The sequence below is a fragment of the Hyaena hyaena genome, unplaced genomic scaffold (genome assembly GCF_003009895.1).
Source record: "Hyaena hyaena isolate Hyena2069 unplaced genomic scaffold, ASM300989v1 scaffold_456, whole genome shotgun sequence".
Classification (NCBI taxonomy): Eukaryota; Metazoa; Chordata; class Mammalia; order Carnivora; family Hyaenidae; genus Hyaena; species Hyaena hyaena.
Window position 1 is genome coordinate 1,177,819 of NW_024081087.1, and position 136,069 is coordinate 1,313,887.

General features: G+C 59.5%; 5 protein-coding genes and 1 long non-coding RNA gene across 16 annotated transcripts in view; 4 read left to right on the forward strand and 2 right to left on the reverse strand.

The window, feature by feature from the left end:
* The first annotated feature begins 36,879 nt into the window (after positions 1-36,879).
* DAGLA (diacylglycerol lipase alpha) lies at positions 36,880-61,987 on the forward strand. The gene is made up of 19 exons (XM_039253485.1): positions 36,880-36,974; positions 37,599-37,810; positions 39,022-39,123; positions 39,288-39,426; positions 43,093-43,180; positions 45,098-45,232; positions 45,697-45,774; positions 47,521-47,645; positions 50,303-50,456; positions 50,797-50,880; positions 50,987-51,064; positions 51,553-51,633; positions 52,414-52,556; positions 52,875-52,943; positions 53,279-53,351; positions 54,616-54,812; positions 55,444-55,573; positions 56,006-56,193; positions 58,449-61,987. The coding sequence occupies exons 1-19, from the start codon at positions 36,880-36,882 to the stop codon at positions 59,413-59,415; spliced, it is 3,138 nt and encodes a 1,045-aa protein (XP_039109416.1). The 3' UTR covers positions 59,416-61,987.
* Positions 61,988-66,857: 4,870 nt separating this feature from the next.
* On the forward strand, positions 66,858-99,878 carry MYRF (myelin regulatory factor). 7 transcript variants are annotated; one of them, XM_039253552.1, is made up of 27 exons: positions 66,858-66,979; positions 79,095-79,182; positions 79,351-79,614; positions 81,832-81,893; positions 82,847-83,126; positions 84,320-84,570; positions 84,663-84,786; positions 86,443-86,638; positions 87,788-87,864; positions 88,023-88,133; positions 88,526-88,616; positions 88,986-89,186; positions 89,500-89,611; positions 90,179-90,288; positions 90,974-91,134; positions 91,207-91,279; positions 91,523-91,611; positions 91,908-91,976; positions 92,416-92,496; positions 92,667-92,755; positions 92,877-93,068; positions 93,305-93,556; positions 94,692-94,797; positions 95,013-95,087; positions 95,417-95,522; positions 96,992-97,066; positions 97,291-99,878. In XM_039253552.1, the coding sequence occupies exons 1-27, from the start codon at positions 66,934-66,936 to the stop codon at positions 97,369-97,371; spliced, it is 3,462 nt and encodes a 1,153-aa protein (XP_039109483.1). In that variant the 5' UTR covers positions 66,858-66,933; the 3' UTR covers positions 97,372-99,878. The 7 variants fall into 7 exon arrangements, with proteins under 7 accessions (XP_039109483.1, XP_039109485.1, XP_039109484.1 ...); XM_039253554.1 differs by having other exon boundaries at positions 94,710-94,797; XM_039253553.1 differs by having other exon boundaries at positions 92,670-92,755.
* Positions 99,879-100,465: 587 nt separating this feature from the next.
* Positions 100,466-103,553, reverse strand: TMEM258 (transmembrane protein 258). Its single transcript, XM_039253576.1, has 4 exons — positions 103,449-103,553; positions 101,845-101,954; positions 101,152-101,288; positions 100,466-100,571 (listed from the first exon to the last, which is right to left on the reverse strand). The coding sequence occupies exons 1-3, from the start codon at positions 103,449-103,451 to the stop codon at positions 101,162-101,164; spliced, it is 240 nt and encodes a 79-aa protein (XP_039109507.1). The 5' UTR covers positions 103,452-103,553; the 3' UTR covers positions 100,466-100,571; positions 101,152-101,161.
* On the forward strand, positions 103,024-108,778 carry FEN1 (flap structure-specific endonuclease 1). 2 transcript variants are annotated; one of them, XM_039253575.1, is made up of 2 exons: positions 103,024-103,184; positions 106,870-108,778. In XM_039253575.1, the coding sequence occupies exon 2, from the start codon at positions 106,891-106,893 to the stop codon at positions 108,031-108,033; it is 1,143 nt and encodes a 380-aa protein (XP_039109506.1). In that variant the 5' UTR covers positions 103,024-103,184; positions 106,870-106,890; the 3' UTR covers positions 108,034-108,778. The 2 variants fall into 2 exon arrangements, with proteins under 2 accessions (XP_039109506.1, XP_039109505.1); XM_039253574.1 differs by lacking the exon at positions 103,024-103,184 and adding an exon at positions 103,773-103,920.
* Positions 108,779-112,973: 4,195 nt separating this feature from the next.
* On the reverse strand, positions 112,974-125,040 carry FADS1 (fatty acid desaturase 1). Of its 4 annotated transcripts, XM_039253497.1 has the most exons (13): positions 124,802-125,039; positions 122,648-122,758; positions 121,893-122,090; positions 121,091-121,192; positions 120,847-120,975; positions 117,014-117,074; positions 115,846-115,884; positions 115,646-115,722; positions 114,697-114,794; positions 114,401-114,497; positions 114,062-114,141; positions 113,827-113,952; positions 112,974-113,508 (listed from the first exon to the last, which is right to left on the reverse strand). In XM_039253497.1, exons 1-13 carry the CDS (start codon positions 124,991-124,993, stop codon positions 113,457-113,459), a joined length of 1,362 nt encoding a protein of 453 aa, XP_039109428.1. In that variant the 5' UTR covers positions 124,994-125,039; the 3' UTR covers positions 112,974-113,456. The 4 variants fall into 4 exon arrangements, with proteins under 4 accessions (XP_039109428.1, XP_039109426.1, XP_039109429.1 ...); XM_039253495.1 differs by having other exon boundaries at positions 115,646-115,884; positions 124,802-125,040; XM_039253498.1 differs by lacking the exon at positions 115,846-115,884 and having other exon boundaries at positions 124,802-125,038.
* The window catches only part of LOC120246153, a 42,827-nt gene continuing 31,620 nt past the window's right edge, over positions 124,863-136,069 (forward strand). The window contains exon 1 of the long non-coding RNA XR_005531975.1: positions 124,863-124,946. This is a non-coding gene — a long non-coding RNA (uncharacterized LOC120246153). The remainder of the gene's footprint in view (positions 124,947-136,069) is intronic.

Below are 136,069 nucleotides of genomic sequence, written 5' to 3' on the forward strand. Positions count from 1 at the left end.
TACGTAAAGGACGCAGCGTCCCCCGGGGGGCGGAGGCGGCTTTCGCGCCGGCGCCGGCGCCCTGCGGAAGCGGCGTTAGTGAATCGGGGCCTTGGGGAGCCCAGGATGGAGGTGGCGGTCGCGGCAGCGGCGGCGGGCCGAGCCCTGCGGAGGGCGGGAGGTAAGGGGGGCCGCGGGCGCGGCGGGCCGGGCCCCGAGCGCGGGCGCGGGGCGAGCCGGGCGACGGGCTGGGCAGTGTCCGGGGCGCGCGGTGGCCAGCCCGACGGGTCCGCCGGCAGAGGTGCGGCTGCCGCGGGCGCCGGTGGCAGGTGGGAGGACCGTGGAGCCCCTGGCACTGGTGTTGGATGATGACACCCGTGGCACGGGCGTGGGCAGCGTGGTCTGGCACAGGCAGCATGGTTTCCCTGGCACGGGTGTCAGGAGACTCACCCCTACCCTGGTGTGGCGGTGGCCGCCCAGGTGTGAGGCGGGTGCAGACCCCCGTGCAGGTAAGTGACGGGCGCCGCCCGAGGACTGGGTCCGGAGTGGCAGTGGTCCGTTCGGCGGCGCGTGGTGGTGCTCCTGGGATGGATGTGAGGAAGTGCTGCCATTGCTTGGCTCTTGGATGGTTCTGGCCTGACATGGGCTGGAGTGATGGCACCTGGACTTGAAGAATTGGTGTCCTCAGCATGGCAGGAGTTCCTGGCGTGACTGTGAGAAATGGCCTTGGCACAGCGCGGTGTGTGTGTGTTTGGGGGGGGGGGGGCGGGCTGGTTGGCCCCCAGACCCTGATGGATCATGGCTCCGGTGAGGATGAGGAGCATTGCCTCTGTCCTCGGGGCCCACTTTTAGTGCCTGTTGGGTACACTGAACTGAAGAAGGAGGAAGGCTAGGAGAAGGTCGGTGTCCTTTAGAACGGACATGAAAGAGAGATGCAGGGAGGTGCTTCTACCACAAGGAACCCAGTGGCTTCTAGATGGAAACCTGACCAGGTACCAGCATTGCCCTGGGCTCGTGTATTCATCCAGCTTTGGGGAAAGAGGAAGGGGGGCGGGGGACGGTTCTCAGCAGGGATCCCTGTCTTCGAATGTGTGTCATGAGAGATATGCAGGACTGAGAGGTGATCCATGTCAGGGCCCCGGGAGAGACAGGGCACCCTGTCTTCTCTTTGGGTCTATGGTTCACTTCGGGGTTTCTGGGACAGTAGCCTCTCCCCTTTGATGCTCAGAAGCCTTTGGGTCCAGAGGCCTGTTTGGAAAGGTACTTTGAAAGATGACTCTGCAGCCAGGGAGCCTGCCAGGATTGCAACTGCCAGCACCGGTCTTGTGGGAAGTTTTGAGTGAGGGTCTCACTCAGCATTACCAGGTGTTCTGTCTCTCAGAGGTGCCGACTTACAGAGCTCCGGGGAAGTTTTAGGATGTGGGGGAAATCGTTAGGTCTTGGTGGATTGCCAGGGGCAGTGGAGATGGGGCTGAAGAATACATGAGGTGAACTTGGACTGGGCCCTGAGAAGGCTTTTAGGAGTCCAGGAAAACAACGCTGAGGGTTTGGGAGACTGGGTTGGTGGGTGGCAGCCCATTTACCAAAGTGGGGGCTTGACACTGTGGCTGAGACTCCTTGAAGCTGGCGTGTTATCTGGAGTATTTGGAGCCAGGACACTTAAACTCCAGGTTTTAGCTGTGTGACCTTGGGCAGGTGACTTTACCTCTTAGATCCCCGTGGCCAGGTGGTCGTGGAGGAGGAAAGGAGACGGTGTGCACGGAAACCCTTTGTAAACAGTGAAGGGCTGTGCGAAGGTCAGGGATTCTCATCAGGTAAGAGACCAGGGTGGAGGCAGGGGAGATGGAGGCCTGGAATGTGACTGGGGAGGAAGGCAGCTGGACGGTCGAGAGCCTGTCACAGGGAATTAGAGGCCCTGAGTATAAAGGCTCCTGGTGGGGGGAAAGTGGGATCTGTTGACAGTGTGAGTCAGCTGCTGAGCTGGAACCAGGCCCCAGGTCTCCCGAGGACGGTCCCGAGTGTGGCCGCAGCGACCGTGGAGTCCTGCGGGAGCGGCCGGAGTGAGAGGCAGCCCTTGGCTTGCTCTCCAGACAAGCCTCGTGGTGGCACGGGGCTGGAAGGTGTCTGTGGCTGACGGATCTGGGGTACCTGTGTGGGAGGGAGACTTGGAAGTGTGTGTGTGTTTTCTCTTGAGAATTTCCTTTGGCTCCGGGTGCTGAGGGTGGGGGTGGGGAGCAGTCGCATCAGCGGTTTTGGGGGCTGTGGCCTGAGGAAAGCAAAGTGGGTCAGAGCCACCAGAGTGGACGCAGGGCCGGGAAGCCCTGCCAGGGACATTGGGGCTGCAGTGACAGGAGGTCTGGGGGGCCGTGGGGGGTGCCATTGGACACGCCGGCGGGGGGGGAGTAAGGGGCGATGGCTTCCTCAGAGGGGTCTTGGGGGGGATGGGTGTGGCACAAGTTCCCCAGGACATCTCACCTGACATGGCCCCACTTCTGCCTGAAGGGCCTTCTTCCCACCTGGGGAGGAAGAGGGCGGCTGCAGATTGCTCAGCTTTCTGCCTTGAGGGGCCTAGTTCCTGATAACAGGCTGCATTACAGAGCCCTGTGAGCCCAGGCCCGTTTCTCAGGCATGCACGTCGAGTGTCCGAGTGTCCATTTTCTGCTGGCTGCCCATGCGACAAGCTTGCTCCCTGAGAGACAAAGTTTTTGCCCCACGTCCAGGCTGTAGGGTCAGGCCTCGCGGGTGGACGAAAGCCACGGCTCTGCGAGACCCAGGGGTGGGGAGCTGACGTCGCCATGCTCCGGGACTCCCTCTGCCCCAGGGGCTGCCGCCTGGACACTGCAAGAGCTTCCTGGGCCTGTTCCCTCCAGGCTGGTGGCAGAGACCCGAGGCCTGCCCCCTTGCTCCCCGCAGGGCCCTTTTCTACCTCCCCAGGAGTGGCCCCCATGGCAGCCCCTGCTTCCCCTGTAGAAGCCCGTTAAAAGGAAGCCTGGAGCCTCCTTGCTGTGAATCTTCAACATCCAGGTCCCTGCAGCTCACCGTCCACACCTCCGGCCTGTTGGTTCTGATTTATGGCTCAGCCTTACAGTCTTGGGCTTCAGGAGCCCTTTGCCGCCACCCCCTGCCATTGCTCAGGGTGCTGGGACCCTGTGCAGAGGAGCTGGGTGGCAGGCAGGGCAGATCAGAGACGCCAAGAGGAGGCAATGGCCTCTGTTCCCCAAAACCAGAGCCAAGCCTTCTCCTGAGTCTCCGAGCCCTGAGGCAATCGGGAGCCGGGAGCCCAGCCGGGTCACCAGTCCCTTGTCTTTGGGGACAGATGCTGCTTTTGAGCACACGCCAGCCGGGGCAGGGGTCGGGGAGCTGGTCACATAGGAATGGACATCAAGGGCAAGCAGCCCTCTGGAGCCGAGGTGTTTGCCACTCTGGTCCTCAGTCCTGTTCCCACTGCTTTGTCCCTGTTTCTCCAAAAGTTGCTGAAGTCAGCTCCTGGCAACCTTCCTTCCTCAGCTGCCTCGTAAATCACGGTGCCCGGCTGCTCTGCTCTGGGGGTGCCAGGGAATTGGGCATCTCTGGACAGAGGGTTCTGGACCGGAGCTCAGAGCACCAGGCCAGCAGGCCACGGCTGAAGGCACAGCCTGGCACTGGAAGCCACTCAGCCCCCAGTCCCTCTGCTGGGGACCAGAGGAGGACCTCAGGGTTTAATCACCTGTTGGCGCAGCGCTCCACCGGAGTCCGGCTTCTCCCCAGAATCGCTTTACATTACGCGCCCGTGGGCCGGGCAAATAGTGTTGGGGGAAACATCAATGAGCGTGCGGTCAGAGGAAGATAAATCTCTCAGAACGGCGGAGCCCTGGGCAGTGCAGGATGTGGTTACCTCCCCAGCGGGCAGGGCTGACAACACTTTATCTTGATTTTCTTTTTTTCCTTTCTGAGGCCGACTTTGGCTGGGCTGGAGGTCCCTGGGGCGGACAGGGGGAGCGTGCGTGTGAGGAAGCCCTGGGCGACTGTCCTACCCCTGGGGACCTTGGAGACGAGGCGGAGGGGAGCGCTGTTGACCGCAGGTGAAGGTGCTTGGCAAGAAGGCCTGAGCCCTCCCTGAGCTGGCCGGCCGGCTGGCTGGCGGTTGGGATGAGCAGGGGTGGGGCTGTTCCCGAGGCAGGGCCGCCCGGGGATTGCACGTGTGTGTAGCCGCGTGTGCCCGTAGCTGTCTGTGGGAAGTGAGGGCTGAGGGGGTGTGGAGCGCCTGGCGGTGTGGGAACTGGTGGGCTCCCGTGTCTGGCTGGCCTGGTGTCAGTGGGTGTGAGGAGCGGGGGGCGTTGCTGGGCTCCACGGAGCAGGAGAGAACAGTGGGAGCAGGGGGGAGTCCGCCTTCCAGCTGGGGGGCGGGTAACGTCTCCTGTTGTGATTGCTGTGGAAGGAGCCCTCCTGCTTTCTCGGTATCCTTAGAAGGAAGCCCAGGCTGGAGGCGTGGTTCCCCGGCGTCCATATGTGCTCACCCAGGCCTACTTCCGTGCTTCTTCCCAAGCCTCCCCTGGAAGTCAGCTGGGGAGAGGCCACCCCGATGACAGAAGACAGCATGATAGCCATGGGCATAAAGAGTTGGGGCTCTGGGGTCCAACAGACCCGGCTTTGAATCCTGGAACCTCTCTATGCCTCAGTTTCCCCATCTGTAAGATGGGGATGGTAAAACCTCCCACCAGTAAGATTTCCGTGACCTGATAATGTCAGCAGGTAGAAAGATCATGATGAAAGAACCCCCCCCACACACACACACACCGTTGTTGTGCTTGTAGTCAGAATCTTTTCCATAGAAAAGTGGTTACATCATGATCTGCATATATTAGCATCAAGGAAGATGTAATGGGTCATGTCCCTTTTCTCGATAAGGAAAGTCAGCTCCACCCTACCCTTGGCCTGGATGGAATCTTGCTAATCTGCCAACAGAAACGTACATGTGAATGATGTTTTGACCCCTGGGGACCGTTTCCACTTGGATCCATGTGTTGTCCCTCCTTAGAGCTTACAGTGGCTTGGGCGCCGCGGGACCGTGGAGGTGAATTGGGCACAGCAGAGCCTGTATGATCCAGGTTCTGCCCTCCAGGCATTCACAGTCCACGGAGAAGGGTCCCCAAGGCCATGAAGAAGGTCCGTGCCCCAGTTCCAAGAGGGGGCCCGCGGGAGGTCAAAGGAGATTTGAGGAACTTGGACCAGGGAGGTCGGCGGCGCCTCGGATGGCGACGGCCTTTAACCTGGGCCGTCCGGGTGATGGTGGAGGAAGTGGCAGCAGTGGAGTTAGTACCCAGGGCAGTTACCAGGTATGGAGGGCTTGAACAAGGGCAGTGGGTGTCCTGGGGAGGGAAGGAGAGAGACCACCCTGATTGACAGCAGAGGGCGGGTGGAAGCCAAGAGACTTGTCAGTTTGGTGGCTGAGAGGTCGGCATGGGGAAGGGCCTGGGGGCCAGGGGCCGGGGTCAGAGTCAGAGCTGGGCTCAGACCTGAGATGCATTTCCCGCCCTTGACTTTCAGTTGCCTTGATTCCTGTAGGCTCCAGGCCCCTCCAGCCCGGGAGTCTGAGGAGTGGCTTTCAGGTCTCCCCACTCCCCCCCGCCCTCGTGAGGCTGGTTCTTCCACCCGCAAGGCTGTTTTCGTCCCCAAGGACCCATCGAGGGGGTTCCCGTGTTCCTAACATTCATTTCCAGGCGTTTGATCATTTTCTCACCAAATTACCCCTTGAAATTTCGCCTGCCTGAGTTCAGCCCAGGAGGTTACTATTCTGGGAAGTTTCATCAAAACCCTTTCAGCATTTGTGAATTCTGAGCTGGGGGGCAGGTGGGAGGGGAACGGGGCTCCTCTGCACCAGTGTTCTGGGGGCTGCTTGGGAGCGCGGGTCCCAGCACCCGACCTGGACATGCTCCCGGCGGCCAGAGCCCACCGGGCAGGGGGGGCTGGGGAAGGGTGGGCCGAGGCTGTGGTGACAGTGGCAGGACGCCGCTTCTAATTCATCCCGCAAAGGCCCCTTGTCGTTGCATCTCCTGGAGCCATTTAATTAATTTATGATTGATGTTCCTGGACTTACTTGAGGTTAATTTATTATTGATGTACCTTCATTATATACAATTCACCCTGTACCTTCAAGCACATGGCCGGCCCCTGCTGGGCAGGCCACGCGGTGGGGTGAGCGCTGCTGGGCTCCTTCTCTGGTCCTCACCCCCCTCACCCCTGGGGACAGAGCCCTGCACTTGGCTTTTGTCAGACTCTTTCAGGTTTGGGGGTCCAAGAAGACTCCGGGGCTTCTGTCTCCAGGAGCCTTGGCTCGGCCCCATTCTAACGATAATCATAATCGTTTCCATTTTGTGAATATGGGGGAACTAACCCAGCGCAGTGCATGGAGGGTCTCACGTTCTCCATGCTGCATCCCCTCCACTCCTTCGTCCCTCCAAGCCCCGTCTTCCAGGCAGCTTTGGGGGGTGAGTTACCTGCAAGGCAGGACACAAGGCAAGTAGATGGGGAGCCAGCTGTGAGCCTAGGACTCTGGCCTCTCCTTCGGGCCCCACACAGGCCGTTCCCCTGTGAAGCCTTTCTTCTGCTCCCCCGAACTACAGGGCCATCATAGCTAACATCAGGCCACGTAGCACCGACACCCGGGAGCATATGTGTTGTTACGTGTTGATGGCTTGTCCCCCGCACTAATCCGCATCCTCAATGAAGACTGACAACAGCAAAATAGCACTTACTGAGCTAAGGTGCCAGGTGCCGTGCTAAGCACTTTTCATACATTAGCTCGTTGAATCCTTATAACCACCCCAAGAGGCAGGTGATATCGACCCATTCTGTATATGAGGCTTAGAAGTGTGCTCTGGACGGGGTGCCTGGGGGACTCAGTCGGTTGAACATCCGACTCTTGATTTCACCTTAGGTTGTGATCTCAACAGTTTCATGAGTTGGAGCTCCACGTCGGGCTCTGAGCACAGAGCCTTCTTGGGATTCTCTCTCTCTTCTTTCTCTGCCTTTCACCCTGCTTTCACATATGCACGCTCTCTCTCTCTCTCTGTTTCTCTCAAAATAAATAAACAAAACAAGAAATGTGCTCTGGGCGCTCAGCTAATAGACGGCAGAGCCAGGATTTGGATCCTAGCAGCTTTGAGATACAGGGCACCCACTGATTCTCTCCCTATAACCATCCCCTCTCACTCCATCTCCCCATCTCCCCTGGCCTGTCTGTTGATTGTGTGTCTGTATGTTTAGCCAGTGGCCACATCCCCTTTCTCCTATCTGGCCGAAGTACTGGTCCGCACTGGGTCCCCTTCCTTTGCTGCGGGGACCAAGAGTGGCCCCCTTACATGGGATGGGTAATTTTAGGGAGACAGCAAGGCATGTGAAGGGTTTGGGGCCTGGATTCTGCTCCTGGCTCAGCTGGGCAGCTTCAGCTGAGTCACTCAGCCACTCTGAGCCTCAGAGCCACGGTGGTACTTATTCTCTCTCCTTCACTGGCTGTGCCCATGCTCAGAGGTGATGCGGGATAGGAAAGACACCGTACTAAGGTGTATGAGATCCAAGAGCTGGCATGAAGGCCAGGAAAGCTTACGGCTGGGCACAGAAGCCCAGGCCAGGGGGTCTGTGCCCACCTTCTGAGCCTCCCCGGATGGGCCAGTGAACCCCGTGGCTTGCTAGCTGGCAAGAACTTGCTCAAGGACCCTGTGTGGCCAGGAGCTGGGTGGGAGGTCCTTAGAGTGGGTGCCAGGCTCCAGTCCGGTGTCCCGGTTGGCTGAGAACTCCTGGGTCCTTAGAGGTGGTCCCTCACGCACTGGGCCCTTGGGTTGTATGGAAGTGCCAGGGGCCCTCCTGGCGGTTCTGGGCCCCCCTAGCCCTGTCGTCTGGGCAGCCTGACCAGGTCAGTTCAGCCTAGGTTCAGTGAGGAAGGAGATGGTTTGCCAGGCGGCCCCTTGGACCTCCCCGCACCCCTCAAAATACTGCGGAAAACCTGGTGAAGAGGTGAGCCCTGCGTCTGTTCTGGAAAACAGTGAGACTGTCAGCCTCTCCATGGCAGGTTTCCCAGGGCGTTGGCTAGGAGTCCTCTGCTTTCTCATCAGCTTTACTCTGAGCACGTTTCAGTGCCAGGCCGGGCCCGGGGAACACGATGTGGGCTGCCAGGGTGCCCCCCTTCCCCCCGCCTGGGCCAGAAGAAGAGGGCAGAGATCTCAGTGGGTAGGGGTGAGGCGTGCCTGGCACTGCCGTTAGAAGTCTGTGGCCATGCTGCTGTTAGGTGACGTTTCACTTCCCCAGCTTCCGCCTCCTGTGGCCGGGATTACATCAGGCTCCCTGGCACGCCCTGCAGCCAACTCCCACCTCGCGCCGGCTCCTGCACTGCCCCAGGACAGCTGTCCGGCTGCCGTTTCAGGGCAGGCCACAGACTCTGCAGGCAGCCCCAGGCCCATCAGCTGAGGCTACTGTCCGGGCCCTTCCAGGCTCAGCTGCAGGAGCCAGTCACCCCGCGGGCACTGCCTCCTGGTCAGCACCTGCCCGCCTGACCTCCCGGGACCGCTGGTGTCCAAGGCCATGCCACGCTCCGGTTCCTTCGCTTATGCACTTCTGACTCCTTCTCCCCCTCTTTCTTTAACATCAGCATAGCATAGAGGGGTGCCTGCGTGGCTTGGTCGCTTAAGCGTCCGACTTCTCCTGGGGTTATGATCTCACAGCTTGTGAATTCGAGCCCTGCATGGGGCTCTGCGCGGCAGCTCAGAGCCTGGAGCCTGCTTCGGATTCTGTGTCTCCCTCTCTCTGCCCTTCCCTGGCTCGTGCTCTCTCTCTCCCTCTCAATCAAAAATAAGCATTAAAAAAGTTAAAAACTAAAAATAATAAAATTAGCACAGCATGGGCCTGTAAGCATGGACCGTAGCATAAATGAGGAGCTGAATTGGAGTCCATTACTACTTGGGCAGGTCACTTAACCGCCGATCCTCAGTTTCTTCATCTCGAAAATGGGGCACTCATGGAATATAGCCGCTGTCAGGATCCAATGAGATGCGCCCTTGAAGTTCTGCCCAGTGCCAAGAACATCGTAGGTGCTCCATAAACGTCACATGCTGTGGTCAATCACAATTACTTCAGCCCTTCTCTGTCAGCCCAGGTGGCCGCTAAGCTGACGGGACACCCTCCCTTTCCTGAGGCTGTCTCCTCTGCCGCCAGGCAGCCCTAGGTCCTCTCCTGGGATGCAGGCCAGCCCCTCGGGTTTCCTCCAGTCCCCTCCCGCTTCCGGGCCGCTTCCCGGGGTTGGCAGTGTCCCACTTTCCCTCTGGCATCTTAACCATCTTTAGGCTGCCCCCCAGCCCCCCACCCCCATTCCTTTTGGTTTCTCTCCTGTGTTGCTTTCCTTCCCCCTTGGCACCTCTGGCCTCCGTCTGCTTTTTGCACCCCTCTTCCTCCTCCCCTGAGGCTTTTGGGGGAAGCCTGCGTTTTTCCTTAGGGACCCTCTGGCCCTCCTGTGCAAAGAGGTGGCCTCTCAGCCCCTCCAGTTCCGCTCCGCTCAGTGCACCCTGAGGCTGGGGGTCGCCATTTGGCCCCTCCCAAGAACGCTGGCAACCTTGACAAATCCAGAGTCCGGTCGAGTCCCCCTGCGGTCCTGGGAGCCTGCCACTCCGGTGACTGCAGAAGGAGGCCCCTGCTGCCGAGGAGAGTGAGCTGGCGGCCACGGGGAGCCCGCCCTGGGGAGGGTGGTGCCCCAGAGCCCCAGCTGAAGCTTCAGGTTCCAGTCACAGCAAATCTTCCTCAGTGCTAAGGACACGCAGGAGGAGAAGGCCAGAGTCAAGCCCAGGGTCCTGGAGCCGCAGCTGGAGCCTCTTTCCTTCTGGGAAGTCGAGGAATTTGTCCCAGGAGGTTGCTTCAGTTTTATACCTTGGAAGAGAACTTGGGCTTCCTCCATCTCCTTCCCCGGGATGGGGGCCAGGCAGTGGAGAAGAGTCGTGCCCCCTCTGTCAGCCTCTTTCAGGGATGCTTATCGAGCACTTGCGGCATGCTCGGCTTGTCGCGCAGCTGAGGACAGGCAGAGAGGAGGCTCCGCCTGGTCCCCTGGGAGTTTCCCAGGTTGGGGACTGATCTGTAACACACATGTTCCAGATGTGACAATGGCGACATGGGCGAAGCCCTCCTGGCCAGGCCAGTGCTCTCTGCTTTCTGTGCAGCAATTCATGCCATGCAAAGAACTGGGACAGCGGCCACTCACCGGCACTCGGCTCTGCTCTCAGGGCAGTACCCACCCACCCCGAGGAGGGAAGCACCCATCTTTACAGCCGAGGGACAGGTCAAGGACTCCAGCCTCCTCACAGAATGGAGGGGGTTCTGCTGAAGGGCCTTAAGTTTGCAGCTGGCAGACTGCAGACCCTCCTCCATCTGGCCCTGGCTCTGGGGTGTTCCTTCTTGCTCTCCCACCTCACATCGGGTTTGGGGACCCTCCAGGCTGCGGGAAGAGCAGGTGCTTACGAAAGGAAGGCTCCCTTTGGCCACGCCATTGCTGAGAGAGCGGCCTCCCCCACTACCGGTCCCCACGTGTAGGCCACCTGTGGCTTGAGGCCACCTCCTCAGACCCTGCACCTCCCTGGCCCTGGCAGGCAGCTCTGGGGCGCACAAAGGATTGTTCCTCTCACCCCACATGCCTCCAGCTCTTGCGGCTGGTTCTCCATGCTGCCTGCCTGCTCTACCGTACAGTTTGATAAACAGGCTAATGGACAGCCCCTGTTCTCTGGGGCCGCCTTCTCCACTTCCCGGCCCCTTTAGAGAGCCTGCCCCCCGCTTCCCCAGGTGAACCCCATTCAGCAGGCTTCCGGCAGCGGTAACTAAGCCGGGCACCCAGCCCACCACCTGCTCAGCACTTTATAAAAGTTTAACCTTAATGGTGTAACGAACTCCCATCATAAAGCGGCTGGAGCAGTGCATCCTGGGATGTATAAATTACAGGAGCCTCTGAAGTTGTAATTGGAAATGGCAGCAACTGGCAAGTTGAAAGAGACCGGCCTCGTTGGGCTGAGCCCAGCTATTCTCTACTTCCTTTCAAAAGGCACACAGCACCGAGTCTGGCTGTGAAAAAAGAACGTCCTCAGACCAAACTGAGTTCCTGATTCCTCCACCCCACTTCCCATTTCCTGCCCCCCAGCTGTGTCTGCAGGGCCTGTGAGCTCTGGAGGCGGGCACCCCACCCAGGCCCTGTGCCCTGGATCGGGGCCGCAGACTGAGTGGGCCGGAGGGAGGGAGTGCGGGTGCAGACCCAGCGAGTGGGGCCGGCCCCAGGTTCACCGTTTCCCAGGGACAGCTCCACCCCCCTGCCACCACCGAGGTCCCATCCACAGAGTGGAGAGTTGGAGCCCACCTGGCACAGTGGTTGTGGGGATTCCACCAAGGAGCCCCGGGGAGCATTGGGATGTTGGGCTGGGAGCTCAGGCTCTGAGGCTGGGCCCTCTGCGTCCTGTGGCATCTCCTGCTGGTGGTGCATGTGAGACCCTAACCAAGTCACTTAGCCACTCAGCTGCAGTTTCCCCGTATAAAATCAAGAGGACCTGTGACCTACTTCTGGGGGCAGGTGTCAGGAGCATGACAGGGGATGATGCCTGTGAAGGACTCGGCATGGTGCTTTTTTGATGGGCACGCGGATCCCTGTGGAGGCTGGATGGGGTCGCAGATCTGCGCTGGGCGATGTGGCTCACAGACCACACCTTGGGTGGCCGGGACGTGGTGTCTGACCCCCAGAAGTGCTCACTTACTGAGGGCTGTGATTCTCCACCCGGGGTAAGTGCCTGCTGTCTCTACCTGCATGTGGTGCCCGCAATGGCTTTAGTTCAGTGCCCGAGTGTGGCCTGTGGGCCAGCAGCGGCACCACCACCTGACACAGGTTACCAGTACAGAATCTGTGTCCCAGCCTGCCCCGGCCCCAACTCAGACTCTCTGGGGGCAGAGCCCAGGAATCTGTGCTTTAACCAGCTCCAGGGTGCTGTGTTCCATCACTCGCTCAGGGCAGAGAAACACTGCTGGGCTCACCCCCTAGAGCAGGGCTTCCCTGGGTACAGGGTGGCTGATCCCAGCCAGAACCTCCTGGGCTTGGCCAGTGGGGCTTGCTCCAGATACAGGTTCCTAGGCCCTGCCTTGCACCAATGGATTCAGTTTCTGGGCGGGGCCTGGGAATCTGCATTTATCCTCACTGCCATTCCAGTTGAGAGTCATGGTGGGGGGGTCACTCGCTGCCTGAGAGCTATGGAGAAGAGCAGGACCCCCCACTCCCCACGAGGCTTGTCTTGTGCATGAGGCTTTGCCTCTGCTGGGGTAGGGAGAAGGAGCACTGGACAGGGGGGCCAGGAGCCCCAGGCCTCCAGCACAGCCTTGGACCTGGCGGTGGGACCTTTCCTCACGGTGAGAGGAGGGAAACAGCCTGATGGCTGCTGGAGGGAAACGGGTTGAATGAACTCACGCACACCATGTGCAATGATGAGGGAAAATGGGGCCGGGACAGTGGGTTTTTTTTTGTTTTTTTTTTTTAATGTTTTATTTCTGAGAGAGAGAGAGAGAGAGAGAGAGAGAGAGCGCGCGCGCGTGAGCAGGGGAGGGTCAGAGAGAGAGGGAGACACAGAATCTGAAACAGGCACCAGGCTCTGAGCTGTCAGCACAGAGCCCAACATGGGGCTCGAACCCACGAACCATGAGATCATGACCTGAGCCGAAGTCGGACGCTTAACCGACTGAGCCACCCAGGCGCTCCCAGGACAGTGTGTTAACGAGAAGAAATGTTTGCCTTCTCCGCTCATTGGGGAAAAGCTGCAAGTATAGCACGATCCTATATTTGGAGAGACGAAAGACTATAGATGGTTGTTAGTAGTTTGTGCTTTTTCTAGGAGGATCGTGGTGACTTCTGTTTGTCTCTTTCTGTGTTTGGCTTCTGTTTTCTATAGAGAACATGTATTTTTTAAGAACAAAAGGTGGGCACAGATAAGCATTATCTGGCCCAGGGTCCTCAGTCACAGGCGCCAGTGAGAGGCCCAGACCCCAGGACAGCGCCCCTCCCACTTGGCCTGCCTGCTGGGGTGTCCTTCACCACTGTCCCCGTCCCCCCCGGGCTGTGACCTCACCCCAAGCTGTGACTGTTTCTCCCGCACCTTTGCCTCCCGTCTGCTTTGAGTCTTCCATGGTAATGGCGAGGACACCTCCTCCACTTCCCACAGGAGGGGTGAGGAGGGGAGAGCTGAGGGGCGGGAGGTCCCCTAGCCTGTAAGCCTCTGGGGCAGAGGTCACTTTTCATCAGGGGTCACCTGGGCACCAAAGTCCCGGAGTCCAGGAACATAGGACGTATCTGGGAAGTGGTGGTTGAACGGAGGCTGGGAATGCGGCTGAGGACTGGACAGAGATGCATCGCTGTGCTGACCCCAGGCATGCCAGCATGCTTCTCTGGGCTTAGGGGTTTCAGCTCTAAGATTCGAGGACGGGTGAGCTCCAATTCCCCCAGGCCCTTGCAGCTGCAGCCTGTTGGGAATCACATACGTTCCCACTCCTGCCCCTGTGCCTGGTTTTCTAAGCCAGGTTGTGCTGCCCGCAAGAAGACCCCACCTGTCCATCCCAGCTGCCCAGCGAGAGCGTGTGCAACAGCAGCTGCTCAGGGCAGGGCCTCCGGGCGAGGGTGACGGGAGGGAGGGGACTCCGGGTGGCGGGAAGCAGCAGGCCACAGGGCACCCGAAGTTCCTGACTCTGACACTGGTCTGTCCCGGAGCCCAGGTAGCCTCTGGGCTGCCTGTGGTCGGGTGTGTGCTTTCCTCCTCCCCCTGGCCAGAGCTGCCCTTCACCCTAGTGCCCCCTGCCCGGCTGCCATCAGGCCCTGGTCGCCCTGAGTCTCCAGGCCCTTTCAACTGCTGTTTTCCAGTGAGTGGCTCAGGGAGGAGGGAGGCTGGGAGAAATCCATTCAAGCCATTTGTTTTAACGACATTTAAGTAAACCCATGGGATTGGTGCGGTCACATGTTCTCAGTCTTCTTTCAAAGAAATGGATGGGTTTCTGGGTCCCTCGCACCATCAACTTCCCTGCCTGGCAAGTCCGGGAGGCCCAGTTTTCGGGAAGAGTCGTGAAGAAGGGGAAGCCCCCGCCAGGGTGGGAAGATCAGGGTGGTGTGGGCGACGGGAGAGCCGGGACAGCCTCACCTTGGGCTTTTGTTACCTGCCCAGGTAACAGGTGCGCCTGCCCTTTGTGCAGCCCTCAGCGTATTTTTCCTGGCCTGGGGAGCCTGGATAGAAATCAGCAGCCAATGGTGGCACTCAGCACATAGCCCTGCAGGGGCAGACGTGAGGGAGGCCGGGCTCGGTGCTGGCTGGGGTCTGGCCCAGGATCAAGGTGCATTTGCCTCTGGGGTTCTGAGAGGCTTTCTGTGGGGCGGGAGGGAACAAGCAAGCCTTACTTTCCTGCCTTTTTCCTCCTGGTAGCGCTCTCCTACTCAGCCTCCAGCGCCTCTGGGCAGCCTTCTCTGTGCAGGTGTCCCCACTGTGGGGTCCCCAACATCATGGCTCCATAGCCTCAGGCCTGGGTGCGGGTTTCCTTTTGCACCGTGAGCTCCTCAGGGGTAGGGCTTGCCGTTCTTAGCCCCAGAAGCTCCTCCTTGAGGTCCCCCTGAGTGCATGTGAAGCCCCAGCTGGCACTCCCAGGCCCTGAGTCTGGTCGCCTGCCCTGGTCTGGGAGCCCACCGAGGCAGGGGGCGGGGGCGGGGGGAGTGCTTGGAACTCACTCTCCCCTCACTCTCTTGTCTTATGCCAAGAAAGAGTCTAGCTGGAAGGGCAGGGCGTAATGGGGTGGGTGGCCTTGGACAGTGAGATACCGGCCAGAAGGTCCCACAGGACAGACCCAGCCTGCAGCTGCCACAGGCCTTGATCTCGCAGACCCCCTTCCCTGCACCCCCCAGGTAGTGAAGTAGCGCGAACACGAACCGGTCCGGCTGGTTTGTGGGGACCTGGCCCGGTTTCTGGAGAGACAGGATGTCCTGTTGGGAGCAGCTTTTGTGCCTGTCCTTTCTGTCCTTCCCCTTTCTGGCTCTCGGGCTGGTTCTCTCCTGGCCTTTTCCTCCTCATTGCTCTCCTTGCCCCTCGCCTCTCCTTGCCCTCCTTGAAGGGCAGGGCAGCATGTGGTGGGGGTACCAGGGCAGGGGTCAGAGGCCAGGGCCTCCCAAGACTGGGGTGGGGCTGTCCAGGAGCCTTGCCTGGTGGAGACCCTGGGGGTACCCAGGCCCTGGAAGCAGAATACAGGGTGGTTGGGGTGATGAGCACCAGGCGGAACCCCAGCCCCTCCCCCTGCTGACATGCCAAGGACAGGGGCACCTGGTGGCCTGAAGAGGCCACAGAACAAGGCTGGGACCAGAGGGCTCCCTGGCACCCTGACTCCTCCCCCACCGCCCTCGCCAGGCTCTCCTCTCAGGGAACAGGAAATGGGGGTGGGGGAGCCCGGGTGTTCCTCTCGCCCTCTGCCGGGAGGGGCTGGGCACCCCACTCCGTAGGTGTCAGCAGAACTGTCACCCAGAGGCGGGCGCCGGGGCTGGGATTTCCCTGGCTGACTCACCCCCGGCCTGGCTGTGCCTCAGCCGAGGCAGGAGCTGTTGGTGAAGGTGTCTGGTACACGGAGGGAGTCCCAGGAATGGGGGAGCAGGTCCCTGGGGCTGGCTGTGGGCGGGTCCCGCACAAAGCTCTCCGCCCTCCGCACCCGCACCCCAGACCCCAAGTGCTCCATGGAGTATGACCACCGCAGTTCCCAGTGCAGGAGGAGCCGTGAGGCACTGAGGGACCCGAGCACAAGCCGGCTGCCTCTGCCTCCCGACCAGAGGGTCCCCCCAAGGGCAAAATGCCTTCCCTCCAGAGAATAGAGAAGCCATTGATTGCCCTCATCCCCAGGCACTCCACACACAGGCGCCGGAGGAAGGGGGGGGAACTGTGGGAGGCAGGAAGTGAGGCCGGCACAGTGACCCAGCCAGGGCCCAGGACCCTTGGAGACAGGGAAGAAACTGCAGGCTGCCCTCAGAAGATTCCACAGGGGTCCGTGTGAGATCTCCAGGCCCACAGATACCCTGAAGCCCATCCTGGGGCCCTCCTCGGCCACAGCTGCTGGTGCCGCCCTCAGCTGAGAGCTGGCAGCGGGGTGGAGGTGTCACAGCTACGGTGTGGGGGGACTGGGGGAGGACGGCGCAGCCAGAAATGTGGAGTGTGTGCCTCGCAAGCAGGCCTGTGGGGGTGGCGGCAGCAGAGCCGCGCAGGGCGAGCTGGGCCGGGGGTGGGCTGGGCTGGGACGTACCGTTCTGAGCCACTGCCCCAGCGCCCCTGCCCCTCTCTTGTTGACGGCAGGGAGAGTCACCCCCCGACCTCTCCAGGCTGGGCCCCCAGCGGCCATGCTTCCCCGGGCTCAGCTTCACAGGGTGGCCTCTGGGACCCTGGCCCAGCTCAGTCTCGGCGGCCTGGCTTCTCAGCCCTCTACCCACTGCCTGGCCTGCTGAGACACAGAGCCATTTCTGTGGGCCGGGTGCCACGGGGCAGCCCCAGTGTGTGTGATGAACAGACCACTTAAACCCCCAGCAAGCACGGCTGGCCCCTTTGGCCACACTAATCCCTCCGTGAGCAGGCACAGGGCAGGCAGCCGGGGAAGGAATGTGGCCCGTGGGCCCAGCCTCCTGAGCCACAGGGCTGGGCACAGCCACAAGGGCAGGGCGAGGCAGGGCAGCGTTAAGGCGGCCCGGCTGCGGCCCCAGCGGGCAGCATGGACAGGCAGGGTACGGGGGAGGCCTGGCCTGAACTGGGCCCCCACACCTCAGCCCTCTCAGCGAAGCTCTTGTTAAAGGACAAAGGGACAGCCTAGCCCAGGAGCTTACTAAGGGCCTGGGAGCTGGGCTGCGGCACGGTTCCAGGTTCAGCTCCCGACCTTCTGCTGACCTCAGTGTTGCCTGGGGCAGGTGTCTGTGTCCTTGGCCCTCACCTTCCTTCCTAAAATGATTATATGTGACTCAGTGGCCCAGAAAGTTTCTTTCTTTTTTTTTTTTTTTAATTTTTTTTAATGTCTTATTTATTTCTAGGAGGGAGAGAGAGACAGCGTGAGCAGGGGAGGGTCAGAGAGAGAGGGAGTCACAGACTGAAACAGGCTCCAGGCTCTGAGCTGGCAGTCAGCACAGAGCCCGACGCGGGGCTCGAACCCACGAACCGCGAGATCATGACCTAAGCGAAAGTAGGACGTTTAACCGACTAAGCCACCCAGGCGCCCCTGGAAGGTTTCTTCACACCCAGATGTTCTGCTGTTTACTAAGCCCCCAGCGTTAGAGAAGGGAGGGCCCGAGGACCCGCACCCAGGCAGCCAGGTACTTATGCAGCAAGGAGCAAGACAGAGGTCTGCCCTTGGACTCTGTTTCTTCCTCTGTCCTCTCTGGGGTGACGGGACAAGTGAGATCATGGCCAAAGGTTCCCAGTACAGGGGCCTTCTGGCAGGTAGTTGGGCTGCAACTGTTCCCCTTATTATGTTTGAGTTATTATTGCCATTACTGTGGAGTTGGCTCCTGCGGGGAGCCGGGGGGCTCCCTGGAGGAGGCGGTCCTGGGCTGGCATCCTGGCCGTGCGGTCAGATTCAGTAGCAAGAGGTCAGATTGAGTAGCAAGAGGTCAGATGGGGTAGCTGGGGGTCTGGGTGGGCAGGAGGGGGGCCTGGCACCCCTTGGGCTTGGCCAAGCCACCGGCTTCCATCTGCACAGGAGCAGCCCACCCTCCCCGAGTTGGCGGGGAGACCTCAGAACCGAGGAGTGCGTGTCCCCAAACATCTTGTTCACAGCAGATGGCACCCACAGCTCCCTTTCTCCCTCTGCAGTGTCAGTTGCATTTCCCTTCCCTTTGCTCACCCCTTCTGTTAACTTTAGTTTCTGCTTTTCCAAGTTGGGGAGGCAGCCTGCGAGCCCCCAGAGCCACCTGCGATGATGGGTGAGGCTAGGTGCTCGGATCACAGAGTTTCCAAAGGAAGGGTGATCTCAGGCCCCCGCCTGCTCACTGGGGAGGCTCAGGCTCACCCTGGTTCTGGCATGCTGGGAGTCTCTTGGCCCAAACGGGCAGCAGCGTGATCTCAGAGGAGCGAGGGAGCAGACCAGGGCATTTCTTGAGCAGCTGCCATGCACCAGGCCCTGAGGTGCCAAGGACACAGGCAGAGGGTGCAGCTCTGCCCTCCAGGAGCTCCCGGAGTAGTGAGGAGCCAGGGCACTCGGGAAGGAACGGAGGGGCACCAACCAGACCTGCTTCAGGGCTGGCAGGCTCCCGGAGGCTTCACAGAGGCTGCGGTATTTGGGCTAAGCCCTGGCAGGCTGAGGAGTCCCCAGGCGTGCAGGATTGGTAAAGGCGTTCCGTGCAAAGGCACAGAGGCATGAAGAGCTCTGACCCCGTGAACTGCTGGGCTGTGGTCAGAAGCAGAGCAGATGAAGGGCCAGCTGCCTCCTCAGCATGTACCGTTCAACCCCAGGGTGAGGTCTGCGAGGAAGAAACCTTACTCCCCTGGCTGCCTGTGGGGTGAGGTCAGCCTGAAGCAGAGCCCTATATGGGGAACAGGGGTGGCACAGGCCTTTCTCAGCTGGAGGGATTCTGGGACCTGGCTCGTGGCTGCCCTGAGTTCAGGGCCAGCAGGAGCAGCCCCTCATGGTGGAGCAGCCCCTGCTGGTGGAGCAGACCCTGCTGGTGGAGCCTGGGGTCAGAAGTCTCCCTGGAGGCTGAGGCCAGAGGGTCACAGAGAAGTTGAATGAGCATGCCTTGGAGGGTGAGGTGTCCAGGCTTCCAGGGTGCTGCCCCGTGTTCTGTGCCCTGCCCTGGCTCTGCCTGACACCCCTGTGATACTGGGCGGGGCACCTGTGTATCAAGACCCTCACCTGTGCCAAACTGTGCTCAGAGTGTTCCCCACATGGGTCCTGTGCCATTTAACCTTCCCAAGGGCTGCTCATGTGGGCATTGCTGGCCCCAAGGTGCTGAGGCTTGTTCAGAGTCACCCTGCCAGCATGTGGCCAGGCAGAGGCTCTAGGGTCAGCCTGACCCTCCCCAGCATACCTCCTTCTGGAATGTGTGTCCTGTAGAGTAGCACGCCCAGCAGAACGGGGTGGCCCAAGGTGTTTGCTTTTCCCGGCCCTGCATCTGCTGGGCCACTTACACCTGGCTCACTGTTTGCCCAAGGTTTGCCCTCCAGGAAGATGGGGTCGGGTGAGGCGGGCGAGGCTGGCAGGCAGGTGGTCCTCGGCTTCGGACTTTCAGCTCAACCTGGAAGCTTCCAGAGTCCAGCGTCTTCTGCCCAACCAGGGAGGGCCGCACTGCCATACGTGCCACGCCCTGCAGTCCCAAAGCTGCCCCCGCAGGGCCTCGCCTGCACAGAGCGTGTGACTTTGCAGTGCCGGGCCTGGCATGCCTGGCGTGCCAGGCCGACAACGGCAGCTGGACAGTCGGCAGGGAGCAGGAGAGGTCCCCAGAGCCCTTATGGCAGGCACTGGCGGGGTGTGGGGGCGACGGGAAGCGTCAATGGGACTTTTGTGCGGCTGGGGCCGAAGCATCCGTCACAGGCACATCTGCCCCAGTCCTTCCTGGAGCTGCTGCTGGTCCGCGGCCCCCACCCTTCCTCCCAGTGAGGGGAGCTTGCCTCAGTCAGTCAGTCCCCGCCCTGCCCTGCCCTTCACCCCCTTTCAGATGAATCAGCCCCAGGAACTTGGAGAGTTCTGCGGGGCCCTGGGCCCAGCCCCTCTGCCTGCCCTCCTGTAGGCAAGCTTCCAGCATCTTCTCCCTGGCCCAGCTGAGCTCTCTGCTCCATAGGCAGTCACTGACCCGAGACTGACCTCAAGTCACTGACCTCAGGGAGGCCACGGGTCTGGTCCTCGAGGCTGATGGGAACAGATTAGGTGGACAGAGGCCAGGTGGATCTGGCATTGCAGGGAAGAGGGAGCCCTGTCTTCACTACAGCTGGGACCCCAGGGAGAGGCCTGCATTGACTGGGTAGGGTGCCAGCAGCACCTCCATCCTTGCACTCCTGCCTGCAGTGGGCCTGCAGAGCGGCTCTGGTCCCCGGGGGTGAGGGGTCTCGGCATCCCATGGAGTGTCCGTCCTGCTTTGCACTGTGGCCTTTAGCAGACCCACTGCTCTGGCCCAGGGTGTCTCCACTGCTTGGTACCTGTCGGACAGGCCGTGAAGACGAGCAGGCGATCACCGTAGGCTGCGCTGCACCCTCCTGGGCGAGAGCTCTGTAAACAGAGGGCAGCCGGCAGAGTGGCATCACTCAGGCTTGGGGACAGCCTTCCCAGGTGGGTGCAGCTTGCCAGAGGCTGCCTGGTCACTCCCATCCTGGCCCTTGGGGAGCAGGCTCCTGGCTGCGGGAACCCCAGGCCCCTGCACCACCTCTCCTTAGCTGGGGTGCGGGACGGACGGGGAGGAAGGATGAGTTGGTCTCCTCTAACTTGTTTGAGTCACCATGGCCACGAGGCCCTGCACAACCTTCCCTCCTGCTGCCGGTCGGGGATGGGTGCCCACCCCAGGACAGACAGTCTGCAGGCTTGGGCGGTGTTGCAGACAGCCCCATCCTCGGGCCTTGTGCCCCACACGCCACGCCCGCGGCAGCAGTAACGACTCCTAATGTGTGTCGTGCCCAGTGCCCGAGTGCCATTCCTCACGGCAACGCCATGGAGCTGGTACCCTGGCAACCCCGTTGGCAGGGAAGGAGACTCCTGTTCGTGTCGTACTTTAACCCACATCACTTAGATGCTGTTTATCCCCTTTTTACAGGAACCAGGGCTCCAAGGGGCTGCGACTTGCCCGCACGTATTAGTGGCTGGGCCCAGTACCGGGCCTGGATTCTCTGACACTCTGCCCCTGCGGTAAACCCAAAGTGCTAATAAACGAGCACATTGATACATAATTAATCCCACCTTGGATCCCTCTGTTCTTTCCTCTCTGGGGAACTCTGAGCGCTTCCCAGACGTGATCTCATGCATCCTCCTGAAGCCCAGAAGAGGTAAAAGGAGGCTCTGTGTGGAGAGTGGGGGGAAGAGCCGGCACAAAGGGGCTGCGGGTCTAGAAACCAGCCCTCTCACCATCTGGGCTGCCCCTGCCTCTAGTAGTGCGGATCTGGGGCAGGGGCATGCCTCTCGGGGCCGTCTGCCCTCTCCCTCTGGGCCCTTCAAGTTCGTGCCTGTGTGAGCCTGGAGGACAGAACCTGGGGCGAGGCCCAGCGCTGTATCTTAAAGGGAAGTCATGACATTGCTGAGGCTTTTTATAGTCTTCCTTCCAAGAAGCCCCGGCTGCTTCCGGTTTGTTCTCCGATTCCTAGGAAGTTGGCAGAGAGCAGTTCAGGGTCACGGAGAGGGAGGCAGAATGGGGACCTGCAGGACAGGCCCTGTGCTGAGCCGTCTTCTGCCAGTGGCCGAGGAGGCAGCCCCATTCCTGCCTGCGTTGTGTGGGGAGGAACCGAGGCTGAGAGACTTGCCCTGGCCACTAGGTCACGGGCGAGGCAGTGGCGGGGTAGGTTTGGCGTACTTCACCGGCCGGCACCCTGAAACCGCCAGGCAGGGATGCAGTCTGGTCGCTCTGGCCCGTCTCCCTCCCAGGGCAGCCGTGAGGTGCTGCGCTCCGTACCTGAGTCTTCCCAGCACCTGCATTCCTGAGCCAGAGACTGAAGACTCTTGGAAACTGCACGTTCAGGGAAATAAGAAAGCACATCCTGGGGAGCCTGGGGGTCATCTGGTCCCTCACCTTGTTTTCGGATGAAGATGCCGAGGCTCCGAGAGGGGGAGTCACTTCTTTTCTTCTCGCTGATAGCTGGGCAGCTGGGTGGCGGCTGTAGGGCCACAAGGGTCCCGCCAGGAGCCCTGGTGCCAGGAGACGCCCGCCACAGCATGCTTTGGGGGAGGGGACACCGCAAATCACCCTCCAGCAGGTGGGTGGGAGGGGCGGGGAGGGGAAGGAGCAGCAGGACGTCCCCAAAAAACTGGTCATGGACCTTGTTCCGCTCCGCTGCCCTCCGGGTCACCTCAGGCAAATCACACACACAACCCCCGCCGCCACAGTTTCCACATCAGCGAAACCCACACGCCACATTTCTTGCCCGCCTCACCCACAGCGTGGTCGTCGGGCGCCAGCGAGGCCCCGGACGCACCTGCTGCTGCAGGAGCAGTTGGGGCTGGAGCCTGGATCCAGTGGATGGAGTGGGGAGGGCCCAGGCTGGAAGGCAGGAGCCCTGGGTTCCCAGCCGGGCTCTGCACCGGCTTCCTGGGGGCTGTGCTCGCACACCGCTCCTTCTCAGACAGCAGGGACTCGGTGGGTTCTGCCAGCTGCCAGGCCCTTTGCTGGGAGCCTGGGACACAGCAGGAGAGGCAGGGCCCCTGCCCCGGGAGCCACACCCAGTGGAGGGAGGGGGCAGATAGTAAACGGGCTTACAGACAGTAGCGCTGGATGCAGGAGTGACAGTGAGGTGATGGAGAGGGAGTGCCTGAGATCCACTGGCGGGTGAGAGGAGCCGGGTTCAACTAGGAACAGAGTGACACCAGAGAGGCAGCCACGCCAAGAGCAGGGGGTAGGGGACACATCCAGGCACGGGGAGGCCCGAGGGCCTGAGCGTCGAGACGCGGCACACTTGGCTGTATGAGGGACAGAGAGAAGGCCCGGGCGCTGGAGGGTGATCCGCGAGGGCAGCATGGGAGAAGCTGAGGCATGGGGAGCATTTTCCAGGTGGGGTGACTGGGAATGGTGGGGGAGGGTCGACCAGCAGATGGACGTGCTCTCTCTGAGCCTCTGTTTCCCCTCCCAAGTGGGCTTGGCATCCCATGAGAAGTCCCCCACCTGGGCTGCAGTCCCCTCCCCACGGTCGTGTTTGTGGTCAGAGTTTGGTGGCAGGAAGAATGAGGAGCTGAATGCTCAGGGGCGACGCCTGCCCCCAGGGTAGCGTGCGCAGAGCCCAGGGACTGCCCGTGGGCAGATGCGGGCCTGGCTCACATGTGGGCCTGCTGCAGCCCAGGACGGAGCTGGGCTGCCCTGAGAGCCAGCTACCAGGACAGTGGGGTAGATGTGGGGGTGGGGCGGGCCGCCCCCCGCCTCTGTTCTGTCGGCACTTGTCTGGGGTTCGTGGGGAGACCAGGCTGCAGGAAGCACTCCGAGTGTGACAGCCCCTGGAGCCAAGATCGCTGGCTGTCCGGTTGCTCCAGGGCCATCTGGCTGGGGCGTCCTTGCCGGCACCCTCTCTTGTGAGGCCCCTTCCCATCTGTCACCAGTGTCTGCTGCCCCCACTTGTCTCCACCCTCACGCCTGCTGTGGCCCGTGGTTACTGCTGACAGTAACCGCTGTTACTCAGCCTCCAGGGCCCTGCCCGGGATGGGTCCCCCCGGCCTTCCCACCTCCTATTTACTCCTATCCTGTTAATCTGGTCTGTCCTTCCTGGTCCCCCTACCTGGACCCCTCCTGCTGAGGGTCAGCCTCTGTGTTGGCCCCTCCCAGTGGCTTCTTGACTCTGGCTTGTCCTTCAGACCTCAGCCCCGGCTCCCACCTCCTTACTCAGGCTCTGACGGGCTACCCCCTCTGAGCATAAGTCCCGGAATATGTCGTTGCTGGATGTGGAGAGGAGCTTCGAGCCTCTCTTTTTTTCCCTGGCCTGTGGGCGCTGTGAGGGCCGGCCCCCTGGCGGCCCCTGGCGTGTAGCAGGCACCCTGTTTGTTGGATGGATGGAGAATGGCCGCCTGCACGCATTGCATTCCAACTGGGTTTCACCTGTGTTCACACCGCCCAGAGCCCACCCCCAGGGCTGTCCCTAGCCTTTCTTCCTCTCTCCTCCTACCCTGGCCCAAGCCGGGGAGCCTGGACCCCAGACCCTGGCCATGTGTGAGGGTGGGGGTCTTCACAGCTGCTCAGCCCCGGGGCCACCTCCCCTCCTGTGCTCCTGGCTCGGCCCAGCTTGGGGCTTGGATTGTGGGCCTCTCAGGGGTCTGTCGTGCTGGCGGTCGGAAGAAGGAACAAGAGCCACACATCCTGACAGAGCGCTCACGGGGCCGCCCAGAGAGGTTTCCATGCAGGGGAGAAGTTCGGAAATCAGGTGGAATCTCGGCATCACCGAGGCGGGGAGGGTGCCCAGGGTCGGATGGTTTTGGGGCCGACCCCCCCAGGCTGGCTGCCCAAGGCCTTGGGTGCCACATCTCCTTTGCCGGCTGGCCAGGCCTCTGCCCTCGGGGGGCCCGGAGTCCTCAACACTTGCCACAAAAATGGTAGCAATGCTGGTCGTCGGAGGCTCGGGGTTAGAAGCAACCGCTGTCTCCCTCAGTGTCCGGGCTTCCCATGCCCAGTCAGGGCCCTGCTTGGTGTTGGCGGGCTCCCTGGCTGTGAGAACATTCTAGCCAGGCAGGCTCCGTCTGATGCTGGTGGGGAGGGGGCACCCAGGAGGCCCCGGAGCCCTCGATTCTAGGTCACCTCCCGCAACATCCAGAGGCAGGAGAGGTATTTATAGCAGCCAGCGGCCACCACGGGTGGGGATTCAGCCGGAGCTGTGACGCAGGCCGCCCCCCCTTCAGGTCCCCTAGCTCCCGCTGACTCCCTCACCGCCGCCCCCCCACCCCCACTCCGGGGCCTTTCTGGGACAAGCCGTGAAGGCCCGGGCCTGCTGAGAGAACAGGCGTTGTCACGCTGCCTCCGCAGGCCCCCCGAGGAGATGAGGTGCCACTCTCCGCCTGCCGGGGGCCTCGGCCTCTGCCGGTCCGGCCAGGACCTCGTCTGTCTCTGTGGCCCAAGGTAGGCCTCCTGTTGGCACTCGCTCCGCGCCTGGCCCCGCAGATCTCTCTCTCGGTGCTGTGAGCTCCTCTTTGAAAGGTGCATCCTTGGAGTCACCAACAGTTTTGCAGACCTTCCTGGGGCCAGCAGGCATCAGCGAAAGGCCTGCCTCATTTCCACTGGTAGCAGGCCATGGATGGGGCCATGGGCACCTGCCCCAGGGTGGCTGGGAAGAGTCCCTACCACATTCCCATTACTTCCTCCCTGCCGTGGCCCTGCTGATGGGCTAGAAGGGCGGCCGCCCCAGCCCGCGGTCCCCAGGGCTGTGCTGAGCATGCAGCCCCAGCCCCACCTCCCGCCACACCCAGGGAGCAGGCAGGGAAGCGGAGGCCACAGAACTGACAGTGTGACCTGGCTAGGGCCTCAGGCCCCGAGGGTGAGTCCCCTGGGAGAGAAAGTGACGCCGAACTCTGGAGTCCGGAATCCAGCCAGGCCCCTGCTCTCTTCCCATGCAGATAAAAGTGGGTCCTTTGGTCCCACCCAGGCGCGAGCAGGCGGGCGAAGGGTGACGATTTCCAGCTGCCCGATGCCATTGCCCCCATCGTGGAGGCCTGGGCTCCCCTCCCGGCCTTGCCCCATTTCCAGACTGTTGCTGGGAGCCTCAGGCCCATCCCCCGCCCCCCCCCCCCAGGCCAGGAGAGAAGCAGGGGGAGGTCGAGCTTTCGCCCTGGGAGCACCTGCGTGGAGAAGGTGTGGCAGGAGCCCCAGGAGCCTGCAGGGATGCGGCCCCGGCTCCCCGGCTGGTCATGGGCTGACCGAGCAGGACGGGGGCTTGAGGTCAGCTGCGGACGGGTCCTGAGCCTCACCGGGGAGGGGCCTCATCTGGAGAGGAGGAAACCCCGGCGCTCGCTCTTTTCTGAGCAGGCAGGAGACATAGTCAGGAGCAGGAAACGGGCTGGTCTGATGGGCAGGGACGGAAGGGGCGGCGGTCGGTGGAGAGCTTTCTAGCCAGCGGTTGGCAGTTTTCATCGTCTTTAAAGGGTGTTTCAGAGCCATAATACGCTTTTGAGGAGGGGGTTGATTTAATTAGAGCCATAAACTGTGTATGTGCGCGACGCTAATGCTATGGAGCAGCCCCCGTGTGGCGGCCCCTGCTCTCAGCGCTTTACAGCTTTGAACTCACTTTGTCCTCACAGCGGCCCCGTGAGGGAGGCACTATCATCACTGTCCAGGTTTACAAGCGCGGTTGGGCCAGAGCAGATCTAGGACCTTCTGAGCCCCCACCCCTACTTGGCGGCCCGTAGCAACTTGTGCTTGGGTCCAGTGTTGTCCCACCCCAGTGGGGGGGGGGGCATGGGAGGGGGGCGGGTGCCTGGAGGACAGCAGGCCCCGGTCAGAGCTCCTGGGCCTATGTTTTCCGTGACCCCTTCTGTGCTCAGGGCTCAGGCCAGGCAGACCTGTGTGCCAGACTAGTTTGGGCTCCATTGTCGGCCCTTCTGCAGCAAAGCTGCATAGAATTCTACAAGTCCAGGCCAGAGTGGACCTGAAAGGGCACCCAGTGCACTACCTCTCAAATGTGTTTAAGCGCCGACACCAAAGAAAATGTTACCAGGACCCCCAGTACGTAAAACAGCTGGAATCACCTCTGACCACACAGCCTGCGGGCCCCAGGAAGCCCCCAGCCTGCCTGCTGCAGCCACTTCGCCTTGTCTGGGGCTCCCTGGGCATTTGTAGAACCTCCCCTTCAAAGAGTGTTGATATCCCTTCACGGGACAGGGGAGAGGAGGGCCACAGGGGGCCGTGGCCCGGACCGGCCTGTGTGCACTTGAAAGCAGAGCGAGCTCCTCCATCCACATTCCTTGGGGGCAGAGGAAGTTGGCTCTTGCTGTTACATACGGGAACTCGGTGGACCTCCTCCCCTGGGAAAGAGCTCGGGTTACGTTGTCACTCGATGCCTGCCTGCTTCCCTGATGCCCAGGGAATGGTAGAGGTGAAACCCAATCACCCAGCGGCCGGCCTGTGCCCTAGATGGCTGTGCTGCCCGCAGAGGCGGCCACTCCTGGATCCCTGGCCCTTGCAGACTCCGGAAGGCCTTTCCCCCAGGCTGGGCCCGACCCCGCCACCCAGCCCACAGCCTGAGGACGTGTGGCAGGACCATGCTGGCTCGAGGATGAGGTATGCTGGGCATGGGGTGGGCTGGGTGTGCCCACTTAGCATTCTCGTTAACAACCTCATTAGGGGGCCACTAATGAAGCAGAAGGTGCTAATTCCTCTCAGAGGTGTTGCCAGCACTGGGACAGGGAGTCTCCACTTCGGAGGGAATCTCCAAGAAGCCAGGCCAAGGCGTTGCAGCGAGCTGCCTGGCGGAGGGGCCAGTGGGGGGAGGGTGCTCCCAGCCAGTGGTGGCTGTCACAGCGGCCCCCTCGGGAGGCCGGAGAGGGAGGGGTTAGGGGGAAGAGGATGCTGGACTGGGCAGAGGGGCATGAGTCGTGGGCCTCTACCCCTCGGGGCGTCCTGGGTTTGAGCCACGGGTGTTCTGAAACTCAGACACAGAGAATTCCAGCAAGTACCCAGGAGAGGCAGGCCCGGGCATCCTGCAGGTTGGCAAGGGTGGCGGCAGGCGTGGGTCAGCCTGGTAGCAAGGATGGAGAGCTGGGCCTTTCTGTTTAGGAGGCTTGGCCTCGATGGCAGAGACATTAGCACCCCTGCCACCCATCGGGGGCAGGGGCTTGGTGCCGTGAAGGAAAAGTCTGAACGCTCAGGAGGCATGGCTAATATATAAAAATAACTGGCACTTTCTACGAGCTGAGTGCTTCAGATGTATTATTTACTCTTCGTGACTCTCTTTGGAGCAGGTACCCTCACTGTCCCAATTTACAGGTGAGGAAACTGAGGCTCAGAGAAGTGAAGGTCACAGACAACTTGGGAAGTGACAGAATCAAGATTCAGAGCCAGGGCTACGCCACGCCACTCCGAGGCTGCAGGGAAGGCAGCTGCGGGCTCATCGGTTGGCTACCAGCCTCCAGGGCCCTGCATGTGAGGACCGGAGGGTTCCAGAGGAGAGCAGGATAGGCCTGTGAGAGCATGTGGGAGGAGCAGAGGTGATACGGAAAGGGCTCTCCCTGGATGGAAACAAACCTGGGTGTGTCCGCACCCCCCCCCCCCCACAGACAGGCAGTAGGAACTGGCCTGGGGCTTGGAGACCCCCGAGCAGCACCATGAGGGGGCTGGAGAGCCCGTCCCTCTGGGCCATTCCAGGGCATCTGTACCCCAGGCACGGGAGTGCGTGTGGGACACGGGCCCATTCCTAATCTCAGGAAAATAAACAGTCTCTGAAGCAGAATTCAGAAACAAAACCTAGAGGACCCCTTTCACTATTGGAACTAGGTCCTTTGGGCCCAGGACTGACCCCACCCCCACCCTGGAGGGAGGAGCGGGGGAGGGCGGTGGGGCAGGAAGACGGTCCAGCCCGGATGCCAGAGGCTGTCCGGGGCCCTCCCTCCTCGCAGAGCAACTAGCAGGAGACCAAAGGCCCCACTTGATTCCCAGGGAGCTGGCTGGTGGCAGTGACAAGGTGGCATATGGCAGGCCTGTTGTAGGAGAGAGGAGAATCTTTAGCGTGAGAATGAGAAGCTGGAGCCTCAGTGATACAGGGAGCCCTGAAGAGGGGCTGGGGGCACAGCCTGGGGCTTTCAGGCACAGCGTGACCTTGGGCAAGGTATTTAACTTCTCTGGGCCTCCGTTTTCTCATCCTTCAAATGCGGTGAGACTAGCACTTACCTCATAGGGTTTTTAAAAGTTTAGATTAAATGAAAGAAAGTTATGGGGTGCCTTGGGCGGCTCCATCGGTGAAGCATCCAACTCTTAATCAGGTCACCAATCTCATGGCTTGTGAGACTGGGCCTGAGTTGGGCTCCGCCCCGAAAGAATGGAGCCTGCTTGGGATTGTCTCTCCCTCTGTCTCTCAAAATAAATAAACTTTTAAAAAATGTATGAAAAAAATAGGGGGTGCCTGGGTGGCTCAGTCAGTTAAGCGTCCAACTTCGGCTCAGGTCATGATCTCATGGTCCGTGGGTTCGAGTCCCGCATCGGGCTCTGTGCTGTCAGCTCGGAGCCTGGAGCCTGCTTCGGATTTTGTGTCTCCCTTTCTCTCTCTGTCCCTCCCCCACTCATGATCTGTCTCTCTGTCTCAGAAATAAACAAACATTAAAAAAAAAATGTATGAAAAAAATAAAGGAGTGGGTATCTGTGAACATGAACTACCTGGCATGTGGCAAATGCTAAATAAAACTAAAAAATAAAAATAAAAATAAAAAAATAAAATAATTGTCAGGGCTCTTTCTGGGCCTAGCCCAGGGCTGCAAGCAGGCATGGCCGCCGGCAGTTGGGGCTGCACCTTGTCATCCAGTGTGCCCGGCCCCAGACTGCTTTATTGTGCAAGGGGCTCTGGCCAGCCAGCCCAGTGACGTGAAGAGAACATAGCAGGTACACATAGCCTCAGGGTCTGACTTGGCCCTTCACTCATTAGACCATTGAGCTGGAGCCTCAGTTTGTCCACACGTGACATAGGAATAGCCATACCCGCCCCCGCACCCCTGCTCAGGTTGTAGTGAGGGGCGGGGGGGGGGCGCTTCCCCCTCAAGGCTGTCCTGGTAGGGAGGATGGGTGGGGAAGGTTCTCGTGAGTCTAAGATTCTGGGGGCTCAGGGCACAAAGGGCGGCGGGCGCCCCTCCTGATCCCAGCCACGCCAGGCGCCCCGTTCTAGCCTGCGAGGGCCCGTCTCGTGCTGAAATCCAGCCCCAGCCCCGGGCAGGCTCGGCTCTGCCTTCTGCTCCCGCACAGCTGAGGCGTGAAAAGCAACAGCTTTTGGGCCCCTAACTTGGGTGGCACACACCCGGGCACAGGCTGGTGGCACACGCGGCCTCCCCAGCCCACGCGTGCTTTTTCTCTGTCACCTCCTGCAGCCCCTTCCCCCTTCCTGTGCCTTCCAGAGCCCCGCCTCCCTGGGGGGGCCGAGACCCCAGGAAGGAGAAGGGGCTCTCGGGGTGGAAGGAACGTGTGGGGTCTCGGTGTCTGTGCGTGGGAACGGGGAGCCTGATGGGGGGAGGCAGAGTTTTTTTTTTCCCCTTTCAAGTAACTCAGGGAGGCGGCTTGAAATCCCAGCTCGGCTGCGTCCTTGCCGTGGGATCCTTGGGCACACGTCGCACCTCCCTGAGCCGTGGTTTCTTCATCTGGGAAGCCGGGGTAACCGAGGCCAGAATACGACATTTACGGTGTTAGCTCTGAGCCCTCTCCTGGCTCCACAGCCAGCTGACCTGGACATGGGCCACAGGACAACTCTGGGCTCAGTCTTCTGCATCTGCAGAATAGGCTGGTACCCACTCTCTCCCACGTGGTGGTACGCCCATGAGTCTGCGGCCAGATGGAGAGCCAGAGGGTTCTTTATGGTTTCTAAGGCCCTGCCTCCTTGCTCTGGAAGGGGAGCTTCGAGGCCAGCTCCTGAGTTCAGAAGCAGGCGGTTGGTTGAGTCCTGGTCCTCAGAAGCAGGTGCACCGTGGGGAGTGCACGGGTTCTGGAACCAGGCTGTGTAACCCTGGGCAAGTCACTTCCCCTCATCTGTAAGACACAGGTAATGGCAGTCCCTGCCTCCCAGAGCTGTTTGTTCTGAGGATGAAGAGAGAGATGTTCACAAGGGGCTTAGATGAGACCCCAGACTTGGTAGGCAGCTAACCAATGCTAGAGGAAGCGGAAGGAGTGAGCCCCAGACTTACAGGTGGGCTGGCTCCTCCCCATCACCCTGACAGCCTGGAATGGCCCTGCCCTTTCAGATCAGAATCCGGTCGCTGCCTGGTGCGCCCCTCCCCTTGTGGGTGCCCTCACGGACGCCGCGTAAGTAAGCAGGGAGGTTAACTGGCTCTCTAACTGGCCTTGAAGCAGAGACATGGAGCCCTCAGGGTCTGACCACTGCCGAAGCCCGTCCTCTGGACACTAATAAAGGGGGCAAGAGCCATCTGCCAGCACAGTTAGGAGAGAGGGTGGCCCATCGGCGAGCCCGCATCAGCAGGATGGAGCCTCTGGGGGCCACCACTCACCCTGCAGGCTTCCCGGCCCAGCCTCACTGTAGTCATTCCCTGCCGCCCTTTCCCCCGAGTCAGATGCCCTTCCCCCTCCAAGACTAGACAAGCTCCAGTGTCTAACACAGAAATAATATGAATCAGACCGAGAGAGCCTAGCAGGCATCAGGTGCCTGTCTCTCTCACCTGTTTGGAGTACTTCCTGACTTGAAAGCCCTTTGAGATCCTATTCATTGTGGGTGTGGGAATCCTGGGCACCAAAGATCAAAATGCCCTGCAGAGCTGAAAGAGCCTTTACTACCCAATTTCCCTTTTTACTTTGGCCACCAGGAAGCATGGAGTCTAGTAATAGTTTCACATGTAGTTCCTGCAAGGTGCTTTAAGTCTTACACGTGTGTAGCGGGATTCCCCCAACCTTCTATTTTGATTTCCTCAGCTTTTATTCTGCTCCTTATTAAATCTATAGTCCGCCTCTTCATTGTTTCTCAGCCCTTAAGGCACATGCAGCCATTTGTTGTAAAATTAAGTAAATAATAACATAAGTACAGAAACACAAGCCTCCCATTAATTGCCCAGGCTCCTTGTTCTCCAGAGGAGGAAACTGGGGTCTGGAGGGGCAGTGACACTCTGGCCTGGGGACGCTGCTCTCAGGGCAGGACCGATGGCTCTGGGATGTGGCTAGACCCAGCCCAGTCACCCGCCGTGGCAGGCAGGGGTAAACTGGGGGTCCAGGGAGGTGGACTTGGGTCTGACATCTCCTGTCTTCTGCCAGCCGAGCTGCAGAGTAGTGGGGACCCTGCCACGTGAGGTGGCCATGAGTGACTCTGAAACTTACAAGTGGTTGATACCTGCTTGTGGCTATATCTCCAGCAAGGGAGCGCAGGCGGACCAGCCAGGTTCCAAGAGGGTTATGTGTCAGGGGCATGAAAGAGAGATCTCTCGTGGGGCGCTCCAGTAGGGGTGTGTGAGGAAGCAGGAGGGAGGGAACCCGCTCTGAGACTCTGGGACTGTGCGTCCAGCACCCAGTCGGGACACCACGGGGCTGGATGTATGGGGAAGCCAGGAGCCTCTGGGGCCTCTCTGAACCTGTGTCCTCACCCATCAGAGGGGCTGATGGGACTGTTTCTGAGCCCCTTCTAACTGACATTCCTGCATTAGTTGTGGGCCTTGGGTGGCAGCAGGTGTGACCTGTGTCTCCCACCTGCAGAGTCTCGGAGCCTCAGTTCCTCCTTGGGGAATAGCTCTGGCAGAGGAGGATTTGCTGGCCACTAACTGGGTGAAAGCTGCTGTCTTGAGCGTATGGCTCACTTAACCCTGTGACAGTTCCCAGGTAGGTACTGTTCTCAGCCCATTTTAGGAATGACAGACTAAGGCACGGAGAGGTTAAGTAACTCGCCCAAGGGCACGCAGCCGGTAAGTGCAGAGCCAGCTCTCAGGCATGATCGGTTTCTAGAGCCTGTTGACTGGGTGCTATTGTGGTTATCCCTTCCTCCCAGCTCTGGCCAGGCAGATCTCATGGGCTAGCCTGGAAGCCAGGGATGGCCCTAGACAGGCCCCCCACAACATGTCGTCCTGTCTCCCGTGGGCACCGGGCTCAGCCTGGCTCTGGTGACCTGGCCCCACTCCTGTTCCCCACCGGCCCTGGGCAGTCAGGAGGGTAGTCACAACAGCCATGCCCTCCTTCCTCACCTGGGAAGTCTGGGCACCATGCTGGCGAGGACCCACCGTGGGAGGGCTCTTCTCTCCGAAACCCATTCCTGGAGCCAAGCCCAAGGGCACCTCAGGATCAGAGGATGAGGCCCAGCCTGGGGTGCTTTAGCCAGCCACCTCCCAAGACTCACAGTGAGGGCAGGTTAGCCTGTCCAGGCTTGTACGTGTTCAGTACAGCCCCTTCCCACCAGCCATGGGCATTGGCAGCACCCGCCTGGACCCCAGCACCCAGTCACAGATCATCCTGCCAGGAAGTCCCCAGAAAACCCCCCAGGAGCTGTTAGGACAGCCCCATGAATGGATGCTTCAGGTCTGCCGGGGCCCGTGCACGCCCCCGTGACACCTTCCTGGCCCGTTCCTGCTACAGCCCTCTGACCGGGGGTGGGGGTTCCCGGCTTTGCAGACAAAAAAACTAAAGCCCTGGACTGGTCAGGAGAGCCAGAGGAGGGGAAGATGGTTCTCCCTTGGTGGTCAGGGGAGGCACTGGGGTGGGACATTTCCCAAAACGCCAAGGATGTGAGCCAAGAGGGAAAGGAGCTCTGCCTCTGGCGCTGTGGCTGGAGAACAGCTGTTGCAGCAGCTCGGGGCGGGGAGGCAGGGGCACCCGTGGGTCAGGGCACTGCAGCTGCTCAGGAGGGGAGGGGCTGTTCCAGGGCAGCCGTGCCCACACCCCAGGGGCTCTGAGCGCGTGTCAAGGTGGACAGCGCCACAGGACTCAGGCCCTCAGGGGCTCCCAGTGGAGCAGGGATAGGCAGCAAGGCATGGCCAGGTCCACCATCAGACACTGTGTCCAGGGCCACACGGATGCGAGGTCTGGGGGTCCCCTAAGGGAGCAGCCCAGTATACCTGTCAAGAGAGGGTTTCAAAGAGGCCGTGACTTTGGGGGAGCTTGGAGAGGTGAGTAGGGTTTTGCCGCAGAGCAACTGGAACAAGCAGGGCATGGACTCTTCCAGCCAGGTGCTTTTATGGAGATGCAAGTTTTGGGGGGTGCTGGGAAAGAAAAGTGGCGCAGTGTGAGGAGGGGATGGAGTCCCCCCCCTGCCCCAGCCCAGCCAGAAAGAGCTGACTGGCTGGAGGCAGGCTCTGGACTTGTATCTGCCTCTGCCCTGGATCCCCAGGAGCTGGAGAGTATTTTCCTGGTCCAGGACTCAGAGAGGGCAAGGCACCCGCACAAGGCTGCACAGCCTGCCAGCCGGAGACTAAAACCCTTACCACGGTCTGAGGGGCTTGGACTTTATCCTGCAGGCACGGGAGCCCTGGAAGGTTTTAAAAGTAGTAGATAGCGTGTGCATTTTTAAAAGAGTATTGTATTTTCAGAAAGAGGCACCCAGATGATTAATATTTGGGAGCCTGAATTACGAGCAGGGAAATGGGGCATTGTGGATGGGGGAAGAAAGGGACTCAAGCCAATCCGTCCATGTGAGGGGGGTCTTGGCACCCCATTCAGACCCGCCAGAGCTAGGGGCCTAGCCAGGGGCTGTAGGGAGTCCCCAAAAGTGTCTCTGCTCTCCTCCGGGGGAGGGGCACCACTCCTGCCCCAGAGGTGCCACTGGTCCAGGGTGAGGAGGGGGTGCTGTGAGCCCCACAAATTTAACTGTTGGAGGGCATCGACCCTGTGCCCCAAGGGAGGAGAGTGAGAGGAGGTGCTTTGTGGCAGCCCCAGACCAGGAAGTAGCCTCTGCCCTCCCCCCACCCCAGACATTTCCTGCAGATGAAATCACATCCCAGCAGGGTACAGGCCCCCATTGTGAAGGGCCGGGGTCTCAGAGAAAGGGCGCCTTTCAGGCCCTTAAAAATAGCAGCCCTGAGATGGATGAATCCACATGGAGCCCAGCCTCCCCCAGCGGCACAGGCCCTGTGACCCCCATCCCACACCGTGACCTGTCGGTGACCAGCCAGAGTATCCACTAGCCTGGGCGGGGGAGGGGTGGCCGTTCCACGGGAGGCTCACACACTCTTCCTCCGCCTCACCCGCTCACCTAGCCCCTCGCTGCCATTCTCTGGCACCTTGGGGGCCTCCGGAGACATTCTCTCCTGTGGTCCTCACCTGAACTTTAGCAGGTGGGGTCGAGCAACACTTTACAGATAAGGAAACTGAGGCACAGCTAGTAAGTCACACAGGTAGTGGGTGTTGGGGCCCAGGTTTGAAGCCAGGCAGCCGGGGTGCCCAGCCCAGGACTCCGCGGTGGTGGGCAGGTCCCAGGGACAGGCTGGAAGAGCAGGGCACCCCGGGGGGCCAGCCCAAAGGAGCCCCGCCACATGGGCCTGGGTGCCGCCACGGCTGTCGGCCCCTGAGCCTGGGCAGAGGCTGGCACTGTCTGCATCACTCCAGTGTCTCCACAGATCTGACAGGCTTCGGGTCCCTCTGCAGGGCCAGCTGCCAGGCTCTCCCCGTCTCCCGCTGGAGTGCAGGGAGGGCAGGGCGTACACGCGGGTTGTGTGCCAGTTTGCAGGTGTGAGGCGAAGGAGTGGGGATGACACGAGGCAAATGGTGGGGATGACAGGAGGGTGCCCCTGGAGGTGCCCCGGAGACCATGATGTTCTAGGGGGCTGGCAGAGGCAGGACACGGCCCCCCTCCAGCCCCCCTGGGATGGCACACCCCTTCCTCCCACCTCTGCAGGGGTCTGGGTGGATTAGCGTTTAGAGGGGACAGGAGCTGCAGCACCTGCGGGGACTGCGCTGGCCCCCTGAGCCACCTGGAGACGGGGAAGGGCTGGGGAGACCCCGAGGGGCTGGGGAGACCCGGCGGCGGCGGCGGCTGAAACACCAGCTGTTGGCAGCGCTGGCTGGCCCCAGTCCCTCCCGGGACAGACCCGCTGGAGCCCCGGCCCCCCCACCTGCGGCGCCCCCCACCCCACCATGCGGCTCCCGGGCTCTTCATCCTTCTCCCCACTTCCCAGAATCCGTGCTCTGACTCCTCCTTGGAGAGAGTGGGATGATGTCACTTCCTGAGGGGGGAGGAGTAGGCACGACCCCGACAGGCTAGCCCGCCCGCCCGCCCGCCAGGCCGCCAGCTCGCAGGGAACAGCCTGGCCGCGGCCGGATCGAGTGGCTGCACCAGAGGGAGAGAGGCAGGCTGGCTCGGACATGCCGGCTGGCCCCCCAGCCCCATGTCCCCTCAGCCAGCCTGAGGGCCGTGCCCACCGGCCAGGGGATACTTGGCCACCTGCTTCCCCAGTGATGCTGGTCTCTGAGGACACTCGCTTTCCCCGGAGCCGTCACCGGGGAGAGGAGGACTTGCCGCCCGCCTCTGGACCAGGTGCCGTGTAAGCCTCTGGGCCTGGGGGCAGCTGCCCACCAGCGGGGGCGCCCACCCCACACAGCAGGGAGTCCTCTGCACAGTTCAGCACAGGGCTGCCCTGGAGCCCCACACCCGTATCTCCCCAAACAAGCCCCCTGCGGGGAGCCTCCTGGCCACAGCGCTACCCTGGTTTCTGGGGCTCTAGGGCGTGGGGTCCCTGGATTCCTGGACACCCCTCCCCGAGCTTGCCTGTGGCGAATTTGAACTCAGCAGCTTCGGAGAGTTTTGAACTGGGCAGCAAAGGCTGTGTGGCTCGGGGTGGGCGTGGGAGGGGTGGGTACCCCACAGGGCCCGCTCACTACCCTGCGGCTCCAGGGGCTGGATGGCCCCCCCGTCCTGCTCCCGACCCCGCATCTCGACCGTGCCCCTTCCTGCCAAGGGGCATGGCTGAGGTTGGGCATTCTGTCCGACAAGTGTAAAATCGAGTAGTCATAGAGCACACTCCCAGGGGTCCAGCAAAGCCAGAAACTCAAGAGCTCAGTCAACAGATCCTTGCTGAGCACCTACTGTGTGCTGGGCACCCTCCCGCCTTCATGCTCGGCCTTTACTCCCACCTCCTCCCAGGTCTTCAGCCTTCTACTTGTTTGTTTGGGGCTGGGAAGCCCCCATCCCACCCCAAGGACTGCAGGCACTGGCCTGGTCCCCTGGAAAAAAAGGCAGCAGGGGAGCTGGGGGTGGGATGTGGTCCCATGGAGGGAGAGGCAGGGGGTGAGCCCAGGTCGTTAACGGAACTGAGCTGTTACTGTTGCCCCAGGGAGAGCCGATCCTAAAGGGCCGGCGCCAATCTTGGGGGCAGGAGAGTCCTCAGGGGTAAGGCCAAAGCCAGTGTATCGCTGCTGAGGTCCTTTATACCGGCTCTGGGGGTGTGGCGAGGATCGGAGGTGGGTCCTGCCCTGACAGATCCGCATTTCCAACAGCCTGGGAGCCCCTGGGCTATCGTGCCCACGCCCGGGAGAGCTGCTTGTGTGCTGGCCACACCTGGCCAGGAGTGTGCCACGGCAGCCGGGGCAGCCACGGGGCCTTCTGCTGTCTTGCAGGAGGTGAGCACCAGGCCCGCTGAGCCTCTGCAGAGCCGCCAGCCATGCCCGGGATCGTGGTGTTCCGGCGGCGCTGGTCTGTGGGCAGTGATGACCTCGTCCTGCCGGCCATCTTCCTCTTCCTCCTGCACACCACCTGGTGAGTCGTGGGGCTGTGCCACAGGCCGGCCATCCGTCCTGCCCCCAGCTCCCAGGAGTGGGTGTCTGCGACGCCCACCACTCAGGGACATTCCCGCGTGGTGCCCAGAGACCCTGCGTGGCCCCCACTGGACCTGGCCCTGTGACCGGGTAGGGCTGCTGCTGCCCCCCCCATGCTTCCCTGCCCATGTCCCCGGAGGCACTAGACAGCAGGAGGGAGGTGGTCCCTAGCCTGGAGCCCTCCGCCCACCGAGTCAGGACTGGCCAGGGACCGCGGGAGGGGCCCACCTGCGCGGGCCCCTCATGCGCGCGCTCCCCCGGGTCTGTGATCCTGCCCCCTCGCGTGCGGGCTCCCCCGGGTCTGTGATCCTGCCCCCTCGCGTGCGGGCTCCCCCGGGTCTGTGATCCTGCCCCCTCGCGTGAGCGCTCCCCCGGGTCTGTGATCCTGACCCCTAGCGTGCGAGCTCCCCCGGGTCTGTGATCCTGCCCCCTAGCGTGAGAGCTCCCCCGGGTCTGTGATCCTGACCCCTTGCGTGCGCGCTCCCCCGGGTCTGTGATCCTGACCCCTCGCGTGCGCGCTCCCCCAGGTGTGTGATCCTGACCCCTCACGTGCGCGCTCCCCCAGGTTTGTGATCCTGTCCGTGGTGCTCTTCGGCCTGGTCTACAACCCACACGAGGCCTGCTCGCTGAACCTGGTGGACCACGGCCGCGGCTACCTGGGCATCCTGCTGAGCTGCATGATCGCCGAGATGGCCATCATCTGGCTGAGCATGCGCGGGGGCATCCTCTACACAGAGCCCCGCGAGTCCATGCAGTACGTGCTCTACGTGCGCCTGGGTAAGGGTCGTCCCCACCTGCACCCTCCCGTTGGGCCCCCTCAGTCGTCCAGCCCACATCTGTTGGGCGCACGAGCGTCAGGCCAGGACCCGGGCCAGCACCAGGGTCCGGTGGCAACGGGCCTGAGGGCCACGTCCAGCCCGCCGTCTATTATTGCAAATAGTTGGACTGGAGCCCAGCCACGCTCGTTCGTTCCCCCCACGGCTGCTTTTGCGTGACTCTAGCCAGCTGAGTAGTCATGACCAAGGATACAAGAGTCTAAAATACTTACTCCGGCTCTTACAGGGAGAGTTCGTTGGCCCCTCTTCTAGGCCAAGTGCGTCTCTCTATCTGCTTTGAAATCCTCCAGACAGGGTTACCCTTCCCCCCCCTTCCCCGCAAGCCTCTGGGGGGCTCAGATTTGCTCCCCGGGGGGTGGGATGGCCTGTGTTCTCTTTCTGGGCTTCGGCTCCAGCTGCTTTTCCCGGTCTTTCCTAGTGAACACTTTCTGGGGCTCCTATGAACTGTGCTAAGCTCTTGTTGACCAAGGGAGGAGCCATTATTGGTCTCCTTGTACAGATGAGGAATCTGGGCTCCCCCCCCCCCGCCCCGGGGAGGTTAATTAGCTCCGCCAAGGCCACACAGCTAGTGTGTGTGTGTGTCTGAGCTGGGGTCTGAACCCAGCTTGTCTGTCTCCAAAGCCCGGTCTCTGAGCTGCGGCAGGTGCTGCCTATGGAGCCGGGGTCTCTAATGCTGCCTCGCCCTGCCTCCCCCCTCCTCCCCGCCCCAGCTGCCCACTGGGGCTCCTCCTTCCTCCCGCCCCAAGAGCTGGAGCCTCCTCCTGGGAAATAGCAGTCTCCGGGAGTGACCCCTCTCTCGTCTAATTCTTCGCAGTCCTGTAACGCAGACGTTGTCACCCCATTTTACAGATGAGGATACGGAGGCCCAGGGAATTAGGTAACTTGCCTAAGATACACCTGATACCAGAGTTCACGGGCACAATTCTCAAATCCTAAGAGAGCAGAGAAATGCCGCTTCGCCGTCCGCCTTCCTCAGGGGGAGCCTCGGGGGCCCGAGGGCATTTAAGCTGGAACAGGTGGTGGGCACAACGGTGGCGGGGCCGCTGTGCCCCGCGGGGCCCCTCTGCCGCAGTGCAGGCTGGAGGCTCCGGGCCGTCCCTGGCGGGCGCCCCGCGGCCATCCTTCAGCCGGGGCCCTGCTCTCTCCTTGCAGCCATCCTGGTGATCGAGTTCATCTATGCCATTGTGGGCATCGTCTGGCTCACTCAGTACTACACCTCCTGCAATGACCTCACTGCCAAGAATGTCACCCTCGGTACGAGAGCACCAGCCCCGGGGTGGGGGGCGGGGGGGGAGAGGGTGCGCGGAAAGACAGGGCCAGCTTAGGGAAGAGGAGGCTCCGGTGGCCCTTTCTCCAGAGCTGGCAGCCAGGGAGGTCACCCCGCGTCTCCCCTTCTCGTTTCCCTCTGCTGCCCGTAGGGATGGTCGTCTGCAATTGGGTGGTCATCCTCAGCGTCTGCATCACCGTCCTCTGTGTCTTCGACCCCACGGGCCGCACCTTTGTCAAGCTCAGAGCCACCAAGAGGCGGCAGCGCAACCTCCGGACCTATAACCTCCGGTCAGTCGGCTGGGCGGGTGGGTGGTCCCCTAGCAGGTGTGAGGCCAGGTGGGCACAGCTGGCCCCGGGCCGCCCCAACCTCAGCTCGGCCCGTGTGAGCCACGGGCATTGGCCGAAGTCTTAGCCTCTCCCTGCCTTGGTCTCTCGGTCTGTAAAACAGGACTAATGACAGCTCCTGCCTCTGACAGCTGCCGTGAGATTTAAATAAGTGGGAAAGGGTTTACGCCGCGCTCACACAGTTGGTGCGGGCTCAGTAAATGGTGCCCTTGTTACCACTGCCGTCACCTTCAGTGCTTTTTCTTTTTTCTTGTTTCCTTTTAAATTTATTTTGAGAGAGAGAGCACAAGAATGTGCATGCATGCAGGGGAGGGGCAGAGAGAGGGAGAGAGAGAGGCACAAGCAGGCCCCATACGGTCGGGGCAAGAGCCCGAGGCAGGGCTGGAGCTCCCCAGCTGTGATTTCATGACCTGAGCCAAAACCGAGAGCCAGACATTGAACGACTGAGCCGCCCAGGCGGCCCCATCTTCAGTGCTCTTAACCACAGCGGTCATCATAGCAGGAAGCATGCATGACCCAAGCCAAGCATCACGTGTGCTGAGTGACGGCCACTCCGTTGGGGGCCATTAGCATCACCCCCATCAGGCAGACAGAGCTAGGACACAGAGAAGTCCCGTGACTTGCCTGAGTGACACAGCCAGGATGGGATGGAACTAGGCTTGAGCCCAGGGGATCTGGCTTTATGGCCTTTGCTCTTAACCACTTGGCCTGGCTGCCCCTGGGATTAAGGGAGCTGGAGAAGATTAATCAGGGAAGGCTTCCTGGAGGAGGTAAGTTTTGCACAGCATTTCAAAGAGAGAGGAAAGCTGTCCCGCGTCAGAGAAAATGAGGGAGGGAATCTGGTGTCATAGTAATTCCTGTCTCCTGAAAGAAAAAGAGAGGGGAGGAGGGCTTCCTGGGTGCCGCACAGTGACTCTACTATGACCCTAGGCCCTGTGAGGAGCCCTTCCCCACCATCAGTCCCCTGGATTGTTTACTGACCTTGGTGCTGTTAGGAGACCCATTCTATCGATGAGAAGTCTGAGTCCCAGAGAGGGCAGGTCCCTTGCCACAGGTCGTGCTGATGAGAATGGATGTGGTGCTCCATCTCCAGGGCAGGGGGACCAGGAGCCCTCAGCCTGGGCAGCAGGTCCCCCCGGAATTCTCCTCGACCCCTCCCCCCCCATGCCTCTGCTCTCGGCTCCCCTCAGGCCCTCCACGTCAGCTCTGCTCAGCAGTCAGAGCCAGAGCCACACCCGCGCCTGGGCTGGCCACCTCCCAGCCCCAAATAGCAGGTCCAGGAGCCAAGGCCCTGGAGCCCGTTTTCCCTCGCGGCGCAGCGGGCCGCCACCACCCCGTCCCATTTTCGCACTCGGAGCCCGCGCCCCCACCCGACCTGGTTTCTGGGCTCCTGGGGCCCTGGAAAAAAAAGAAATCTCCCCTCATTGATTCTGAGTAGCTGCCTTTGGGGCACCGGGAAGGCAACACCTTTGCAGTTGGGGGCTGGAGTTTTAATTAGAAAGTTTTCCTGTGGTTTCTGGCCCCATGGGGAATACGAGGCCGCGCAGCTCAGGACTCTGACCTGTTGCGCCTTCTCCAGGTCTCGGCGGGGGTCGAGAGGGCAGCTGAGGCTGTGGCCTGGTTAATGTGACCACCTCTCTCTCAGGCCGGTCTCCGCTGACCCTCCCTCAGCTCTGAAAGCCAGCAGTTTTTCTAACAAGGACATTTTCTTTCTTTTTTTTTTTTTTTTAAATATTTTTATTTCTAGGAGAGAGAGAGAGACAGTGTGAGCAGGGGAGGGTCAGAGAGAGAGGGAGATACAGACTCTGAAATAGGCTCCAGGCTCTGAGCTGCCAGTCAGCACAGAGCCCGGCGTGGGGCTCGAACTCACGAACCGCGAGATCATGACCTAAGCAAAAGTCAGACGCTTAACCGACTAAGCCACCCAGGCGCCCCTAACAAGGACATTTTCAAGCCCGCCTGCCCTTCCCCCACTCCCAGGTGTGGGGGGGCACACACAAGCCCCACCATGCCACACTGACATGTTATTTTAGCCATTGGAAGTTAGGAGCTGTTTAAGCCCTGGGCCCTCTCTCCTTCCAGGGAAATCTCATAGGGGTTGGGAGATGGATTATTCCCAGCACTGTTCCCTGGGCGCCTTGACCTTGGAGGGGTGTCTTCCCTCCCTTCACTTTAGTGAGCCCCAGGGCAGAGGAGTGCTGGGTCCGTGAACTTTCTGTGGCAGGTTCAGCATCTCTCTGCCCGTGTCCGACTCCAGTAAGTAGCCTGATACATTAGGCCAAACCCGTCACTGGCTCCGTCTGCCTCCTGGTGGACACAAGGGGTAGTGCAGTAAGGTGCATGGTCAGCTCTTCCAGTGCCAGAGGCCCAGCAGGAAATACTCTTTAAAAGGCCATTAGACTAGAAAGAGTTAAAGAATGTGATGCTCTAGGAACCCAGTTGGCCAGCCTGCTGGCCCTTCATCAAGCCCCTGGCAGGTGGGACGTTGGTTTATGATGTAAGGCTGCCCAGGTCCCTTAGAGCCGGTAGATCCCAGAAGCAGCAATTATAGCCGTTGTTCCCTCTCCTAACGCCCCCCTCTAGCCCTAGAAAGCCCTGCGGCCTTCCCTGTCCTGTGGCCCATTGCCTTATGGGACCAGGGCTGCAGAGAGCAGCCAACAGACTCAGGAAGGAGGGCCGGCCTGTCACTCCTGATGGATACTAAGTGCCTTGTAGCCATTCAGGGCCACCCGCGCCTTCCCCTACTAACTACCAAGTGTCAGGATCTGAAGGGGCTGGAGGGGGCAGGGAGGGCACATGTCACAAAAGCAACCCAGCCCCTTCTCGCTCAGCCTGGAAACAGACATATTTAACATTGGATCTCTTTACGTGCAAAATGCACTGATTTCTGGGCACCCAGCATTGGAAGGGGCTCTGTGGAGAATCGGCCAGTTGCTCTGCCTTTGGGTATAGATCCCCGACTCCCCATCAGAGCAGCTAGACACACTGGCACGGGGGTGGGGAGGGGGCGGGAATAGACAGGCACCAGCCATGGGGGTGAAAGGTGGGGGCCCTCGCCCCCCTCTTGTGTAACAGACCCGAGGAGTTGAGAAATGCAGAACCTCATTTGGCCCTTAAACTTCCCCCCAAGACAGAGAGTGTTGGGTATCTGAGATCCTTTTCCAGGGGGAAGTGAGTCCGTCCAACTGGTCTGCTCCAGGCTTCACAGTGAGTTGGCTGAGAGGCCCAGCCCCCTGCCGCCGTCTCCCAGGGCTCGTAGTTTGAGCAGTTGGATACCTGAGCTACAGAGCAGCCCCCAGTTTGGGCTCCCACTTCTGACGCCCCCAGGGCACGCAGGTGTTCAGTCTGCCCAAAGCTGGGAGCATGGCCAGCGGTGTGCCCTCTTCGGCCAGCAGGGGTCCTCCCCCCAGGGGGCACCAGGCTGGCCGAAGGCCAGGTCACGGGCCACCGGCTTTGGCCAGGCCCAGGCCTGTTCTCTCCCAGACCTCCTGCAGGGGGGCCCTTTGCTGTGATCCTGGGAACAGGCTGCTCTGTTTCCAGCCCATCTGGGCCGAGGCTCTTCCGGCCCCGCCCCCTGACCTCACACATACCGACTCTCCCCCTTTGCAGGCACCGCTTAGAGGAGGGTCAGGCCACCAGCTGGTCGCGCCGGCTCAAAGTGTTCCTCTGCTGCACTCGGACGAAGGACTCCCAGTCAGTAAGTACTGGGAAGCCTCTCCCCTCGGGCTCACATCCTACTGTCCGGCCCTCAGGAGCCCTCACTCCCTGGCAGAGGCGGGCGGGGCGGGGCTGGTCGCCGGGTTTTAAGCAAGAGCGAGGTGACAGCCTGATCACACGAGGATCTGTTTACACTGACCGACTCCCTCCAGCAGGTGAAACAGCCAGTGCCTTGCTTTGTCAAGGGGACAGAAAGGTTCCAAGACCTTCCATCCACCCCCGGCCCCTTGGAACTTACAGCCTAGTTTAGGGAGAACATGTGGAAAACTCAGGGTGGCCTGAAAGCAAAGAATGGCACATGCCACCAGCTACAGTGACTCTGGAAGATGCTTCGGAACTGTCAGGTGCTGAGCCCAGACGCGCACAGTCAGCCTGTGCTCCGAGGGGCAGCCAGCCGCAGGGCCGGGCCAGTCTGTGCTGGGCACTGAAGAAGGAAGGCCGGGGCAGCTGAGGGCGCCCCCTGGTGGGGAGGTGGGACCCTTAGGATCTTCGAGGCTGAGCCCCTGCCCCCTCATGTGCTGGCAGGGCCCCCTCCTCATTGTACAGATCAGGCAGCTAAGGCCCAGAGAGGTGGTGTGACTGGCTCAGCGTCCCACAGCTAGTTAGTGGCAGAGCCAGTGAGGTCCGGGCCCCACTCCCCGCTGAGCCAGACAGCAGGTGGCCCCCACTCTGTGGGAACCACCGGAGGCCCCAGTGGCTCCTTCCCTCCATCAACCCCTGGTGAGCTGTAGAGTGAGTAATCACGTATAAGAAAGCCCACCCCCCCATCCCTAGAGGTTCCCTGGGGGCTGAGGATCACCCCCACGGGCCTCTCTGGGCGGGGTCTAGGGGTACGCACCCACCCCTCCTGGGCAGAGCTGGGAGCCTGGCAAAAAGGCAGAATATTCTGGGGAGGAGTAGCCCAGGATCTGCGTCCCATCGCATGGCGGCCCCGGGAGCAGGTCCCGTCCAGAGCACATCTTGATCACTCTGCAGAGTCGTGGAAAATTTGAATTTAGTGAAAATCAGGGTGTCTGGGGACGGATTTGCGTCTCTAGGTCTGGCAGCGCGGGGCCGCTCGTGGCGCGGTCAGCCAGATCCGAGAAGGGGGCAAGGCTCTGTTTGGCCTCATTGGGCCTCTGAGTTTGCGACCCCTGATTTTTCTTCTCTTACAAGAGCCAGACACTCAGGGGTGAAAGAAAGCCTATGAGAGAGAACCACTCGCCACGAGTTCGTTCCCATCACAGCCTCCCCTAAGAGGTCAGGGAGGAACTGGCAGACTCCTGAGGACCTGGCTGGAGGTCCAGGCTTGCGGGGAACCCCAGGGGCGGGGGCATTGGCCCAGCATCACCCCTGAGGCTGCAGCTGGGTGCAGCTGGGGGAGAAGGCCTGACACCCCAGAGTCTCAGCCCTTAGGAGGCCTTTCAGGGTCACAGCCAGTGGGAGGTGGGAAGAGACTCAGTGTGGAGAGGCAGCAGCCGGGAGCTCAGTTTTGGCTTCTCTGCTAGAGAGAAAGGCGGAGGAGAAGCAAGCCGGGCCGAGCAGGCCTTGGTTCCTAGTGACTGGGGAAAGAACAGGAAATGGCTCACGTTGGCATCTGTGCGTGGTAGGCGGTGACGGTGAGTGCCGTAGGAGCTCTGAGGACAGGCGAGGGCCGGGAGGTGGAGCACGGACGAGGTTCGGTGGCTGTCCCAGACAGCTCTGGCCAGGTCTGTGGGACCCAGAGCCCAGGCGAGGGCCCTTGGGGTCACAGCTGCAGAGGGCCACGCGGGTTGAGCCCCGGCTGGCGCCGTGCACGTGCCGGCGCAAACTTGCACCGGGCCCAGAGCAGAGCCCCGGCCCTGGGGATTCACGCCCTGTCTCTCGCCCTCTCTCCTGCTCCCCTGCCCCCGCCTCCCTCCCTCCCTGGACCTCACAGGATGCCTACTCAGAAATCGCCTACCTCTTTGCCGAGTTTTTCCGAGACCTCGACATCGTGCCGTCTGACATCATCGCGGGCCTGGTGCTGCTCCGGCAGCGGCAAAGGGCCAAGCGCAATGCGGTGCTGGACGAGGTGAGCGCCCGCCCACCTCCAGGACTCTCCCTGCTGTCCTGGTGCCGCTCCCCAGGTTCCCCGAGGTCACCCTCCGACGCCAGCTCCCCTTCCCTCTGCGGGGCCGCCTGTGGCTGCTACCCGGTCCAGAGGCCCTAACAAAGGGTGCTCAGTGCTTCAGCCCTCTGCACTCGCCTCCATCCGACTGCCACCAGCATGTCCCAGTCCCAGCTAGGGTCTCCCAGCATCCCCTACAAAACGCATTACCTTCAGCCTGGGCACCAGGTCCCTGGGGGAGGAGGGGGATGCTTTCGGTGGAAAGGGAGCAGCTAGAAATGCAAGGAGACCTCGGGTTTGGGGAACTGGCTGCGTCATGCTCCTTTGGGATGCTGAGGCCCTTGGGAAGCAGGGGGGCCTGGACCCCCTTTGTCAGCCATGCAGCGGGACCTGGGGCAGCCAGCTGCCTTCGCACACTGGTTTTGCAGGCGAACAATGACATCTTGGCCTTCCTGTCTGGGATGCCGGTGACCAGAAACACCAAGTATCTCGACCTCAAGAACTCGGTGAGTCAGAAGCACCCCCTGCCCCGCCCCACCCTGCCTGCCTCAGGGCCCTTTCCCTCTGCTGGGATGACCTGAGCAGAGCCACCTGCCCCGACAGCGGGAGCTGCACCGGCTCCTCCGTGAGTCCCCCTGCAGCTCTCCAGCAAACCGCTCACCTCGGTTCACGCACCCCTTCCTCCCAAGAACTCCCGCCCCCACCCCCACCACGCTGGTTGTTCAGACAAAACCCTGGACTCTGCTTGACCACGCTCAGAACACTTGGTCCTGGCCTCTTGAGGTTATGGAGGGCGTCACAGGGGCGAGCCGCTCTGATTATTGCCATAGCTGCTGTGATCATAAAAGGCGGCAGGACATGACCCGTCGGCTTCAAGCTTTTTTGAGCAGCAGAACCTCTTCCGGGGCATCTTGACTAGAAATCCGGTGTTTCGCAGGTAAAGGTGGGGCCGGTGCTGTGGCCAGGGCAGCCCCACGCCGGCCCCCCCATACCGCAAGGGTGCTGTGCTTGCCGCCCAGGCTAAAACTGCAGCCGGCGGTCTCAGGAGCAAACCCACTTAGGGCGCATTAGCGCCGCCACCGCCACCTTAGCTACGACCTTGAGTGCGTCCTCTGGCCCTGCGTGCGCGCCTTCCGCACACAGCTCTGGTGGGGAGAAAAGGAGCCATTCTGAGTCCAGTTCCCCGCAGGGTCTCAGCCGGGACCCAACTAGAAAGGATTCCCCTCTTGTATCTAAATCTCCTAACAAAGCCTACGTCTGTCCCCGCTGCCCAAAGTAGGTGTTTGCAGTCCCTCTGAAAACGGCCCACCCCTAGCAGGTGCCCAGCCCAGCCCTGCAGAGGCAGCCCTTGCCCCGCCCTCCAGCCAGAGCTGGGGGGTGGCCGGGGGGTGGGGATAATTACAATCCTAAAGAGCAGACAGAGCGGACAGAGCTGGCCCAGAGCTGGCCCGGGGATGGCTCTGCCCCTCTGGGCCCTTATTAAGGCGCTACCTAGTTCACTTCGCAAGATGACTAATTGCCCTCTTTAACTTTTACAAGGTGACTAATTCCCTGTAAGTGCAGGGGCCCTCCGCTGCCTGGCACACCCGGGACACTGGAAGCCGCTTTGCTGGGACACCTGTGCCTCCCGCGTCCTTCCAGCCCATCGGGCTGGAGACAATAGCCGCTGGCCTCAGACGCCAGGTTTCAAACTGGCACTTTTCTCTGGAGAGATCCCAATCTGCTCCAGACGTCCCTGGGGAGCCTGTGACTTGACGAGTCACACCAGGGTCTCCCTAGATTTGCAGACAAAGAAGCCGGAGGCCGGGAGAGACAGCTGATGGGCTTGTCTGGTCACCCCGTGCCTGCAGGGCCGACCCCACCGCCCAAGGCCTGGACACCCCCAGCTGGAGGGCCCAGGGCCTCTCGGGCTTAAACTCCCTTCCGGGGCCTGATCGCAACCCACACCTCCCCCCCTCTTTCCTTCTCGGAAAAAAACGGGCAAGGAAATCGATCTGGCGCTGCGAGTGTTTTTCTGTCCCCAAATCATTAATTCTGAGGTCGGAGCGGCAGGACAGGTCCCAGGAGGCTTCGTGCCCTGGTTGCATGGAGATAATTAGGGAAATGCAATTATCATCTGCAGGAGCGGCCCCGCCTCCGAGGTGGGGGCAGGGTGGGCGCGCAGCCCCCTCCTCCTTCTAGGGGAGCCCTGGGGCCTGGAGGGGGCAGGCCGGGAGGGCAAGAGGTGACCGCCTCCGCCTCCTCTCTTCCAGCAAGAGATGCTCCGCTACAAAGAGGTCTGCTACTACATGCTCTTTGCTCTGGCTGCCTACGGGTGGCCCATGTACCTGATGCGGAAGCCTGCCTGTGGCCTCTGCCAGCTGGCCCGGTCCTGCTCGTGAGTACCCCGTCCAGTCCTGCCCTTCTGGCTGGCCGCCGCGCGCAGAGGAGCCGAGGGAGGAGCCGAGGGCCCGCAGCAGGGCCAGCCTGTGGGGACACTCTCCCTAAACAGACTGTGCCTGCCGCCCTCCCCGTCCCACCTCCCCTGTGGTCTGTAGCCCGCCTTTCCGCTCTCCCACACCTCCTCTGGGCCTCTCTGGGCCTCGACCTTTCTAGCTGTGCCTCGCCCCCAGCCAGGGGAAGGGCGTGGGCTTTGGAATCACCCAGATTCCAGCACCTGCTTTGAACCCAGATTGTGTCACTCTCAGCCTTGGGCAAGACCACCTCCTTCCGTGTACAAGCCTCCGTTTCTTGATCTGTGTAATGGGGAAGCTGGGGCTGTTTAGAGAGGATGGTTGCCTAGCCTCTGGCACTGCTGGGTGCCCCTTGCCGTGTGGGTCTCACCGCCTCTCAGCCCCTCCCCTCTGCCCACATCTTTCTTTGTCCTGCTCCTGTGCTGTGCTCTGCCTCCCTGAAAGGAAGGACTTTCCTGCTAGAGGCCCAGGCCACGGAGGCCTCTGGAAGGGCGTCAAGAAAGCCCTTTAGTGAAAGACTCTGACCCTCTTCCCAGGGAGTGGACAAGGCGTCTGCCCCAGCCCTGCCCGCAGCCCGCCTCAGGGGGCCCTGTGGACTCTGCCTTCCTAAGTGGGCCCGGGAAGGGCACAGCTGGAGGAGGCACCCTTCCCCGTCCTCGGCGTGTCCACGCTCAGTGCGGCCCAGACGGAAGGGGGACGGCCCCCTGGCTCCCTGGTCCCGAAAGGCTGGCAGGCTGGGAAGCAGCTTCTGTCTGTGACACCCCTGCCCTTGGGGCGGCCACACCCCTCCTGCAGTGCCCTTCAGAAAGCCGGGTGGCCCTGAGGACCTTGTTCTCCACATCACCCCCGTGACTCACAGAGTGGACCGCGCGGCCCACACCCCCTCCCACAGCGGGCCCTCCCAGCATCCCTGGGAGTCCCCGACTCTGCCCGAGAAGCTTCTCGAATTGAGCACGAGACCAGGAGTCCCGAGGCCTGGGCTCTGACAGACCCTGCTCCGTCACTCCCTGGCCGGGTGGGGACGTCCTTTGTTCAATGGCATCTGTCCCACCTGCGCATGAGGGATTTCAGAAGCCAGGGAGTCACGGGCGGGCCAGAGAGGATTGCAGACAGGAGACAGACGGCTGCCTGAGAACAGGAATCTGGCCCCCAGACCCAGGCCGGCCCCTACTTGGCCCTGAAGTTGGTGGGAGCCTCTCCCAGTGTGGATTGAGGCGGTCGCCCACCTGGGGACCCGGCCGGGCCCTGAGTTTGCTCGGCGAGGCCGCCCCTCCCAGGGAAGTATGTAATAGCCCCTTAGACATCGCCTGCATGAAGGCAAGTTCTGGATTCTTAATAAAATCCCAGCGGTCAGGCAGACAGGCTCGTGCTCCCTCAGGGCTCCGGGGCTCGTCTGCTGGGTGCTGGCTCCCTCTGGTGGCCTGAGGAGCAGCTGCACCACTAATGGGGCACCCGGCTCTGCTGCTCAGCTCCTCATTGAGGGGGATGCCCACCCTGTCGTGCCTGGTGCAGGCGACACAGTGGTGAACCAGGCAGAGCCAAGCCTGCCCTCTGGAGCCATCGCCCGGTGGCGAGGTACAGACAGCACACAGACAGGGACCCGGAGCCTGTTGGAGCAGACGGCTGCTTTGGCGAAAAACAAAGTGGCCGTGCCATCAGGCTGGGAGACCCTGGCAGGGGCCTGGCTAAGCTAGGTGACATGTCCAGGGTGGACATCCCCGTGCCATACGTTTGAACAGCGGCCTGAAGGAAGCGAGATGGGCTGTCCTGCGATGTGGCCAGTGCGTGCGAGGGCAGGCAGGCAGAGGGAAGTCGGAGGCCGCAAGGCAGAGACCCAGGGCCGGATGGGGCAGCGCCCTTGACCCTTGCGAGGACTCCAGCTCTGACAGTGGACAAGAAGGGCATCATTATAGGGTTTTGAGTGAAGTGACGTGGCTTGACTGGCGTCTCGGAGGGTCACCCTGGCTGCCAGTTGAGAATGTCAAGGATGAGAGTAGAAGAGGGGGAGACCTTCTTGGCCTCCACGACACCCCAAGACTGAGATAATGGTGGAAGGGGTGGGCGCGAGAGAAGGTGGTTGGAGTCCGTTCCGAATCTGAAGGCAGGGCGAGCGGATGTGCCGACCGCCGGGCCGTGGGACGCGAGGTCGGCTCCATGTCTGGGACTAGGCAGGGAGCAGCTGGGTGTGGGGGTTCGGGGAGCACACGGGGGCGGACCATCTGGGACTGGGGCCTGGCATGGTTGGAGGGGGGCATCTGGAGACCGGGAGCAGGGCGGGCGGTTCAGTAGCTTGGAGGAGGTGTTTAGTGCAGGTGTTTAGAGCAGGTGTGGTGAGCAAGAAGGAGAAGGCGAGAAGATCGTAGCTCTGGCGGAAGACGAGCCCCAGGGGGCTGCCAGTGAGGGAATAGCAGCCCAGGGGTGAGGGAGAGAGTGTCTGAGGGTGAGGGAGAGACCCACTGGTTCCCATGCAGCCAGAAGGCCGAGTGGGGTGAGGACCGTGGCACTTCCCAGGGAGGTTCCAGAGAGGACGGCAGACAGAGTGGCTCTCCCGGGTCTCTGAGCCCCCTGCCACCCTCGCCAGGTGCTGCCTGTGCCCCGCGCGACCCCGCTTCGCCCCGGGGGTCACCATCGAGGAAGACAACTGCTGTGGCTGCAACGCCATTGCCATCCGGCGCCACTTCCTGGACGAGAACATGACCGCGGTGGACATTGTGTACACCTCCTGCCACGACGCGGTGAGGGACCTGCTCTCCCTCTGGCGCTGGGAGGCGGCGTCCGGCCCCACACCCAGCACTGGGGCTTCTCTGCCAGCCTTTTGGGGGAAGGGATGGAGGGAATAAGCAGTAAGGGCCTGGGGAGGGGGCGGCGGTCCCTCTAGACCCTGAGGTCTGAGCTGGAGGGATGCCTGGCGGGCAGGGTGGGCGGTGTGCTGGGTGCGGGGGAGCCCCGCCAGCCTTGCGGGGCCCATCCGCCAGGGGAGCCGATTCCTTAGCCAGGAAGACCGCTTAGGCCACTCATTCCCTGAGTCTGGCCCCATCCCAGGGCCATTTGGCTCATGAGCACCCCCCATCCTAGGTCTATGAGACCCCCTTCTACGTGGCAGTGGACCATGACAAGAAGAAGGTGGTGATCAGTATCCGAGGAACCCTCTCCCCCAAGGTGTGCCGCCTGTGGCCCCCAGCCCGCCCCTGTGGACACCCTCACAGCCCCCGAGGGGCGCCTGCCCTCCTCACCACACCCATTACCTGTCCTCTCTCTCCACAAGGACGCGCTGACAGACCTGACCGGTGACGCTGAGCGCCTCCCCGTGGAGGGGCACCACGGCACCTGGCTGGGACACAAGGTACGCCCCCTCCTGGGCCCCTGAGGGCCCCATGCCTTCTCTCCTCCCCTGCTGGCACACAGGCCTGTCTCCTTGCTGCCGGGCGGGGGGGCGGGGGGGGGGTGGCCTCCTTGCTTGTGCCCCTCCTCCAGGAGAGATTGGTCAGAGAGGTGAAGTTCACTGTGACCCACCCACCAGGACCCCCCGCCCGCCCGTCCCAATCCCCCCCAACCCAGGTCCTGCCAGGCCCAGATCCTGTCCCAGAAAAGCCTGAGAGGGCAGCTGGGAAGTGATCACACCGGTTTCTGGTAGACACACAACTCTTCTGAGCCTCAGTTTTGTCATCTGTGAGCTGGGACTGATGTGATAAAGTGCCCGCCGGGCCCCACAGCCAGGTTGTCAGGAGGGCCAAAGGGGAAATGGTTGGGACAGGATTAGCAAGCTTCCAGCCGCTGGTTTTACTGGTGCCGCCCTACCCATGACAGCCACCTCTGTTCCTCCTCACCCAGGGAATGGTCCTCTCGGCTGAGTACATCAAGAAGAAGCTGGAGCAGGAGATGGTCCTGTCCCAGGCCTTTGGGCGAGACCTGGTAAGTCATTTTCCCTGCCAGCGGAGCCTCTGCCTCCCCCGCGGGGCCGCCCTGGGGGCAGGAGCCACAGCAAGCCAGGCTCCTACACTCTCCTTTGATGCCTGGCTCCCAGCCGCCTCCTCACTTGCTCAGCCCCTCCCACCCGCCCTGACCCCCTTACTCTTTTGCCCCAGCATTTCTTGGGCTCCCCTGCTCAACACCACCCAGTTGCAAGCACCTGCTCCGTGCCAGGCACTGGAGGCACAGAGATGCTTAGGGCCATGGCCTTCAGAATCTGGCGACAGAAAACCATTGCAGGGCCGATCGAAAGGGTGTTGCCTCTGGTCGGGGTGACCTCCCAGGGTGCTGACAAATGCCCTTCCCTAAGCCAGGCAGTCCTCGGCCTCCGGAGAGCCCAGTCTAGTGGTTGGGACATGGAAACAGGCAGGTGAACAAATGACTATAATAGAGTATAACCTTTATGGAACATACGTTCTTACACTAGAGTATAATCGCGAGTGTAGACAAAGTGTCCAGGAGGGAAAAAGCTTCTCCTGGAAAATCCAGAGGGCATCTCTCAGGAGGTACTCTGAGCAGGGTTTTGAAGGATGAGTAGGAGTTTGTTAGAAGAGTCTCCCCAACGAGTTGCTCTGCATGAGTCTAGCTTGGCCCTTCTCTGCCCCCAGCAGCCACGTGGCACAGACACGATCCTGGGACTCCGGGAGGGCCCGGCCACCTCCCTGGTCTCAGCTGTTCTGGCAGTCAGCGGGGCAGGGCTGTCAGCTTTCTCTTGGTTTTCAGGGCCGAGGAACCAAACACTACGGCCTGATTGTGGTGGGCCACTCCCTGGGTGCAGGCACGGCTGCCATCCTCTCCTTCCTTCTGCGCCCCCAGTACCCTACCCTCAAGTGCTTTGCCTACTCCCCACCAGGGGGCCTGCTGAGGTGAGCTGCCTGGGGCCTCAGAGTTGGCTTGGGTGGGGGTGGGGGGGTAAAGACTTTGGAGCCAGCGGGGGCCGGGAACTGCGCTGGGCAGTCTGGCTTCTGGTCACGTGGGGGGGGCTGGGATCGGCCTGGTAAGTGCAAGGCGGGGGTGTTCTATCAAATGCCGGGCAGACCCCAGGATCTCTGCCCGGCAGAGCCTCGCTGGCAGGAAAGGTGCCCGTGAGCTCCCCAGAGGGCCTGGAATCGAACACCAACCCGAGGGGTGCTGGAGCAGGACCGCCCACCACTCCTGCCTCAGCGCCCCGCCTTCCTTCGCAGCGAGGATGCCATGGAGTACTCGAAGGAGTTCGTGACGGCCGTGGTTCTGGGCAAGGATCTTGTCCCCAGGCGAGTTGCAAGTCACAAGTCGTTCCCTCTCTAACTGTCCTGGTCAGCTGTTCCTCCAGGGGCAAGGGGAGGGGATTCCCATCTCCCAGGGGAATCCCAGAGTCCCAGATACCGCAGAGCAAGAGGTCCGGGCCTCACTGGCCAGACCTCCCCCCGCCCCCCTGCTCCGGCTCAGCCCTGCAGACCCCCACCTGCTCACCCGCCCCACCCTGTAGTCCTGATGGCGGTGGTGTCTTGTCTCTGTGGCTGCCACGTGCCTCTCCGCCCCCGCCCCCCTGCACCTCTCCCAGCCCCTGGCCAGGCCAGGCTGATGCCCAGCTTGCTTCCTTCCCCAGGATCGGCCTCTCGCAGCTGGAAGGCTTCCGCAGACAGCTCCTGGATGTCCTGCAGCGAAGCACCAAGCCTAAAGTGAGCCCCCCGCGCCTCCCTCCTACCTGGGCACGCTGGGCCCCGGGCAGCTCACCTGCCTCATGCCCTGCCTGTCCCTTGGCACCAAGCCCAAGAGGCCCCGGCCATGTGAGGCCGGGCTGGCTGTGGCTGAGGTCATGGGAACCCTAGACCCTCAAACTCTCAGACCTCCAGCCTCACCACGTCTCACCCCGCCCACCCCGCCTGTCCTTGTCCAGAGGGGGACGCTGAGGCCAAGGCCCAGAGCAGGCAAGGGACTTGCTTTGGCCGCCACAGGCTGTAACTGAGTCAGGACTGCAGCCAAGCGACCCCATCACCCAGAGCTGCCTGAAGTCAAGGAAAAGCAGGCCTGAAGCTTGGTGCTTCAAGTTTGTGGCAGGACACCCCTCCCCCCCCAGCCCGACGCAGCTCCCCAGCCTCCACGAGGGGGCTGCCACCCCGAGGGTCTGGGTGCCCTTTGTTCTTCTGCTCCACTGTGGCTCAGGACAGGGCCAGCGCCTCCTCATCCCTTAGCAGGTCTCTGGGGACACTGAGGGCTCCTCATGAGGCCTCAGCGTGCCAGCGGGGGCGGGGCTGTGGCCAGGTACCCTGAGGCAGGCGGGTGGGGGCTGACCAGGACCAACTTGTCCCTCGGTGACCCCCGGCCGGCCTGCACCCCATCAACCATCTCTGCCCAATTTGGAGTGTTCGCAGCCTTGGTGCCCGTGATCCTCTGGCAGGCAGGGCCCCCGGGGTCAGATACCAGGTGGCAAAGGTGGGAGGGGCAGCAAGGCCTGTGGGGGCCACGCCTGCCCGGAGGAGCCCGGTTCTGGGAGGCTGAGCTGTTCCCACCAGGCCCGGGGGGGTGGGGTGGCGGGGGGGGGTAGCTGGGAGCCAGTCCCTGAGCCACCGGGCCTGGGAGGTGCGGCTGCACTGACCCCAGGGGTCTGTCCTGTGTCTGCCCCGGGAAATGACCTAGAGCAAGTCCCTTCCCTTTGCTGGGCTGCCTCCCCCTCTCTGGATAAGGCGCTGACCACTCTGCCAGCCCCTCTCCAGCCCTGATACCCAGCAGTGTCGTGCCATCTGTTCTTGGCATCTGTCTGACCCTCCTGGCCGCCACATGCCTCGGTCGCTGCCTCCTCAGGCGGGCACTGTCCTTCCCTCCACCCGTGGCCACCTGCCTCCCACCTGTCACCAAGGGCGCCCCTCCCAATGACCCTTCTGCCCCTGCCCACCCAGCCAGCCCTGCTCAGCTCTGTCCCCATCTCCCCCCTGCCCTGCACAGTGGCGAATTATCGTGGGGGCCACCAAGTGTATCCCCAAGTCGGAGCTGCCTGAGGAGGTGGAGGTGGCCACACTGGCCAGCACACGGCTCTGGACCCACCCCAGCGACCTGACCATCGCCCTGTCGGCCAGCACCCCCCTCTACCCACCCGGCCGCATCATCCACGTGGTCCACAACCACCCAGCAGAGCAGTGCTGGTAGGGGGCTGCCCGTGACCCTGGGGCAGCTGGGAGTGGGGGGCCGGGCTGGCCTCGCTTAGTCACCCCTTGGGACGGGACAGGATGGGGTGGGCAGGGGCTGGGAGACACTGGCCCCCAGACCCTCCTGGTGGGGGTGGCCCTCTCCTGGGGCTCTGGAGGTAGAAGGAAAGACCAGTCCAGAGCAGGACTCCAGGCTCCTCCCTTGACCGTCCCAGCAGCTCTTCCCTCTCCGGGATTAGATGGCAGCGGTTGTGACAGGGGCGGGGTGGGGGGTGGAGTGAGAGAGAGAAGGTGGGCAAGCTGTGCACAGACCCCCCTCCCCACTTCTCGCTCTTGCAGATCCTCCTTCCCAGCGACAAAAGGCTCAAGGGCCGGGCCCTGCCCATGATGGGGCGGCTATGGCCCAGGCCATGAGCCCACGATGGGGCAGCTGTGGCCCAGGCCATGAGCAGGTTGTAGGCTTTGTAGGGACAGCGGCTGAGGCCCATTTGGCATTAACATCCCTGGCTGGGGTGGGGGCTGGGGTCGGGGCTCAGGGTGAGGCAGGAGCAGGGAGCCTGGGGACCTGGGGGGCCTCAGCCAGCATGTCGCTGCCCACTCAGCTTCCCTCTGGCGCCTGTGTCCCCAGCTGCTGTGAGCAGGAGGAGCCCACGTACTTTGCCATCTGGGGCGACAACAAAGCCTTCAACGAGGTGATCATCTCGCCAGCCATGCTGCACGAGCACCTCCCCTATGTGGTCATGGAGGGGCTTAACAAGGTGAGCACCCACGCGGCCTGGGGCCGGGACAGCTCGCATCTCACAGCGCTTTGCCAGCCCGTCTCTGTGCCCATGGCCCAAGTGAGGATGCGGACTCTCAGAGAAGCTAGGTCACCATGTGGCCCTGTAGTGGGGAGCTTAGGAGGCTCCCAGGGGCCTGGCCCCAAGGCTGGCTGGCCTTAGAGGGCCTGAAGGCCACCTGGCACTCGACAGGTGCGCAGCCACACACGGAAAGACTGGCCAGAGAGAAGGAGAACCCTAGCCTGGCCCATGTGTGGGGCAGGCCTTCCTGGCAGAGCAGGGACCTGGGGCAGGGAGACAGGAGTGGGGCCGGCTCACCCCAGCAGGCTCTGGCCTGCTGCCCCCTCCCTCCCACGTGATTGTCACCCTCCACCACCGCTGCCACCACCAGCCTGCCCCACCTGTCCCCAGGTGCTGGAGAACTACAACAAGGGGAAGACGGCCCTGCTCTCTGCTGCTAAGGTCATGGTGAGCCCCACAGAGGTGGACCTGACCCCCGAGCTGATCTTCCAGCAGCAGCCGCTGCCCACAGGGCCCCCCGTGCCCGCCGGCCTCGCCCTAGAGCTGCCAGCCGCAGACCACCGAAACAATAGTGTCAGGTGAGCCCCGCGCCCCCCGCCCCGTCCCCGCCTGTCCCCGGGGCTGTGTGTGGGCGCCACGGCTTATCACAGGGCAGGAAGGTTTGTGCGCAGGCATGTTCTGTGCACGTACTGGGACCCCACGCAGCCACAAGCACCCAGATCACTCGTAGCCATCTAGGCCCAAACAGACGGACATCTGCGCACTTACACACATACACACATATGTACTTGTGTTGAAGCGGACGCGTGCATACACGTGTTCACAGACAGCTCTGAGGGCACGGAGAGCCCCCTGCAGACGCACTCATATATAGGACACACAGCCCGGAGGCCAAGACACAAACAGAAGGACACACCAGGAGGGCAGGCGTGCCCGTGAACGCATGCACGCGTCTGTGCCTGCGCCCAGACTGAACCACACAGACGCGTCTGGGCCAGCTGACGTAGGATGCTTGGTGTGCGCACTGTACAAGCAACACGGAGCCGCACACGCATGCTTCCAGGCCCACACACACACGTGTGCCACATTCACACACACTCTTACAAGGAGTGACTCCTGGCGGGTGGGAATCCTCCTTCCTCTCTGGGGCCCTTCCTGCCCAGGTAGCCGATTTGGCCAGGAGGCTGCTCAGAATGGTGGTCGCTGCTTCCCGGCTCTTAGTGGGGACACCTGGACATCTCGCGCTCCCATTTATGCATGTCCTGGGGCAGTTACTTGACCACATGAGGGAGCCAGTGTCCCCTCACAGCAGAGGCTGCATCCCCCCCACTTCCCGGTCCTTTTAGCAGAGGGGTCCAAACCATGGCAGAGGCTGGAGGAACCCCAGTGTGAGGAAGGAAGTGATCTCAGCCCTGGGAGAGGTGGGGGGAGATGGGGGTGCGGTGGAGAGGGGTGTTGCCAGCGGTGCTGAGGGTCTGAGAACGGGTGGGGGCAGCTCTGGGCAGTGCTCTTTCCTGTTACCCCTCCCCCCTTCCCTCTCCCCACTCCCACCATTGCCTCATCAGTGACCTGGGGCAGCCAGTCTCTCGGAGCCTCAGGCTACCCGCAGGTGCAAGGTGCCCCGGCAATGCTCCTAGCTGCAGTGCTCCCAGCCGCAGGGCTCCCGGCCGCAGGGCTCCCAGCCGCAGTGCTCCCGGCCGCAGTGCTCCCGGCCGCGGGGCTCCCAGCTTCGGTGCTCCCAGCTTCGGTGCTCCCAGCCGCAGTGCTCCCAGCTGCAGTGCTCCCGGCCGCGGGGCTCCCAGCCGCAGTGCTCCCAGCTGCAGTGCTCCCGGCCGCGGGGCTCCCAGCTGCAGTGCTCCCAGCCGCGGGGCTCCCAGCAGGGTCTTAGGCCTTCAGGGCTCACCGCCCCCAGCACCAGCCCTGCTGCCTTCTGGCTTGGGTTCTCATGAATTGTTTTTTTAAAAATAAAGGTCCCTGGAGCGTCTGGGTGGTTCAGTGGGTTAAGCCTCCCACTCTTGATTTCAGCTCAGGGCATGATCTCACAGTTTGTGAGTTCAAGTCCCACGTCAGGCTCTGAGCTGACAGTGTGGAGCCTGCTTCGGATCCTCTGTCTCCTCTCCTCTCTCTCTCTGCCCTGCCCCTGCTTGCTCTCTCACTCTCTCTCTCTCAAAATAAATAAGCATAAATAACTAACTAAGGGTCCCTGGGGTGCCTGGGTGGCTCACTAGGTTAAGCCTCTGACTCTTGATCTGGGCTCAGGTCATGTGATCTCAGGTCATGATCTCACAGTTCGTCAGCTTAAGCCCCACATGGGGCTCTGTGCTTGGGATTCTGTCTCTCCTCTCTGCCCCTCGCCTCCTTGTGCTCTCTCTCGCTCTCTCTCTCTCTCTCAAATAAACTTTTAAAAAGCCCTTTTGGGGCACCTGGGTGGCTTAGTCGGTTAAGCGTCCGACTTTCGCTTAGGTCATGATCTCGCGGTTCGTGAGTTCGAGCCCCGCGTCGGGCTCTGTGCTGACTGCCAGCTCAGAGCCTGGAGCCTGTTTCAGAGTCTGTGACTCCCTCTCTCTCTGACCCTCCCCTGCTCACGCTGTCTCTCTCTCTCTCCTAGAAATAAAACATTAAAAAAAAAAAGCCCTTTTAAGAAGTAAATAAAAAATTTTTTTAAATAAATTAAAAATAATAAGGGTCCTACCCCACCCTGTTCAATAACCTCTAAATTAACTTTCCCCTCCTCCCCTCCCCAAGTTCCCTCCCGCCCCCCCATCCCGGAACGAGTGGGAGGAGTCTCTGCCCTTCCTGAGTCTCATGCCCCGCCCCGCCCTCCCCTTCGTAGGAGCAAGTCCCAGTCTGAGATGAGCCTGGAGGGCTTCTCGGAGGGGCGGCTGCTGTCCCCGGTGGCTGCGGCCACAGCCGCCCGCCAGGACCCCGTGGAGCTGCTGCTGCTGTCCACGCAGGAGCGGCTGGCGGCGGAGCTGCAGGCGCGGCGGGCGCCGCTGGCCACCATGGAGAGCCTCTCGGACACGGAGTCGCTGTACAGCTTCGACTCCCGCCGCTCGTCGGGCTTCCGCAGCATCCGCGGCTCCCCCAGTCTCCATGCCGTGCTGGAGCGCGACGAAGGCCACCTCTTCTACATCGACCCCGCCATCCCGGAGGAGAACCCGTCGCTGAGCTCGCGCACCGAGCTGCTGGCGGCCGACAGCCTGTCCAAGCACTCGCAGGACACGCAGCCCCTGGAGGCGGCCCTGGGCAGCGGGGGCGTCACCCCGGAGCGGCCCCCCAGCGCGGCGGCCAACGAGGAGGAGGAAGAGGAGGGGGGCGGCGGCGGCGGAGGCGGGGCGGCCCCGGGGGCAGAGCTGGCGCTGCACAACGGGCGCCTGGGGGACTCGCCCAGCCCTCAGGTGCTGGAGTTCGCGGAGTTCATCGACAGCCTCTTCAACCTGGACAGTAAGAGCAGCTCCTTCCAGGACCTGTACTGCATGGTGGTGCCCGAGAGTCCCACCAGCGACTACGCCGAGGGCCCCAAGTCCCCCAGCCAGCAGGAGATCCTGCTCCGCGCCCAGTTCGAGCCCAACCTGGTGCCCAAACCCCCGAGGCTCTTTGCCGGCTCGGCAGACCCGTCCTCGGGCATCTCGCTGTCGCCCTCCTTCCCGCTCAGCTCCTCTGGGGAGCTCATGGACCTGACGCCCACGGGGCTCAGCAGCCAGGAGTGCCTGGCAGTGGACAAGATCCGGACTTCGACCCCCACTGGCCCTGGGGCCAGCCCCGCCAAGCAGGACGACCTGGTCATCTCGGCTCGCTAGCACCCCAGGCATGGCTGCCGGCCGAGGCCCAGGCCAGGGTAGGTGGCCCCTCCGGCTCCTGGTGGCTGCCCCCCAGGGCCAGGCCGCTTTGAGGAGACGCCCCCAGGGGCCAGTTGCGCCTCAGGCCCGGGGCACTGCTGCTGAGCTGGGGGTCCGCATCCCTACCTCAGCTTAGGACCGCCAGGCGGCTGGGATCTGGGTCCTCCAGACCGGGGAGGGGTGAGATGCAGGGGCGGGGAGCCTGGGGCAGTGCTCTGCCCTCTCGGCCCCACCTGTCCCCCCACAGGGCATCCCGGCACCCCCTCTTCCAGGACCGGCAGTGGGCATGCTGACTCCCCATCACTGCCCTCTGGCTGCTCCCCCAGGGCCCAGATGGAGAGCAGCCCTCTCCCCACGTATTCCCCTCTGTGGTCCAGGCTGGCATCTACCCTGGCCACGCCCCCAGATCCGGTGCCTGCTGGCCAGCCCCCTGGGGTGACCCCACACCAAGGTGGCCCACAGCGCTGGGTATGTTTACAGAAGCCCCTGGGCTGGGCTCAGGATGCGTCCTGGGCTTGCAAGCCCCCCTCTCCCCCGTCGTGTGTTCTGAGCAGGGAAGGGAGGAAGGCCAGTCTCCACAGAGCCCAGGGCAGCTGTGGAGCCTGCAGGGGCCCGGAGGAGGGTGGGATCAAGATGCCCCTTCTCTCCTCGGTGCCCCCCTTGCTGATCCCTCTGGCAGTGGGTCCTGGGCACCCTGTCCTCCTGTCTACCCATCATTTCCTGACTTACCTTCTACCCCCAGGGATCCTGGCCACTCAAAGGGTGGAGGGCACAGGTGTGACCCCCACCCTGGCTGCAGAGTCAGCACCCTGGGAAGGAGGAGGGCACCCAAATCCCCCTTCCTTTGAGGACTCCTTGTAACCCCTTGATGCCACCTCACCCCCACGCGTAGGCAGCCTCGGGGCCTGGGATCTGAAACCAGACCTGCCTCCACTCCCCTCAGCACCCCCTCCCTCTTCACTGGCCTGAGATCCTTCCTGGCAGCGGGGCTGGCTTCTTCCCTACCCTGCCCCCCCCATCAATGTCCTGTCGGCAAGACGCAGAGCCAAGAGCAGGGTATCGTGGGACCCGACTAAAGGGGGTGCAGCAGGGCCAGGGGCTTTGGGGCTGTCCCAGGTTAGCCGGAGGCCTCGCCAGCCCGCTCCTGAGGGGTTCCTTCCCTGCTGGGTTGGGGAGGCGGAGGCCAACCTCTCCCCAGAAGCCGAGTAGGGAAGGTGCGTGCTGGCGCGGCGCGTGTGTGCATGAGTGTGCGCTGCTCCCGAGGAAGGGGCCGCTGGGACACCCGCCCCCTCCCACCTGCCCTGCCACCTTCCCAGCCCACCAAGAACAGAGCCGGTGACTGTGATGGGGGCCCGTGCAGGGGTGGGGGGGGACAGGATGAGCTCAGTTTCAGAAATGTCCTACCTGCTGCTCTGATCGCGGGTTTGGAAAACTGATGTGTCCAGGCGCTGACCGCCTGCTTGTGCCTTCATCTCTTCGGAGGCATACTCCCCCACTCTGGCCCCCCACGGCCTCTCTGGGGCTGCTGGACTCCTCTCACCAAGACCCCCCCCTCCCACCCTCATCTCATAGTTACTGGTATCTAGGGCCTGCGTCCTGACCTCGGTCCCACACACAGCTGGGACTGGCCTGGACACTGCCCCGGGGCCCCCGCCCACCCTGACGGCTGGAGACAGAGACCTGGGAGCTGGGCCTCCCTCCCTCTCTGGCACCCACCCCCTCCCAAGACTCCAGGAACCGCCACCCCCTACCCCCGACTGCTGCGGGCCCCGCTGCTGGCATAGCCTGGGCCCAGCGCAGACACAGGATGGAATCAGTAGCTCTTAGAGTTTAAAAAAACAAAAACGAAAACAAATCCTAAATCAGAGTAAAGTTCCAACAAACACCTCAGCCAATTGCAGGGAGAGACTTGGTGTCTGGCCTTTTAATTCCTCCTCTGCCAGGGTGGCCCTGGGACCTCTAAGGGGGTGTGGTCCCCACCCACGCCCAGGACTGAGCCATCAGGGACAGACCCCCCACCCCCAAGCCCGCAGCCACACAAAGCTTGCAGACTTGGGGCTGGGGCAGGCTTGGACTCAGCCCTGGATGCCCCAGGGTCAGCCCCCCACCCCCTGAACTCACCCCCCCACACTGCACCCCTGCAGGATGGGCCTGCTGCACATCTCTCCCCTCCTCCCTACACCGCCCTTGGGGGGTCTGAGCCACCCCCCTCAGCCCAGCTAGGCTCAGACCCTCCCCCACTCTGTCCCCCAGACCGCAGCACAAAGCTTTCCCAGCCGCGAGCTGGCCTGCCCTCCCGGGGGCCTGGGTGACCTCCATATGCAATCGGTAGGGAGCAGCTGGGTCCCACAGACTCTCAGGCACTGTGCGTGCCATTCTCCCCTGACTTTTTGTACTTACTGTATGAAAGATCCAAACTAATATTGCTGTAAAAAGGAGAGACAAATTAATATAGCTTATTCTATAAATATATCTGTATATAAAGGTTTCTGTATATTGTATAGAGCTGTGTATAAACTGGATGTAGACGCACCTTGGCTGCCTTGAGTGACCTGTCTTCCCAGCAGGTGGGGACGGGGCAGAGGCGGAGGGGGGGCTTGTTGCTGAGGACAGGGGTGGGAGGGGGCCTCCGAGACTGGCCTTCGATGCCCTGGCCTAGGACCACACTCTGAGGGACCAGAAGCCCCTCAAAGCCCCACATGAATGGCAGCAGCCCTACCCATGTGAAAGACTTACCCGGGGATCCGTGTTCATGACCTCATGAAGGCCTTGAAAGATGGGACCTGGCAGTCCCTTTCTCTTCCCTGAGGGGTCTGGGGCTCAGAGAGGGCAAGTAAGCTGCCTGAGACCACAGAGCGAGCATGTGGGGTACCAGGCTGCTCTGACGGTTCCCACCCTTTCCTGCCAATACTGAGAACTAGAGCAGAGAGAGAAGAATGCCACTCACCCCCACCTACCCCCCAGCAGGGTAGCTCTGAGATGCAAGGGCCACTGGAAATCTTTGCTGAGTGCTTCCTTAGGAGGGTGCATGACACCTAGCCAGGCCCACTCAGGGCACCCCAGGGACCCCAGCCTATCCTGGCTCCAGGACAGTGAGGCCTGAGGAGCGGCTGCAGGGCCCTGGTGAGCAGGCACTTAGTGGGGCCTCCTGCCGGACCAGGCCTGGCCTGCCTCTTCCACACAGCAGGTGGCGCTGTTCCTCCAGCCAGTTGCAGGGTGACGGCACAGTGGGGCCCAGGCACTGACCCAGGCAAGCTCCCACCTGACCTTGACCTTCCCCTTCCCCACACTGCCCACCTTCTCCCCCAGGAGTCCAGAGTGACCCTACTTGGTGAAGTTTTGGGGAAGGTGACGGAACAGTGCATGTCTTCCAACCCCCAGCCTCTTCGAACAGAAGAGGAAACTGAGGCTTGATAAGGGCAAAGTCCTACTTAAGGTGACTCAGGCTGTGGGGACAGATCTAGGACGAGAATCCAGGCCTCCTGGCTGATGACTCTGGCCTCCACCCTCACTCTGTGGTTTTCAGAGGCTCTTCCCACGGTACAGTCTGAGTTTGCAAATGATCCTATCCAATTAGCGGGGCAGAAGCAGAAGAAACAGAGGGCCAGAGAGGTTCTGTGACTTGCCCAAGGTCACACAGAGGATGGAATGGAGAAGGGCTGGGGCGGCACTATCCCCCTCCCATCCCCACTCAGGCTCTGTGGTCAGCCCCTTCTGTCTCAGCTGGGAGGGAGGTGGGGGACAGGCGTCTTGCAGGGCTCTCCTGACCTCCCTCACCCCCGGCCTCACCAGCACTACCTTCCCACTTACCACCCCTTGGGCCTTCCCTCTCTTCCTCTGTAAAATGGGAAGATGCCAGGGCTGTATGAGCCCACGGGGGCGATGGCCATCTGGCTAGCTGATGAGCCCCACTGTCTCCTGGGCTGGCCTCGGGGCCCCGTTACTCTGTTACTCCAGTAACCCTCAAATCTGTGGCTCTCTCTCCCCAGTGCTGCCTCCTGCTGGCCCAGCTGCCACTCAAGGGCTGGCACAGAGCCGGGGAACTGAGCTGGAGTGGAGGAAGGCACCATTTATTGATCACTTCCCTGGCATTTCACCTCCACGCTGCGAGGCGGGGATAATAGGCTGATTTACAGATGAGTCCTCCACGGACCAGAGGGCAGGCCTTGGAGGATGGTTCACGTGGCCGCAGGGAGCAGCTGCATCTGCTGGGCCAGGGATGAAGTCTTGGTTGCTCACTCGTTATGGCTTGGTGGGGACGGGGCGAGAGGGAGGGGTGCAGACGGGACTCCTCTCTATGGATGGCTCCCTCAAAGCCCCGGTTATGCCAGGTTCCCTTGGGCTCCCTCACCAGCTCTAGCCACCGCCCGACCCCAGCCAGGCTTGAGCCCCGCCTTCACTATGGAGTTTGGGGGCTGCAGCATCGACTTCCGGCTGAGCCCTGGAGTCTGGGACTTAATCCACCCCTCTCCCCAGCCCAGAGGTGGGAACCACTATGACAGCTGCTCTGCTCAGTGGCCTGGTGGAATCAGGGGAGATGATAGGGCCAGAACCCTCTTAGCCAGGCCAGCCTCACCCCATGCAGCCTCAAGGCTACCCCACAGGCTTGATAATCCAACCCGAGGAGTTTGGGTGTGGGGGACAAAACATGCACACTCCACTCCTTTGAGGACCCATACAAGGACCATGCTTTGCTCATCGCGACGGCCCTCCCATGGTGGACATTTCAGCACCTAGTGGAATATGGTGGAAGGACCTGTGGGCAGGTGGAGGCTTATAGAGGAGCTAGCTTTCCAGCTGGTCCCGGGCAACTCCTAAAATAAATTCATTTTAAAAAATCACATGGCGTGGGCGGGTGTCTACTTTGTCCGGCAGGCGGGCCTAACCGGGTGGGGGAGGGGGCAGAGCAGAGAATAACAATTGTCTTAAGGGAGGCTGCAGAGGGAGAAAAACCTCTGGGGTGTATCAGCTGGAAAAGAATAGGCGGCTCAGTGTGGCCCTCTCCCCCCTTCCCAGCCCGGCCCCTGCGGGGGGAGTACCGGTCAGCACACACAGCTGGGGCCGCCAGCAAAATCCCATTCTATATATCTAAGAGCAGCAGCTTGGGAGAGCGGCCCCCGGAGGGACAAAACCTCATTGTGAGGTGCCCGCCGGCCTGGGCGCCCCCTCCCCCAGCCCCAGAACTGTCGTGGCATTGACCCTCCTCGGTGGGCCACCGCGGGCCTGCTGACTGGGCCACATCTGGGGCTCAGGCCCCGGCTGCCCCTCCCCCACGGCTGGCAGCTTTGCAGGCTCTCACCCCCATGCCCACTGAGCCGCCCGGCTCGCGTCCCCCACGCTCGTCTGGGGGACCACCGGCGGGTAGTGTGGCGCATTCCCGGCTGTCTGGGCTGGCATCTCGAGCTGCTGGCCATCCTCCTACCCGCCCCCCGGGTCCTGGTTTCAGTCCCTCTGTCTGTCAACCAGTGGTCAGGTGGGATCAGCTTTCCAGCTCTGACTCGCTGGATCTGAGGATCCCATGAGGCTGGATGATTTGCTGGGTCTGAAATTCCAGAATCCTCTGCTCCCAAAGTGTCAGAGGTGCTCTGCGTGATGCCATCGTCCTACATTCATTCTGTGTGTATTTACCCAGCACGCACTGCATCCCAGGTAGTGTTCTTGGTGTTGAAGCCACAGTGGTGACCGAGCCAGAAAAATCTCTTACCCTCACAGAGCTTCCGATCTACAGCAAGGAGGGTAGTCACAAAAACTAAATAAGAATCTTTTACGTGGTGAGGAAGAAAGCGAGGTAGGGGGCAACTGCTTTGGGTAGGGTGGTCAGAGAGGTGAGGACTGCACCAAGACCTGACTCCTGAGTAGGAACTAGTCACGTGGGGACAAGCATTGTGGACAGAGGGAACAGCACGGATGGCAGATGTGTGCCTGGCATGTTCGAGTGATGGCAGGGAGGCCTTCGTGGCTGTGACTCAGGTGCGATGGAGAGGAAAGGAGGAGCTGAGGCCAGTGGTATAGGCTGGGGCAGATCATACAAGGCCTCAAGAACCAGGGCAAGAGGTTTAGATGTTGTTTTGCACACAAGGAGAAGCTATTGATTTTAGCAAAGGGACAGCATGATCTGATTGACATTTTCTTTTTTTTTTTTTTAATGTTTTATTTATTTCTGAGAGAGAGAGACAGCGTGAGCAGGGGAGGGTCAGAGAGAGAGGGAGACACAGGATCTGAAGCAGGCTCCAGGCTCTGAGCTGGCAGCACAGAGCCGGACGTGGGGCTCGAATCCACAAACTGTGAGATCATGACCTGAGCCGAAGCCGAACACTTAAGGACTGAGCCACCCAGGCACCCCTGATTGACATTTTCAAAAGAGTGGTCTGGGAGCTTCTGGAGCCCATCACTGATGAGAGAGGCAGTGTGGTTGGGCAGAACAGAGACGAGTGGGTGCTCCTGAAGTGGAGACCGAGGGACAGGATGGTTGGTTTATTCAGGACACTCTAGGAGGTAGAACCTTCGGGCCTCACACCACCACACAGGGAAATAGTGGCCGGGAGCCCAGAGTTCCAGGTCAACCAGGACCCGGCTCTGAATGCTGCCTTTGACCCCAAGTACCCTGAGATCTTCAGATCTGTGCTGTCCGACGACGGAGCCACAAGTGGCTATCTCAATCGGAACTACTTGAAATTAAAGAAAATGGAAAAGTCGGTTCCTCAGCCTCATTAACCACATTCCAAGTCCTCTATAGCCCATGTGGCCAGTGGCTACCACACTGGACAGCCCAGAGAACATTCCCGTCATCAAGAGAGTTATACAGGGCCTGAAAGTCAATGGGGCTCAGCTTCCTCTTCTGGAAAAGGCACATAAGAGCATCTTCCTGGTGGGGTAACTGAGACAGTTAAACGAGGTAACACCTGTGAAGTCCTGAGCGCGAGTGTGACACGGGGTCCACCGGACGTGGGTTAGTATTCTTGCTGGGATGGGGGTGGGCAAGGGGAGGAAATGGGGGTGTCTTCTGAGGTTTGGTCTGAGACTAAGATTCAGAATCCTGCTATCCTCCCCTGGCCAAGGGGAGGGCGAGGAAGATGGGGCAGGGCGTGACCGCGGCCCCCACCACCCCGCATCCCCGCGCCCCTGTCCGGCCCGCATGCACATACTCCCTTCCCCGCTTCCGCGCCCCCCAAGCATGGAAGGACGCCGCGCGCCGGGATGGCGCCCCGGAGGAGGAGGCGTCGGGCTCGCTCCGGAGCTGCAGCGCGGGCCTGGCCGGCAGGGGGCGCTGGGCGCGGCGGGCGGGGCGCGGGGGGCGGGCAGGGGCCGGGCTAGGGCCGCGCGCGGGGCGAGCGCGGCGGCGGCGGCGGCGGCGGCGGGCCGGGCGGGACCGCAGCCGGAGCCGAGCCGGGACTGTCGCGCGGGCCGCGCCGGCGATGCCGCGCCCCCGGGCCGGGCTGTAGCGGGGCCGCGGCGGAGAGCGCGCCGGGCAGGCCGGACATGGAGGTGGTGGACGAGACCGAGGCGCTGCAGCGCTTCTTCGAAGGTGAGGGACCAGGGAGGGGGAAGGCGACCGCCTTCGCGCTGGGGACCCCCGGGGCGGATCTCTCCGGGGACTGGGACCCCCGACTATGCTTCGACCATGCCAGGACTCCCTAGAATGCTTCCTCTGGGCCGGGGGAGGGAGGGCAGGCTGGCACCAGCCTGCCGCGCTGGGAGTCTCCTCGTGGTCACTGCCCACCTCCACGAAAGTTGGGCACCCCCTCCCTGTCCCCCCAGCCCGCAACTTCCTTGGAGCTGCCTCCCCTTCCATGCTTGGTCCTTCGTCGTGCCTCCCAGGACCTGCACTAGCCCCTAAAATCTGACACGATCCACCCCCAGTGGAACTTCCCGAGTTTGGGGCCCGTTTACTGTCCTTCCCTGGAACCCCTTACGGCACAGACTCCCAGACCCCCTTTGAGGCGGGAACCCCAGCCCGCCTTCCAGAGTCCCGGCCCCCTGCCTACAGAGTCAGGCCCCTGTGTCCCTTTCAAGTGGACACCCTACCCCCAGGCTGACTCCTCGGAGCGGAGACCTCCGCACTGCTTCCCTGGGCCTAGGACCCCCTTCAAGACTTGTCACCCACTTTCTGCAGAGCTGCCCTCTCCCCCAAGGCTGAAATTTCCTTTGAGGCAGCTCCCCCTCCCGGACTCAGGGCTTGGAACCCCTCCCCAGCATTCCTCCGTGGGCCTGATCCCCCCCCCCATCCCCAAATGCTTTCCCTGGGCTAGAACCTCCTTGAAGTCGGCATCCCTGCTGCCAGCCACCTCTGCGCTCTGAGACCCTCCCAAAGCTGTGAACCGCATCCTGCCAGCTCTGAGATTCCTCAGGGCTGTTTCACCCACACCTGTCCCTGGAGCTCTGTCTCCCCTGGCTGTTTGCTCCTCACCCCAGGAGTGACCTCACCCCTTCACCTCGACCCTGATAGGACCCTCCCCAGGGCCGGGATCTACACACACCCTACCATATTTTCTTCTACCTCTGCTCCCCGCCCACCCCCCCCAACTGTGGTTTTGGAGGTCTGCTCCTACATCTAACCAGACTGCCCCTCCTCCAGGTCTGTCACCCCTCCTCCAGGGTGCTGGATTCAGGAGGGACGGGACAGAGTGTGGGAGGGGGAGGCAGAGGTGCGGGCTGACATCTCCCAGCCCACTCTGCTTCTCAGACCCTCACAGGAACATCTAGCCGGCCCCTCAGGCCCCTCTTGCCCTCCTAACCCCCCCCCCCCCACAACTCATGTAGTTAAGCCACTGTCCCCACCCTCTCTCCAGCCCCTAAGCCTACATCCTACTCCTCAGCGTGAACCTGCCTCTGGGGGAGGGGTGGTCCATGGGGCACCACTGTGCTGGGTTGTCCGGCTGCAGAGCGGTGGATCGCAGCCCAAGTTTCAAGCCTAGTAACACTCAGATACCTTTGGAGTCCAGGAGGGAGAGAGGAAAGCCTTTCTTTGCCTGGGTGTCTCCCTTTCTGTGACTTTTGGTGGGGGGGAGGTAGCAGCCTTTGTCCACTCCTGCTTGCTGAGTCGGTAAGGGCATCCCCAGGCCTCCTCCCTTCAGGGCTCTGGACACCCCAGCAGACCCAGACCCCAAGAAATCAGGCTTGGACTAGATTAAATGGCTGATCTTGAGGTAGGTGGGCCATTCGAGCCACCTCCCAGTCAGTCCCTGGGGCTCTGGTTCCCCCTAGACACTGTTCATCTTTTATGAACCCTCAAGGGGCCTTGTGGGGGCTGGAGGCCCCTGGGGAGGCAGGAAAGGGACATCTTTCCTCGCTTGGGGGTATCCAAGCAAGATAGTTGGACGACCCATGGGTCAGGCCCCCCCACCCCCCAGCTTGCTTCCTACAGATGTCCCCATACATCCTCCCCCGCCCCCCGGGACCGGCACCCCAGGCAGAGGAGTGGGCCCAGCTGGCCCAGGCTCCCCCTCTGCTGAGCCAAACTTTCCTTCCTGGCTGTGGGTGGGGGGTGGGGGCTGACGCCACAGCTCAGCCATTCGGCCGGCCTGGCGGGGAGGCTGTGCTGCTCCCTCCGGAGAGATAAGAGGAGACTCAAGAATGTCTGTGGGGAGTGGGGGGGGGGGCGGGTGTGGGGCTGCCCTCTGAGGCAGGCTGAGGGAGCCAGGGGCTGGTGAAGTCTTCCCTGAGCGTGAGATGGGGAGGAAGGTGGGCGGGTGCTGAGTCTCTGGGGCCACTTGGGAGGGGAGAGCCTGGCAGAGATCAGGTATTCAGCGGTGTGTGGGGGACAGGCCTGAGTGTGCTCATGAGTGTAAGTGTGAATGCGAGTGAGTGCTGGGCATGGGGTGGGGGGGGGATGTCGTTCCTGAACTCTCGCACTTGGGGCTAGAACTTGAGTTCTCATCCGGGTCCTGGCTTGGCCTTGGTCACTCTCTACGGACAGTGGGTGCGGGGGGGCAGGGTCTGTGCCTTCAGCTCTGGTCTGGAAAAGGGCTTTGCCGAAGGGCAGGGGCGTATCGAGACCCCTTGTCTGACACGGCCCATTCTCTGGGAACACCCAGCCTACGACCCGGGTCCTGCCCCACGCAGTGGGCCAGGCTGTGCCCCACCCCAGGGTGGTGGGCCGGGGGCTAAGGCGCTTTGGACCTCGGGTGGGAGGCTGGGACAGGGCGGCCCCCTCGAGGCTGGTACAGCCGGGCCCCCGTGACCGCCCTGCTAATCCCCTAGAAGGAGGCTACAGCCGCCCGGCTCGGCGGGCACAGGGCCTGCAGAGAGGGGACCCTCCAGGCAGGATGCACTGGCTGCCAGCAGGTAACAGCGTCGCCGTGAGAGGTATATTCCTTGGCATCCTGATCAGGTGGGGCCTTGGACTCCCAGAGCCAAGGTCAGGGTCACAGCATCAGAGGATCCCGATAGAAGCCTAGAGGCTCTGGTGTAGACTCGGCCTCTGTCGCTGAGTGACCCTGCGCTGAGCTCTCACCCCCTCTGTGCCCCTTTTCCTTACCTGCAAGACAGGAGGGGGAGGCAGGGAAGGTCTTGATGAGACATTCAGATCTGTTGAGCCTCGTCTCCCAGCCTGGGCAGGAGGAATGATTTTGAACATAGAAGGTAGAGGGTGCTGAACTCTGGTCTGGGGGTATGTGCCGCCCCACCCCCACCCTCACCCCTCAAAACAGGTGCACCCGAGGAGGCCTTAGAGACTGAGGGGAGCTGGACTTCCAGCAGGTGCTGAAAAGGCCATTGAAAGGTTGGGGGACCTCCACTCAGCCTCTAGAGCCCCACAAGGCTGGAGGTTCAAGGCTGGATGGGTGGCTTGGGCTGGTGACTTCCCTTCTTTGGCCTTCTGTCATCTCCTGGGGTAGGCAGGGGGTTGGGACCAGAGCTGGGGCTTCCAATGAGGTTCTTTTTTGTTTTTTTAACTTTTTAAAAAAGTTTTTATTTATTTATTTTTCAGAGAGAGAGAGAGAGAGAGAGAGACAAAGAGAGTGAGTGGGGTAGGGGCAGAGAGAGAGAGAGAGAGGGAGAGAGAGAGAATCCCAAGCAGACTCTGTGCTGTCAGCCTGGAGCCCGATGTGGGGCTTGAAGTCACAAACTGTGACATCGTGACCTGAGCCCAAACCAAGAGTCTGATGCTTACCCCACTGAGCCACCCAGGAGCCCGGCAACAAGGTACTTTTTAGCCACCAAACAAAGGCAAACTCATGGCCTCCTGATACACAGTGGGTGGGGGTGGCTGGGCTCCCCACAGTCCCCCCACCCCTCCCAGAGCACCAGGGTCGTGATCTGAAAGCCTCTGGAGGGAGGGGCCGGCACTGGCCCCCTTTCCCAGGGGCCGAAACTGCAGCTCCAAGGGAGGGAGTCAGCCAGCACTAGTCAGAGCCGACACCAAGCCCCCGCCCACCCCCCGCCGGGCTCGCTCCTCTGCCACCAGGGCCTTTGGGGAGGAAGGGTGGCCTTCCCATGGGGACCAGCATCTCTGCCTCCAGAGGGCAGGAGGAGGCCACAGGGGAAGGCCACCTGACGACTTTTGGGAGAGGATGCCCTCCCTGAACAGGAGTCTGGGGCTGGGTTGGGGTGTGTGATCCTGTGGCGCTGTGCCCCCATCAGCCTGTCTGTCTGTCCGTCTCTGTCTGTAGTGCACCAGGGAGGAGGTGGATGGGGGAGGCAGCCGACCCCTGATTGTCGAGAAGATGAGACAGGGTGCCTTCTGGGTCCGCCTGGAGCCCTCGGAAGGAGTCCCGGCCCAGCCCTGCGTCCCCAGCCCCTGAGTCCACCTGGAGTGGGGATAAGTGGGGGGGGGGGGATCTGACTCATCCCCATGTCCCCAACACCCCACATAGGGCCACATGGGTGGCAAGGGAGAGGGCAGGAAATGTTCTCAGGGTTTACTGGAGGCAACAATGACTATGTGAACAAAGGCAGGCTTGGGGGGGGGGCGGTGTGCACCCCAGGATGCCAACTCTCTGGGAGGGCCTGGGGTCAGTGCGGGGGAGAGAAGCGGGCTGTTCCCAACCTGCTCTCCTCAGGGCCCCTCCTCTGTCTGGGGCCTTGGCAGAGTGCCCTTGGGGTCTCAGGCAGGGCCACCCAGGGCGTCTGGGGCAAAGACAGGTAGGTCTCTCTGGACAGAAGAGAAGACGTCCTTCTCCTAGGGACCTGGGCCCCACTCCCTGACCCCCAAGGGCTCACAGGACTAGGGGGCCCTGGGAGCTGAGGCTGCTGGGTAACAGCCCAGCAGGGCTCTGATTGGCTGCCGCCCTTGGACTTTGCCCTCTGATAAGAACGGGGAGCAGAAATCATTAACTGGACCATTAACCGGCGGTGGCCCTGCCCTACCCAGGCTGCCTGCCCTTCCTTTCCACCTTCTTCCTCCTCACAGCCCCCTCTTTGGGGCCTCGGTTTCCCTCACAGCCTGGGTGTGTATGGGGGGGACCTCTCCTCCCATATGAAAGCCTTCAGCCCCCGCTGCCGCTGGGTGTGGGTGCCCCTGGGCGAGGGGCAGGCGTTGGGTGGGCTGCCGGGATCTGTGGCTAGGTCCGCTGCTTGCCCACAGCCCTTCTCCTGGGCGTGTCACGGCACTTCTCTGTGCCTCCACTTTCTCATCCTTAAAATGGGAATGCCGTTGTGGTCCCAGTACCCACTTCTCAGGGTTTCTGTGGGGGTGGCGGCAGCCTGGATTGTGATTATTGTCCCAAAGGGCTTGCCCAGCGGGGTTCGGCAGGGTCACTGTAGGCATTCTGCTCCCACTTTGAGGGTTTATTGATTCACGGCGTAGGTCGGTGCCCAGACTTGGGCTGGGGCATGTGGCTGCTGCTAGGTGCTTTGGGAAAGCCCCTCACCTGTCCTGGGCCGCTTCGTGCAGGGACCCAGCTTCCTGCAGGTCTGGCCCTCCCTCCAGCCTCCAGCTGGGAGCCCCACCCCGCATCTCAGCCTTGGGAAACTTGGGCCAAGGGCCAGCAGGCCAGGGGAAGGGGCTGACTGTCCTTTGTCTTTGCCTGCCGCACCCAGGCCGGAGGTTTTTGCATAGGCTGCCTCCCCGGGAGGCCTGGGGCTCCGTGTTAATGCAGGTGGTGCCCTCTCATTTCTGAGAGGGCAGCAGGAGGGGAAGGAGATGGGTCAGGCTCGCTCAGGGTGGCCGCGGCAGGGCAGGAGTGGGACCCTGGGTCTCCTGACTGTCCTCGAGAGCTTCCCGATCCACTGCCAGTGCCTGGGCGAGGTGACTTCCATTCAGCCCCTTGACCTCTCTGGGCCTCGGAGTCCTCACTCAGCCGGTCAAGGCTGTGTGAGGAAAGCCACGAGACCCCCACGGCCAAGGCCTGGAGGGGGAGGGGAGGGCAGAGCACAACCCCGGCTGGGGTGGGGGCAGTTGGGTCCTGAGTCTCCCCTGGCCTGGCACCCTGTCCTCCGCCTGCCTCCGGGCCGCATCAGTGGGGAAGCGCTGCCTCTGCCGGACCTCGGTCCCTCCAGCCCTCATAATGTACAACCATGGCCTCTGTCCCTCCATGGAGTTTGGGGACCCTTGCTCCCTTGGGGCCCTCTCTCACTACCCTCTTCGCCATCTCAGTCCCTGAGCTCTCTTTCCCCTCTATGGTTCTCCCCTGTGCCGTCTGTGGTCTGGGGGGAGGGGGTGGTGGTGGCCACTGGGAGTCTGTGACACTAAGCTGGCTCTTTTGGATCTTGCTCCAGCTAGACCTGATCGAGAGGGGGGTTGGCCTGGGCCTGCCACTGGGTCACTGAGCGCCTGTGTGCACCAGTGTTCAAGTCCAGGAGGTGTACGAGTATGTGAACACGCACAGGCATGCCCGGGCCTCAGGGCCTTTGCACTGGCTCCCCACCGCCTGGAATGCTCTTCCCAGATAGCCACGTGGCTCAGTGCCTTCCTAGCTCTTTTCGGCAAGGCCCTCCCTGACTGCCCTATTTAAAATTACAACCCCTCCCTGCCCTCCTGTTATCCCAACTCCTGCTCTCCGATTCATTTTCTCCATAGCACTTGTCGTCTTCTAAGTGCTATGGATTTTTACCCCTCTGGTCATCCGACTCTCCCTCCGGAATGTCAGCTCCTTGCGGGCAGGAGGTTTGGTTTGTTCATTACCATAGTCCAGAGCGAAGCACCGTGCCTGACACTTGGTATACAGTCGTTAGTTGTTTGAATGGATGAACAAATGAGCACCTGTGACGCGTGCTGGCGTGCACCCGCGTGTGTCAGTGTGAGAAGGGTATGCCCCTGCATGTGTGCGTGTGTGTGTCTATACGTGATCATGTGTGTATCAGCGGGCACATGCCTGGGAGTGTGCCCTTGTGCACACACCTGTGGGGGGCATGCTGGTGGGTGAATACATGCAGACGTGGGTAGCCAGCCCTCACCCCAAGCTGCAGGGTCTCCTCCCTGCTTCCGTGGGGACGGTCCTCCCCAGCCTGCCTGCCCCGGACCCTGTGGGAGAGGCGGGGGCCATCGGGTGGGAGCTAACTTGGCCCTGGAGACTCAGGCCTGGGGGCCCCCAGAGCAGACCGAAGATTCCTGGGGACCAGTGTGGCTTCCCGTGCACAGAACAGGTGGCCGATTCTGGGCTCGGTTCTGTGTCACCTGGCTTGGGAGCACCTTGGGGCTGTGAGTGGAGCCTTGTGTCGACCTGAGGACAGGGTGGTAGCTGTGGGGACTAAGGGAGAACGTAGCTATAGCCCGGGGGTAGCTGAAGATTCCGGGTCCCCTGGAGGAGATGGGGTTCTTCTGCATTTTTTGGCAAGAAACTGAGAGGAAATAAAGGTGACTGGGGCTCCGATTTACGGACCTGATGGCAAAGACTTAAGAGCCATATATCCCTGTCACTCAGCCCCAAGCTAACTGGGGACTTGATGCAGAAATGCAAAGGGTAGTTTGCAACATCAAGCATCTGACCTGAAGGCATTTTGAGTGAGAAGGCTCTAGTCATAAGTTGAAGCCTGAAGCAGGGACGGGTAGCAGTTATCACATGAATCACTGATCATATTCATAAAGACAGAAAGTTCAAACCAAAGGAGGTGAGAGCTTACTGTGCCCTGTCCCAGAGTGAACTAGTTTGGAGCATGTTGAATAGCTTAGTCAATATTAGGATGCAAGTGACGGCACGGGGGATGGGGGGGCCTGTGCTTGAGGAGGGACTGCCGGGGCCAGTAGTCAGTCACAGAAGGCTAACCCACCGGGGTGGAGATGGGGGGCCAGAGCCAAGGTCTGGAGGCTGGACTTTGCTCAGTACGTGCCAGGAGAATGGCATGGTACTGGTCATGCTTCAGAGGGACTAGGGAGAAGCCAGAGGCCCCCTCAGAGGCTCTCTGGAGCAGATATGCAGTTAGGCGGGGTGGGGGGGCATGGGGGAGAGGGGGATGGCTGGGGCAGGAGAGGAGAGGGGAGCCCAGAGAGAGAAGGAAACAGCGATGAATGTTATTTGAGGAATGGCCTCCGGGAGGGAAGAGCTTTCCTACTATCTCATCAAAGACTCATGACCATTCCCTGATGCAAGGGGTCCCTGCTTCACTTGGTAGAGAAGGAAGCTGAGACTCGGGGAGGTCAGGTCACTTGCCAAGGGTCCGAGGCAATGAAGGGGGCCCACATCAGCAGCTGGGCCTCCTTGACCTCAGGGCATCATGGGGGTGCTGGGGTGCTCAGTCCCCTGACCCCAGCCATCCTGGCCCCCAGGCGTCTGCCTCAGATTCAGAGGGGTGGACCCTCAGGGCAGCATGGGAGGTGGGGGGACAGGCCTGGGCCCCGGGCCCTGTCAGCCCCAGGTTCTGATCAGCAAGGCCTGGCCAGCACCCTTAGGCCCTGGCCTCCCCTGCCCACAGCCACGTGGCCGACGGGATTTCCGCCATGTTTGGGACATGAATTGACAAGTGCCCCATTGACGGGTGGGGGGAGGTGTGGGCAGGGCACAAGCCTCCCACTGTGCCGGGTCCCCACCCTCCCCCGGTCCCTGGGACAATGGCCGAGACTCAGCCAGCGGCCACAGCTGGTGGGGGGGTGGCCATGAGTGAGAGGAGGGGGGAAAGGGAGGAGTCCAGGGGGGAAGACCACCTGGGCTCCCCGCACCCTCATCCTGCACCTGGCCCGTGTCCCCTCTGTTCTTCTGCCCAGCTGGGTGGCCTTAAAGTGAGGAGAGAAGAGGGGAGGGGGCTTCCTCCTCGTAGTCCCTATTCCCGGCCTCCTGGGACAGGGCAGTGTCTGGCTCCTGTTAAAAGCAGGTAATAAAGGGCCTAATTAATGAGGAGCAGCTGGGGCACATAGCTCAGCAGGGCAGGGGCGGTACCTGGAGCCCCCCCCCACCCCCCCGCCATCGCCGTCTAGCTCTGGACCCTGAGTGTCATGTAGCCGGGTGGCCGCAGGCAGGCCTGGATCTAGTGTCTCGCTTGCCACTTGGCTGACCCATTCCATGAACATTTATTACATGCCTACTGTATGCTTAGACACTTATATCCCAGAGAGGCAAGGCAGGGCCGGGCTCATATCCCAGGTCCCACTATTGGAGGCCAAGGGCAAGGCACTTCTCCTTTCTGAGCCTGCTTCCTCCCCTGTAAGGTGAAGAAGAAAACCACCTCTCCTCTAGGGCTGTCATGGGACTTAAACGTGAGCCATGTGAAGTGTGGGCCCTCGGCGAGTGAGCGGTGGGCAGTGGGTGGGCAGTGCACGGACCTCCGGCACCTGTGAGATCTGCACGAGGCAGCGGGGTATGGAACCCAGGAGAAAGGAGGCCGCCGCTCAAGAGAAAGGGAATCAGAGGTGACCTCCTGGAGGAACTTACAAGAGCGCGTAGGAATGGGCTTCCTCCAGCAAACAGTATGTGCAAATGCCCCAGGCCGGAGAGCGGCTGAGGCTGCATGGTGGAGGGCTGCAGGGTTAAGAGACGAGGCTGTAGGTGGCAGGCAAGGGGGGCTACCTGGGATGGCAAGGAAGGCTCTATCCGGAGCAGTGGGAAGTTGTGGAAGGGTGTGAGGAAGGGGAGGGCTGGCATGCTGGTTTGTGACCCCGTGGTGCCGCTTTCTGATTGTGGGGTCCTGGGCCAGCTCCCCACCCCCCAGGGAGGACTTGAGGATCAGCAGAGGGGGACTCGCTTAGCTTCCTGCCTGGCGGGTATCTGTGGTTGGCTCAAGGGTGCTCCAGGCCCCTTCTGAGAGCGGTGGGGGAGGGGGGACCCCCCAAGGATATTCTGATGTCTTCCTCCTGAGTTCCTGGGGGGGTGGGTAGCTCAGGAGTCTCTGGGCTCTGGCAAGCCCCCACCCCCACCCTGCCCCAGTGACTCCCTCCTCCCTCCTCTGTCCTCCCGGTCCTCCCGGCCCCTGGCACGGGAGGGTCTCTCCTCCCCTCAACCACATCTGGTTCTCGTTAGGGTCTCCTGGGATATGCCTCTGCCTGAGGCCCCCCCCATCCCAAGGGAGGTGGGCAGGAGGATTAGGGGTGATTAGGAGTTCTCCTGGCCAGAGGAGGGGGGAGGAGAGGGAGGAGGGGGCCTGGCCTATTATAAATAGCAACACCATGACACCATCACCCCATCATTCACTGTAGATTCCAAGTTCAGTCTCAAAATCCTGCGGCTTCCGCAGCCAGGGCCGGGGTCACGCTTCAGTGCCCCCTCCCTCCCCATCCCTTGAGGAACCCCCCAGCCTATCAGGTCAGGGCAGCCCAGGATGGCCAGGAAGTGTCAGTGACCACCAACCACGCCGTCCCCCTTGGGTCAGGCCCCTGTGCCTGGGTTTGAATCCTCCCTGCTCTGTTGCCCCAGGCAAGACATTTGACCTCTCTGACAAAGGAGGCGATTCCAGTAATGTCAAGTCCGAGGGTGCGATCAGTAGAGAAACCCAATAGTGCCGGGACCTGGGAGGCGTTCAGTCTGCACGAGCCACTGTCATTATCATTGTCCATCCTCACCGTTCCAGAATGGGAGGATTCAGGGGAACGCTGCACCCGGAGAGCCTGCGGGATTAAATTCCTGTGATTAGTAATGTCCTTGGCCTCACAGGTGCCTGGCATACAGCAGGCGTTCAATAAACGGGATCTTGGGTTAACAGGGAAGGATGGGGTGGGGGCTGGCGCATGGACGGGCATTCTAGAACCTTGATGTGCAGACTGGTCAATCCCAGGTTGAGAAGCTTCCTGTGCATTGGCCACACAGGGCCCTGGATGGCCATCGGCAGTGCTTGGTGGGTGTCCCTGGTTCCCAGCTGGGTGAGCCAGGGGTGGGGGCCAGCAGGAGGGCCTGTCCCAGGCAGCGCGTGACTCCTAGGAGGGCTTAGCCACTCATTAATCACCTAAGCGGGGCTCAGCATTCTTGAAATACCGGCTGGGGCCAGGGAGGGGCCTGGGCCAGGGGCTCCTGGGGACCCCAGGGCTCCGGGAACTGGGAAGAGGACAGCCGCTCGGTTTGCTGAGCACCCATTATATGCCAGGCACCTTACGTACCTTGACTTGTTTCATGCTTTACCCTGTAAAATGTTAGCTCTTCATGACCCCATTTTACTAGTGAGGAGACTGAGGCTCAAGAGGGTATGTGACCTGCTCAAGGTCACGCAGCGGGAAGTAGGAAAGCCCAGAATTGTTCCTGGGTCTTCCTGACCTGTTCCCAGGGCTCTCTCACCCGGGAGAAGGCCTGAGATGCAGACCCCAGGCTCGTGGCTCCAGGGGCCTGTGGGAGGGGCAGCTCCTGCCTCAGTGGGGCTGGCCAGCCCAGGTCAGCAGTGTGGGTGGGGCCGTCTTCCATTATCAGGGTTGACGCATCTCCTACGTCAGCCCCCTTATCACCCCGCCCTCCTGCTCCCCCCAGCAAGGTGACCCTGGGAGGGGGAAAGGCCAGCGCCTCCCTCTCGCCTCCCCTGCTTACGCTCAAGAGCGCTGGGTGCCTTTTCTGTGCGTCCCTCCCCTCTGCGGGGCTGGGGCCAGCAGGGAGGGCCCAGGAGGGAGGCTGGTGAAGGAGCAGAGCTCTGGGCACCATCATTCTGTGCTGTGAGTCCAGGCAAGCCCTCCGTCTCTGGGCCCATTTTCTCCTCTGAGGTAGCAGGGCAGAGGCTAGGCACCCCAGCCCCTGCAACGGGGGTGACGAGCTCTATAGGAGGCTGGGCTGGGCGCTTCTGATTCCTGTCCCCACTCCCTCTCCATCTGCAGCGGGGGCCTGGGATGCAGGAGGCTCCCTTGGCCCCGTGGACCCCCTCCCCCAGGATGTGTGGTCCAGCCCAGCCGTGCCACTAGCCAGGCCATCGGGAGGGAGGCAGAACAGGACAGAATCATCGAGCCTGGGTCCAGTCATCAAGCGTGGTGGGCATCCGCTGGGCACTCAGTTCAGCAAAAGTACTTGGCTCATTCCTCAAAGCACCCCCTGAGACCTTAGGACCATTATGCCATTTTACAGATGAGAGGAGGGACTTGCTCGTGTCACAGGAAGTGGCTTGTCTGTCCCAGATCTGCACTCTGGGCCCCTCCCCTCCTCGGACACACCAGGCAGCCTGGTGGGTGAGGGGAGGCATCACCAATGCCACACCTCCTGGAGGGGCGTCAGGCGATGGGCACTGAAGGACTCCCCCCCCAACTCAGACACACAGATGGGGAGGAGCCTGGGGGCATATGTTTTGGAGGGCACAGCCTGCGGAGAGCTGCGGGGCAGACCCCAGCTGCACCTCTCCCTTGGCTCACATCTGCCTCTCCCCTGCAGGCCATGACATCAACGGTGCCCTGGAACCGTCCAACATCGACACCAGCATCCTAGAGGAGTACATCAGCAAGGAGGATGCCTCTGACCTGTGAGTGGCCCTGAGACGGCCTTGGCCCCACCCCACCCCCTCTGGCCTCTGCCTCTCACCTGGAAGGGGTCTGAAGCCTCAAGTCTCCATGCTGCCCTCCAGGAGGTGGGGGCCCTGGGGAGGGACTGGGGGGCCTGGCTGGTGCTGAGCGGTTTCCCTTCTCCACAGCTGTTTCCCTGACATCTCTGCTCCAGCCGGTGCGGCCTCCTACCCCCACGGGCAGCCGGCGATCCCGGGCGCCAGTGGGGGCCACCACCTGAGCCCCTCTGGGGGCGGACCCTCCCCGGGGCGCCACGGCCCCCTCCCCGCCCCGAGCTACAGTGCCCCGCTCAACTGCAACAACAACAATGCCATGGGCACCGTTCCCAAGCCCTTTCTGGGGGGCTCTGGGCCCCCCATCAAGGCAGAACCCAAGGCTCCGTATGCTCCAGGGTGAGTGAGGGGACAGGTGCGCGTGCGCGTGGGGTGGGGGACAGTGGCCACGCGCCTGGGAGGTTCTGGCCCAGATCTGCCCCTGGCTACAGGGCTGCCCTGTGGGTGAGTAGGTGAGGTGGCTGAGGGGGGAACTCACGGCTTTGTTCTGAGGCAGTGGGCAGCCACGGAGGACCCTGAGCAGGGGAGTGAGGAGGGCTGGAAAATTCTCTGACAGCTGCCTCAAGAGGGGAGCCTGGAGGCACTGATACACGCAAGCACACACGTGTACACTCACAGGGCACACAAGGTCCCCTCACTGCGCCAGGCCCATCCACTCATGCACTTAGCTGCTGCGGCCACAGGGAGTCGGCTGACGCCACAGACACGGTACCTGCAGTCCCCCCGGCCCGAGCCAGTGGCCCGGGTCCTTTCTCTCCTCCCTCCTAGGAGTCCACACCAGCCGCCTGACCCAAGGGCTTAGCCTGGGCCTGGCTGTGACCTGGCTGTGTGCACGCGGCTGCCAGCCCTCAGATACACACTCGCGAGGATAGGCAGGAACATAGGTCTCCTGGGTTCTGCAGAGGGGCTCAAAGAAAGTTCTGGGTTCCCTAGCCTGGGGCAGGACCAGGGGACCCTGTCTTTGGGTAGAAGTGCTGGGGGCGAGTCGCCATTCACACAGCCTGGCTCTTCCCCCAGCTCCACCGTTTGGAGCCTCTGGCTGTCCCCCTCCAGGACTGCGGAGGTCCGGGGAGGAAGCACAGAGGACGTGCAGGGGGACCAGGGCTGAGGGAGGGCAGCGGAGGTGGGCTGGGTGTCAGGGGTAAGCTTTTGCCACAGCAGGGCAGACATCTGCCGCGAGGGTGTCCCGGCGCCCGGACCCTGAAGGGCAAAGACTAGGAAAGGACGCTAATGCGTAGTGAGCACCTGCTGGGTGCCCGCCGCGGTGCCCCGCGGCTCTGTTTGTGGGAGCTCATCAACCGTCTCCAGGAACCAGCTCCTGGGGGACCCCAGAACCCGCTGGCCTGCTGTGCCTGCTCCCTCAGTGGGATGCGAGTGGCACTCAGGGCCACTTCCGGGAGAGCACGGGCTCGCCCAGAGCCGCACAGAGACCTTGTGGCCCGGACTGCTCCCAGGGAGGGACCCAGGGCCTTTCCCTGCCCCTGCCCCTGCTGGGCCCTGTTCTAGGTGCCACACAAGACAAAACACATCCTTCCTGCTGTGGGTCCCATGGCCTGGCTGGAGAAAGAGTTGTTAATCAATGAGTCACCAAATCGAGGACTCGTGAGCACCACGAGGAGCTCTGAGGAAAGAATCCGAGGTCCCATGGACTTGGGGTGTTTCGCTACAGGGACCAGAGGGTGTGAGAGATCTTTACACACTAGAGAGACCGGGGGCCACGGTCAGGGGAGTACAGGGAGCAGGCAGGAGATGGGGGGCGCAGAGACCCCAGTCAGCCCTAGGGGCCTTGAGGGCTCCCGAGAATTCAGTCCCTACTTCCTTTTCTGTTGCCCTCGCCTAGCCTGAGGGGTTGGGCGAGTGGCTCACCCAGGGAAGCCTGCCGACTCTGGAATCCGCCCAGGGCCGTGGCCGTGTGGGCTGGCCACCCCAAGGCAGCGCCTCAAGACAAGTGGTGGGCCGTCTTTCCAGACGTAGGGACAGGGACGGGGACAGCCAAAGAGCCAGATCCTGCGGCGGGCGACGCAGAGGGTTCACGCAGGACGTGTTGATCTCTCGGGCCTGAGTGTGTTCCTTTCGCCTGAGCCACTGATAAAACAGAACCTGCCAGAGAAAAATAAACCCCGGGCCTGGCGGAGCTGGCTCCCTGCCCGGCCTACACCTGCCCATGGTGACCCCCCCTGAATCTCTCCTGGCCTAGCCCCCCCGCCCCGTAGAGCCCCTCAGAGTTTCTGGAAAGTGGGGCTCCAGCGGGTGTGGGAAGGGAGGAGCAGCCCCGGCCTCTGGATCTGGGAGGAGGCCTTGAATCCCTGGGACACCTTCAGGGACATTTGGTTCCTGGCCCCCAAGCGCCAAGTAGGTCTGTTGGGGACGCTGGGGAGGAGGAGCCTGAGGCCCCTCACCTAGAGTTCAGCCCCAGGCCCTTCCTGGCTGGTCCGGAGAAACTCCCCTGAGGCCGGGAGCCGGAGCTGGGGGACCTCAGCGCCCCCAGCCTCTAGGGTGTCTGGGACCCCGCCCCACAGAAGCCTGTCCGCCCAGCAGCCCCTTCTGCTCCTGCAGCACCCTGCCGGACTCTCCCCCAGACTCGGGCTCCGAGGCCTACTCCCCCCAGCAGGTGAATGGTGAGTCCAGCGGGCACCGCCCTCCCCCTCTGGGGTTTGGGCAAGTGGTTGGGGCGGCCTTATCGGGGAGGGAGGGAGCGAGGGAGGGAGGGGGCCAGCGGCCGCCCAGCAAGGCCCAGATTATCGCTGGTCAAATACTCCCCGGCGCTGGCTATTGTTTCCCCACGGGCGGGTGGGGAGCCTGGCCCTGCCTCTGAGCAAGTGTCCCTGCCGGTGATGCCACCCGCCTGCCCGCCCGCGCCATCATGGACGCGCCCTTCGGCGGTAAGTGGACGGCCGGGGAAGGCTGTGGGTGCAGCCTGAGTACAGGCCTCGCCGGCCTGCAGGGCCCAGCTCCCCATGGTGGTGGGGGGGGGTGCCAGGGTGCAGTGGCCCCCAGGTGGCCAGGAACAAGAGGAGCGCGGGCAGCCTTCTCCCCACGGCCCAGAGAGGGGTCAAGAGTTCTGTTTATCTTACCAGAAACATTTCTGGAATGCCTCCTGGGGAACAAAGGGAGCTGGGGGGCTGGCCCCTGGGAGCCAGCTGGAGGGGCTTCCCGATGGAGGAGGGCTGCCGCGGGGCTGTGCTGGGGGTCCCGAGAGACTTCTCCCGGAGGCCCCCGGAGGAGGATCTGGCCTGAGAGGGGCTGGGGGAGGACCTAAGGAGGCGGGCCCTCCCCCGGGGGGCTGGGCAGCTTGGCCCGGGGGGGCAGGACCCCATTAGGACAGCGGTGGGGAGGGGGAAGCCGCCCGCCCCCTGGACAGGGCCTTGTCTCTCTGCCCAGGCCTCTAGTGGCCAGCCTCTGGGCTGCCCAGCACTCCTCCCACGTGGGGCTGGCGGGAGAGCGGCCCCGGGGCTTGGCCCAGGAGAAGGTGGGAATCAGGAGACCCTGTCCCGGGGGAGAGCTGGTGCCCGGGAACCTGAGTGAGGTAGGTAGGTCTCTGATGCCCACCCCCCCACCATCTCTCCTGCAGACCCCCATCTGCTGCGCACAATTACCCCCGAGACCCTGTGCCACGTGGGAGTGCCCTCCCGCCTGGAGCACCCACCACCACCTCCAGCCCACCTGCCAGGCCCTCCGCCGCCCCCGCCCCCCCCGCCCCACTACCCCGTCCTGCAGCGGGACCTGTACATGAAAGCTGAGCCCCCCATGCCCCCCTACGCTGCCATGGGGCAGGGGCTGGTGCCCGCCGATCTCCACCACACGCAGCAGTCCCAGATGCTGCACCAGCTGCTGCAGCAGCACGGAGCTGAGTAAGACTCGGGCAGGTGGGCTCGGGGCGTGGGGTTCAGGGCAGCAGAAGACAGGACAGAGATGGAGGTGGGGACGGGGATGAACCAGGAGGGCAGAAGGCTCTGACCCTAGGAGGTGAAGGTCAGCACCTGTTTGTGCCCAGAAACTAGCTGGAGATTTATAGCCGCGGCCAAGTGCTTATGACTACCTTATTTGGTGAGCGTGGCCACCACTCCCATTGCCCAGACAGGTAAACTGGGGCTCCCAGGGGAGGAAATGCGTGGCCAGGTGATGAACCTAGGAAAGGGCAGAGCTGGGACTTGAACCTGAGGCTGTATCTTTACCCAGACACCAGGGACTTTCCAGCTTGATCATGGAGTCCTTGGGGCTCCTGAGGGAGTGTGATCATCGACCCCAGCACTCCGTTCTGACTCCAACCAGAATTGTCTTTTTATCTATTTGTTTGACACCTCGAGATGTCATGAAGGGTTTTGTTCAGGTCACGATTCAACAGCCTCCTCCCCAAGAAACTCTCCTTCCCAGCCTTCAGGGTCCAGGCCCTCTGTGGCTTTGTTTCTTCTTTTTTTTTCTACTAAAATTTTTTTACATTTATTAATTTTTGAGAGACAGAGACAGAGCACAAGTGGGGGAGGGACAAAGAGAGAGGGAGACACAGAATCCAAAAGAGGCTCCAGGCTCCGAGCTGTCAGCAAAGAGCCCGACGTGGGGCTCGAACCCACAAACCATATCATGACGTGAGCCAAAGTCGGACGCTTAACCAACTGAACCACCAAAGGGCCCCTCTGTGGCTTGTTTTTAACCGTGGAGGCTGCTCTCCGTGGAGCCTCCATGATAAAGAGTGGCACTAAAATGACGCCACAGGGAAGGGACCGAGTTGTTCATTCCACAAACGATTCTGAGCACGCTGTGTGCCAGGTGTATTGCCGGGCATAATGGGGACACTCAGACAAGTCAGATGTGGCCTCTGCCCTCCTGAATTCCGTAATCTCCGGAGAAGGGAGAAGTGACAGAAACAGAGAATGACAACACAGAATGATGGGGGGGGCATTGAGGAGGGGACTTTCTGGAGGAGGTGTCCTCTGGATTGGGCAAATCCTGCGAAACAGGTTGGAGAGGGGAAGAGGGCTTCTGCCCGGTGGGAGGGGCTCCAGAAGAGCCAGCCCCCCATGGCCTGCACCCGTGTCGCCCCCAGGCTCCCCACACACCCTTCCAAGAAGAGGAAGCACTCGGAATCACCCCCCAACACCCTCAATGCCCAGATGCTGAATGGGATGATCAAACAGGAGCCTGGGACCACAACGACCCTGCCCCCACACCCGGCTCGAGCCCCATCCCCACCCTGGCCTCCCCAGGGCCCACTGTCACCTGGCCCTGGCTCCTTGCCCCTCAGCATCGCCCGGGTCCAGACACCACCTTGGCACCCACCAGGTGCCCCCTCACCAGGTACATGCCTGGCCCACTGGACCTTGCGGGGAGCCCACCCTTGACATCGGCGAGTGGGTCACAGGGCCCACATGGGCGCTCCCTCCCTCCAGGTCTCCTGCAGGACAATGACAGCCTTAGTGGCTCCTATCTGGATCCCAACTACCAGTCCATCAAGTGGCAGCCACACCAGCAGAACAAGTGGGCAACACTGTACGATGCCAACTACAAGGAGCTGTGAGTGACCTGAGCCGCTCCCCACCCCTCCTGGTCACCGCGTCCAGGACCCCCCCCCCCCCCCCCCCCCTCACGGTCCTAGAGCAGGGCCTGGGAGCACACTGAGTACAGGATGGTCCTGGTTTACAGAAGAGCCATGGCCTTGGCCATAGCCAGGACTTGAACTTGGGGTGTCTACCAGGGAGGGGCCGCCGGTGGGAGCCAAGTCAGGGAGAAGGGGGTGGACAGGTGTTTTCTGGCTCCTCCTCTCCTCCACCTCCTCCACTCCTCCTGCATTCCAGGAAGGTAGCAGGAAGCTGTGCTGGCCCCGCAGCCCCCTCCATGGAAGGGGGGGGTGCCTCGGGGGTGGGGGAGGACTGGCTGGCCGGGCATTCCTAGCTCTCCCTCAGTACCCACCCATATGGATTCAGCTTCCTGGGACCAGGCCAGGAGCATTCTGGCTCCCCCTTCCCCCCACTGCCTCACTCTTGTCCAAATCCCGTGGGGGTGAGAGCGTCACTCGCCAGCTCCCTGCAGACACTGCCAGGCCTGGGCAGGGTGGCTGAGACCAGTCTCGAGGAGTGGGTACCCCAGGCCATGTGGGATTTGTAGCCGGAAGCCCTCAGGGCTGGGGGTGGGGGTCCAGCTGCTGTAGCGGCCGAAGTATCCCTTGAGGCCCCGCCAAGGTTGGGGGGAGGGTTCTTTAGGGGTCCCACCCTTATGACCTGGTGAGGGCCCCTCACTCTTACCACCATGCTTTCTGGGCCAGCCCTGCCACTCCAGACCTTACGGCCAGGAAGCTGGCAGCTGAGGGCCCCAGAGTAGCCTGGGTACTTCTTGGGTATTCCCCTGGGGCAGGCAGGTGGGCGGAGCCCCAGGCCTTCCGGTAGGTTAGCCAGACTCTTCCCCCAAGTTTGGAAGCATTCTCTTCTCCCATCCTCCTCCAGGCAGACCCTGGGCACCGAGGAGAGGGCACTGCTTGTGCCTGGGGACCTGGGTAAGGACGGGCCAACAATTGCCCCCTTTCCTGCCACCTAGAGGTCCCCCACAGGATCCTTGCTTGGAATACTTTTCCCAGCAATGGATGGGTAAACTGAGGCCGAGTCCAGGCCACCCAGAGTGCCCCTCACCCCACCTGGGCAGATGGAGGAGTCAGAATGAGGACTTTGGGGGCTTGAGTAAGCCAGTGGGCAGGGGCCGGGCCAATGCCGAGCCGGCGCCTGGTTCCACCGTTTCCATGGCAACCAGCTGTCAGGCCAGTGAGGCTCTGCAGACGCATGCCCTCTCACCCCACCTCCCATGAGGGAGGGGGCTTCAGGCAGCATTCTGGGAAGGAGCCCAGGGCGATGAGGGCCGTGAAGCCCCCTCCTCAGGATTTCACGCCTGTCTGGTGGGCCTCAGGGGTCTCCCCCTGTCTCGCCTCATCACCAGGGCTGGCTGGCCCCAGCCATGTGAAGAGTATTGACTGAGGCAGACCTGAGCTCACATCCTTCTGGGGACTCAGTCTCCATTTCTGAGAAGTGGGGGCAGCCGCCTGAGTGGTTTGGGGATAGGAGCGGGGGTGGGGGGGATGGGGGGTTACCAGTTGGGAAGTCGCTTTGGAATGCAGGAGAGTAGGAGGGACATTCCGGGCCCAGCTCTGGGGGGCCTCCGGTGAGGACCCCCCTCCACCCCCAGGCCGATGCTCACCTACCGCGTGGACGCTGACAAAGGCTTCAACTTCTCGGTGGGCGACGACGCCTTCGTGTGTCAGAAGAAGAATCACTTCCAGGTGACAGTGTACATCGGCGTCCTGGGGGAGCCCAAGTACGTCAAGACGCCCGAAGGCCTCAAGCCCCTCGACTGCTTCTACCTGAAACTGCACGGAGTGAAGGCAGGTTTGGGGGCTCAGCCGGGGGCGGGCCAGGGGGAGGGACAGAGGCGAGCCAGGAATGCCTGGGGAGATTGAGAGACCCCCCGGCAAAGTGAGTGTACCTGAGGCCTGGTTCTTTCTCTATTCTGGGACCCCAAGTCCACACCCCCAGCAGAGCCCCTTCTCCTGAGTCCTCTGTCGGCTGCCTTAGCTCCCCAAACCCCCAATGAAGTCCCTGCGAACTTACCCCTCGCTCTAGGCTCATGCACCGGGCTTGGCTGTTTTCCAGGGCATCGCCCACCTTGGCCCCCCCTCTTTCTTCTCCCCACGCCTCTCCCTAGACCAGGCCATGTGCCCCCCCACCCTTCTCTGAATGTCCGCAGCACCTTCCACTCTGGCGCTCAGCTCATGCTCCCCCTGCGGCACGTGGTGCCCTCTCAGCAGAGAGCTGTGACTTCTAAGCTTAGTCCGCAAAGGCCTTTGCGATCCAGCCTTTCGTTCCTGCCCTGCCGTCTGCTGTGCCCCAGACCATCTGTGCCTGGTCGCAGCACCTGCTTTTTCCCGAAGCAGCTCCGTTTCTCTGGGACACCCTGAGAATGCCCAACCCATCCCTTCTCTCCTGGCAGACTGCTCCTTGATCTCCCCATTCACTCTTCTGTGGTCCTTGCTCCCTGGGGATACGCACCCCAAGGCCCCTCCCTTGGGACCCCTCCAGCGCCACCACAGGAGGGGTTGATTTGAAGCCCTTGCACATCATGGGGGGCAGCTGGGTGTGTTTCCCTCAGCACTGGGAGCTGGGCCGGCACCTTGGCCTGGCCCAGCAGGTGCTCACAGAGGGGTTGAAGGGACTGGATGTGGGTGTGGGAGAAGGTCTGGTGAGTGAATGGGCTGGGGTGTGTGTGTGGGTGTTGATGGAGGCTGGCTGGGGATATGTGCACGGAGGTGAGGGCAGGTGTGGACGTGGGGCTGTGAGTGGGGAATGCGTGTGTGGGTGAGTGTGTGCAGAGGTGGGATGGTGATGTGACTCCCGATGCCCTCACTGAGGGGAGGGCCGTGCCTCATCTTCCTGGGGAGCTCCAGCTGGGCCCGGCCTGGGCTGAGTGGGTAAAGGGAAGCAGGACCAGGGGGCCCCTCGCCCTGATGTGCCCGGGGCTCTGCCTTCTCCCCCAGCTGGAAGCCCTAAACCAGTCCATCAACATTGAGCAGTCACAGTCTGACCGAAGCAAGCGGCCCTTTAACCCTGTCACGTGAGTGCCTGGCCCTGTGGCGGGGGCACCTGGGAGGACTGGCTCTTGAGCTGACTTGGGAGCTGAGGGGGCCAGGCAGGCACCCACAGTATCTGCCTCCTCACATTCTGACCGGGTCCTCCTTGCTGCCCGCTGAGTACTCCGCCCCGCCTCTGCAGGGTCAATCTGCCCCCTGAGCAGGTCACGAAGGTGACTGTGGGGCGCCTGCACTTCAGCGAGACCACTGCCAACAACATGCGCAAGAAGGGCAAACCTAACCCTGACCAGAGGTGAGCGGGCTGGACTCAGCCTTGGCAGGCCCTCCATTTCCGAGGAGACACCACCCCGTGTATCAGTGTCCCACAGACTGACCCATTTCACAGATGAGAGACCTGAGACTCATACTTAAGGCTAACTGATGTAAGGATGAGACCAGAAGCCAGGCTTCTGGATAAAGAACAGCTCGCTGGTTTCCTAGCTGTGGGTCCTGGGGAATGTCTGCCCCCTAGTGGAGACTCAGGTGCCTCTTCTGTAGGATGAGCTGCTAATGCCCCCGCCCCTCCCGGGGTGCTAGGGGTGCTAGGGACCTCGGCAACTGAACATCAGACTTGGGAAGGGTGGCTGGGGGGCAGGGGCAGGTGGGGCAGGGCCCTGGGTGCCTCTAAACCCCTGTGCGCCCCAGGTACTTCATGCTGGTGGTGGCGCTCCAGGCCCACGCACAGAACCAGAACTACACGTTGGCTGCCCAGATCTCAGAGCGCATCATCGTAAGGGTGAGGGCCATCTCCAGCCAAGGGGTTGGGAGTCCTCCCCAGAGCTGGGAGAAACAGCACCCAGGAGGAATACTGGGGTCCTGGGGGATCTGGAGCTAGAGTGCTTATCCCACTGGGCATGAGCTGTGTGGCTTTGGGCAAGTTCTCACCCTCTGAGCCACCAACGTAGAAGTGAACAAGACCTGGGTAGCCTCCTGAGATCACACAAGCCACTGAAAAGTGCTGCAGCGGGAGGGACAACTTAAGTTGGGCCTGGTGGGGTGAGGATCCCTGCCTGGAGCTGGAGGGGTGGCTGCAGGGTTGCCCCTCTTCCCAGGGCACTGCAGGTGCCCCATCCCATAGGACTGATCCAACCCCAACTTGTGCTAGGCCTCCAACCCAGGCCAGTTTGAGAGTGACAGCGACGTGCTGTGGCAGCGGGCGCAGGTGCCCGACACTGTCTTCCACCATGGCCGTGTGGGCATCAACACGGACCGACCCGACGAGGCGTTGGTGGTGCACGGCAATGTCAAGGTCATGGGCTCGCTCATGCACCCCTCCGACCTGCGGGCCAAGGAGCACGTGCAGGAGGTGGGGGCGGGGCTGTGGGCGAGGGGCGGGGCTGTGGGGCGGGGAGAGCCGAGTTACCAGCGGGAGGGGCCAGTGGCAGGGCTGGGCCTCGAGGGGCCGATTGGTGTGTGGGCGGGGCTCGTGGAGGGGCGGGGCCAGGTGGAAGGGCGGGGCTGCGCGGGAAGAAGATGGGGCTGGCAGGCAGTCTCTAGATTTCTCGAGCTCGACCCTGGTGCAGGGTCTCCGCTCCACACTGCAGACCCTGGGCTCCCTCCGTCTTGAGCTCCGGGCCCAGGAAAGGAGGGGTTCAGTCTCGGCCCTGGTTCCGGAGCAGGTGGACACCACAGAGCAGCTGAAGAGGATCTCACGCATGCGGCTGGTGCACTACAGATACAAGCCTGAGTTTGCAGCCACCGCAGGCATTGAGGCCACGGCACCAGAGACGGGTAGGCACCTGTCTGCGCCGACTGGAGCTGGGGTCTCGGAACCTCGGCCTGCGCCGACTGGAGCTGGGGTCTCGGAACCTCGGCCCTCAGTAACCCCGCCCCCCATCCCTGTCCTCTGGCGACTCTGTCCCAGCCCGCTGGAAACCCCACTCCCAGGAACCCCTCTCCTGGATTCCTGGAACTTCTGCCCAGGGAATCCGGCCCTCCAGAGGCCCGCCCCTCGTCCCTGGGTGCCGGGTAGCTCACCCCTTGACACTGGACGTCCGGAAATCGTGGTCCCGGCATCCTCTGCCCTTTAGGTGAATCCTGCCTCTCTCCATGCCCACTTTCCCTGGGATCCTTAGGCCCAGGAATCCGCCCTCCCCCCCAGGCCAGAGAACCCCACAACCTGAGCCATGGGACTGCAACCTTTGGAACACTTGTCGGTGGGAGCGCCCTGCTCCAGCGCTCCCGGGATCCCAAATCCCTAGCCCTCAGAATTTCGCCCTCTTCACACGTGGGCCTCTCCTCACATTATAACTGGTGCTGTGGGCCTTCTCTACCCCACCCCCCTTCCGCCCTCCCCAGGTGTCATCGCCCAGGAGGTGAAGGAGATCCTGCCTGAGGCCGTGAAGGACACTGGAGACGTGGTCTTTGCCAATGGGAAAACGATAGAGAACTTCCTGGTGGTGAACAAGGTCTGCGGGGTGGGGGGATTGAGGGAGCCCAAGGGCAGTGGGTGGGCCAGCTGGAGGGTGTTCTCTCCCGCTTAGAGTCTGGGAGCACTGACGTGAGAGGGGAAAGGCGGCCCAGTCTTCTCTCCTGTTGCCTCCGGAGCCCCCTGTCCGCCCCCGGGGAAGGGGGGTCAGCCTTCAAGGGCCAACTGGGGGACTTGGCGACACTATGGTTGTGTGGTCCACTGCAAGAGGAACTCACTGGGGACCATTTTCCTCCCCTTTGAAAGGAGGCTAACGATAGTCCACTGCCAAGACCTTCCCAGGTGGTTATTGTGAGGCTTAAACACATGGCTGGATGTGAGGATGATGCTTGTAACCACCTGGCATGAGGCTGGGTGCCAAGGAGCATGTAGTACTATGTTCTGGCCTTGGCTCAGCAAGAAGCAGCTGAAGCCCGAGATACCACGTTCATCAGAGGGTGGGAGCCTCTGAGAGACAGGGTTCAGACAGGGGGTGGGTAGGGCTGGCCGGATGGCTACACAAAGGTGCAGAGGTGGGGGTGCTGTTTGCAGGTGGGCACAGAGAGTGGGGGGCTGCTGAGGCTGCCCAGGGTATGGGGGGCTTTGAGGGCTTCCAGGTGGCCATGGGTCCTGCTCCCTGTAGCCCAGGGCTCCCAGGGGCTGACCGTGCCCACCGCCCATGGCAGGAGCGCATCTTCATGGAGAACGTGGGCGCCGTGAAGGAGTTGTGCAAGCTCACGGACAACCTGGAGACGCGCATCGACGAGCTGGAGCGCTGGAGCCACAAGCTGGCCAAACTGCGGCGGCTGGACAGCCTCAAGTCCACTGGCAGCTCGGGGGCCTTCAGGTGGGGGCGGGGCCGGGTGGGGGCAGGACCCCTTTCCCAGACGCACCTCTGACCCTGGCCCTCTTGCTGCAGTCATGCCGGGAGCCAGTTCAGCCGGGCAGGCAGTGTCCCCCACAAGAAGAGGCCCCCCAAGGTGGCCAGCAAGGTGAGGACGGGCACGGGTGGGAGGCAGGGGGAGCCCTCCTCCTCCAAGCTCTCGGACTGTAAGCGCTCCGCTCGCTCCCCAGCTCTCTAGCCCTCTGGCCCCGTTTCTCCTCCTCTCCCTCTGCCCCCGCCCCCCGCCCCCGTAGGAACGAGCAGACCTTAGCACCCCCACCTCCAGCAGAGCCCACACTGAGTGAGACCATGGGCTCCCTCAGTCTGGGCCTTTTCTGTTTCTTCCCCTCAGTCGTCATCTGTGGTCCCAGACCAGGCCTGCATCAGCCAGCGCTTCCTGCAGGGGACCATCATTGCCCTGGTGGTGGTCATGGCCTTCAGGTGACTTGTCCCCCATGCTCCAGGGGTGGCTGGCTGGGGGGAGTTGGGCTGTCCATGGGCCTGGGCCTGCAGGAAGAGGAAGATGTGGCTGGGAGAGGAGACCTCACGGAGGGACAGAGGGACATCTCGGGGAAGGAAGCGGGCTGCGTCATTCTGTCTCGGGCCCCCGGGGCTGGGGAGACCCATTTGCAGGCAAGCCCAGCCCCCGGAGCCAAGGAGCACAGGCCCTGCCCTAGAGAGAAGGGCGGGGACAGTGGCTCCAGCTACTAACAGTGGCCCTTTTCTGTGGCTCCCAGCGTGGTGTCCATGTCCACACTGTATGTGTTGAGCCTGCGCACCGAGGAGGACCTCGTAGAAACCGATGGGTATGTCCCTGGAGGCCTGGCTGCCGGCCAAGCTGCCAGGACAGGTGGGGCTTTGGCGGACAGCCCAGGGTCCAAGGAGCCGTGGAGGCTGTCTCCTCGGAAGGGGATGGCACCTCAGGCTCTCACTGCCGGGGACTTGCAGGGGTGGCTGGGATGGTCTCCCTGGAGGAGGGGCAGACATCTCCCGGTCCCTGCTGAAGTCCGGGTTTCTCTCAGGCCTGTGCAGTGCTCCTTTAGGTAGCTGGGCCTCTGAGAGTCAGAGGGCCTCTAAGGCCCAGGTTGGAATGGGCGTGGGCAGGGGGAGGGGAAAGGGTCACCGTGAGATTTTGGGCTCAGTTTGCCCACTGTCACCTCAGCTCCTGGGCTCTCTCTGACTGTGTCTTTTCTCTCTTCTCCCCTCCACCTGTCCCGCCTCCTTTTCCTCTCTGCTGCCCCTTAGCTCTTTTGCCGTGTCCACTTCCTGTCTTCTGGCCCTGCTCCGGCCCCAGCACCCTGGGGGGAGTGAGGCCATGTGCCCATGGTACGTGTCTGGATCAAGCCCCTGCCCTCCTGCCTCTGGCTCCTGCCATCCTTCTCCCTGCCTCCTTTCCACCGTCCCTGTCCACCTCCTCCTGTCCCTCCTGCTCCTCTGGGACCCCCAGGCCTCCCTGTTCAGGCTTCCTCTGAGCTCAGCCCACCCTTCCCCCCCAGCAGGTCCAGCCAGAGCTTTGGGACCACTCAGCTCCGACAGTCCCCTGTGACCACGGGGCTGCCGGGCACACAGCCCTCTTTGCTGCTGGGTGCGTGCCTGCGGGGGGGTCTGGAGGGTTGGGAGGGGGGAGAGGTGCCCACGTGCTGGGGCGGCGGGGGAGCAGGGCCCGGCTGCCTGCTGCTCACTCAGCCAGCCTCTGGCTTCCTCAGTTACCACCGGCCTGAGCAGCTCAGCCCCAGGTCCAGTCATGCCCACCTTGGACCTGTGCTCCAGCCAACCTTGTCCAGTTGTCTGCTGCTCCTCCTCCACCCCCAGCCCTGCCGCTGCCTCTAGTCTTGGCTCCAGCTTTAACCCTGGCCATGGCCTCAGCCCCAGTCCCAGCCCCTCCACCAACCGCTCAGGTATGGCTGTCTTGGGCTCTGGCTGAGGGGGGGTTGCTGGGAGTCCAGAGAAAGAGTCCAAAGACTCATTGGAGGGAAGGTGTCCTGGAGCCCAGAGTGAGACTCTGGTAGGTCTCCCTGAGGGGACAAAGAGCCAGATGGGGGTCACCCACAGGCTGGTGAAGTCCTAGAGAAAGCTGGATGGGCAGCACCCAGCCAGCTCCTCGGTCTCAGCCTGTCCCCGGTTCTGTCCACAGGCCCCAGCCAGATGGCCCTGCTGCCGGTCACCAACATCAGAGCCAAGTCCTGGGGCCTGTCAGCCAACGGTATTGGCCACTCCAAGCATCCAAAGAGCTCAGAGCCTCTGGCCAGCCCCGAAGTCCCCTTCCCTGGAGGGCAGGGCAAAGCCAAGAATAGCCCCGGCCTTGGTCTCCACGGCCGGGCCCGCCGAGGGGTTCCCCAGCCCGGCCTGAGCCCTGCTCCGCCCACTGAGGCCCAGGGCCAGCCAGGTACTTGCCCTCCCCACCCCCATCTTCTCAGCTCAGCCAGCACGGCCCACTGGCCAGGGCCCATTTCAGCCCAGTCACCTGAACGCCTGGCGCAGGATTGCCAGCCCATAGGCACTTGCTGGGCGCTGTTAAGTGCCAGCCCAGGGGCTGCAGACGAGGCCAGGGGCCTTCCAGGCTTCAGCCAGGTGCCTCTGCCCCAGGTTTTGGGCCTCCACATCAGTTTTCACTTGATGGGTTTTGTGGCTTAGAGGGAAAAAAAAAAAAACCCGAAAGCTTAGAAACTGTGACTTGCTGAGATTGAAGTTCTAAGCGATAGGGAACACCCACGGGGTAGTGGCGCACCGGGCAGCCACTTCCTGGGCTGCTGCTCTGTACAGGGCACCGGGGGTGCTAAAGATGGGCATGCCCCGGCCCCAGATCCCTCAGAGACATGAAAACACAGTAGCTTAGGAGCGGGACGGGGCTCTGAGGGGACATGTGGGCAGCTTGGGGACTGCAGAGGGCACTTAATTCAGGCTGAGGTGATCCAGAAGGCCTCCCTGGAGGAGGCGACATTGGAGCAGAGTCTCTGAAGGACTGTAGGAGTTCGCCCAGAAAAGAAATGAGAGGGTACCTTCCGTCTTGTCTGTGTGTGGTGTCCGTGGGCCCAAAGCATGCTGGGGTCCCCGGGTCCCTGGCTGTGCCTCACAGAGCTGAAAGTGTACCAGGTGCAGCAAATGTTCAGTGGCCCCAGCCCTCCCCTTCCCGGGTGGGATGGTCAGGCAGGCAGCTGCCGGCCTGTAGGTGAGATGACCTCACCCACCCTCCAGGCCACACTTCCGTCCCAGCCGGCCTGTCCGCGGCACGCTTCCTCACAGAGGGCCACAGGCCCTCACCAGTGCGGTGCTGGTGGGTGTTTCACAGTTGGCTCTGGGGGGGGGGGAAGCCCTGACCTCAGGCTGCCCAGAAGTGGCTATTCATAGTGCTGCCAGGGAGGAGGGTGGTGTGACCCTGGCCATTGTGGGGGTCTGGAAAGAATGACCTGAAACTTATTTATACTAAGGTGTGTGTGGCTGAACGGCAAGTTTGGCAAGGAAAGGCTTGGCTGTTTTGGCTGTTTCTCTCACCCTGGGCACCCTCCTCCCTGCCCCAACAGCCTCTCTCCCCCTCGCAGACCCAGTGCCCTCCCTGACCGCCATCCAGGTGCTGGAGAATTCAATGCCCATCACTTCCCGGTACTGCGCTCCCGAGGACGCCTGCAGGTGCGCCTGGCTCCCTCCCTCCCCTCCCTTCCCCTCAAGGACAGACTCCCTCAGGTGAGGTGAGCCTAGGCAGCACAGGTGTCCAGCACAGGTGTCCCCCCCAAGGTGGCGCAGTCCCCTTCCGTGAGCTCCAGAACAGACGGGGTGGGGGCGGGGGCAGGCAGGGGGCTTCAGCAGGGTAGCCCTGGATTTAAGGAGTCACGTTGCCCTCTCAGGCCTGGAAACTTCACTTACCACATCCCCATCAGCAGCGGCACCCCACTGCACCTCAGCCTGACCCTGCAGATGAAGTGAGTGCTGGCACGGGGGACAGGAGGGACGCGGCCGTCCTCTGAGGAGGGAGGCTAACTCTATTGCTCACTCTGTGCTTGACTGGCCCTGTGACCCTGGCCGTCTCTGGGCTTCAGCTTCTCATGTGTAAATGGCACCGTAGTGCACAGGGGTGTGAGGACCGTGTGGGGCGGTTTGCGGCCGTCTAGGGCCTTGACTTGTGGGCATCGTTTTCGGGCTGTGTAAAGATTCGTGGCTCGTGTCAGCGGGGCAGGGGGTGGAGGGGAGGGCTGGCTGGGAGGGGACCCACCAGGAGCCCCACCTCCCTGCTAACTGGGCCTTCCCCCAGCTCTTCATCTCCAGTGTCTGTGGTGCTGTGCAGCCTGATGTCAAAGGAGGAGCCGTGTGAGGAGGGGGGCTTTCCACAGAGCCTGCACACCTATCAGGACACCCAGGTAGGGGTGGCTGGGCAGCCGTGGGCCGGCCGGGCCCCAGAGCTCCCTCTCCCCTGGCACCACTGCGCCCCCAAACAGGTGAAGAGGAGCCGGGGGTCAGAGTGAAGGCCTCTCCACAAAGGACACTTTAGGGCCTGGGGCTCCGGGCCCTGCGACGGGGCACGCATGCCCTCCCTGCTCACTGCTGGGCGCCTCGCGGCCATGTCCTTGCTCTGTCCCATCCCCGGCCCTGCTCTGCCAGAGCCCCTGGGGAGACAGCAAGTCCCACCAGGACTAATCTGGGATTGAACGCCACAGCGGGGGTGGGGAGGGTATTCTGGGAGTCCTTGGCAGGGAGAGCCAGCCTGGTCCGTGCTCAGGGTCGAACGGCCACCCGACAAGTCATGTTTGAGACGAGACCTGAAGGATGATCTGGGGGTCAGCTGGAGAAAGAAGAGAGGACGGTGTCCCCCAGGGGTAGGACAGCCCCCGCAGAGGTTTGGAGGCCAGGGAGTGCCTGGCCTTCTGGCAGTTCCGGCCATGTGGCAAGGGCCAGGAGTCGGGACGCGGGAAGGAGCCGGGTCCTCAAGCTCAGGCTGCGCAGCGGCAGGGTCCCGGGCGCCATTTTGGAAGCTCCCTCAGGCTACACCGTGGAGGCCTGCCTCCTGCTCGGGGAACCAAATAGTTGAGACACTTTCCCTGTTCGGCTCCTCCCTGGCCACATGGCCCCCGTGTGACCCCAAGCTGTGACTGTCAGCACAGGTCAAGGGGATTTCTTCTCACCAGTTTGCGTTTATTCAACAAGTATGTGTTGGGGGCCCCTCCATCCCAGGCCCTGTGCTGGGCTCAGCAGTGCCGAGGCAGGTGGGGTGGCCCCAGGCCCCAGCACCCTCTAGCTGGGGAGAAAAGAGGTGCAGAAAATAACTTGAGTGGAGGAGTGGGTGAGAGCCCCAAAAGAGGCGCAGGCAGAGGAGAGACGCCCGGAAGTAGAGGGGGAAAGCCTGCCAGCTTCTCTGGCTCAGGCCATGATCCAGGGACCTGGGGGCCAAGCCAAAGCCTCAGGACAGGCAAACGGTCTGAAGCCAGGCCTCCCGCTCCCCTGCAAGGGAGAGCAGGCCAGACCTGCGTGGCAGTCCCAGCTCTGCCACCCGCCACCCTGGATTTTAGGCCATACCTCAGCTGCTTCATCCATAAGCAGCATCACCTTACTGGGCTGTAGGGAGGACGGGGCTAATGACGTACTTTGTGCCTGGAGTGTAACGGGTGAGGGGAGGCAGGGACCCAGGGCCGGCGGCTGTGGGCTTCTGGGTACCTGGCACAGAGTCTGCGTAAAGGGCGGCTGCCATCGCTCCCCGAAGCGGAATATGCTCCCTCCCTTCTCTCTTCTCAGCTCTGATTTTACCCTTCACAAGACTTGCCCTGGAGCCCAGGGCTGCAGTGGGGACAGGGGCAGGGGGCTGTTTCTACCCTCCTCTCTTCCCTCTCTCCAGGGCACGTCTCACCAGTGGCCAGTAACCATCCTGTCTTTCCGAGAATTCACCTACCACTTCCGGGTGGCACTGCTGGTGAGCACAGGCACCCCACCTCCCCCCCACCCAGAGGTCCAGGCGCCTGTCGCTCAGCGTGGGGCTTGGGGAAGGGATGCGGGGGTCCACGGAGCGCATGGCAGGGCTTGGGGCGCAGGGTCAGGCGATGGCGCGGGGGAGAGCTTCCTACCCTGCACCCCCAGAGCCACTTGACCTGTCCCCCGCCCTCCCCCCGCCCCCACTCCGGTCCTCTCCTCCCGCAGGGTCAGGCCAACTGCAGCACAGAGGCCCCGGTCCGGCCGGCCACAGACTACTACTTCCACTTCTACCGCCTGTGTGACTGAGCTGCCCCCCCACAAGGCAGCACCTCACCAGGGCCCGGGTCCCCGGGCGCCCCTTCCACACTGGACGCGGTGGTGTTACACTGGAGCCTGCCGCCCGCCAGCTCTCTGCCGTTCACCGGCACCCCGTAGGAGAGACTGAACTGGGCTTGGCCCTCCCCACGACTGGTGAAACTGGAAGTCCTCACACTGGAGTTGCTGTTCCTGCTGGTTGCCCCTCACACGCTGCGTGGGGGGGAGCCAGAGAGACGTCCTGGGCCCAGGACAGGACCCATCCCTATCTGTGCAGTTATGGTGGCTGGAGGGCTGGCCTCAGGTGCCCTGGACGCACGGGTAAGCCTGTGACTGTCCAGCGCTTACCTCCCACCCTCCCCTTTTGAGACTGGGCGCATCCCCCCCTCCTTTTGGAGAGGGCCCCTGCTGCCTTTGGTATCAGCCGGGGACTTGGATGGAGCCCTAAAAGACTCGGCTGGATCCACGGGTCAGTGGAGGGGACACAGCCATCCCCCTCACAGCTGCTCCCTGCGGGGTGGCGAGGTGGTGGACTTCTTGGGGTTTGACTGTTACGCTGGACTTGGGACTTTTAAGCTTTAAGTGGCCCCGGAGGTCTCTTCTCCCTGGGGGCACTGGCTCCCGAGAGCTCCCAGGGCAGCTGAAGGCAGCCCTGGATGGGTTCGGGAGACTGACCATGTGCCTTATGTCCACTCCGTGCCTGGCTGAACCAGTAAGGGAGGGGGGTGGTGGGCTATGTAAGCCCTGGACCCTGGAGGATCCTAGAAGGGAAGGTCCCCCCAGACGGTGTTGGGGCTCCATGGCCTGGGTTCCTGGAAGCTTCTAGAGCTTCGCAGCCCTACCGGGGCCCCATCATTCTCTCCGGGCAGAGGGACAGGAGTCCCTGCAAGGCAGCAGGCTGGCCTTGGCCTTGGCTGGTGCGTGGGTGCAAAGAGGTTTTGCCGTTATTAATGAAATAATTGTTAAAATGCACTTAAGCCAGAGCAGGAGTGGAGGAGGGAGATGGAAAGCCTGGAGATGTGCAGAGCCCGGGCGGGGGGCGGGAGTGACACTTGCAGACAGGACCCTGGCTCTGGTCCATCCCAGGGAGGCGTGAGACACCCAGCCCACTCCCAACCACCAAGGCTCTGGCCTCTCCCTTCGCCCTTGTCTCCTGGTCACCTTGTCTTCCCAGATCAAGGGCTCCCATGGTGGGTTCGGACAGCTGAGCTGGAGGGACCCGGGCTGGGCAGCAGGCCCCGTCTCCACTCGCTTGCTCCTCCCAGAGGCGGAGCGGTGGGCTTGTGTTAGGAAGAAGTCTGGTCTCCAGTGTCAAGGCTAAGTTAACCTTTCTTAGGGTGCCTGGAGCATTGAGGCCACATCTGGGCTCATGGAAGGATGTGGAAATCACTGAGCCACGTCCACATGGGGTCGGGAAGGGCACCCGGCATTGGGGTCCCTGCCCTGTGGCATTCTGCCACCCCTTGGGGAACCAGGCCTTACCCCTCTCCGAACTCTCATTCTCGACTTTGAACGGGAGCCCTTCCTGTGGGGAGCTGGACCTTGGAGACTGGGAACTGCGGGCCCGGTTCTGGCATGGGTCTCAAGCACTTATCCTTAGGGGAACTGGGCGCTGGCAGGGCCACCCCGCCTCCCAGCTCCCTCCCCAGTGTGGCTCCACTCCTTCATTCTGACATAGGAGTTCCCCACACCATGCAGGGGCCCAGCCTTCCTTAGGACGACTCTGTTCTCCCTCCCCCAGACTGCGGGAGCCCCTCCTGAAATGCCTTACAACTGCTGAGCCCCACCCTTTGTAATAGAATCCTGGGGCTTCCTCAGCGAGGGTGCCTGGCCTTGGACTGTGGCCCCTCAGTCCTGAACTGGAACATGACCCTCCACTGCCCCCTGGAGCCCTTCTGGACACAGCATAGCCCCAATCTGGTTAGCAGCTGGCTGTTTCCATGCCTGAGGAGGGGTCCTCAGTGCAAGGATTGGGGCCGCGCTGGGGCTCCGAGCTGCTCGAGGGCGGGGGTCAACCTCGGACCAAAGTTGCCTTAAGCCCAATAAGGTAGATGGGCTTCGGGGAAGGGGAGTGGGGCACCTGCTGGAGGCTGACAGCTGCCTGGCTGGCACTGGTAAGTGGGTATCTCGGCTCCATTCCCCACGTGGGGTCCAGCAGGCATCTCCCCCCTTCCCCTCTTCCCTTCGGCATTTATTCCCCTAGCCCCTGGGCTAATCTCCCCTGAGCTTCAAGCTGTACATAGGGCCTCTCGATGCATGAGTCCCTCTGCCCACACTATACCCGCGCCCATAAAAGCCTGCATGTGCATAGAGCGCCCCTCCCTCCCAGTTAACTCCCGGTTCCTGTCCCTGAGTGCTGACTCCTATTTATCGTGTACCAGCTCTGACTCTGGAGTGGGTAGAGGGAAGCAGCCATGGGCCTGCTTGCTTCCTGTCCCCGTTCTTTTCTTCCAAGGTAAATATACGTATATAAATAAATGTATAAATATGGCTTTGTATCTGACCTTGCCTCCCCATCTCTTCTTGAGACTGTTCTGGTAAGAGATGGGAGTCGCCTGTGGGGGCGAAGACCAACTGGGATCTCCGGGGTTCCTGAGCCATGGGCACGCTTTGCACCCCATTATCTTCAGCCTCACGCCAGGCTTGGGAGCAGGCCTCTGGCAGCCCCCTTCCCCGGCCACACCCAACAGACCCACGGCTGCCCTTCCTGGGTAAAGTGGACCCCCTAGGGAAAGCCCCCCTATGGGGACAAACTGAGCCTTGTGAAGGTCCCCAACCCACAGAAAGGAGAGTACTTTCAGAGGGTGGGACTGGTCCAGGGCAGACTGGACTGGTGGGGGTTCCCAGAGAAGTCTGGTAAAAACAACTGAAGAGGCTAGAACTGGTCCTTCCCTATCCACAGAGTCTTCCGTTCCAAGGACAGACCCCTTCCCTACACCAGCCTCACCCCTCCCAGGTAGAAAGCAGGGCTGCCCAGCGGCAGGGACCATCTGAAAAGGCAGAGGATAAATGGAAAGGGGTGGGACCGGGGAAGTCACGCAGTGCCAGCGCCGACCCACCGCGGCAAAATGGGCACCAGACAGAGGACAGTCACACATCTGCCTTTATTATAAGCAGGTGGGACACTTCCGGTGACGGTAAAAAAATTACTTTACAAAAGCAGGAATTCAGCAAAGCAGCCCGGCTGGAACCTGAAAAGAGGAGAGGGGTATCAACCGACGACCCTCCTTCCTGCCTCATTTCCTCACTGAACCCCTGTGCCCCTGGGGCAAGGGCTGACGGGCATGCTACTCTGGAACTGAGCCACCAAGGCGGATTCTCAGGGACCTGGTTGGTGGATTATCTGCAGCGAGGGTTTCTGGGTTTGTGTAATCACTTAGTCAAGATTTCCTTTGATGACAGAAGACATTCAAACTTATGGCAGTGGCACTCCCTGCAGCAAAGTGCGAGCCCCAGGCTCTGACCCCCTTCAGTGGCATGGGGCGTGTACGAACACGAATGGTATTACGTGGGAAGCCCGCACCTGCAGCCCCACGGAGTACAGCCCAAAGCCAGATCAAGGCCATGGGCAGTGTGCAGGACTCAGAGTGACAACAGAGGTCACAGATCCCTGCCAGGGACAGGGAAGGAGGCACGGGTGTCTGGTGTCTGTCTGGTGTCCCTATCCACTGCCGAGTCTGTCTCCATTAACCAAAGGGTCACACAGGCTGGAGGACCCCCCAGTGTGGACGTGGGAGGCTTCTCCAGGGCCCGCCCCGTCCCAGCTCTTACCCCTGGGAGCTCATACGTAGATGCCAACCCAGAGCAGCAGGAAGAGGACTCCAAAGCCCATGAAGAGTGAGGCCACCAAGGAGATGAGGAGCTCTTTGTAGATATCGCGGGTGTACTTGGTGGAGGTAACTTCATAGCTGGTGGGGTGATCAAGGAGAAGTAAAGGGATGGGACTGCGAAGGACAGGGGGCCTGGCCAGGGCAGCTCTGGCGAAAAGGGATGGGGTAAGGGCTTCCTAGGAGGCTCGCCTGGCTCAGTGCAGCCAGGAAGAGGGGCCCTGGAGGCAACCTGGACTCTGTTGCTTCATACCAGCCCTCAACCACTCATGAAGAAAGTCGGGCCCAGAGGGGCTGGGTCACTTGCCCTGGGTCACACAGCCAGTGAACTGAGCAACTGGCCCTGGCCCTCAGATCTCCTGCCATCTAAGCACACCCCTCCTCTGCCACTCTTCCAACTTCAGATCCCCTATCCCCAACCTCCCGTCCAGCCAGGCCTTCTGTTTGCAGTCCTCAAACTGAGCTCACCTGAACTTGGGAAATAAGGCCACAGCCTGACCCTGGACAGCGACAGCTTTCCTTCCCCCTCTCCCTGCATCAGAACCAAACTGGCAGGGTGCGTGTGCCCAGCATGGGTTCTCCCTTGGCTTCCCACACCACTAAGTCTGGCCCACTGGATGCTCAGTTAAAAGGATACACGAAGAACCAGGCGGTAAAGAACATGCCAATGGCCAACAGCACCACAGTCAGATGGGGGAAGACAGCCGGGTTCACTGGGCTGGTGTATCTGCTCATGGCCTCGAGCTCCTAGGGGAGGGCGGGGGGGTCAGAGCTATTGGAGAATCCCAGGACTTCCCCGTGAGGGGGAGTGTGAGGTCATCCATCGATGGGCCGCATCCTGCAATGACTGTTAAAGGTCACTTTCGGCCTGGGAAACACGGAAATCCTTCAGAACCAACATCAAGTGACTCCATTTGGAAATGACAACAATTACATCTTAAACTGACGTGACACTGGGTCTTTTTAAGATGAGACAAGAAGGGCAGCTGAGAGTCAGAAGCTGACACAGAAGGTGATTGGTTAGCTATAGATCAGTGGTCCCTAACATTTTCTGAGGCCAGTGAGGACTATGGAAAAAAAAAAAGGTGATAAAAGGTATGGACTCTGCCTGGAAAAAAAAAAACACATGCAACAAAAAGTCTGCCTATAATTTTAGGAGCTTTACGGACCATGTCCTGGAAGTCAGAGCCCAGACCAGGACTCAGATCTCAACTTCTACCTCTGTATTCTTCCCACTACACTATTAAGGAGTCTCGGCATCCACCGGCCAAAGACATCGGTTAATAAACTGGCTCTCCCGAATGAGTCTCTGTAAAGGAGTCATAACACCCCTCGCAGGGCTGATGGAGGGTTTCAGAAGGGTGACGAATGTCAAAGCATCTAGCTCACTTCCTGGCACAAAGCGGTTGGTTCCACAGGTGTTTGTTTCCTTCCCGTGGTTACAGGGAAGATTATGAGCTAATGCTAGGGAAGGAGGGGCTGTAAACGTAAAGTTCTGTACAAATGTTAATTCCCATTGTCACTCACCAGCCAACGCTCCTAAAATCCCGAACATAACAACTCTAGAGCAATAAATCAACCCCATTGTTCTAAGAGACACTGGAATTCAATTCAGTAAACATTTATGCCGCCCCCCCCCCCCCAAATGATAAAGACAATCGCTGCCATTTATGAAGCCTCCAATCGCAGGCCCTGTGTTTGGCGCTGGGAATACAAAGATGAATAGACATCACCCCAGAGCTAACTGCACGTCAGATGGTGGTCACTAGGAGGCGTGGCAGATAACAAAGAAGTCCGTGACATGTGGCAAGATGTCTGTACGTGGGTTGTGGGAGCTCCCAGGAAAGAGAGCGGCCAAGTGCCTGAGAGAGGGAAGTGCTTCACCAAGAAGGGGACATCTGTCGTGGACCTTGTAGGATGAGTACGAGATCCGCAGGAGGGAGAACCTTCCAAACAGAAATAACGGCTTGATCACAGGTAACAGATAAAAGCTCGAGGTGTTAAAAATGCACCGCAAGAGGGTCACCCTTAAAAATCGCGGGATCAAAACCTCAGCCTAACTTAAGAGTCCGTGACAAGGGGCTTCCTTCCCTTCCCGCCCCTCAGCCCAAGCCGGATATAGGAGCCCCCCGCTGTCTGGATCTCGGGCGTCTGAGACCTTCGCGAGAGAAACGGGGGTAGGACAGGCCCCGCGGGGGTCATCATCACAGCCCTGTTCGGAACACCCCTGAACCCTCTCACCATTTTGCCAGCCAGGTACAGGGCAATCCACCGCTCCGCCACAGGAATAACACGTAGGCAGGAGCAGGCGCCTTATTCAGGCGGAAGAGGAAGTGCGCCCGCGCGCATGGCATCGTGGGATTTGTAGTCCTGTGGTTTCCGAGGTAGCGGGAGCCGGGGCCTGTGGGGCCCTGACGTGGAGTTGGGGCAAGCAGTGGAGAAGGGTAGGGCAGAACCGCTGGGAGGGTTCGTTGCCCCCCGCGGGGGTACTGTTTTCAGAAGGGAAGCTGGCCGAGGGCGTCTGGGCCTGCACTACGCTTCCCGGGAGGCTGTGCGCGGCGGCGGGTCACGTGATGGGAGCGCGGGCTTTGGAAGGCGGCGGAGCGGGAGTGCGTCCGCAGCGGTGCTGAGCAGCTTACGGGGCCGGGCACGGTCCTGGGCGACACCGGACTAAGCGCTAGCTGTCGAGGAGGCCTTGGGCCCTAAAGGCCAGGTAAGACCCCACGGGGAGCACCTCCGAGGGCGGCGGAGTCCTTCCGGCGCTGGGTGCTGGGGGCACCGTCCGCCGCGCGCGGGGCACAGGCCGGAGCGCGGGCCTGCCGCCTTCCAGCTGTGCGACTTGGGCCGGTCGCCGAAGCAACGAGCCACTTACTTCGTTCGTGGAAGGCGGGAAATAGCCTCCTCTTTCTGAGCCCGTTGTGTATTTTAACCGAGATCCTGGCTGAGAAACGTTTTGTAAACTTCACCGGCTGCCACCCCTTTCCCGCCTCCCTGGGTCGGGGGCCGTGGGAGGCTAAGCCAGCAGGCACTGTCCCCTCCGTGCGCATTCTGGCAGAGCTGCCGGCCTGAGGCCGGACCCCGAGGATTGAATGGCTTGTGTGGGAGGAAGGATTCCGAGCGCCCAGTTATGCCTGGAGCTGGAGGGCGCCGCTGAGCGGCAGTGAGAAAGGGCAAGCCTTATCCCAAGCTTTGTGTGGGCCCCCAGACTGCGAGGGCAGGGCGGGAAGCAGAGCCTGGAAGATCTTGACGCCAGGTGGAGGTGTTTGGACTTGAGCAGAAGGGGGTATGTGACAGCGTCATTTATGCTTTAGAAAGAACGCTTTGAAACGTGGGAACAACTAAAAGGTCTAGTATATTTCTTGGGAGTGTCGAACATGTACCACCTGTGAGCAGGCAGTGACTTTAAATGGCACCCCGAAATCCTTTTGAATAGTTAAACATTTAGTATTAAACTATAACTACTATGACACGGACATTATTGCTTAAGGTGAGCTCACTTTTTCAACTCGGTTTTTAAAACTGGTGGTGTCCATTTAAAGAAAATATTAAGTGAATACAAGTACAGGGTTGGGCTTTTTTTATTTTTTAAATTTTTTTAGCGGTTATTTATTTTGAAAGAGAGAGGGACACAGCACGAGTTGGGGAGGGGCAGAGACAGAGGAGAGAGAGAATCCCAGGCAGGCTTTTCATACTGTCAGCACAGAGCCCAACGTGGGGCTCGAAGTCACAAAACTGTAAGATCATGACGTGAGCCAGGATCCAAGAGTTGGACACTTAACCAACTGAGCCACCCAGGCGTTTCCCCGAGTAGAGGTTTTAGAAGTGGCAAAAAATTGTGAGGAGCGGGGGGGGGGGGAGCTGACCCAAGTTCAGGAAACACTGCCCTAGGAACTATTTTTCAAGGGGCCTAGAACCACAGAAGTGTGTTACTGGACAGAGCGACTGCAGCTTGCCAGGCTCCTAGATCAGGACCTGGGGTCAGGTGGGAGCCATGGAGTTCTCGTTCCAGACTCAGTGGTGGAGAGAAAATACAAAGGGAAAGACTTAAACCTCTGTGCAGCATCATGGTGGAAATAGAAACCAGTAGCAGGGCTGAGGGGAGACCGAAGGGACCCTCGGAGCAGCATGTGAGAAAGCCACATACCTCCCTTCAGATATGTTGTTTCAGGGCTGCTCTATCAGTCAGGGTCCACCAGAGAAACAGTAGGATCCAGGGTCCAGACATATATAAAGAGATTTACTGTAAGGAATTGGCTCAGGTCGTTGGAGAGGTTGGCCAGTTTGAAAACTAGAGGGCTGGCCCGGAGGCTAGAAACTCTTGCAGGAGCTGAAGCCGCAGCCTTCAGGCAGAATTTCTTTGGGAAATCTTCATTTTTGCTCCCAAGGCCTTTCAGTTGATCGAATGAATGAGGCCTACCCATATCCTTCAGGGTAATCACTGTTTGTTTTTCCTTTTTTTCTTCTTTTTTTTTTAACATTTATTTATTTTTGAGAGACAGAATGTAAGTGCGGGAGGGGCAGAGAAAAAGGGAGACACAGAATCCAATGCAGGCTCCAGGCTCTGAGCTGTCAGCACAGAGCCCAACGCAGGGTTTGAACTCGTGAACTAGGAGATCATGACCTGAGCCAAAGGCGGACACTTAACCGACTGAGCCTCCCAGGTGCCCCGGGTAATCTCTGTTTAAAGTCACCCGAATATTGGGCCATTTGGGTGGCTCAGTCAGTTAAGCAGCTGACTTTGGCTCAGGTCATGATTTCGTGGTTTGTGGCTTCAAGCCCCGCGTCAGGCTCTGTGCTGACAGCTCGGAGCCTGGATCCTGCGTCGGATTCTGTGTTTCCCTCTCCCTCTGCCACTCCCTCCCCAACTCATGCTCTGTCTCTTTCTGTCTCAAAAATAAACATCAAAAAAATAAAGTCACCTGAATATAGATGTTACAAAATGCCTTCACAGCAGCACCTGGATTAATGTTTGAGTAAATAATTGGGTGCTGCAGCCTAGCCACTGTTGACACATGAAACTAACCATCACAGCTGCTAAGAGGAGGGGAGCCAGAGGGACAAGCTGGGGATGGTCAGTGACTGGCATAAAGGTACAGAGGAGGATGGACACTCGTGTTTATTTTACCACCATACACGTTCAGCCGTGTACCATGCTTGCCTTTGTCCCCGTCTCACTCGTCATCTTCGGTTGGCCAGTCTTCGCCTGTCCTTCAGGTCCTGTCTTTATGGCCCATGGACGTCTCGGCCTGGGCCGGGCACTCTCCTCTGGACTTGGAGGGGCCTTGACGTCAGTTGTAGCCCCTACTGCCTGCTAGCCCTTTGCTGCCTTATCCACGAAACCTTAAGTCCCCGACATCGGCAGTGTCTTAATCTTCCCAACACCCAGTTTTCCTCCTGATACTCAGGAAGCCTTAGTATTAATGGAGTGGCCTCCCTTGCTCGCCTGTAACGTCCCTCAGAATGGTGACTTTGTCCTCTGCCATCTTTTCATCTTCTCTGGGCCCTAAGTGGTGTCCTTTTTTGTTGTGCTCAGTTTGCTCAGTCAGAGGCATGGGAGCTGGTGAGCTGGCACCGGGTCTAACCCCTGCTCCTTCGCCTCCCTGGAATTCCTCCTTTTCTCACTTTACCCCTTTCTTTTTTCTTTTTTCTTTTTTTTTTCCAGCCGTCTCTCCTCTCTCTTGCTATGGGGATTCAGGGCCTGGCCAAGCTGATTGCTGACGTGGCCCCCGGTGCCATCCGGGAAAATGACATCAAGAGCTATTTCGGCCGCAAGGTGGCCATCGATGCCTCCATGAGCATTTATCAGTTCCTGATCGCCGTCCGCCAGGGCGGGGACGTGCTGCAGAACGAGGAGGGGGACACCACCAGCCACCTGATGGGCATGTTCTACCGCACCATCCGCATGATGGAGAACGGCATCAAGCCTGTGTACGTCTTTGACGGCAAGCCGCCGCAGCTCAAGTCGGGGGAGCTGGCCAAGCGCAGCGAGCGGCGGGCCGAGGCCGAGAAGCAGCTGCGGCAGGCTCAGGCTGCCGGCGCCGGGGACGAGGTGGAGAAGTTGACCAAGCGCCTAGTGAAGGTCACCAAGCAGCACAACGACGAGTGCAAGCAGCTGCTCAGCCTCATGGGCGTCCCGTACCTGGACGCGCCCAGTGAGGCTGAGGCCAGCTGCGCCGCCCTCGCGAAGGCTGGCAAAGTCTACGCCGCCGCCACAGAGGACATGGACTGCCTGACCTTCGGCAGCCCCGTGCTCATGCGGCACCTGACGGCCAGCGAGGCCAAGAAGCTGCCCATCCAGGAGTTCCACCTGAGCCGGATCCTGCAGGAGCTGGGCCTCACCCACGAGCAGTTCGTGGACCTGTGCATCTTGCTGGGCAGCGACTACTGCGAGAGCATCCGGGGCATCGGGCCCAAGCGGGCCGTGGACCTCATCCAGAAGCACAAGAGCATCGAGGAGATCGTGCGGCGCCTTGACCCCAGCAAGTACGCCGTGCCGGAAAACTGGCTCCACAAGGAGGCCCAGCAGCTCTTCCTGGAGCCCGAGGTGCTTGACCCGGCGGCCGTGGAGCTGAAGTGGAGCGAGCCGAAGGAGGAAGAGCTTGTCAAGTTCATGTGTGGCGAGAAGCAGTTCTCTGAGGAGCGAATCCGCAGCGGGATCCGGCGGCTGAGCAAGAGCCGCCAGGGCAACACGCAGGGCCGCCTGGACGACTTCTTCAAGGTGACTGGCTCGCTCTCGTCAGCCAAGCGCAAGGGGCCGGAGCCCAAGGGATCCGCCAAGAAGAAGGCGAAGCCCGGGGCAGCCGGGAAGTTCAAACGGGGAAAATAAAGTCGTTTCCCCTCACACCTCCCGGGCCCCAGAGTGTCGGCCTCTCTGTGTCCTTGAGCGCCCACCCCGGGGAAAGCTCTGTGGGGGTGGGGGCGGGGGGGGGCTCGCTGCTTCCCCTTCCCGATAACGCTTTCCCTTCTCTACTTGATCTTGCGGCTGGAAGGCCACAGAGGTACTTTGTTTTCTTCTCTTTTAGCTCAGGAAAGTGTGTCAGGCTCCTAACACCTCTCAGGCAACTTAATGGACACTGAGCCTCTTGTTAAATGAAAGGGATAGTAACAGGTTTCGAAGAGGGAGCGGGGGATAAGCGGTAGAGACAGAAGTCTGTAGAAAAGTGATTTCCTGACTGGCCCCACTGGTGGCTGATGGGAAGGGGGGTGGTGGCACCAGACTGTGTTTCTCTCTGGCCCAGCCTTGACCGGCCCTGTAGGACACGCATCCAGAAGCCCCAGTCTTCTCAGATGGGGAGATTTCCTGAGAGGTAGGACGGGTGGGGAGCTGGGGTCCCCAGAGTTGGCCACAAGGGTCCGGCCACTGGCTGCGTGTCCTGGGGTGGGCGGAAACTGAAACCTGCTATGTAACTTGAGCCTTCACAGTGGTCCTTTAGAGGCATAAGATGGCCAAATGCTAATGGCTTCTCTGAGGCAGTCACCCGAGTTGAGACTTGGGGATGAGATGCTTATTTTCATGTGCTGTTTTTGTTTTAAATGTGTGAACAAAAGAGTCAATAAAATTATAAAAGTGGCCAGAATGTCACGTTCTTTTTTTTCTTCCGAGAGAGAGACAGCATGAGCAGGGGAGGGTCAGAGAGAGAGAGTTACAGAATCTGAAACAGTCTCCAGGCTCTGAGCCAGCTGTCAGCACAGAGCCCGACGCAGGGCTCAAACCACGAACTGTGAGACCATGACCTGAGCTGAAGTCGGACGCTCAACCAACTGAGCCACCCAGGTGCCCCCAGAATGTCACGTTGTTTAAGAACATTCAAAAACATCTCGAAGGGCACCTGGGTGGCTCGTCGGCTGAGCGTTCAACTTCGGCTCAGGTCACGATCTTGCATCTTGTAGGTTCGAGCCCTGCGTCCTCTCTGCCGACAGCATAGAGCCTGGAGCCTGCTTCGGATTCTGTGTCTCCCTCTTCCTCTGCCCCTCCCCCGTTCACACACTGTCTCTCCCTCATATAAATAAACATTAAAAAAACCCCAACAACATCTTGAGTGCCCCCAGGCTTCAGGCAGTAGGTAAGGTTCTTTGCACTGCCGGGAAAACATGCAGACGATGTTCAGGCAGTAGGTAAGGTTCTTTGCACTGCCGGGAAAACATGCAGACGATGTACATGTACCAGGTTCCAAGAGGTGTGAGAGTGGCCACTAGATGGCGCCACACTCCACAGAATGACCAAAGTGGCCTTGGCAGTAGGGAAGCCATTTGTAGGTGGACACCTAGTTTAACTTGCTGGGAAAGAAGTTTTAATAAACCGAACGCGTTCCTAGTTCTCCACCTGCCATGTGAGATAAAAGAGCTTCTCGGAGAAAGCCTCACAACCACCTCACAGCATCCGAGCATCTACCAGTTTATAAATCGTTAAAAACTGCACTTCAGAAGTCACTTTCTTGTCCCTCTTGTGACATCAAGTTCAGGTTGCTGTTTCCAGTAGAGATGGGATGTTTCACGAGTTGTATCATCCTGATAAAATTCGGCAAGGCACTGTCCTGTTTTGAGTCTCCACTTAGCATTCCTGTCACTGCTGGTTAAAGTTAACAGGGACACTTCAGCGATCAGAAATCTAAGCCGCTCGTGTTCCAACAGGTTAAGCAGGGACTGCTGTTTTCAAGATTTCTCATGGAGCAGCATGTTTCTCAAGTGAAGTCTTACATGGGGGGGGTCTCAGGATATGAGCTCTGGTTGAAGCAGGAGCGGGATATACTCTCCCCAGCAGTGCTCTCATAACTGGGGGGGACCCCGAAAACCACTGGTATAGACAGAAAGTTCTGTTTGAGGACAGGGATCTTCATTTTAGTCACTGCCATCTCCAGCAGTTGTAATGGATTTTCTCAGATGGGACCACACCACATAAGTAACAAGAAGGCTGAGTAATTTGATTCTAAGCCCGTGGTTCTGGGGACGGGGCTCCAGAGGCGGAAAGGTGCCTAGGGAGCGACCACCTCAGTTTAGTAGTTAAGGGCTGGTACCCTGTGGCAGTCAGAACATGCAGGGCGGTTTTTCCCCTTGTGTTCCCAGTTTGGCTTCTCTGGTCTTTTCTAGAAGTTTAAGCACCGCACGCTGCAGGGGAAACCAGTTCTACATACTTTTACTCGCATGTTCTAATATTCTTGCTCAGAGAGAGCTGTCACGATAGGATTGAGGTTAGAAAGGCATTGTGCCTGCAGGGAAAGATTTGGGCAGAAAGGAGACCTTCTAGGGAAGACTCATCCTGAGTCTAGAAAGTTCCAAAGGGCAGAATGCCTGCCTGGTGTGTCCGGCAGCCAAGCACTTGAACACAGGGGGCATGAGAAGGGCTTCCTTGCTGTAGCCCACCCGTGCCCTGTTTTTTCGGAGGATCCTGGTGTTTATCTGCCCAAAGGCCTTGTGCGAAGGGGGGTCTGGGGACCCCTGGTCAGAAAGAGCCGTACAGGTAGGCAGGAACATTAAGAGCTCAGGCCTGGGGACTCCCACTCACAGATGCATGAGCGCCTGGTGGATTGCAAGTGAACACAGCCTTCAGTTGGCCAAAATTAACTTTATTTTTCAGTTTTACTTTGAGACGGTGGTAACAAAATTGGCACAAAGGACACAGATGTGGAGCCTAATCAAAGAAACAAGGTGCACACAGAGGGCGGAACTCTAAAACACGGAGTTCAAATGTTAGTTTCTCCACAGTCCATGACTGGAGGTGACTTGTAGCCTTTAAGCCTGTTTTCTCGGGTCGCTGCTTGGACTTGAAATCACTGTTACTGTTGCGAATGGTCTGAGCCTTTGGTCACTGGGGTGTCCCTCTGTGGCCGTGTGACACCACACTGCTCTGGGTTAAGGACGGAAGGCCACGGTGGTTGCAGTGCTTTGAGGGCCCGGCCTTGGCTCAGTAACGTGTCACCGGATTTGCGCAGGTTGGCAGCCAGGCGGCTTGACGGGCTGGTGACCCCGCACTGAAACCCGAGGTAGCAGGGGGCCGGGGGCGGGCCTGGTGGGCCGGGGAGGGGGGAGGGGTCAGCACCTATTTGGAGTGAGGAAGCCAATGAAAGTAGAACGTTTCCATTCTACTTCTCATTTTTCTACCCACGCAATTTTAAACCAGGTTCTGGCCAAATGGAAAAGATCCGAGGGGGCTCTTGAAACCCGTCTTCCCCATGTTGTTGTCTCTTTGAGCTTTGTTTTGACAAACCTCTGAGTGATCCCAACAGCCACTGATGGCACCTCAAACCCCATCCCAACTTGCCTTAAGATGATCTTTATTCTCTCCTAAAACTAAACGCAGACTTTCCTGGGGCTTTTTTTCCTTCTACTTCTCTCTATCCACACTGCTCAACGTGCTTAGAGTAGATGCCGTTGGACGGGCATCTAATCCCCTCATCGGCACTGGAAGGTCGCAGGTGGGAGGAGGGAAGACGTGTGAGTGCGGATTGACAAACCCTGGCAGCTAAGGCAAGACTCCTGAGCACATTCCTCTGTTCAGTCTACAGATGGGTTAACCGGTTAAGAACCAGGAGATTAAAAAATGATCTTTCAAAATTAGACTGGTGGGCTTTTTAAGAGATTATCCTAAATTCCCACCTGGTCTCCAGCTGGGAAGGTTGCTTCAACAGCCGAAGGTTGGTAGTTCGCAAACTTCTGTGCGTTTTTTTATCTTCCTATCTCTGGTTTAGAACTGGGCAGTGATCCTATTTAACTCACTGTTCCTACTCAGAAGGGATAGTGTAACATAAGTTAGCTTGTAGAGAACGTCTTACAGCCCTTCTGTTCTCTATGACTGCAATCTGTGTTCCTCGATTCCAAGTCTCCCAACGTGGTCAACTTGTGCTAACTCCCATATTAAACTTGGAATTAATTACCGAATAATTCCAAGTTTAATACAGGCAATACAGTTTAATGCAGGTAGGGAGGCAAAGGGAAACCACTGGGGCCCTCCATTTGTTTCTAGGGGGGAGAGGACTCAGTTGCCCCCGTGGTCACTAGCTTGTGGATCAAGAAGTGGACGCTCCGGGGCACCTGGGTGGCTCAGTCGGTTCAGCGTCCGACTTCAGCTCAGGTCATGATCTCACGGTTTGTGGGTACGAGCCCCGCATCGGGCTCTGTGCTGACAGCTAGCTCAGCGCCTGGAGCCTGTTTCAGATTCTGTGTCTCCCTCTCTCTCTGACCCTCCCCTGTTCACACTGTCTCTATTTAAAAAAAAAAGGACGCCCCATCCCAGGAGGGTCCTGTTCCTTGGGTGGCAGTTACACGAGGTGAACCCAAGGTGAAGAAGCCCAGAGACTCTTCCTGCCGTTCTGGGAAGACGGAGGACCTGGATGGAACAGGGGCTCAAAACCGGCAGTGCCACGATCCCCTACAGTCAGATGTTTCGTTGCCACAGTCCTGGCCTTTGTCCTGCCCGCTTCTGGAAGTGCTTCTCCAGCTGCCTGAGGCAGACCTAGGTCCACCCTAGCCCTAGAGTTAGCTACGCCAGGCCTCAAATCTAAGCACCAATACTTCCTTCCTAAATCCTGCTCCAGAAGGTTCCACTGCTCTAGCTGCTGCCACCAGCCTGCGAACCTCTGAGGCGTGCATGTACGTGAGAGTGGAGAAGGCACAGAGAAGTGGACTGGTGAGATGGGCTCAGCCCTTTCCTGGCTGCAAATCTGTTTGTTTCTTAATGTTTATTTGTTTCTTTTGAGAGAAAGAGAGAGAGAGAATCCCAAGCAGGCTCTGTGCTGTTAGCGCAAAGCCCAGTGTGGGGCTCCGTCTCATGAACCGTGAGATCATGACCTGACCCAAAATCAAGAGTCTGATGCTTAACCGACTGTGCTCCCCAGGCGCCCCCTGGCTGGAATTTTAATGCTAATTTTCTTCCTGATCTCTGGGCTCAGCACGTGCTCCCTAGTCTTCCAACACCCTCTGCCTCCCTCTTTGCTCACCAACCATCTGTATCTGCCAAACTAAAGAAACAAAAACAGTCACATCTCTGCCCCATCAGCCTCATCCCTCCTTCCAGAGGGCATGCTCGGTCCCCTATCCCTTTGGGTCTTAGATCTCTTCCTGGAAGATAAAGGGGAGGGGTTTGAGTCAGCGTCTCCGTCTCCTCAAACCCACACCCCCTCGGAATATTAGAAGTATAGTGGCATTGTCCCTTAAGCTCCCCTCCGCTCTGGTGCAGGAACACCCCTTCCGGGTGGGCTGGTGTGATCAGTGAAGATGGGCAGCATTTCCAGATGGGGGGAGGGGTGGTGGTTGTTACTGGTGAAGATAGGCATCTAGCCAGAGCTGCCCAGACTCCTTCAGTGAGCTGTGGGGGCAAGTTGGGAACAAGCAGTGAGAGAGAGAGAGGGCAGGGCTAAGCCCAAAAGCCAAACCACCGTACAGAAGGGGTGTAGTGAGCCGCTTACAGAGGTATGGAGGGCCGATCTCCATGCATGTGGCCCCTTTCTTCCCCTTTGCTTCTGTGACAAGGCTAGGGCCATGGCATGGACGGCCAAGGCCTGACTTGGCCAACAAGACCAGCGAGGCACCCTGCCTTTGTCTTGGTGGCCTCCATTCCAGAGGACAGGGGACACCCACCTGTTGCTCCCACCCTACAGCCACCTTCCCAGGCTCAGGTACTCACTAGACGATGTCAGCGAAGGCTGAGAACAGGGGCTTGGACTGGTACTCTATGCCATGCTTGGCACACAGGGACCGCACCAGGGGGGCCACCTTATGGTAATTGTGTCGCGGCATCGTGGGGAAAAGGCTTCAGGGAGAACGGGACAGTCAGTGGCTCTAACTCCTCACTTCCCACCTCCCTGCTTGCCCCCCGCAGACCCTCCCAAGGGCCCTGCTTCTCAGGGACCCCTACGTACTGGTGCTCAATCTGGAAGTTGAGATGTCCGCTGAACCAGTCATTGAAGGCAGACTTGTGGACGTTGCATGTCGCCTGGAGCTGGGAGAGGGCAGGGGGGAGCGTGGCTCTGCGTGCCGCACGTGAGGGCCAGCAGAGCAGGCCGAGAGGAGGGGGTGTGGGACTGGCCCTGGCCACTCTGTCCTCCATGTGGCGGCAGGATAGGAGCCTCAAGCTCATGAGGCAGTGCTGTCGGGGGACTTTTGGTGTCGCTGCCCCCGGCCCCTCACGTGCCTCTGTGCCCACCCACCCTTTGGATTAGCTGCGTTATCCCTAGGTCTTCCAAGCGGCCGTCCCTTACCTGGGTGGAGACCCAGTCCATGTTCCGGTCGTGATCGATGTGCATGGGGATGTGGTTCATCTGTGTGACCCACACAAACCAGTTGCTCTCCAGGAACCTGGTGGAAATGGTGCTCAGACGAGCACAGTACAAGTCAGGGCCCTTCCTCTCCCCCCAGGCTACCGCTCTAGCCTGGCCATCTTCCCAGGCCAGCACCTGAAACACCCCCGGCCTCTTAAGGCCCCAGCACGGCCCCCACACCAGACCCGTGACTCCGCCTTTTCCTTGCCACGCGCCCCCCTTCGCCATCATACTACCTGACCATGAAGAAAAGGACCAGGAGGCCTTTCAGTCCCAACAATGGCATGTAAGTGAGGGATAAGCGGACATAGAAGCTGATCATCCAGGCCAAGTCCTGCGTGGAGAGGCAGAGGGCATTACGACTGGCACAAAGCACTTCCTCCTCCCCCTTTCGCTTCACCTGTTTGCACGGTCCAGCCGTTCTGCCGGGTGCCCGGACTGGAGCGCCTGTCCGCCGCTCGCAGCTGCCCGGCCCTGCGCCATCTAGTGCCACCCATCCCTCATCCCAGTCCTGGCGGGCAGCCTCCAGCCCCCCTCCCGTTTCCCACACAGCGCCAAGGCCCCTCCACCTCCAGCTCCTCCTGACCCACTGAAGTTCTTTATCCCTTCATCATGCTGCCAAATGAATCTTCCGGGACTGACCAGTGCCCACTGATGTCCCCAACACGTCCACTGGCCAAGTTTGCCCCTCCCTTCCCGGCTTCTCCCCGCAGGGTCCATCATCGCCCCACCCCACCCCCTGCCTATCCCCCTAGGCCCGCTAGAAGGAACTTTGCGAAGCCTCTTCCGACGCCTCTCATCCAGCCAGAGGCAGGCAGAGGCCCTTCTGGACTCTCAGAACCTTCCGCTTCTACCTCTTCTCTGGTGTCAATGACATCCGTTTTGTCAGAAATCTCCTGAGAGAAGGTGCTGCCGTTTCTTACTCACCTGCCCCCCCACCCCTCACCCCCAGCCTGGCCCCGGCTTTCCGCTGAGCTCGAGGACCTCGGGCACTGGGGGTCAGGGTGTCTGCGGAGCCTGGGTCACCCAATCTAGAGCCAAGGAAAGCCTGTACTTGGTCCTATTACTTTGCTCTAAATTAGGCCCAGGACAGATCGCGGTGGGGTCTCCTCTGGGGAACCCCGTCTCCCCCTCTCAGGGCACTGAAGACCAAAAACGTGAGGCTCTGGAGCCATGGATACTCACCACCCACTTCTTCCGCTGGAAAACAAAATAGAAAATATACCACTGGAAGTAGAGAGGCAGCAAGGCTGGAGGCCCAACTGGGGAGGAAACGGAGACAGGGAGGAGGCGTGAGCAGCACGGGGGCGGGTTCAGGGCCAGGGAGGTGGCCTCTGGCGCGGGGCTGCCCCCCGCCGTCCACTCCTGCGGCCCCTTCTGGCCACCTTGGCATTCCTTGTTTGGTCCATTGGCACCGGCCGGCACTGCGGGTGGGCACGAATGCGAGTCTGAAGAAGGCAGCACCTCCCAAGACGATGCCAGGACGGGGTGGGGCGGGAGGAGCCGTCCTTTCCAGGGGAGGAAGGCAGCTGGGAACAGCTGGATACTGGCCCCGCCTATCCTCACAGTCAACCGCCCTGTGTTCCTGGCTGCTCTGCGGTGCCGGTGAAGGGACAGGAGCAGGAAAGTCTGTGTGTGTGCTGGGGTAGTTGGGGGTGGGGGGGGAGATGGGGGGGCGGGCCCTGCCGGTGCTTCCCAGGCCGAAAGCTCACTTCCTGGGACTGGGGACATGCGCCTAACCCTGGCGGTCAGGGGTGGGAGTTGAAGAAGTCCCACCTGCAGGCCCATTCCCTTTTCCATAGCCCTTCTCTGCCGGGCCCCAATGCCTACCCATAACCCCCTGCGTCACAGGGCTCACCCGCGGCTCATCCGTCCCCATGTCCTTCCCCACGTGCCGTGGATTCTAACATTCGTCTCCAGGAGTGACGGTTATGTAATAGGCAGTTAGGGAAAGTTCTTTTGAACTAAAATGGGATCAACAGAATCCTCCCCTCCCTTCCTTTAAAAATCTGAATTCTTAGAGGAATTCTAAAACTCCGATTTTAGGCATCAGGGAGATTTGAAAAGCAAAGAACAGAGCAGTCTTCAGAAGGACCTGAAGACGGCCGCAGGAAACATCCTCCTCTTCCTCTCTACGTGCTCCTCTGCTTCCTTTCTGAGTCCCGTCCTCCCTGAGGCCCATCTATCTCTATCCCCCGGGGTGTTGGGCTGTGCCCCACTGAGTCACCTTGACGTAAGTCTGTTTCACAAGGTCTGAGATGCGGTTTAAGGTTTGATCGGGATGGCTGCACCTGACCACTCAATTCCCTTGCGAAAGCCAGGGTGGGACTGGAGGAACTAGTCTGACCCCGGCACCAATGCCATGTGACCAAACAGTAGCCTGTTGATGCTGCCTCAGGTGAGCAGGGAGGAACCTGCTGGGGACACGGGGCTTCCTCCAGCCGTTACTCAAAATGTCCTAAGCCTTCACAGAGCCGCTTCTTCCCCACATCCCTGCGGCTCCCCGATCCTGAGACAGTCCCCCCACCCCCTGCGCTGGGGGATGACACTCACTCAGGAAGAAGTATTTGTGCTGGTGGTTGTACGGCATGTACTTTTTCTTTTGTTTCCCAAGCTGGGGAGAAAAGCAAACGCAAATCAGCACCCACAGACCAGTCCCCCGTTCTCCTCCCGCCGTGACCTCAGCTTTTCCCTGCTCAGGAGCTCAGGCTCATTCCAGGGGCCTGGAAGGCTCCAGCAGGCCCAGCCTCGCCTCCATCCAGCACCTGGCACGTGAAGGCCTGGGCTGTGATAAGCCAGGTGCACCACACCACTGCACGCGGCTCGATGGCCTGGGCCCACATAGGGCACGACTGCAGCAGTGCCTATGGGCCCTCAGGAGCCCCCACGTTCATCCAAAGACGCCCTGTCATCAGGTGTCCAGGCCCCTCCACGTCCTCCCCATTCTTTTCCTCCATCTGGTACTCCTTTGGCCTCAGGCTCCACAGACGACCATTTATACCCCTACACAGGTCAGTATTCCCTCTGCATCCATCCATCCATCCATCCATCCATCCATCCATCCCCTCTGTGGCTGTCTGGGCTTCAACGTGAACGTTGTAAAATCACCTTGAATGCAAAGGGACATTGGGCAAATGTTTGCGGGAGGGATACCAAGAACAACTTGGCAAGTCTGAAGGTTCTGGCAAGGCGTTTCTGGGCAGGGGTTATTTTGTTAAGCCTAGCTGTGGCACAAATGCTCTGGTCAGCCTGGCACTGCTCGTGCGGGCACCCAGGATCGTGACAGCCAAGCTCCACCATCTCCCTTAGTGGCTCCTTTTGCCCCTCCTGCCTCAGGTCGTTCTGGCAACCAGATAACTGCCCCTGAGCAGGCCGCCAGCATGTCTTTCTCCCATGCATTCCCCCACTGTTTTGACAATAACATTTATTCTTTTTTTTTTAATGTTTTATTTTTATTTCTAGGAGAGAAAGAGAGAGACAGCGTGAGCAGGGGAGGGTCAGAGAGAGAGGGAGTCACAGACTGAAACAGTGTGACTGAGCTGGCAGTCAACACAGAGCCCGACGCAGGGCTCGAACCCATGAACCGCGAGATCATGACCTAAGCGAAAGTCGGACGCTTAACCGACTAAGCCACCCAGGCACCCCACATTTATTCTTATTTATAGCAAGTTTATTCTGTGCAAGGTGCTTCTGCTAAATGAAACATCCTTTGTTAAAAAAAAATTTTTTTTAATGTTTATTTCTTTTAGGTGGGGCGGGGGGGGGGAGGGGCAGAGAGAGAGGGAGACAGAATTGGAAGCAGGCTCCAGGCTCTGAGCTGTCGGCACAGAGCCCGATGCGGGGTTCAAACTCACAAACCGCAAGATCATGACCTGAGCCGAAGTCAGAGGCTTAACCAACTGAGCCACCCAGGCGCCCTGAAACATTCTTTCTATATTAACTGATTCATTCATCAAGTATTTACTGAGCACCTATTATGTGCCAGGCACTGTTCTAAGTGCTGAAGATTCAGAGGCGAGCAACACAAAGCTCCTACCCTTGTGGGGCTTATAATCTGAGGACAGGAAGCTGGCAGTAAATCTGTGAACAGAGCTCAAGGTAATTACATATTAAAAACCGGGAAAATACAGGGTGCTTGAGTGGCTCAGGTCACGATCTCAAAGTTCGTAGGTTTGAGCCCTATGTCAGGCTCTGTGCTGACAGCCTGGAATCTGCTTCAGATTCTGTGTCTCCTCCTCTCTCTGCCCCTCCCCCACTCACACTCTGTCTGTCTCTCTCTCTCAAAAATAAACATTAAAAAAAAAGAAAAAGAAAAGAAAGGGCAGCATGGCTGGGAACTGCAAGCAATGGCAAAGAAAGACAGAATGCCAAGCTAGAACACTAGGGATGGACAATTCACGCTGGACCTCAGAAAGCCCCAGTAAGACCTCGGTAACCACCTCAGGTGTTATTCCAGTGGTGATGGTGAACCACTGGAAGGCTCTCAACAGGTGTAGTATCATCGGCTTTGCACTTTAAAAGGCTCACTCTGCCTGGAGGAGGGGAGGATGAACTGTGGGGGTAGAGACCGTTGCCAGGAGACCAATGAAGAGGCTGTAGTAACCCAACTCCAAGGTGCGCGTGTGTGTGCGTGTGTGATGGGGGGGGGGAGGGAGACCCAAAGCAGTGGAGATGGAGAAAAACGGATCTGGGATGTTTTGGAGACTGTCTTAACCAGGTCTGTGGATGAACCGGGTGTTGGGGTGAGGCTCCCCCAGTCCCAGGCAGCATCACCGAGGGGAGAGCCAGACAAGGAGCACCTGGCCTGTTGGGCAGGGCGCGTGGGAAGAACAACGGTTTCCTACGTGGGAACCGCCCCCGAGGCCCTATTGGCTGCTGCTTCCTTGAATGGCCATCAGATGCTGTTCTGATCCTGGGAGGTGCCCTGTTGTGTTTCAACTCTCAGAGCCAGGAAGGTTGCGTTTCGGGTGAGGTGTCCCCTGCACTTTCCTGTCCTCTAGGGCAGTCGGGAGGCACCGAGGTGGATGCCACAGGGTCGGCATGGGGATGGGCACCCAGTCGAATGACACCCCAGAGGGGCAGAGGCAATTGCCAAGCAGCCTGCGGCCAAGGCATTTGTTAACTGGCTGCCTGTCCTCAGCCTCGTACCTGGACGGAAAAATGTGTCCGGTGGTCCTAGATCATTTTCTATTTCTTGTGTCTGCAAACAGGAGTTTCTTGAAAACCAAGAGGCAATAGAGGCAGTGGTGTGAGAAGGTTCCTTCCACTTAAACTCACACTTTGTTTTTTCTTTTTTGTTAACTCTCTATAGTTACAATAAAAGAGCCACCAAGAGCCACATGTTTGCCTAACAAATAACCCACACTTGCTCTTGAAGTAGCCACTTGAGGCAGGTGGGGCCGGGGCTGAGTCAACATCCGCACACTGCTGACCACAACACAGTGCTGGATGTACAGCAAACCCAGTCCTTGCTTAGGGGGTGGGAAAATTAGGATGTCACAGACAGGCGGGAGCCTCGAACTAGGGGCTCCTGGGGTCAGGACAGCCAGTGTCCTAAGGCCTCTCCACACTGTCCTCATAGCCAGAGGGGGAGGGCAGCCAGGCTACTCGCACTCACTCACTCACTCACTCACTGGTGCCTGGGCTGCAAAGGTGTCGAACAGCTGACTGCGTGGCATGCTGCAATAGCACACAGAGGGCGAGGGGACCTGGCGACACCCGGACGGCGGCCTAGAGCCTCGGCACAAAGTTTCAAAGGAACTTTACAAACCACTCTGCTGGCCGTTCAAAGCCGCCTGCTGCCACTGAGCACTCATCCTTCAGCAACTGCAGTACAGCTTTTGCTCATAACCTCAAGGTGGTAACTCAAACCCAACGCTAACCACCCCGGAAGTCAGGCTGGGGTCAGGTGGGTGGGAAGAATCAGCCAGTGGAAGTTCCAGGCACTGGCCATCAAAGAAGACTAAGACAGTCAGGCTAGCCCTGAACAGGGGAAACTGAGGCACAGGAGGATATCAAAGTGCGGAGGGCCCTGGGGGGATGGGGAAGGTGACTGCCTGGGGTAGGAGTGTCCAAAAACACCCGAGAACGACCAGGCGTCACCCTGAAGGATGACCAGAGATTTCTGCAGGTAACCTCCCGGTCATGCTTTGGATCCCCTGCACGATGTGGTATCTTTTATGCGATAACCGTCTGCAGACGTGAACTCGCCGGGGAGAACGGGGGATTCTGTCCCCGGGCGGCTTATTCACTGCCTGTTGCCTCCCCTGACTGCCAGCCAGCCAGCCTGGCCCCCGTGCCCTACCCACCCTGAGCGCTGCCCCCACAGCGCTCTGTTCTGGCGGCCTCCCATTTGCGAAGGCCTCTCCACCGCCACTTCTACTCACCTCCACGGAGAGGACCTTCCCCAAGGCAAAAAGGAACGGATGCATGTTGATGTCTGGGTCTTTGCGGAAACAGTTGGGCTTGGCATGGTGCTGGAAATGCAAGTGGTTCCACCAACTGGCGGGGGCTCCCTGCAGAGAGGGAGGGCCGTGAGTCCGAAAGCCTAGTGTTCGCCAACCGCCCCTCCCGCCCCCAAGAAACCCAGCATCAACTGGCGTTTCAGGCACCCCTCCCCGCGCCAGTGACCTTCAGATGGCCAATCACGAAATGATGAAACACGTGGTTCCAAGTGGAGGTGCTGAAGACGGACAGGTGGCCGAAATCGTGCTGCAGCCAGCCAGCCTGAGCCTGGGAGAGAGAGGTTAGCACTGACAGCAAAGCCCGCCGGCCCGGCGTCCCACTTGCTGACCTCGGGCGGCTCCTCTGCATCACCCCTCACCCCTGGGAGTGCCCTAAGCGCGTCCCAGAAGGACTAAGGCTCCTGACTCTGGCTCTGCCGCGAACTCGCGTGACAGTGGGGGCAAGCCACTATCCCCTCCCTGCCCTTCGGTCTCCCCAGCTCTGGAGTTCTAGGACTTAGGCTGGGCCGAACCCCCAGACTACGAAAAAGCACCGAGTGACAGACCCAGAGGCGAGGAGAAGGCTCAGCAAATGGGTTGTGCCCTTAGGGCCCGAGCATTTGGAGCATGCTGGGCCACGTGGTGGGGAGGAGAGGGCCAAGCTTTGCTGAGAAAATCAGAATCTGGGCTCTTGGCATGCTTGGGCTGTGGCAGAACCGGCCTAGGAAGTTTCAGAGAAATTCTACAGAAAGAAGGGAGCCCGCGGGGGAGCGGTTGGAGAGGCAGTGCGAAAATGAAGGTGCACACATGGCCAACATGCAGGCAGGAGCCACGAACGACAAGGTATCTCTTGGCACTAACTCTGCCCCGCATCCTCAGCTCCGCCCGGGCACAGGGCCGGGCTCATGACCTCCTACGGCAGACAAGAGCTTTCCCCAGGGACGCGGAGCATGGCCGCGCTCTTGACAACCCAGGTGATGGCTTCTCACTTGAGCCACGCTGAGCAGCACCGCGCACAGGATGAAAGGCACAAAGGACGTCCCAAAGACCCAAAGCGTGAGCCAGCCGGCAACATCCAGCAGCACGATGTGCAGCAGGCACAACAGGAAGAAGACACGGTTGGCCTTCATGAGCCCCATCCGCTCCACGGTGGCCTGCAGCTCCCGGAACTCAGAGATCAGCTCTTTCTGTGGAAGAGCAGAGACGGAGGGGCTGTGGTTCTTCCCAACTGTAACCCGACATTGCTGGAGACCAGGGCCCCTCTTGGGCTCGGGGACCCTCCACCCCCAGGTCATCGTGGGAAGTCCACAGCCTGAGGTAAATATACTACGACACCGAGGAAAGAGGCAGGAGAAAGCGCTCTGGCCTCGTGCCGAGGGTTATGCGGTCCGTGGAGTGCAATGCACTTGATTCAAGGGCTGGCCACATTGCTCAACTGCTCTGAGCCTCAGCTTGCTCATCTCTAAGTGTGTGAGGGTTACACGAGGTCACGCCTGACACAGCAAGTGTTCAACAGATAGGTCGCGGTGGTGGTGGCGGCGGCGGCAGTAGCCTTGTGAGAACTCCAGGGTTCCAAAGCCCTGCCTCCTCGCTTCGGCCTGTATCCCAGCGACCACGCAGGAGGAGCAGGGACCTCAAGCCTTGCAAGTGCTACTGACTGTGGTCACCTAGGAGCCTACTGAGGCCTTCCTTTACTACCCCCTGCCCTGCATGGGACCACAGGTTCTCCGAACGGCAGTCTCACATTTTTTGTGGGCTCGAAGCTGGGCTGCTCTGGAGACAGTTCCCCAATCAGGAGAGAGTTCATATACTTCCTCACGAGGCCCTTGTTGATGTGGAAGGCCACAAAGGGATCCTGCAAGGACAGGGAGAAGACAGACTGGTTAGGAAGCCAGTGCCGGTCCCCCGTGGCTCCTGGAGGGGCTCCCGCCAGGGGCCATCCTCCTGATCCAGCAAGGAGGCCGTATCCAAGTTCAAGCCACTTCCCTGCAGTCCGCTGGCCCTTTGAGGGTGCTCAGACCTTCCCCAGGCGTCCACAGCTCAGGAACACGCCAGCATGTGTGCCAGTGAGAAGGGCACCACACTAAGGAACGGCAAGGGCAGGTAGGGGGACCCTGCAAAGCCCTCTATGCCTTGGCCTTTCCTCCAGGCGCGTCTAGGGACAGCTTTTGCACCAGAATTCGGATACAGGAGAGAAACGACGAGAAGGGATGGGTGGGGCTACAAGACTTGCTGTTTGCTCCCCGACTTTTAAAAACAGACTCTCTCCGAGGCAAAGGTTCTTCATAAAACGCGCTTAGGAAGATTCCCTAAGCCTGAGCTGGGAACCGTTTGCATTCCTACCCCCTTCTCCCAGAGGCCGCTGTTCCCGGGAGGGTTCCATATTTCCTCTAGGACTCTGATCACTCCACCCCCACCCCCGCCTGGGTCCCAGAGCGGCTAATTTTGGAAACCCTAGGTGGGGTAGGCCAGGGGCACCCAGGCCTTTCTAGGGGAACCGGCACTCGGAGGCGGGAGCCGGGGCGGAGCTGGCCTACGGTGGCACCACACATCTGGACCAATCGCCAACCCTGCTGCCCGGCCATTCAGCCCCGGCCCCACATCACACTGTAGGAAGACCCTGCGTCGGCGCCTGCTTCATCCACGCATGCGCTAGCCCACGTCTTCGCCTTCCGGCTGTTGTCCGGGCTTCCCAAGTGGTCACTCGGGTTGGCCATTGCGGCTCCGGCCTTGCTACCTCCTGGCCGGCCGCGTCACTGGGAGGGGCGGGTCCTCAGCCCAAGACTTCTATGCTCCGCTGCGACGAAACGGGAACTCTGGTGGCCCCGGGCGCCCTCCGGGATGGCAAGGGCGGAGGGTGGGGACAGCGGAAGGGGTCGTACCGCTGAACGCGGGACGGGAAAAGGATGTAGGGGGAGGGGGCGCGGCGAAAGAAAGGCTCCACGGGTCCAAAGGGGCGATCACTGGCTCTCCAAATATGCAGGAGGCGCCAGTTGCCTTAGCTCGGAGAGCAGGTGGTCTAGAAAGGGAAGGGCAGGCCTGGAGCTGGGTGCCGCGCGGACCCCATAGTGGGGCCCGAAGGAGGAGGAAGGATGCGAACCACAGCCTAGGAATGCAATGTGCTGTCCGCCGCCGCGGCGTAGCTGGAGACCCCGCTGGCCTGCGGCCGCGTGACCTCCCCACAGGCTTCGAGGACAGCTCCGGGGGTCCTCGCTAAATGTATGCTGACACAGCCCCCGCCCCCCACCTTCTGCATGCCGCCCCATTATCCCCTGTGCACCAGCAGTCGTCAGTCCTCTCCGGCCGGTGAGGCCCCTCCTTCACTGTGCGGGGATTCCCAAGGCAGCAGGCGCCCCCAACCCGGCGGACGTCAAGTTATTTTCCACCTCAACCCCATCCCCGAGAGTGCTTTCCTCTCCTGCTCCCGCTCGCAAGCCCGCACGCGCAGTCTAGACGCCGCGGCGCTCCCTTCCCACCCGCGGAGACACGGGTCGAGACTCCCTCTCCCTGCCACCGACCCCTCGTCCCTCGGCCCCCGCAGCACCGCCGTCCGCGGCACCCTGTGCATCCGGGCTCTCCTCCCCACCCGTCCCGCTCTGGGCCCTGGCTAAGTCTGGACATCGCAGACGGAACGCACGCAGGGCGGCGCAGTCCTTTGTTTGTGTGGGCACGTTGCCGGCCTCCATCTCCGCTCTCCTGACTCGTTTTCACAGCCATTCTCCCGCCCTTGCATCCCGTGCTCGGACGCGGGCAACGGGTACGCTCGGCGCCTCCTGGCTCTTCCCCGGATTAGTCGGGAGTTAGTCCGCGACACCAAACTTCCTGCCTAGTGCACGGAACCTCCGGGGGCAGCCGCCCGGCCCCGCCTCCGCCCGGGCCCGGGTCCGGCCGCGCTCACCGTAGCATCCTGGCCCGCGTAGTGGCTGATGACCCGGGAGCCCCCCGGGTGCCGGCGGATGAACTCGCTGATGTTGTACACCTTCCGGTCGATCACGAGCCACCGCTCCTTCTCGCGCCCGCAGCGCTGCGCCACCTCGTCCCAGGTGAAGTAGCGCGGGGTCTGCGCCGGGGTAGGGGTCTGGGGGTCCATCCGGGCCGGACGCCGCCGCGCGCCGGCGGGGCCGGTGGAGCGTCAGGCGCGCGCTCGGGGCCCGCGGGGTAGTGCGCGCCGGCCTCGCGTGCTCGGCGAGCGGAACGGCTTGCGCGCGCCGGGTTTTCAGCACCCGCGGCGCGGACCGCCGAGCCCCGCTGCGCGCGCTCCCATTGGTCGAGCCGCGTGGCGCGGGGAGCGAGCCCCCGCCTTCCCGCCGGGCCCCGCGCAAGGCAGGGCAGGGCCGGCCGGGCGCGGCCCCTCGCGGTCTCCGTGCAGGGGCGGCCGAGGGGGCCTGACTCCGGCCTCGGGGCTCACAGTGTGTTCGGGTGGGGAGGGGCTGTCCTGGATAGCGGGGTCGGGGCAGGGGTTGGGGGGAGCCCAGGGTTGCCACGGGGGACTGGTCTTTGGGCTCCTGGCCACGCAGGTCCATTGGTTGGACGGTCGAAAGAAGTGCAAGAACCGCAAGAACCTTCGGCGGTTAGCGTGTGAAAGGCCTCATTAGGGTTTATTGGGTTTATTGGGTGCTAATGATTTATTTTGCCCACAATAACGTTTAAAATGCCCCACAAGTTTTGTAACCCCGTTTACCTTTTTTTGGCGGGGGGAGCTTTAAATTTTGTTCTATTTTCAATTAACTGGGATCCTTAAATAAAAGCCCTTTGGCATCTCCTGACCTCAAGGAGGTTGTGGGAAGAGGCTGGTCCTCGAGCTGAGGAATCTCTGGTTCTGAGTCCAGGAGATACATGGGAGCCATGGCAAGCAAGCCTTTTAAGTAGAGGGACTGGGGCTTTAGGGCACTGGTCTTCAAGAAGGAATGAGGAAGCATCCAGAGGCTGGTAGTGCCAGCAAGAAACTGTTGGCAGTAGGAAGATACCCAGAATTTACTGCTCAATTTTCTCTTATTTATAAACCAGGTCCTTTAGAAAAGACTAGAGTGTGGGCGCTTTGGTGGCACTCTGCAGACAAGGGGAAGAAGGCAGAGCCTTGTCCCAAGCACTGAGCTAGAGTCTGAGCCCCTAGGAGTCAGGAGAAGGTCATACAAACAGACTGGGGAAGATGCCACTGGCAGAAAAGGACCTTAAACCATTCAGTCCAAATCGTGCATTTTACAGAGAATTGAGTTTCGGAAACCGGAAGGGACTTCCTGTCTTCCTCAGGTGTCCTGTCTTCCGGTTAAGATTCCAGCAGTTGCACCTTGTTTAGGAATGAAGGTCCATGCAGCTGCCCCTCTGTATGCCAGTTTTCCTTTAAAAAACAAAAGCATAAAAAACCACCCCAAACCTTGCTCAACAACTTGGCCGTTTGTAACCAGAACTATAAAATGATTTGTACTCTTTGATCAAGTAATTTCACTCTTGGAAAAGTGAGGAGTGGGAGATTGCAAAGATGTTTATTGCTAATTTAGTAGCGAAGGCCAGAAACAGCTCCAAATCCTGACACAAAATCAGCACACTCACGGGAAGGTATTAGCACAATGAGGAATTACAGAGTGATTAGAAATGACCAAGATGTGAACTGTATTGGTAGGTAGAAAGTTCTTTGCAGTGAAAAGAGTAGAATTCAAAGTAGTATGTATTCGCTGAGTACAAATATGTAAGAATCCCAGGGGTATTAAATATCAGAAGACAGACCGCCACGGTGAGAACCATTTCACAGTTTAACATTCTTTGTTTTTCTGTAAACGTGCTTCATCTCATTGAAGAAGAAGAAGAAAGACCTTACTACAACCATTATTCCTGTAGCAAAGTCTCATACTTCTTTCTGGAAAACTAGTTGAGCAACTTTATTTAGAACCTTAAAAATGTTTCCAGTAATTTCATGTTTAGGGACGGCGTCTAAGGAAATCTTCCCCGCCCTTAATGCTGTGACTTTTATTCCTATGCCTTATTCACTCCATAATTGGAAGCCTGCATATCCCACTCCCCTCACCAATTTTACCCACCACCACCCCCAGCCTCCTCCCCTCTGGCAACCATCAGTTTGTTCTCTGTATTTATAGGTCTGATTCTTTTTTAAGGAAATCTTTTGAGAAAAATATTTATAAACAAAAAATATTCGTTGAAGCAGTATTTATGATAGCAAAAAATAGCAACCATCTAAATGCCCATCGATGGCATATTATGCAGAACATTAAAAATAACGTGATGAGGGCGGCTGAGTGACTCAGTCGGTTGAGTGTCCGACTTCGGCTCAGATCACCATCTCCCGGTCTGGTAAGTTTGAGCCCTGCGTTGGGGTCTGTGATGACAGCTCAGAGCCTGGAGCCTGCTTCAGATTCTGTGTCTCCCCCTCTCTGCCCCTCCCATGATCATGCTCTGTCTCTCTGTATCTCTCAATCAATGATAAATAAATGTTAAAAAAATTTTTAAAAGAGGATAGATGCAGATGACTCCTTTTTTAAATTCTCAACACTTAAGCAGTTTGTGTGACATAAATCTGCATTTGTGTTTCTTTCTTCTGCAAATGTTCTTATGCCAGTGTCATATATTTTGGCCTCCTCCCTAACTAGATTATAATCAGGGGGCAGGGACTATGAATTCTGTTTACTTCTACCTCATATATTCAAAGCACCCTAGTCTGGGGTTCTGTGTGGAATCAGTAAATTTGTTGAACTAACTGATCGTTTCAACCTGAAAAAAATACAGGTTAGCATCATTTCAACCTGAAAAAAAATACAGGTTAGCAAGCATATAGGCCACTAGATAAATCCCCGATTGTCCTCTCATGTCCCTACAGTCCTACATATTTTATTTGGAGAGAGAGAGAGAGAGAGAGAGAGAGAGAAAGCAAGAGAGAGAAAGCATGTACATGTGAGTTGGGGAGGTGCAGAAAGAAAGAGAATCTTAAGCAGGCTCCATGCTCAGTGAGAAGTCTGGCACGGAGCTCGATCCCATGAACCTTGAGATCATAACCCCAGCTGAAATCCAGAGTCAGACACCTAACCAGCCGAGCCACCCAGGCACCCCACCCCTATGCTCCTACATAAATCATCATGTAGATTGTAAAAAAGATTTATTTCCAGGCCTGAGTCAGGGCAAATGACTGACTGGGCAAATCCTTTGTTTCTTGGGCTCTGCTGATCCCATGAACTTGCCTTATCCAAGAAATAAATCACATGCTTAAGTGCAGGCTGGGATTTAAGATTACTCCTCACTATTCTGGCTATGAGGACTAAGGAAACAGAAAGCAATTAGCTTAAGACCCTAATGCCAGCTCTCATCAGATCAGATTTAAGTAACATAACTACTGTAAACCATTGGAATAACCTGAGATGTGAGTTCAGGTTTTGATCTGCTTTGTCAAGAATCATAAACATTCACAGACAGTGGACTGGATCCTTTACAAAGTCAAGGAGTGTAGGAGGAAAAATATTGCTTGTGCGTAGCCTCCTGCTACAGCCTTTTCTCAACTGATGGTGCCTCAGACCATTAAAGATCAATGGGGCACCCGGGTGGCTCAGTTGGTTGAGGGTCGGACTTCCACTCAGGTCACAATCTCACGGTTCCTGAGTCTGAGCCTCTGCATCCGGTTCGCTGCTGTCACCGTGGAGCCTGCTTCAAATCCTCTGTCCCCCTCTCTCTGCCCCTCCCCAACTTGTGCTCCCTCTCTCTCTCTCTCAAAAAATATATAAACTTTAAAAAAAAATCAAAGTCATTTTCCTAGTATCTAAGTTTCTGTGAAATTAGATAATATGTGGGGACACAGTGAACCCAATGCTTTACACACAGTAGGTTCTAATCAAGTTAACTGAGTCAGTCCTTGTTTTAAGAAAAATCGTTTATATGGGGCACCTGGCTGGCTCAGTTGCTAGAGCACGTGCCTCTTGATCTTGGGGTTATAAGTTCAAGCCACACGTCAGGTATAGAGGTTATTTAAAAATAAATTAAATCTTAATTAAAGGAAAGAGCATTTATAATAGCTAAGTTATGTCAAGTATTAAAAAAAAATCTGTGATGCCTAGTGCTTGACCTGAGAAGGGTCTCAAGATGACACTTTTATTAGAGGCAAAGGGCTGGCTAGAAACAGTATTCTTTCATTTTACAGTTTACAGAACACAGGAGCTGGGGATCAAGGGGCTTGTGGAGGATGACCTTACAGAATGTTCTCAGTGGGATCTTGTTACTGTCTTGAGGATAAGTACCTTACAAACAGGTATATATTAAACCTGCTGTTTTATAGATAAGGTGACAGATGCAAAGAGCTGGAGCCACACGCACAAAAAAACAGGACATCTGGCAAACCACAAGGGACTCTTACATATAGAGAACAAACTGACGGTTTCTGGAGGGGCGGTGGGTGGGGGGATGGGCTGAACGGGTGAAGGGCATTTAGGAGGGCACTTGTTGGGACGAGCACTGGGTGTTATTTGTAAGTGATGAATCACTAAATTCTACTCCTGAGACCAATACTCCACCATATGGTAACTAACATGAATTTAAATTTAAATATATATATATGTATGTGTGTATGTATATATATGTGTATACATATACATATGTGTATATATACATACACACATACATATATATATATATGAGCTGGAATTTACCCCTGGGTCCAATGATACCTTTTAGTTCATCTCTGCAGGAGTTCCCGAACGGAGGTTCAGTACATGTGTTTGATATAAGGCTGCCCGGGTTCAAAGAAGAGGTGGCACAATTAGCTTCTCTGGGGCACCTTCTTCCTGTGCCGGGCCCTTAAACTTGCCTTTGCATAATGGCAGAAGGCGCTTCAAAACCCCTAGGTCCCAGAGCTTCAAAGTTCCCCAGGAAATTGGTCTGCGGTGCCCCAGGCATCCAGGTCAATTTTTTGCTTGTCCGTTAACGCAGCATTTGAGAGGACAAAGGGTCTCTATTGAAAATAAAAGAAAGGGGTGCCAGGGTGGCTCAGTTGGTTAATTTAAGGGACAGATCATGATCTCACTGTTCCCGAGTTCCAGCCCAGCCCCACCAGGCTCCTTGCTGACAGCTCAGAGCCTGGAGCCTGCTTCTGATTCTGAGTCTCCCGTCTCTGTCTCTGCCCCTCCCTACCACTGGTGCTGAGTCTCTTTCTCTCAAAAAAAAAAAAAAAAAAAAATTAAAAAAAGAAAAAAGAAAAGAAAAAGTCTATGCTTAGAATACGTGCCATTCTGAGATTATTCACGTCACGGTAGCAAGCCACCAAACGCGCCTGCCCTAAGATATTTAGTCTTTTCCCTGTTGTTGGACATCTGCTTAGAAGATTTTGTTTGTATAAATATTGCAGTGATAAGCTTTTAATTAATTACTTTCCATTTTTTTCATGTTTATTCATTTTTGAGAGATGGGGGGAGGGAGGGGCAGAGAAAGAGGGAGACACAGAATCCAAAGGAGGCTCCAGGCTCTGAGCCGTCAACACAGCGCCGGGGCTCGAACCCACGAACTGTGAGATCATGACCTGAGCCAAAGTCAGACGCTTAAATCGACTGAGCCACCCAGGTGCCCCAGCTTTTGTTTTATTTTGTTTTTAATGTTTGTTTATTTTGAGAAAGAACGTCCGGTGTGCAGGACAAGGTGAGCAGGGGAGGGGCAGAGAGAAAGAGAGAGGGAGAGAGAGAGAATCCCAAGCAGGCTTCACACTCGGCAAGGAGCCCAACTCAGGGCTTGATCCCACCACCGTGAGATCATGACCTGAGCCGAAATCAAGAGTCAGATGCTCAACTGACTGAGCCACTCAGGTGCCCACAATCAAATTCTATTCTAAAATGCATTTCCAAGTTAGAGAAGAATCCACCAAAGTCCAATAGGATGTAGCCAGGAAGGGAGGCAGCGGTAGAGTGAAAAGAATAAGGATTAGTATTTGAAAGACCTCGGACAGACCTCATCCTGCTATTCTTCCTACTGCTGTGTTACGTTGGATGTCATATGACCCTCTCTGGTCTCAAGATTCCTTGTCTAAAATAAAGAAGCCAGATGCCTTCCAGCACTAGCAGTCTTACACTTTTTTTGATGAAATTTTTACTCGAGATACCATATCTCTGGTATTCAGCTGAAAATGATGCTTTCGATAATAACTCCATTTCTCTTAGATGGAGTCCCCAACTGTCGTATAAGGCAACTAAATTTGACAGCCTTAGACCGACTCTTAATTTTGGCTCTGGTCATGATCCCAGGGTCGAGGGATTGAGCTGGCATCGAGGCTTAAGATTCTCTCTCTCTCTCTGCCCCACTTGCACATACTGTCTCTCTCTCTCTCTCTCTCTAAAATAAATAAATAAATAAAATAGCCTGGCCTGACTATGTTGCTCATTAAGATAATATGCGTATGGCATTTTTATACACTATGTATCATCTGATCCTCATTATTTAAAAAAAAATAAAGATCAGTCAAAACTCCATTTCATCATGAGAAAACCAAGGGTCAGAGAGGCTCTGAGACCCAACAGTCTGCAGTGAAGTGATGGGATCGGAATATTAACTCGGTCTCTGACTACATTTGATTTGTGACTTCCCACAAGAAGGAACAGACAGTTCCCCGAAGCCCAGACCCACTGCTTCTAGACTTGGGGACCTAGGCCCGGCCAACTGCCTTGTTCCTCTGACAACAGTAATTGGCCCAAGGGTTACACGTGTAGCCTGCAGCCTATGAGAGTCATTCCCTGGGATTAATTCATGGACATATTTTCTGCCAGGGATGCTTAGTAGGTCCAGCCGTGTTTTCTGTCACATGAAGACCTTTCTGCAGTAAGAGAGACTCAGGCCAGCAGGGGGAAAGAAAAGCAGAGACATTAGAAAGTGTTGAATTGCTGCTTTGAGAGGCCCTGCTTCCAATGCTGTTTAGTTCTGTGACCTATCTGGCTAGTTTTTCAGGCTAGGTGGGCCCATATATTTCTTTTTTCTCCCATACAGAAATGAATAGAATAGAATAGAATAGAATAGAATAGAATAGAATAGAATAGAATAGAATAGAATAGAATAGAATAGAATAAAGAAATGAACCCAGAGCCTCTGGTAGTCAGGCCAGGGTCCTTTCTTCCAGGGTTAATAATAGCATTGAAGAGTTGAGTCGAGCACTTGAGTTGTGTCGCGTGGTATGCTCGACACTTCATTTATTTACTGTCCCAGAACAGAAAGAAGGTTCCATCCGGAAAGACTTTGTACGAAAACCCAGAAAAGAGAAACCTCTTTACCAAGGACTGTGGACTCTAAACTATCTTTTTTTTTAAGGACTGACTTAGAGTGTTTATAAAAATGTGGCCAAGTGATTCAGCCCTGGCAGGGGAGATATACCTCTCTGTGGGGCGGGAGGCCTCTTGACTCGCCATTCCCTTCTAGAATGTTGGAGGCAGCCTTTCCCTGCTTCCTTCCTGCTGCTCAAGACTTCCTCTTATCGGCCATTCTGACTCAACGTGCATTGCACTCTTGAGAGAATGGCCCAATGTAAGTGCAAGATTTCTCCATTGCTAAACCATTTTTTTAAATTCCTAACTCATTGCACTTTTGAAAATTTTTTTTCTTAAGTTTTATTTATTTTGAGAGAGAGACCAAGTGCACGAGTCCTCGAGAGCACACACAGGGGAGGGGCAAAGAGAGAGAGAATCCCAAGCAGGCTCTCCACTGTCAGCATAGGGCCCAACTCAGGGTTCGATCTCATGAACTTCAAGATCATGACCTGAGCCGAAATCAAGAGTTGGACGCTTAGCCAACTGAGCCACCCGCATTCGCCCCCATTGGTCTGTTTTAAATTGAGGTTTAATTGGCACATAACATTATTATTAGCCTCAGGTGGGTGTTCCATGTAATAACTTGATATTTGTATGTATTGAAAAATGAGCAGAGATGTCTAGTTAACAGCTAAACCATTTTAGATCGCAAAACTCTAAATGTTCACACCATTAAACTTAATTGCTTTCAGGCTTCATGCTGGAAACACGAGGAGCATTTCTTGTTAAATTTCTTTTTTTATTTAAAAAAATGTTTAATGTTTTTTATTTATTTCTGAGAGAGAGAGAAACAGCGTGAGCAGGGGAGGGTCAGAGAGAGAGGGAGACACAGAATCTGAAACAGGCTCCAGGCTCTGAGCTGTCAGCACAGAGCCCACATGGGGCTCGAACCCACGAACCGTGAGATCATGACCTGAGCTGAAGTCGGATGCTTAACCGACTGAACCGACCAGGTGCCCCCTGGGAGTAATTTTTGAAACTTCACTCCCCCTGTCCTGCCACATTCCTCCAGAAACATCATAAATCTCCTTTTCCTCAATCTCCAGGGTCTCCACTGTACCCAAGCTATTGTCACTTACTTGGATTCCTGCAATCGTCTCCCAATGGCCCTTCCTGTCTCCTCCACGTTTGACTCCCTCCCATCCATTCACAGAACAGCGCGGAGTGATCTTTGAGAATTTAAGATCGAGTCGGTCTCCTGCTTAAAACCCAGCATTGCTTTCCGATAGCAGTCGAGATAAAATGCCTGCTCCTGTGGCCCTTGCCTACCTCTGCCGTCTCCTCTGGTGACTCTCTTCCCTCCCAAGTACTCTATAGCTACCTCGGCCTTTCGCTTTCCAAAATATGCTAAGCTCGTTCCTGAATTAGAGCTGTTGCATATGGCTGTTCCCTTGCCTGAAATGTGATTCCCACCCCTCACCCAGCCACCCCCTCCCCCGTTCCCCATGCGATGGTCTCCTTCTCAACCATCTGTTCCCAACATCAATTTCATTTCTCCAAATGCTCCTTCCATGACTCCCACTCTTTCTAAGGAAGGTGCTCCCCCGTTCTGCCCACTACTGCTTTCTCAGGATTTTAACATCATGTTGTTGTTTTCTCCTAGGGTTTGTAGTTAGTTTATTCTTTCTTTGCCAGTTTTCTGTCTCCCGGACTGGATGATGAACTTCATCGTCTTCGCCGTCGTATCCCTAATGTGTACTCAATACAATTAGTTGGGTGAATGAATAAAATCAGTAAGAAAAAGAGAGGCCAAAATGAGTGACATCGTCAGGAGGTCATAGGAAAAAAATGGATGGAGAGCCAATAAACATGAAAGGATGCTCAAGCTCAGTCACGTAATTAAAAAAGAAGGGGGGTTGGGGAGCCTGGGTGGCTCAGTCAGTTGAACGTCTGACTTGATTGTGGCTGAGGTCACAATCTCACAGTTTGTGAGTTCGAGCCTGGAGTCAGGCTCTGTGCTGACAGCGTGGAGCCTGCCTGAGATTCTCTCTCTCTCCATCTCTCTCTGCCTCTCTCCCCGGCTCTCTCCCTCTTTCATAAACAAACAAACAAACAAACAAATTTTTAAAAGGTAGATTGGACTTTTCATGTGTCAGAGTGGCAAAATTGGGAGGTTTGACCATGTCTCTTATACCCAGCAAGAGTTTGAAAAAACAGATTGTGAGATGGTAAATTAGTGCAGCGTTTTTAGAAAGCATTGGGCAAGATCTGTCAAATCATAAAGGCATATATCCATTGACCTGGAAATAGGAGGGATAGACTTGCACAGGAATGCAAATAAATATGTTATAAGATGTTCATTGTAGCTTTTTTTGTAATAATAAGAATATGGAATAATTACAACCAATATTTTTGAGTAGTCACTGTGTTCTAGGAGTAGTTCTAAGCATTTCACACATAGCTCATATGACTGGTTATTATTACATCCCATTTAGTAAGTGGGGAAATTAGCTGGTAAATTCCCCAAGGACCTACAGCCAGTAGGTGGCACATCCAAGAATTTAATGTAGAGCTGCACATTTAATCATTAATGCAGGGTGCCTGTGTGGCTCAGTTGGTTAAGCATCCAACTCTTGATTTCAGCTCAAGATCTGATCTCACAGTTGTGGGATTGAGCCCCGTGTCACACTCCTCACTGGACATGGAGCCTGCTTGGGATTCTGTCTCTCCTCTTTCTGCCCCTACCCCGTGTGCATGCTCTCTCCCCCCCCCCTCAAATAAATACTTTTTAAAACCACTGGAAACATTCAAAAACATTAGCGCTGCACTATCATTTCAAACAACCTAAATGTCTATCAAAGTAGAAATTTATTTTCACATCCAAAGCTGTTGAGGCACCTGAGATTTGTGGGTCATGGTATTAGAGAGAAGACTGTACAGAAATGGAGCTCCAGAAATATGCATATGGGTCTTCTTAAGTTTTTAGGCCAATACTAAAGACTTAATGGGTAGGGTGAGACTTCACAAGTCTGGCAGAGAATAGCTACTGAGTCTCCCAGTACTGAGAGACAGAGGAGTTCCTATTAGCCAGAATCAGGAGACCTCCCTAAATACTCTGTGCCTTCAGCTGAGAACCCAGAAAGGCCATGCATTAAAAGTAAGACTACCCTAGCCCTAGACTATGTGTCATTCTAGACCTTTCTAATAAAGTTTAAAAATAAGCCTCAAAAGAATCAGGCTTATACCAGTAAATTAACTGTTGATCAAGACGAGACACAACAGAGGTGCCTGGCTAGCTCAGTCAGTAGAGCATGCAACTCTTGGTCTCAGGGTTGTGAGTTCAAGCCCCCGTTGGATGTAGAGCCTACTTAAAAAAAAATTTTTTTTTTTCTTAAAAAGAACAAAACACAACATCTTTTAAAGAAAGGCAGCTAAATCCTGACACTCAAACTTTAGCATTCATGGAGGGCCTGGGTGGCACAGTTGGCTGGGTGCCCAGCTCTTGATTTCAGCTCAGGTCATGATCTCACAGTTCATGGATCGAGCCCCACATTGGGCTCCATACTGACAGCACAGAGCCTGCTTGGGATTCTCTTTCTCTCTCTCTCTCTCTCTCTCTCTTTCCGCCTCCACCCTCTCAAAAATAAATAAATAAACATTAAAAAAATTTAGCATTCACAATGTCCGGCATAAAATGTAAAACTTCTGGACATGACAAAAATCAGAAAAATGTGATCCATTGTGAGATTTTTAAAAGACAATAGAAATTAACCCATAGATGACAGCTGTTGTAAAGAGAAGACAGGAAGTTTTAAACAGCTATTATAAATATCTTTAAGGACTTAAAGGAAAAGATAATGCATCAAGAAGAAATAAAAATCTGGGGCTCCTGGATAGCTCAGTCGGTTGAGCGTCCAACTTCAGCTCAGATCATGATTTCACAGTCCGTGAGT

Coding starts and splice junctions, on each gene's coding strand:
- DAGLA (XM_039253485.1), top strand. CDS start 36,880: ATGCCCGGGATCGTGGTGTTCCGGCGGCGCTGGTCTGTGGGCAGTGAT. Junction 45,233..45,696: donor GCAATGCGGTGCTGGACGAG/GTGAGCGCCCGC, acceptor CTGGTTTTGCAG/GCGAACAATGACATCTTGGC. Junction 52,944..53,278: donor GGCAAGGATCTTGTCCCCAG/GCGAGTTGCAAG, acceptor TTCCTTCCCCAG/GATCGGCCTCTCGCAGCTGG.
- MYRF (XM_039253552.1), top strand. CDS start 66,934: ATGGAGGTGGTGGACGAGACCGAGGCGCTGCAGCGCTTCTTCGAAG. Junction 79,183..79,350: donor AAGGAGGATGCCTCTGACCT/GTGAGTGGCCCT, acceptor CCTTCTCCACAG/CTGTTTCCCTGACATCTCTG. Junction 83,127..84,319: donor CTGCAGCAGCACGGAGCTGA/GTAAGACTCGGG, acceptor TGTCGCCCCCAG/GCTCCCCACACACCCTTCCA.
- TMEM258 (XM_039253576.1), bottom strand. Junction 101,289..101,844: donor TTTACCGCCTGGTTCTTCGT/GTATCCTTTTAA, acceptor TCACCCCACCAG/CTATGAAGTTACCTCCACCA.
- FEN1 (XM_039253575.1), top strand. CDS start 106,891: ATGGGGATTCAGGGCCTGGCCAAGCTGATTGCTGACGTGGCCCCCGGT.
- FADS1 (XM_039253495.1), bottom strand. CDS start 124,993: ATGGACCCCCAGACCCCTACCCCGGCGCAGACCCCGCGCTACTTCACC. Junction 122,091..122,647: donor GCTTCGAGCCCACAAAAAAT/GTGAGACTGCCG, acceptor GCTCTTCCACAG/AAAGAGCTGATCTCTGAGTT. Junction 114,498..114,696: donor GTCCTTTTCTTCATGGTCAG/GTAGTATGATGG, acceptor CATTTCCACCAG/GTTCCTGGAGAGCAACTGGT.